Below are 144179 nucleotides of genomic sequence, written 5' to 3' on the forward strand. Positions count from 1 at the left end.
GAGTGTGTTTGCGCGCGTGAAGAGCGAACACGTGACTTCACAAGAAGTTGTGCTAATGGTTGTTTGATCAAAGTGCATGTGGCTGCCTGCCACGGCTCAAGGGCACCTCAATCGTCACGGGACCGCAAGGATAGCAGTCTGCCAGGTCTTTCACCGCGCAACTGACACTAGCGTGTATACGCTTGCCTACAATACTTCGTTGTACATAGAGATGTAAAATTTCCGGAAATTTCGAAACGTCCACGAGAAAAAAAAAAGAAAGAAAGCATTTTCCGGAAATTTCGGGGGCAGTGAAAAAGTATCCTGGCTTTTCTTATAATATACGGACGTAGAATGACAGCATATGAGGGTGCATGCAAGGATATCTTTCTTAAAGCTTTCGCAAGATGTGAATATTCTGTAGCAAATGCCGCACTTTTGGCTCGGAGGTTCCGCTAGAGCCTTCGGAATTCTAGCCCACCGGCCATGGAAGCTGAGCACCTTATTCTATTGGAAAGCCGAGGCTGGCGCAATTCCTGCACATCTCAGCAACTTAAGCTTTTCAGATTGCGGAGAGAGTTTGTTCGCCACGAGGTCAAGCAGATAAACGCAACGGTTAAAAAAAAGGAAAAAAAAAGAAAGAAAAAACGATCTCAAACATGTGGGCGCTTTCAGACGCACACAGAGTGTTTCAGCGAACACTTTCAAAAATCTTTAAAAGTTGCCTGTGGCAGATATCGCAATTATAGTTCATGAGCTGGTCTACTCGAAGCGGTGGACAATACTTGTTCAAAAAATTGAGATGCGAAATCGACTAATTAATAAAGATCGACTAATTAAGTTTATAACTATTTACATTATGGCCCATATTGCATTTTACAAATTATAGCTATGGAGTTCGCAAGGCGGATCCACTTGGAACGAATTTTTAAGATGACACCAGTTTCGAGATATACACTCCCGAACTTTACGGAGAAATGCATTGGCGTTCCAGTTGATTTGTTAAAGAAACGTCGATTCATGCACTGAAGCACACAAATAACTGGTAAGTCAATGCATTTCTCCGCAAAGTTCGGGAATTTATATCTCGAAACTGGTGTCGTCCTGAGAATTCGTTCCAAGTGGATCCGCCTTGCAAAGTCCACTGCTAGAATTTGTAAATTGCAATATGGGTCGCAAGATAATTTGCTAAAAAGTTCATTAGTGAATTCTTGTTAATTAGACAATTTTGCCATTCCATTTTATTTTTGCAAGTAGTGTCCGCCACTTCGAGTAGAACAGCTCATAAACTAGAATTGAGCTATATGCCACAGACAACCTGTAAAAAATTTTGAAAGTGTTCGCTGAAACACCCTGTATATGAAACGGTGGGAAACGAACAGCCAGAAATGTATCGATTTTCCACTGCAGCCCGCTTTAAACCAGTTAAAGATGGTAAACTATCTTTTAGATATTTCAATATACGGTGCTACCACGGTGTCGTACACGTACGACATGCTTATTTCTGTATATGCGTGTAGGTATACGACCCGGACGGAGGTGCGCATCTTCTCGTTCAAGGCTGCCCAGTTTGAGAAAAACCGCGACTGCCGCTCGGCTTCAGATGTTCTTGATGGGACTGGTATCGTTGCGGTATAAATGTGCACGCCTCATTCAAAATACTTGTGGTTCTTAGTGTGACTCGATTCTGATATCGATGAGGTTGGCTATAGGCGCTTGTTGGTATGGCATCTCTTACTTCATCTTCTGATAAAATATGCACCAGTTTCAAGCAGCTTCCACTTTACAGCGAGTTTCTTGTATCAGTTAAAGAAATTTGTGTACTGCATTGCGCGTTCGTGCGATCTCACCGATATAGTTTCTTCCGCAATGAGACATTTTTTTTTAGTATAGCATGTCTACAGTCCGACTCATTCGATATGCTGCGATAAAGAAAAAAAAATACTGCCGCAGAAACTCCTCTGGGATTTGTCTGAGTATGCGTAAGCATTGTGCCACTTGCTCATCTCCACGCAGCCCGGTGTCGTCATCGATCTTACGAAACTTCATCTGACCAGTACAAACGACAGCGCTGCGGAGACACTAACTTGTGCGGACGGCGGCGCAGGGTGAATTGATGACGCAGACCGAATACTGGAGGTGGCGGCGCCAGGTGCGCTGATGACGTTCCGATCAGAATAAGCCGTTATCGCTATTTAGCGCCTTATCCATCCGAGTCGAATCCTAACGAGCCGTGATCAACCGTACTCCGGCGGTGGCTCCGTATGACGCGGCCGCGTGGGCCGTATCTCGAAAGCGATCTGCGACGGGGACAGATAGCGCCGACTGCCGATAGCTTCGTGTGCGTTGTGTTCTCGCCGCTTAGTTCGCTTTGAAGCGGCAGCCAGAGTGAAGGTGAATTCGATCGCTGCTGCAAGCCCTATCTTGAAAGCGATCGTCTTACGTGACCTGAGGGACGGACAGACGGTTTTCCCTGTTGGGCAAGCACAGATATGCTGACGCATTTAAATTACCGGGGGCTCTAATGATTTCTTTTTTTTTTGCCACTGAACCCGTTTCCTGCAACACATGTGTGGATAGGGACAAAGGCATGATGGCAGCGACCACGGACTGATTACAACAGCATGACGACTGACGCATTCCTGCGTGAGTGCCGCTGGGTATTTGCCGCTCCTGATCAGACCTCTTTGATGCCATCTTGGGTCACTGGGTATGTGTTATCGGGTATGTGCCGTCTTTCAAAGTAATCATTATAGAAAGTATATCATCAACAATTACCCACCAATCATAAGATATGTTAATGGTAGTCGCCATGAATCTCTAGAGAATAGATGTATTTACTTATAATTTATTTATTTTAATTATTTATTTATGAGTAACATCATCATCCGTAGCTTTATTGCTACACCACCTTATAGTGTACTATAACGACGTCCGCAAGTTGTGCTCTTTGCATCACGTCATGATGACGTTGAAGACGCCGGGTTCGCATTCCGGCACCACCTTCAGTAAATAAAATATCTTACAAATGCTTTTCAATCTTCGTACTTACTAAGTGTCTTCCCTATTGCGCGCGAAAAAGAGTGTGGCAAAATTTCTACGACTTCGAAAATCACCTTGTCGGTACTATGAGTCAGTACCCTACCATATGTCAGGGGAATGGAGGAGAAGCGATGGGCGGTAGGTCTCTAAGTACCGGCGTTTCTGCCGTGAATACTGGCTTAAGAGAGAAAAGGAAGGGGGGGGGGGGGGCTACACCTCGCCAGTACAGGGCTTTTCTTTCTCTGTTTCTCTTTCTCGTTTTTTCTTTCTTTCGTGGCAAGTATTTCTTGCAAATACAAAATTACCTACGTGCGTCGAATATATACTCAACTGAGTGACCAGCCATAGCTTGCCGTATAGGAGTATACAGCAACAACAATGCAAATCTTCAGTCAACTTTGCAAACAACATCGACAAAGTGTGACCGCTAAAAGCAGAAGTTCACGGGGCACCACCGCTAGGAGTCGGGCCACAGTGCACGGGACAATCAATGAGGGGATCGAAATAAAGTGAAATAACAAGTGCAACGTACCAAAGTGTATTGCAATATCCCCAGAATATTTGCATCTCCGTTATTCTTGGAACCGGTATTGTAGTGTTGCGTTATCGTATCCTACCGCTTAATTTTTGCTATACGCAGATCTAGTCTGACGGTAATTCCGCTATGCAACATCTGCAGTGAACTGCGATCAATATTGATCAATTTTTTTATCTATTCTGCCGGCAGTGTTTCCCTTAACGAAAACTGCGCTTTGAGATTCCGATGCGTAATGGTGGGCTGAGTTTATGTATTACTGCAATGTTGTACTCTCACTGGAGGGCGCCTTTCGAGTCTCCCCCTTCCCGAGGAACGTTCACCCACAACACAACGAAGCCCGCGCTCAGCCAGAGCCCGGGCACTCATCAAGACTGCCCTGCAGAACCCAGAGCTCGCGTCCTTTGTCGACGTGGCGCAGTATCCCGGAACAAACTCGTACGCGGCCACGGTGGTTGACCTCCAGGGCAAGATCCTCAATGCAGCGTCTATACGGCGTCCGTCGCAGAGCAAATCGCAGTGGCGCTGGCTCTGTGCGAACCCGGGCGCACGCAGATATTTACGGACTACAGGTCGGCGGCGATGGCCTTTCTCACCGGCTCGGTCTCGGCCGAGGCTGCCGCGGTGCTGAGGACCCGCAAGCAAGGCACGGCCCGTCACGTCATCACTTGGTTCCCGGCTCACATTTGCCGGAACGTCTCCCCCGGCTCGATCAACCCCAATGAGCTGGCCCACGACCAGGCGCGAGGTCTCGTCAACCGCGCCGGTCCGAGGGGCCCAGCTTCCCAGGGGATCGACCAAACCACGAACCCGCTGCTTACTTTCCACGAGATCACTGCTCACTACCACCTGGGACGCAGGCAGTTTTCGGCTTCTCACCCGAAGCTAGGCAGACCCGTGGCCTCGGTCCTGAGAATGCTGCACACGGGCTCCTTTCCGTCTCGATCCAGGCTGAGCCACTGCACTCCGGGTGTGGATCCCCGCTGCTCCGACTGCGGCGAGGAACGATCTACCTTGAACCACATGCTGTGGCAGTGTTCGGCGTTGAGCCGCTCGCTTTTCAACAGGCAAGAAGACTGGGAAGAAGCCGTCAAGAGCGACGACTTCTAGTCCAGCTTCGGGCTGTTCAAAGGGCCTGCGGCAGCGCTGTAGATCACGTTCTTCCGCCCCCGACGCAGGTACGGCCCGCGACTGCGACAACGTAGTCCCTTAGGACCAAATAAAGTTTGTTGTCTGTCTGTCTGTCTCACTCGAAGCATCGACGCTAGGCTACAGCTATATGGGAATGTCTGCCGAGCCACCTATGATTAACTGTGTGAAACAAGAAAAAATATTTGTTAATGTTTTCCTATTTTAATCCTTATCTCTCATACTTCTACGATCCTTTTTATGAAATTATCAAATTCAAACTCCTCACAGACAAATACAAAAGAAAGAAGAGGTAGGAATTTGTAAAATACCCTTTACCACACTATTTTGTACTTTTCTTTTAATTATGTGTTAGCTTACATTTCTTTATTTCTTTCTGCGAAGCTGACTAGTATACGGCGCGTAACATTAGCAAACATTTTATTTCTTTCTTTCTTATGTTTATCTTTTTATTAGCCTAATAACCGTCCGATTGTTGGCGTACCTCCCACAGTATGTTTATGCCGTTTATGATGCAAATTTTCGTTATCATCATGAGCATGATAGCTGCAGTTTGCAGGGCCGCGCTCATCACTTGTTTACGCGAAGTGCGATAGAGGCCGCGGCCATGAGACCATTTTCACGGCGTTCCCACGGGAGCCGCCATGTTTGATCACGTGGTAACTTGCCCATTAGTTTCCTCAGTTGTCTCCGCTGCCTCCGTGTTTACAATGGATGTGCATGACGTCGGTGATGCTCAGCAAATCTTTTCTTTGGGTGCATATCGTGGACTCTGACTGGGTGGATGACACGAAGCTTTGGCCGCAGCTTTTGAGGACATGTAACCGCTTTCCAGGCTAATTACATCTTGTCCAAACGGTGCATCCAGCGCATACAGTGTTTGTACTAGAAGCGCGGGTAGAATGTTTTTCAAGGTGTCCAAACGTTTCGCTTCTGACTTAAATCAGTATTATTGTGTCTTTTGTTCTTGTTTTTTTATTCGTCAATCACTTCCAAGCAGTGGCTTGTCATGTTCTGACTCAGTAACGTTCCTCGGTGTGGTCGCTGATAGTTTATTTTCTGGCTAATATCGCTCACGGATGCGATAAGTTGTGGTAGATTTGTTCTTGCCGCACATAATTAAGGCTTGAAATGCAGATATTTTATACATTGTAATAGCTTGTAGCAAATACGCATTATCGCTAGCCACTCGCTTGCTCCTCAGCACCGTCACAAAACTTTCAGCTTCGAACATTCATGGCCGTTGGTGTCTTCGTCATCGGACACGCTTCAGCGCGTTGATTCCATTTAATTATTCTCGATACGTGGGCGAGAGTGGTCATAAGTATGAGTGTGTGTCGGGGAAAGTGTGCGCAGATAACGTGCGAAAAACTTACTATGCCAGGAAACGGCGCTACTACTTTGTCACTGTGTAACCAGCGGTACTTACTCTTGCCGACGTGACGGGGTTGAAGTCATTTCTCTGGAGGTTAGCGATACGACGTTGGCGGATGAGTGAATTCTTTTTATCCTCGAGGAAAGCCGTGCATCGCCAAGGGCCGGCAGCACAGGCAGCACTTGTGTACGTATCAGCGGTCCCTGAACTTAAACACACAGATTCATTCCATTCTTCCATATACCAGTCACGATTCTATTTCCAGTCAAACTATTCGCGCATTAGTCACCATTCTTGCAGCACAGGTCTTCCCTCTTCCGTTCCGCACACTGCAGTATGAATTGAGCACCGTGCCTCAGCGATTACCCGGTTCCAGTGTCGCTCTGTGGTCATACTTGGCTCCTGTGCCATAAAACAACAAATTCGCCATCATCACCCTGTTGCATTTCTGGCAGCTGATCGCACGGAAGCAAGGTAGAAGCGGTACTGGCTCCGGATCCTTGCGCTTTTGCACGCTTTCGCCTAAGGCAACGCGCGGTGACTCGCCGGTAGCGCCATCTCGTTCTTCTGGAGCAAACTTCTCCGCGAAAAGGGTCAATACGGCCTTCGTCGCTCACGATGTGCCAGGGTAGTAACGAGTGGGAAAATGACGATTATTACTGAAGAAAACTGAGGGAAAAGTTTCTTTACTCGAGTTTTCCGTCTATATATGCCTCAGCCAGAGTAGGTTAGCGTGATGTCAAGAATATCAAAATATATCCCCGTATTTCGACATGCTAGCACCTCAAGATGGTAGTACAATGACGTCATTCAAACCGTCCTTATTTACCGATAAACAATTGACCAGGGTTGTCGTTTTCTAAATCCATGACGTAACGGCAAGGTGGTGGGGAACTTCAGCGCGGCGTCGCCACCAGCCTTTCTTTCCTGCGTCTTTTCTGGGCTACGTATTAAGGCCTCCCGTCACTATCAAAATAACCCGTTTGGTATCCTGGACGTGTAATTTGCTCATGCAACTTAATTCACCATTACTCATTAGTGCCGGCTTGATCCTCGGCTGGCAGCTAGCTGTTCGATGGTTATAACGTCGAGCGCATCAACCAGAACTCCTTTAAGGTTAGGGCTGGATGGATTAAGTGCGAAATGTTAGATAATGAAGTTCGACAATGTGGACGATATATTTGATATTTGTTTGTTGCTGCAGGTAAGCCAAATAATAAATCTGTAACATACCTCAAAAAGCCTTTGAAGAGCCTCGTGTGATTCTCGCACCGGTCATTTGATAACGCGCGACTGCAGTACGCAGCCCACATACACATATAGAACTTTGGTATTGCCTACAGTGTCGTTTCGAGGCCGGCAGCCCGGTCGTATTCCGCTTCCAAAGCTCTTTTTTTTTTCTTTTTTTTTTTGGTAGCGCGGTCGTTTCGCCGCTTGAACCCGCGAATATGAGAGAGAGGTAGACCACTGACACAAATCTTCAAAAATCTGGAAAATATTTTATCGCAAGCATTTCCGTGCGGCGCCAGCGCCAACAAAGCTGCAGGTTTCCCGCAGTGCGTGTCTGTTTCCGTAGCGAGAACCCGCACACGTACGAATTACTTCCGTGCAGCAACAGCTGCGGTGGCGACGCGGCACGGCGGCCTCAAATGGAAGCCGGTTCGAGCGCTCGCTCCCGCGCCCCCGTCTCCGGCGTGGTCTAGTGGCTAGGATATCTGGCTTTCACCCAGAAGGCCCGGGTTCGATTCCCGGCGTCGGAACGTTCGGTCTCATGGTGTAATGGTTAGCACTCTGGACTCTGAATCCAGCGATCCGAGTTCAAATCTCGGTGAGACCTGTTCTTTTTTCATTTATTCATTTTTTGTTTCAATGTAGCATTGTTTGTTTTTTACCTTCCTGCCTGTTTCTTCTTTTTCGCCTTGTTTTTTATTGACATCTTACGCTCCGCCTGCGCTGGTGTTTACATTATTAGCGACGCTGAACACGATTCACAGCAACAAGGACCACATCTACCTTTCTTTTTTTTCAGAAATAACGTATATGCCTTTCGCAACCGCCAGCCGTGCCTTTTGTTTCTCTTCGTTGCCTGCTCGGGTGCTCCCAATTATTGACGCTGACCCGCTACAGAGGGTTGAACAGGTGGTATAGCAGGAAACGGAGGGATATAAGCTTTAAGTTTAGCGGACCTAAGGTAAATAATAAGCAATGCATAAAAAGTCCAAAGGAAACTTACAATATTAAACCAAAAGGTTCTACACAATTTCCCAATAAAGGAAGAAATATTGCGAACATTCGAACTATTTCGTTAATAATTGGGAATTTACAGATTTAGTAAATGTACGGACCATATTAAGAAGTTATTGCCGCAATCTTCCTGTGCCGTGGAAAATTGGGCGACTCAAGAATTTGATGTCTGTGAAGCGCCCGACGTTCGACGGAAAGCATATCCGGCGAACACGAAAAACTCGGTTGACGGAGCCAATATTTTATAGCTATCATTTTCTTTTGCTTGAACACCGGTGGCTGATTAGATAGATAAGCTCACTATAGACTCAGGGTCATTGCAGATATGACTGAGACGCGACAGTGCACGGTCAAACCTGCCCTCGTGTACGCCTCTCTCTCAGATAAAAATCATCATCCTTTTGTGTGCGCTTCCCCACAAAACCCAACGTATCGTATTTGCTAAGTTGAGTTTGACGTACCTCAAATTTCTTATTTAAAGCAAACAAATAATGGAGGTTTTCATGCGCTGAAGCGAATTCTCCGTCCTAAATACCTAGTTCAGTTAGTGACAAATATGTTATTTTACTCACATGAAACCTTTCTTTTACGTATGTAATCTCCGCGGCCATAAATAAAGATCAACAAGTTGTTCTTCCTTTCTTGATGTAGGATGGAGGGTGTTTGGGTTTTGTGAGGTGACATTCATAACGGAGAAACATATATTGCCTGAATATTCACCCACCATTGGTAGAGCATGCAGCCTAAGTGAAGTCTTCACTGGCGCTAGGGCTGGGCAAAGATATTTTGCAATTGTATTATGATACGATACGAGATACTCGGACAACAAGTATTTCATGCACTGATTCAAGATACTACCGCAATTATTGTATCCGATACGATACTGTCCACATAGTTTAGAATACTTCAGTACATTCGCAAATTTCTTATTAGAGATCTTTATAATGTAGAAGCAAAGGCGTACGCACAACATGTTTTGCTTGGAAATTTCTTAACTCCGACAAACCTGGTTTCATTTGAATTCCAAAAGAACGTGTGAAAGCCACTAGACGCTATAGACAACCCAATTCTTGCATTCTTCGGACTTCGTAACAAAGCACCGCGCAAGAGAAACTTCGATAACGACCATATAGCGGCATAAGAATTAGCGCGAAATAATTATCAGTCATAGCTCTCGTAGTTTAGTTAGCCCTCTGGGCCGTTTCTTTTTTTTCGAAAGTAGTCCTATTAGGGTTATTATAATTACACGAAGGTATTTCGCCCTCGTCAGCAGCAGTCCTTGAGATAGTTACTCTGGCTAGCTTCCCACGCTATGCGTGCCGCCCTCGCACCTGTTTAAGCTTTTCCTAGACGCTAGAGTTATACTATGTCCGCGCAACCTTGAGAGATCGGAAAGCACGTTTTCTGCTCTTGGCCGGCAGAGAAGGGAGGCTTTGTTCCGGCCGCAAAGCCCTCCACGTCTCAGTAAGGTGCCTGGTGGTGGTCTCGTGAGGACGCTGCCCTCTCGGTGAGCGCATATTCCCCCTCATCGTTTAGAAGGTTCAGTACTTACAAGCATTTGTTTTGCAAACCATACTTATTTCAAGGGAATTTTCCACGTCTCAATAATTTCTCTCGTCGTGTTCGAGTGCTGATTGCCGTGTTATCGTTTGTTAACGAAGCTTTCCCTCAAGTCTAAATATTTTAAGGCAGTTTGTCGTGTGCGTATCATGGCCACGTACGCTTATATCGCCTTCCGTTTCTCTACCACGGGTGCGCTTTAAAACCACGGCGCTGCAATTATGCTTCAGAGACTTTCCTTTCCTTCCTTCTTCTCCTCCCTTAAACTGGCTCTCTTAACTACTACACGCAGAGACAAAGCAACAGCGCTCGCATTCGATCACGCACTCGCCGAGCACGTGATCAAACTTTCCCAGTCTCTAAAGCCGCTCGAGTTCGTTCTTCTTCACGGGCGGCCATTTTTCCAAGAAAGTATGCCTTCCAACCACTCCGCATAACAAGGAATAAGAAGTTGTGCTGGTTGGACACGTGGAAAGAAAAACAAAAAGAATGAAAAAAGAGAAAATGGAAATTGTTAGAAGGAACTGTTCTAACAAGAAGTGTTCGGTTAGGAGTAAAAGTACAAATGCACATCTTCGTGAACGCTGAGGGATTGATCAAGTAATAGATAAGTTAAACAATACATTTATACTGGGGAAGGCAGATGATTAGCAAGCCATTGCTTGTGAGAAAACATATTATGAAAAATGAGACAGAAAAAAATTTGATGCAATAAATTGGATGGGGGTGGATCATCAGGTCTGGTCTAACCAGTTGCAAGACTACGAAAAATTACGTCTGCTTGTTACATTCATGCCATTCGTGTAACGATTGGATTGAAGATCTCCATTTGGAACATTGATGCCTGTTAGTTGCAGCGTATTGAACTTCTAAATTATATGTCATTCTCTATATTGTCCCTGAGCCCCGCAGCTGTAGCAAACAGGCGGCTTGCGATTTTCACTGAAGTTGGGCACACATATCCAAAGCGTGTTGTGGACGGGAGACGCACGTCGCGGCTGTGTGTCGTGTCCACGTTCAAAACTCGTAGGTTGTGGCTGGACTATGGTGCTCTAAGCATGGGTGATGTCGTAAACGGAATGGTCGCTGTAGGCAGGTCGTGGCCAGGCTGCCGGTGCCTCGCAGTAGCGCTATTCAACGGAGCATTGGCGGCACACGCGGTTGACACCTAGGCCTTGAAAATGAGCCAGCTCATCTCTGATAACTCGTCGTACCAAAGCCAAAAGGTCGTCAGAGGCAGATGCGCCCACACTTGCTACGTTGGTCACGTTGTCCAGCCAACGAAACTTGGGAAAAATGCGGCGTGATTTAAGAGCCTCTAATGTAACACAGTGACGCCTTAAGTCGGAAGAGGTAGTGAGGCCGTCCTTAGAGATAAAATAAATATATACGTCTTCGGCAATTCCCTTGAGCAAGTTTCCAACCTTGTCCTCGTCCGACATACTTGCAGTCACAATTCCGCAAAGCTTCAGGACTTCCTCAATGTAGGTAGTGCACGTCTCTTCCGGCAATTGCACTCGTCGTGAAAGTGTCTGCTCAGCCCTTTTCTTCTTCGAAAGCGAATCACCAAAGCATTTCGTTATCTCTTCGACGAAGCTGTGCCAAGTTTTCAGCGAGCGGTCGCTATTGTCGAACCACATCAGGGCAGTTCCGGCAAGGAAAAATACAACGTTAGAAAGCTGTGCAGAGGCGCTCCATTCGTTATGGCGGCTCACTCTCTGGTAATGTCTCAAGCAGTCTTCGACGTCCTCATTCGCTTTGCCTGATAATTTGCGTGCTTCTCGATGAGGTGTCCAGTAGCCAGCTTGCCTTGGGCGAATGCTTTCTTCAGCGGTTTCCTCGCGAACGTCGCCTCCGTCCGAATCACTCATGGCAGTGTCTCCTGGTGGTAGCCCTGACAACCCTTTACTGCCTCAAAGGGGTAGTATAGCTCAGTTGTACAGTGTGACCTACCCAGCACGTCCACCAAAATCTCTGCCTCTGCACCTCTATCTATCTACCTCTGCGTGAACGAAAGTCTGACTGTAGGACATGAAGTTTAAGCTCGTTGAAATTGTGACCTGGCAGGCTAAAATGCTGTGCGACTGCTTTCGGAGGTTTCTTTCGGAGTCTAAGAAACCTCCAAAAGCAGATGCACAGAATTTTAACCTGCAAAGTCACAATTTCAAAGATCTTAAACTCGTTTCACGTTGTGTGGTTGCTGGAATCACCAATGTACATTCTGCTGTGTACAGGCTTAAAAGAATCATTCATGTAACTTATTGAACTGGTGGCGCACATTGTGTACATTGTTGAGGGACATGTGTCTCAGAATCCAGGCATTTCCAATAGGGCACACCCAAGGTCGGCATGCCATTCTTTAACTGTTCTAAGGGGTACATGATATTCACTGTGGATCACATCATTGCCTAACAACATCACATTCTTTTTATGCATCTATTGTATATAGGACTCCACTTTGTGTGGGTAAGAACTCAAAGAGTGACTTTTTTTTTTACTTTAGTCATGTTCGTGTTTCCTGATGCAGTTTTTGTCCGCTGTTACTCTTGAAGCCGCCTTGTGAGTTGGGTTCGGCATGTTGTCTAACTTATATTATTAAAGAAATGGAGTGTTCAATTTTATGTTTCTTGTCGCATGCTTTCCGAAGTTTTTATGTGCCTAAGGTCTGGCGTACGTCTTCATTGCCTCAACATTTCTTTAAGACCTTCTTCATTTCAATAAGCTGCCAGTGATTTTTGCAGCATTGTTGCAACATTGCACCCTATGCTTCTGACAGGTGTTGCATCTGCGTTTTTAATTACCAAACCTGCCACCACCTGAATTTTTGGTCAAGCTTATGAATATTGGCACAGCAACCACTGAGCAACCACGGCGACCCGCCGTGGTTGCTCAGTGGCTATGGTGTTGCACTGCTGAGCACGAGGTCACGGGATCGAATCCCGACCACGGCGGCCGCATTTCGATGGGGGCGAAATTCGAAAACATCCGTGTGCTTAGATTTAGGTGCACGTTAAAGAACCTCAGGTGGTCAAAATTTCCGGGGTCCTCCACTACGGCGTGCCTCATAATCAGGAAGTGGTTTAGGCGCGTAAAACCCCATAATTTAATTTTTTAATATTGGCACTACCTGTGTTAAGGCTTTACAAATGCTGCGTTAAGTTCTGCAAAAAATAATTCTGTTTGAAAATGTTTTGCTCATCGGGCTTCGTGCCTTCCGTTCCAGATCTTGCCTTCGGATGGTGAAAGGATGCAAAAGGGACACTTGCTTTACGTAAGCTTGTGCAAACAAGTTCCTGAAGCAGATGAAATTGACAACAGCTAAGTTGCTGAAAAAGTCACTGTTACCTAAAAATTGCAGTTTCACCAAAGTGGCAAAGCACTAATAACGATGACAAAGTATTAAACAACTACGAAGTATAGCAGCAGCAGCAAACGACTTTATTGGGGTCCTGAGGAGCTAAGCGGGGGCCTGTAGGTCCCTACCCAGCCGTTGGCTAGCCCCATGTCGGAACAGAGAGGCCATGCCTCTCCGCTCGTTCACGGGCCCTCTGGACAGCCAGGAGCTGGACGTCCTGCCTCGGGTCTGTAATGGCCTTCGTCCAGACTTCTTCTGTATTCACTGCCAGAGCATGTGATTTAATGAGCTAAATTCAGTGCCACAATCTGGGCAGAGTGGATCGATGTCCGGGTGGAGGATGTTCAAAAAGCCCCTAGAGGGGTAGGACCCTGTCTGGAGCATGCGAAGCGTGCTAGCTTATGGCCTATTGAGTTTATGACGGGGGAAAGGAAAACTCTGCCTATTCCCTCTGTAATGAGAGGTGATTTCATGAAAAGTAACCAGTGGATCACTGTGGACGAGCTCTCCCGAACTCTCCCGAGACACCATCCCGTCGCGGCATACAAAACCTCGCGCATTATATAGTTCATTATTTTATTGCCATATATATAGCAGTAAACATTTGCTTAGGAAATTAAGAAGCGTGGTGTTTTACTCGATACTGCGAACATTTGCTAGCACAATGCTGGCGTGATGAAGAGCACATTCAGGGAGGAAGGAACGCTTCGTGCTACCTCTTGCTTCAATGCTTCACCTAAACTTGACATTAGGCAACCTCCAACAGCGAACACGCGGGAAGACAGCGCATTTGAATCTGCCAGCCATCTCAGCTCGCAGAGCTTTTCATGGCCTCCGAGATCGCGCGTGCTCGCATGTTTGCGCACGAGTTCTTGGAAGCCATGAGCCTTCGCTGATTATTTCCAAGGTGTGGTGCATGGGTCACGTATGCACTGATCTGCAGACACAGCCATCCGCAGCCACTGCCAGACCAAAAGAGGAGGCGCGTGCTTCCCTCCCCCTACTTGTGTACACTTGATCACGTGACCCCCTATGGTGGGCGCGTGGGAGGATGGTGCGCATAAGCCACCATCCTTCTCGGCTCACTCTCTCAAGGTTCCCCTCGCACCCTCAGCATATGGCACGCAGGGCATGATCTTATCAGACTTGAACTTTACACGTAACCCACGGCGACGGTGAAAATTCGCCTGGAGTGTCCATATAATTGGTATCGCAATAAAACTATTTTTTCCTTCTCAGTTGTATTTACTGTTTCAAGTGTTCTGCTGCTCACTGTGCTGCGTCTTAAGAGGGACGCTGCTTTTGCATCGCGAAAAATGGTCAAAAAGTCGATTTCATTGAAAATCACATTTTCAGTTTCTATACGTCTTTTTTATTTGATTCTGAAATATCCTCACCGAAAACCACGTAGAAGTGCCCTAAACTTTGTTGTATAAGCCAAGGTGGCGAAAGCTTTCGCAGAAATTGCGAAAGAACAGCGTTTTTCAAGCCACAATGTCTCCGGAACAGCGCCTCTGAGCGCTGCTATCTTGGTCTCGTCGCAAAGCGCACTTGTCGTTCTTCAAATTTGCCGCATCAGATACCTTCTCCATACAGGAACAAGCATACAAAAAAGGAAATGAGTGAAGGTTATGCCGGAGTCTGCGATTGGCCGCGCCCGCCAAGCAACTCCAGTGCGGTTCGCCACTGGTCCGGCGCTCGCGTCGTCTGCTCGGCTGTTTGCACCTCGGGAGGTCTGGACAGTCTCCACTCTCCGTAATGTCGACCGTATTGCATAGAGACATGCCCCAAGATTGATGTTTTATATCACCGTCGCTTACCTTACTGTGGAGAAGTAAAATGATGAAGCAGTGAAAATTATAGGCTTTTACAGCGCAGCATTGCCAATGATCGCGATGCTACGCTGTAAATAAATAATTTTGTGATAGCCACCACAGCATAAAGCTTGTTTTCATACTTTTTTCTGTCAGTGTGAAAGTGTACTTAACAAAATATCTATACTTTAAATTTCGTGACAGTCACAACTGCTGGTGAGTTTCACATTCTCCCGTCGCGCGTCGTCGCGAAGTGCCGATAAAGTGCACGTGGCATAGCCTCTGCAACTGTGTTCGTTTAGAATATGCAGCGCAATATTTGCGCGTGAGTTTGCGCCGCACCTTCCAAGCAAGTGCACACGCGAAGTTGGCATGCGTGAACGATAATTGCCGGCTGATCGCCCGCGGACCCAAGCTCCACTTCGCGCACGCGGCCCTAAGTCCAGCCCGTACACATGACCTTACTCCGGATCCCTGATATATCTCATCATTGCCGTCAGCCTATTTATGTCCACTGCAGAACTACCTCTCCCTGCGATCTCTGATTACCCTTGTCCTGCACCAACTGATTTCAACTATCACCCGAAAATTTCCTCATTTCGTCGCACCACCTAGTCTTCTGCCGTCCTCTACTGCGCTTCCCTTCTCTTGGTACCCGTTCTGTCACTCTAATGGCCCAACGGTTATCCAATCTGCGCATTACATGACCTGCCCAGTGCCATCTTTGTTTCTCTTAATGTCTATTAGACTATCGTCTATACCCGTTTGCTCTCTGATCCAAACCGCTCTCTTTCTGTCTCTTAATGTTACGCCTAGCATTCTTCGTTCCATCGCTCTTTGCGTGGTCCTTAACTTGTTCTCAAGCTTGTTTGTCAGTCTCCAAGCCTCTGCCCCATACGTGAGCACCGGTAAAATGCACTGGTCGTATACTTTCGTTTTCAATGATAACGGTAAGCTCGCAGTCAGGTGCTCACAATGCCTGCCGTATGCGATCCAACCCATTTTATTCTTCTGTGAATTTCCTTCTCATGGTCAGGGTTCCCAGTGATTAGTTGACTTGGGTAAACGTACTCCTTCACAGACTCTAGAGGCTGACTTGTGTTCTTGAACTGTTGTTCTCTTGCCCGATTATTTATCATTATCTTTGTTTTCTGCAAAATAATCTTCAGCTCTACTCTTAGACTCTCCCTGTTCAGATCTATTCTCAATCATTTGTTGTAACTCGTCCACAGTGTTGTTGAATAAACCAATGTGAGGTATACGCCGTCGATCCTTACTCCCAAAGCTTCCTAGTTTAATAGCTTGAATATTTCTTCCAAGCACGCAGCGAATAGCATTGGAGAGACTGTGTCTCCTTGTCTGACCGCTTTCTTTATAGGTATCTTCCTACTTTTCTTGTGTAGATTAAAAGTAGCTGTGGAATCTCTGTAGATATTTTCCAGGGTATCTACGTAAGCGGTCTGTACACCTTGATTACGCAATACCTCTGACTGCTGGTATCTCTACTGAATCAAATGCTTTTTCGTAATCTATGAAAGCCATATAGAGAGGCTTATTGTACTCTGCGGATTTCTCGATAACCTGATTAATGCCGTCGATGTGATCAATTGTAGAGTATCCTTTCCTGAAGCCAGCCTGTTCCCTTGGTTGACTAAAGTCCACTGTTGCCCTTATTATATTAGAGATTATTTTGGTAAATATTTTATATAATGCTGGGAGTAAGCTAATGGGCCTATAATTTTTCTGTTCTTTAACGTCTCCCTTACTGTGGATTAGTATAATGCTTGCATTCTTCCAGTTTTCTGGGACCCTTGCAGTCGATAGACATTTCGTATAGAGAGCCGCCAGTTTTCCTAGCATTATGTGTCCTCCACCTTTGATTAAATCGAGTGTTATTCCATCCTCTCCTCCGCTTTCCCCCGTTTCATGCCTTGCAAGGCAATTCTGACCTGATCTCTAGTTATAGAAGGAGTTTCTGCATACTGTTCATTAATGTTTTGAATAAAGTACTCCTGGTCCTATGGGTACTGTACTGGTCAGTATAGAATTCTTCCGCTGCTTTTATTATACCTTCGAGACTGCTGATGGTATTACGCTGCCTATCTTTCAGTGCATACATCTTGGTTTGTCCTATGCCAAATTTCCTTTTCGCTGATTTCAGGCTGCGCCCATTTTTGCGGTTTTGTTTCTCTCTCTTTCTAGTATCGCGAAGGAAGACGACGACGCCGCTGACGGAGCGCACGCGCCTCGTATGGGCTCCGTATATTTTTCTTCTACGTATTTTTTCTTCTACGTAGCATGACAATCTACTGAACCGTTTCGATTTTCCCTCGCCTAAATTCATGTAAAAAAATTTTAGATTTTTACCTCCTTTTCTGAACACACAAGCAAAGTCTGCCCGACTCTTGGCCAATCCCCGCGAGTGGGTAAGCGCCAAACTCAAGGACATCATCATCATCATCATCATCATTTCAAACTCTTGTGGCCAAACAATCACCGCTGGACCCAAACTAACGTCGGAACCAGCTTCCGGAAGTGTTTTGCTACCGATCAAGACCAGTCCCGACGCCAGGGACCCAGGACAAGGGTTTCTACGACCACAAGATTGCTAACCCTAACAAGATCTTCAGCGGCTCCGTCTGGCCGAGAGACAGGTGCGCCGCAGCTACGAAGGTGCGCGGCGTCACTGTCGCAGTCCCGGCTCCCGAGGACTTCGCCCAACGACTCGCACCCTCGTGAAATCAAGTAAGTGCAGTCCCTCCCCTCGTCATGGAGGTAGTAGAGGTTGAAGGCACGGAAATAGCCCCCGAAGAAGTTACCGTTGAAGCAGGGTGGCTTGTCAGCCACCGTAAGCAACGACAGACTACGCAGGCATCATCCCTACTCATACACGGATCCCTCCGTGCAACAGCAAGCGCACGCACCGAGAGTACCGAGCAGTCCGCACTACGCCGACGCGCACCACGGCAACCACGACTTCCGAAGAATGATATCAAGATCGTCATACGCCCAAGAGACGGTTTCAACGTGTCCAAACTAGGAGACGCCCAGATACGCGACTCAATACTACAGATCACGGGCATTACAACCAAAGAAGCAGAGGACGACATTTACCGCTCATGCACGGATAATAACGTCATTGTAGTTAGCACGCCAATGATGTCTAACGCCGAAAAATACTGTCGCATCCGCAGTCTCCCCATCGGAGCAGTCCGCTACGCTGCCACAGCATACGTCACACCGCCGGAGGACACAGCCAAAGGAGTCATACATAACATCCTTTCATATGACACGGAAGAAGACATTACCAACAGTCTCGTTTACAAGAAGAACCCTACGATTCTGCAGGCCCGACGCATGGGCAATACTAATTCAGTGCTCATCGTATTCGACGGAAAGCAAGTACCGTACCATGTCTACTACCGCGGAGCAGAGTACAAATGCTATCTACATAAGAAGCGCATCGAGGTCTGCGACATCTGCGGGACCGTCGGCCACAGGGCCGATGTATGCCCCACACCAACCCAGAAGAAATGCAAGAGCTGTGACACAGTAAATCCGCCGGCTGATCACCCCTGTCACCCTTGCTGCGCGCTCTGCGGCAAAGACCACCCGACTGGTGATAAGTCCTGCCATCGCCGCTTCCAGACACCACACCTCCTACTCCAACGACGATGGGAATGCCTACGACTGGGACAACAAGGAGCTGACCAGGAGACGGGGCCATCGACTTCTGCAAATGGAGACTCAGCTCTGCCAACACCGAAGTCAACACTACAACCGCAGGCTCCCGAACGCAGCAATTCACGAGGACGGAGTCGGTCTCGTGGACGCAGCCGCTCCCGAGGTCGCAGTCAGTCACAAGGACGCAGTCACTCCCGGAGCGGACCGGATTCAACACCGCCGCAGCAGCAAGGAAACGCAAGCCTCAGAACGACCACAGTTAAAGCGCAAGACGCACCCCCCAAGGTAAGCTGGGCCAGCATTGTCTCCCACACAGGTCACACCACACAACCTATAGCAACCCCAGTGAACACAGTTAGTGACGCTACCATGCACAACTTCATGCAGGAGCTCCGATCCTTACGTGCTGAGATACAAGAACTCAAGACAGAAAACGCTAATCTGAAATCACAACTTGCAGACACACAACCCAAACATTTGCCATCAAATGCAGACATCCTTCCTGTCCCTGCAATAGATTGCCCGCAAACCACCCAACAACCAACCTCGCACAAACGCAAAGCTCTCGAACCAATCTCAAAAGCGGCAGCACCAGCATACACTTCAGAAGGAAATGTCAACTGTGAGGCTCTCACTGAGCTGCAACAGCGGATAGAACGCAACCTCAACGAAGCATTAGATTGTAAGTTTGCCACATTGCTCGACGCCTCCATTGCAAAGGCTCTCGAACGCGCAATGGACAACCTCCTTACGGCGAAACTAGAAACGCTACTACTGCCCAGAATTGAGCAAGCCTTTGCGGCAAGAGAACAACAGCGACAGGAAAACATGGACGACACGCGCAAAGTGCTTCAAGACATGGTCGCGACTTTGGCTCAATATCACAACACCCGTTTGACAGAATTGGAAAACACCCTACTCCGTCCCAGAGCAGGTCCCCTAAAGAAGCCGTACTCGCGTCCCGACAAAGATGGCTGCGAGTAATCCAGAACGTGTTACCTACTGCATTTGGCAGTGGAACTGCCGGGGCTTCCGGCGAAAGCGAGCACACTTAGAGCAATACATTACCTCTCTCGCACCACATACTTCCCCCGATGTTATCGCATTACAAGAGACCGGAGAAGCGGCTAAGCTGTCGGGATACGCGGCATACAACGCAGTTTGCAGTGATAACCGCAGGCCCCAAGTAACCACACTAGTTAAGCGAAACATTCCAGTTATACAGCATCATACAGGCATTGATACAGCAGCCCACATTTTTCTAGAGATCATCCCGTCTGCAAGGCGCAAGCAACAGAGCCTCTTCATCCTCAATGTGTACAGCAGCCCCAGAGAACAACATAGGTTTCTACGACTTTTCACCAAAGCAGATCAAGTAGCTAGGGGAGCCCCCCTGCTCATCCTAGGGGACCTAAACGCCCCTGCGGTGGCATGGGGATACCCAATGGACCGCAGAAAGGGAAGACAACTATGGCTTGACGGACAGAATCTAGGTCTTACTCTTGTCACGGATCCAACTTCTCCCACTCGTATGGGAAACAGCGTTAGCAGAGATACTACTCCGGACTTGACATTCGCAAAACGAATTCCACAAGCAGACTGGATCAACACACAAGACAACTTGGGCAGCGACCACTATTTAATCCAAACAACAGTTCGAGCGGGCCCGCGAAATCCTAAGGGTCGTCAACTCCGCATAACGAACTGGGACGCTTTCCGGCAGGCCAGAGCCCTCACCTCTTTCTCGGGTACCCAACCCCCTTTCGAAGATTGGGTCGCATCCTTGCTCCAAGACGCGAGAAAAGCCACTAAATTGGTGCCTGAAGAAGCCAATCTGCAGGAGGCAGATAGCAATTACTGCGTATGTGGGAAGCCCTCGCCAGTCTGCAACGCAGATACAAACACAACAAGCTCAACCGAACGCCCAGGAAACGTATTAGTACTCTCACCCTTCAAATCGAAGACTATGCACAACAACTTACTCGTCAAAATTGGCACAGCACATGCGACAGCATGGAGCGGCAACCAAACCTGCCCAAAACGTGGAATATCCTCCGTTGCCTCCTCGATCCGGCTAACAGCAAGAACACACAACAGCACAACTTGCAAAAAATTATTCACACCCATCCGGGCACGGACGCACAAGTTCTTCAAGAATTGATAAAACGATACATAGGACCTCAACCTACTACACCCGCTCCAGCATACACAGGCACCGATAACGACCACCTGGACGCGCCCATAGAAGCAGCAGAAGTACGTGAAACCATCCTCGCACTCCGCCCTAACTCAGCCCCGGGACCTGATGGCATTACTAATAAAATGCTTCGCAACCTAGATGAGGATTCTATACTAGCCCTCACAGCTTATTTTAACGCATACTGGGAAACTGGAAACCTCCCCTCACAATGGAAAGAAGCCAAAATTATTATGATTCCCAAACCCGGGAAGCGCCTCCTACTCGAAAACCTCCGCCCTATCTCCCTGACTTCATGTGTCGGAAAGGTCCTCGAGCACGTCATCCTCACACGCTTACACAGACATATGAACGACAACGACCTCTTCCCCAATACCATGGTTGGCTTCCGCCCGAAACTTTCTGCTCAAGATGTCATGATTCAGCTGAAGCACCAAATTATCGATGGCGACAAAAGCTCCAGGCTGGACACCAGAGCCATCTTGGGGCTAGACCTAACCAAGGCCTTCGATAACGTCACGCATGAGGCCATACTGAACCAACTGGCACAACTCCAGGTTGGACATCGAACATATAACTACGTGAAGAATTTTCTTACAGGTCGCACGGCGACCATTACCATCGGAGGGTTGCAGTCGCCAATTATTCACTTCGGCAGCAAAGGCACGCCGCAAGGATCGGTTCTATCCCCTTTTCTGTTTAACGTGGCCTTGCTCGGACTACCGCCTGCATTAGCTAGCATCCCCAACCTCAAGCATAGCCTCTACGCAGACGATATCACCCTGTGGGTCACCGGGGGCAGCGACGGGGACATCCAAGACACGCTGCAGCAAGCCATCAACGAGGTCGTTGCATACGTAAAACCGCGCGGCCTGGCGTGTTCCCCACAGAAATCGGAGCTCCTTCTGTACAAGCCTAATTGGGGAGGTCGACGTCCAGATCCTCACGCACCCGAGATAGAACTTCACGTGCACCAGCAACGCATACCTACAGTACCTAGCATTCGTATCCTTGGCTTACGCATCCAACAAAACGGCAGAAACACGGAGATACTCAAGCAATTAGATAAACATGTACACCAAACCACTCGCCTCATTGCACGCATCGGAAATCGACATCACGGCATGAAGGAAAGCAACCTTATACGCCTGGAAACCGCCTACGCCCTGAGCAGGATCACCTATGTCGCCCCGTACCTTAGCCTCAATGCAACTGACAAGCTCAAACTCAATACCATGATCAAGAGGGCCTATAAACAAGCCCTACATCTTCCCATCACCACCTCTAACGAGAAACTGGACGCCCTAGGCATTCATAACACCATAGACGAGCTTATTGAAGCGCACCGTATTAGCCAATACGAACGACTTGCCAATTCCACCACGGGCAGGCACATTCTAGGCACCCTAGGCATAACCTACACCACCCAATTCGGACCAAAAGTACCCATCCCTCCAAACATTCGTGATCAGCTAGTTATCCCGCCCATACCTCGCAATATGCACCCTGAACACAATCCGGAGCGACGTGCAGAAAGAGCTAAACAACTACAAGACCGCTACGACCAAGCCGCTGCCGTAACCTACGTGAACGCAGCAGAGTACCCCAACCAAAACGCCATGGCGGTCGTCGCAGTCGCGGGTTCGCAGTACCATCTCTCCGCGGCCGCATCAATATTCGCCACGCAACCCGAAGTAGGAGAAGAAACGGCCATCGCTTTGGCCTACGCGGCTACCAATGCACACTGCATCATCAGCGATTCAAAAACGGCCATTCGTAACTACGCAAGAGGACTCATAGCACCCCAAGCGCAGAAGATTCTCTCTGGCACTCCTCCAAGGCAAAGCCGCGTGCAGATCATCTGGGCCCCTGGTCACTCGGGTCTGGCTGGAAACGAAGCCGCCCATGATGCCGCCCGAGCTCTCGCACACCGGGCGCATCATCCTTCTCCTGCGTCTTCCGATCCCGACCAGCCCTCTGTTCTGCATCGCGGTCACGCGCGGGACCGAATGGTCACGCTGAAAGAAATTCTCCTGCACTACCGCAGAGAGCGGTTACGCTACCCCCCAGCACACAAAACACTGAATAAGTCTCAATCCACCACTTGGCGACTCCTTCAGACACGAACTTTTCCGAACCCCGTGCTTTACAACCGCATGTACCCCGATGCATACTCACCACTCTGCAAAGCGTGCAAGGCCCGCGCCGACCTCAATCATATCTGGCAATGCCCCAAAGCCTCACCCACCAACACCTCCCGCACTAACACACGCATCATTAGTACGGCCGAGCAGTGGGAGACATTGCTGCTCAGCTTGGACCCAGAGGAGCAGCTCTGGGCCGTCCGGATGGCCGAAGACGCCGCCAGAAAGCAAGGACTGGCCGCCGTCTGAGGAATGGGGGGATTGGGGGTTAGTCTCCCGACCCCCGCCACCCCTTAACCCCATCAAGGACACAATAAAGTTTTATCTCTCTCTCTCTCTAGTATCGCTTATTTTCGCTTTGTTGATCAGTTTTGACAGTTCCGCGAATTCTATGTTATCTCTTGAGTCGGACACTTTCATTCTTTGTCTTTGCTTTATTAGGTCCTTTGTTACTTGGGAGAGGTTGGTACTGGTTGCCTTGGTGCCTTGCCTCCCACTTCAATTGCTGCCTTTGTAGCCAGCCTCGTTACGGTTTCATTCATTACCTCTATGTCATCATCATCATCTCTCTGTTCTAAGGCTGCATATTTGTTTGCAAGTACCAGCCTAAATTTGTCTGCTTTTATCTTTACTGCCTCTAAGCTGACCTGTTTTTTCTTGACCAATTTTGCTCTTTTTATGTTAAAGTTCAGATGAATTCTAGCCCTCGCTAACCTACGGTCACTGCACTTTACCCTGCCCATCAATTCTACATCCTGCACTATGCTGGGACCGGCAGAAAGTATGAAATCGATTTCATTTCTTGTTTCACCATTAGGGCTTTTTCAGGTCCACTTTCTGTTGCTACGTTTCCTGAAAAAGGTTTTCATTATTCGCAGCTTATTTCTTTATGCGAATTGTACTAACATCTCTCCACTAGAGTTTTTAGAATCGACACCGTAGTGGCCAATTGCCTGTTCATCTCCCTGATTTTTCCCCACTTTTGCATTGAAGTCACCCATTACTACTGTATACCGAGTTTGCACGTTTCTCAACGCTAATTCAAAATCTTCATAAAACTGATCTACTTCCTCGTCATCGTGACTGGATGTTGGAGCGTAGGCTTGTACTACCTTTCATATATGCCTCCTATTTAGTTTGATTGCGACTACTGCTACCCTCTCGTTAATTCTGTAGAATTCGTCAATGCTGCCCGCTATGTCCTTACGGATTAGGAATCCTACCCTGTATTGCTTCTTATCAGGGTGACCTCTATAGCAGAGGGCATGGCCGTTATTTAGCAATGTGTAAGCCTGACCAGTTCTTGTAATCTCATTAAGGCCGATAATATCCCAAACAATGCCTGATAATTCCTCCAAGATTCCTGCCAAGATAGCCTCGCTAGAGAGGGTTCGGGTGCTAAATGTTGCAAGGGTCAGTTTCCATTCGCGACCTGTCCGGACCCAGAGATCCCTGGCACCTTCTGCTGCGTTACAGGTCTGACCGCTGCCTTGGTCAGCTGCTCGGCAGCTGCTGGGGACTGAGGGCCATTGGTTAACTGTAGATATCATCAAAGAGGTTACAGTATACAGTATGCAGTATACAGGTAAGAATATGACAAGGGAGAGATTTTCGCGACGAATTGCCGTTCGCAACCCCCGCCATCTTGGCTTATGACCACCGCTGCTTCATCTAAATTCGGCGACCAAAGTTGCGGTTTGGTGCCGAGTCGACAAAACTTTCTCTTAGCGGAGGACGTGCGGTACTCGTGAAGCCGAGACACTGCCTCAATTGTGAAAATGACGGCACGAACAACAGCCTGAATTGTGGCAACTTTGTTCTCGGCAGGCACGTTTGCGACATGCCGTCCAAAAAATCGAGCGACACACTGTGCAGCATCCAAAATTTCGGTAGCCGTTATGCACCAGGCGTTTCTACGAAGACTTGAAGTAATATTTAAACATAACCATTTTGAAATAAAAGGAGCGTTCCTACGGAGGCATGCAGTATACTTCAGCGGCGCCGGCGAAGAGATGAAAGGTGATGCGTGGCAATTAGTCGCCAATTAACAAAAGGTAACTAATGTTGCTACTTTAGTTTCAGCAATTGGGGAAAGTTAAGTAAACTCTTCGTGAAAGTCGCATAAACTTTTGGAACCAAAAATTGAGGGGCCATTCCACTCTGTGAACCAGCGAAGCTGTAGCATATTACACAGGGACAGGTAAGGGCAAATGTATTAATTTTCATCATTTGGTAACGGCAGTGATGATAGCTTTCTGATATACACTGATTGTTTAGGTTACAACAGAATCTTCATCCAAGTTAAATCTATACACGACCGTTGTTGAGTAGTTGAGTGGCTTGGATTGGTGTGGCACTTCAAACCAAGCTTTTCTAGCACAGACTGGGTGAACCATTTCTTGTCTGGTTTTGAAACGTTCACATTGAAGTCTCCAACGATGATCGCAGGTCATCACGGCTAATCTACGCAAAGTGTGTGGTCATGAACTTCTCGATATCACATTTGGGTGTGCCTGGAGATACGTGGACAGTGGATATCACAATTCCGTCTTTCGTTTATATATTACAGACATCCACCCGCACAGTCGATGGCATTCTGCTCTTGTGAATTTGGAGGACAAATATACATACGTTTTGTCCTTTGCGCATATGGCAACGCCTCCTACTTGTGAGTCCACGTGCTGTTCACAAACGACTTGAAACTTATGGGGCTTTGAGCCATTGCATTTTTTGCCTTCTTAGCGGAGTATGAGCCATTGGTGACAGTATTCGATATGTTGTTCTCTATGTTGTATGCATGATTAGAAAGAATGTAAGCACTGTTTGCTTCACTTCGCTGTGAGCTTGTGGCCTCTGCCTATGTGGCTATGAGCCAATGCATTTTTTGCTTGCATTGAAAAATACACGGAAACCTCGCCATATACAGCTTCGCTGTAAAAGACATGCTATTACCAGCGGAACTGTGACACGACCAATTTCGGTTATTAGAGCTTGCGAAACTGAAACTGGGAGGTTGCAGTGGACGCAAAGCCGCGCCCTTCGAAGTGACGTTCTGCTTACGTCTGTCAGGGCGCTGCGACAACAAGGAGCTCAGAGCTACAGCTCGCTGGATGCCCGCTGCTGGATTACGTAAGCAGAACATCACTTCTAGGGGCGCGGCTTCGCTCGCTGCAGCCTCCCAGTTTCGATTTCGCGCACTCTGATAGATGAGATTCGTCGTGCCACAGTTCCGTAGGTAATAGCATTCTTTTGAACTCAAAAGTTTATACGGTATGTAATTTCCTAATTACGATGACCCCACTAAAAATATAAGCTTGAAAGTGAATAGATTTTTCTTAATAACTGACTACCACGTACCACAGGTCATGTCATGGTCACCACAACTGACGGCATGTATCGGAAAGAGCCGCCCTTTTATTTGAAAACGTTTACTATTAAATATTTTTTAATGACTTCATACAGACAGCCGATGCATGGGTCTACTATGGAGTAGAAGTGGTGCCACTTTAATGTCCGAAAATGTTGGTGATGATTTTACAGGCTTGTGTTTTGTATTGGTAGTATAAGTGGAATTGCAAATTGCATAATGTCTTTATGGTTGCTTTCACGTGCCTGTCATATGCGTTATCGCTCTTTCTTTTGTTCATCATGGCATAAACCTGTCTGGCTTCCTGAAATTCGTGGATATTTAACTAAACATGGCTTCGTGTAATGGTTGTTTGCAAAGCCAGCTTTGAAATTGCAAAGGGTGTACAGCCACATGCCGCATGAGAAAAAGCAAGGAATCACGTACAGGAAGCTGGTGATTTATTGAAGCACCAGCGCTCTCTTTTTTTCTTAAACATTTATTTAAAAAAGGACATCTTAGGAGGATCCTGCACTGACATTTTGCATTGTACGCAAGAAAGGTCGGAGTCCTCAAGGCACAATCCACTGTCTCCAATGCTCAAGCCACAGTCCACCGTCTCCACAGCAAATGCTATGTGATCAGCAAATGTCTATCGTATTATCACGTCAAGCATGCACACGTGAAGCATGCTACGTCAAGATGCACTATTCATCCGACATCTTTTGAAATGTCTGTAAATGATGTCCGTTGTCCACATTAGGCACACCAAGAAAGAGCCAATGCTGATCATGTAGAGTAGGCCTTCGTATGACCCGATTTCGTCCTTGTAGTAACCTGAGAAAAAGAAGAAAAACGTGTTGAAAGAAATTGTGCATCCAGTGCTGGTGATGACGGTACGGCCACTCTTAAATAGAACACTTGGTAATAAAGCAAACATAACTGAAGCACTTCTATATGTTTCGCAACAAATGTTTTATGGCCGAGATGAGGCTGCCCTTGATGTCTTAAAATTGGTCTTCATGCTTTCATGCAACAGTTTTGTACTCACAAAAAAAAAAAAAACCAGCAAGTTACTGTGGGAGATCAACTATCTTTCTTTTCCCCCTCGGCTTCATTTCGTACCTCAAGATAGTTATAACAGTGGGATCAAGGACCACAACACAATGTCTAACACACAGCCATGAAACTGGGAATCTAATGCCTCTGATGCACGGTGTGTGTGCGAGCCACGATATTTTGAGAATGCACCAAGTTCAAACAGCACAATGCAACTGCTGTGCACATCACTGTATGAAGGAACGCACTGCGACGGGCTGGCCTTATGTCACGTTTGCCTAGATGAAGTCGTGTAGTTGTATCCTGCTGTTAGGAATTAGTCGATATGGAACCATGTAGCCCAGAAGCATGCACTAGTGCGCGATTCCACGGTCATGCTGATACAACAGCTCGGCGCGTTGATAGGCGGAGAGTGGTCTGCGTGAGCGTGAAAGAAGGTGGGGAATATGCGAGAACACGGCAGCATTAGATTGCCTTTAGTACAAGGCAAATTCAAAAACTACTTCGAAATTATAAGGAAAAAAATGCTCTCGCGGGAGTCAGCGAGCTTTAGCATATCCGTAAGCGTGTTGGACATTGTGAAAATGCAGTTAACTCGAAAGGTGGACGTAGCACCCTTCATATAGGCACCCTTGAAGGTTGTGCCAGCTCAACACGGTGTCGGCAACAATGCTGATAGCGCAATCTTGTGGCCTAGAGTTTAATCAGAGAGGACACGGAACTCTTATTGATAATGGTGACCAACCATATTCTGCATATTCTGCTATTGGCGACTCCAAGTAAATGCTCGCTACCTAGTGGCCACCCAGAGAAACAGCCGATCCAGTTTCAGATTTGAAGCGAAAGAGGGTGTCCTATCATGCGCTGGAGTTACTGTACTTGCTCCCTGTAAAAAAAAAAAATTAAATTATGGGGTTTTACGTGCCAAAACCACTTTCTGATTATGAGGCACGCCGTAGTGGAGGACTCCGGAAATTTCGACCACCTGGGGTTCTTTAACGTGCACCTAAATCTAAGCACACGGGTGTTTTCGCATTTCGCCCCCATCGAAATGCGGCCGCCGTGGCCGGGATTCGATCCCGCGACCTCGTGCTCAGCAGCCTAACACCATAGCCACTGAGCAACCGCGGCGGGTTTGCTCCCTGTAGGGATGGAGCCGATACAGTAACATTATCATGCGCTGAATGCCTTGTAGTTCTCAAATCGTCGTGATGCCGCCGCGCACAAGCCCGAAAATGAAAAAAGACAGATGTTGAACGACTTTTGTTGTGTACTATTACGCATCTCGTCGCGGTGGAAAGACGGCGCAACAATTTCTTCATTTCTAGAAAGCAGATGACGGGCATCGGAGAGCGACTTGGATAAGAAACTTCCGCATAGGAAAAGGGTGATTGATTCTATACTGGTAACATAGCAGAGTGCGGGTGTAGGCCAGTTGGTTATTTATGACTTTGAGAAGTTACCGCAAGAAAACACGGGACTTGAAGAAAGGGATAACACGAAGCAGTACTGACAACTGATGATTTAATGAAACGAACGCCAAGCTTCGAAGTTGCGCAGCATGGTGGAAAGAGAAAAGACGGGCTCGGCCTTCTGTGAAATCAAGCATAGAAATTCGTATGCGCCTTTCACGACATATTTCATATATAAAGTTCCACTAAAGTGCAGCAGATACTACAGTGGATAAACTGGTAGGTGCGTTAACATTCGCTTGCGTGAGCATTAACGTTCCCTGGGGGCTGCTGGACGGTCGAACTTGGCTATGCACTGCCGTAGTTGCTTGGGCTGCTCTCCTTTTTTCTAAAAAGAGACTGAGATTATTGGCAGAAAAAATGGCCAGCTGGAAAGGGAGATTGCCGAGGTAAGTGGCCCTGTGACGCTTTAAGGATGGTGATTGCGTTATCTCGCCGTCAGTTGCGGTTTCTCAGGAAGAACTTTTGTTTCTTTCCACGTGATACACACGTGTTCGGTGCCACAGTCTGTTTGCATTTATGTTAGTTTTTCTATCCCCCCCCCCCCTTGCTTAAGGCCGCTGTATGTTTTTATTGGTTTTTACGTTGCTTTTAGGGTGCACACGTGTGTCTGATCTATATAAGGTCGGTGTTCGTTTCATTAAATCATGGGTTGCCAGTACCGCTTCGTGTTGTCCCTTTCTTCAAGTCTCGTGTTTTCTTGCGGTAACTTCGTAAGACCACTATACCCGTATCGAGACACTTCACCCAGGCTGACTTCTTTCTTCCTGCTGAGTAGAACGTTGCTTTCCTTTCGTTTAATTTAGATAGCTTGCTGGCGTTTGAAACGGCAGAGTGTACTTTGTTTAGGCAGACGCTTTGATAAATTATAGTGATGTACGCCCATGCTTCATTTGATTTGTGTTCGTTCATAGTTTTCTGCCCCAAATTTAGTGGTACTAATGCTTTGAGCAGCAGAAATATTCTCGCGAATGTACTTTTGCCGGCAGGCACGGTAGCAGGAATCATAATTGCCTCGGAAGGCCTGAAGTTGCTCAAGACACTTGTTATGCTACGAAGCGACATATCATTTTCATATTATGCTTTAGTCTATAGCGGTACAAGCAGAAGGTGTTGTGTTCTCATTCAAGTTGGTGAGTTGCCAGAGTATTTGCCCACAAGAAATTGAGAAGCAATTGCAAACAGCGCTCTTCCAACTTTCAAACGGTCGACCTGCGCACAGCGCGGCTAGTTTGCTTTCCAACACTGCGCAATGAGGTAAATTCCATTACATCTGGTTCAATTAATTACTAAGTCGCGTATTTACACTAATAACTCACTTCGCAAAAAGAAAACCCTCGCAAAATTTCAGAAACCTGTTGGAGGAAATTCAACTTGGTTCAAATGGTTGTTATTCACGTTTCACCGGGTTTGAGAACTTCTACAGGCGGCAGGTGGTCTGCTGCGTATCAGCTAACTATGAAAAGAAGGTGCACCCAGACTCACAAACGGAACTCTCTTTTGTTTTTATCCCGATGCACATTGACCAGACAACTTTACTGCTTTTAGCCTTGTTCTATCCGTGCAGAATATCCGTATTTAGCTTTTGACAGCACGACAGACGTTACTGCCTATATATTGGGGAATGCTATATGTGATATAGTGCAACGCGAGTAGCAGTGCGGAGTTGCCTTTGAAGATCGAAAGCAGTCAGGTATCGTACCTGTAGCAGTGGAGGAACCACGCGAACAAGTGCTTGCATTTTTCGGAGGCCAGTAAGGCACAAACACTTCCTTTCTTTTTAATCTCGTGCTCGTTTGAAAAGCTCTGTCTTCAATATAATCGGATGCGGCTCGTTTGGCAGGCCGGACGTTTGCAGGCACAGCACAACTATTTCCGCAATTTCATCGCTCAAATCCTTGACAGCAATAAAAATTAGGTGATCGGCAGCAAGGGCTCTTTCTACTTCCACGAAACACCTCGATTCGACGCCGCAGAAGAGAAACGTGATTGCAGCACCAAGCGAAAGATCCGCCGCGAACACGGAGGAAGGAAACTCAGGAGAGGCCCTGACGTCACTCTTTGTGAAGCTAAAGTGAAGCCGGAAGTTGGCGTTGCTTATGACGTTGCTCCGCCTATCGGGCCAGCTCTCCTCTCTTGTTTCATTTCTCGCGAAACCACGCCGCGCTGCGCGCAACCGTGGTGCACGGACGCGCGCACTCCGCAGCGATACTAAACAATCGTTAGCAGGTTAGCATGATTCCGCCAAAGAGGGTAATATTTCCCGCGGTTATGCCTTCGTCCGTTGCCATTGCCGTGGTGCGGTACATTGCGTACAGCGTTGCATGCGCGTTCATTTCACAAACTTTAGTTCCTCGTGTCCCACCTGGCCACAGCTAAATCCGGGAGAGCACGGTCCAGCTAACGCAGCGCTACAAAACACAGAGACCAACGCGAACCTGCCCGCATAGCGCCTTTGCCACGGCACGAAACCTACGGAGCAACACGTGTGAGCCCACAGAACCAAAACAAAGCCGTCATTGTGGCCCGAAAGGCGTGGCCACCATGGCAAAGAAATAAAAAATCAGCAAAAAAGAGGAGAGCCTACTACGTCATTTCCTCCACACTTTTCTCCAAGCGCGCGGAGGGGGTAGGGCCTTTCCTCAGTTTCCTTCCTCCATGGCCGCGCACCTGGTAGCCGTAGCCATCTTTGTTTATTTGTACAGAGTTTCCAGCTCAAGTAGCAGCTTCTAGAGTTGCCACTAGCTGTATGGACGAAAATTTGTGTCCCATAAACCGTATATACACTGCTGCACGCTCACCGGTTATCCTTGGGCATGCCATGTAGGCGAGGCCCATCCCGAACCTGGTGACGCCCGACGAAAGTCCCAAGTTTTCCACTCCCAGCTGGTCGGCGAGCACGGGCACGAACAGCACGGCCACAATTCCGTAGCTCCAGCCGAACAGTGCGCACATGAGCGCCGTCACCGCGTAGCGGTCGGGTCGCATGGTGGGCATCGCGACGCACAGCGCGCCCGTGAGAATCGCGCTGGCGCTCATCAGCACGCGCCGGTCGCAGAAGGCTCGGTCCGACAGCGCGCCAGCCACGATACGGGCGCAGGCGTCACCGATGGAGGACACAGAGAGAAACACTGCACCGTCGCGGCGCGTGAAGCCCTTGTCGACAGCGAAGTCGACGAGGATCATCAGAACCAGCTGCGTGTAAACCGAGAAGGCGTACGTCACGGCCACCATGTAGAAGACGGGCGCCCGAAGGAAGCTCCAGTACGACGAGCCCCCGCCATCGCCGCTTGTCTCCAGAGCGTCTGGACGGGCCGACGTCTGGCGACAGAATCCTTTGACCATGGCGTCGACGGCGACGGCTTCGGGACATCTGTTGGAGCTGATGACTTCCGTCTCGGACACAGACCACGGTGGTGCGACGGCGCTATTGTTGCCAGTGCTACCAACTCCACCATTTTGAATCTTGTAGGCGCCGTCCCAGCGCGAGTACGAAGGAGTGTTGCCGTCGCCGCTTTGTTTTCTCTTGAGGAAACCAAAGGAAATGCGCCCGAACTGTATGGGTTTAGGACAGGGAGGAAACTCACCCGTGGTTGTCTTGCCATTTGCGACCGCTGGAGCACGTCTGTCGGAGATTTCGCGGGCAGATACGCCGACGATGCCCGCTTGGTTGTCGGGTAGAGACCCGTTCCCGTAAGAGGCGAAATCCTCGCAGCTTTGCAAAATCGACGTGCTATTAAGCGAAGGTTTCAATCGCACGTCCTTGGACTTGGTGCCGTTGTGTTCGGCGTTGGCGGACGTGTCGGCTTCGATGACGGCCTTGTAGGTACCATTAGTCGTGCACACTGTAACGGAAAAGAAGGGAGGCATGTATAATTCTCAGCTGCTGCCGCTGCTTACCTCTACGTTCAAGTTTACACTTAACACATGCGGGCAAACAAAGCACACTTGTGTGCTGTGTGCACGCGTTTTTTACTTTGGGCGCCTCAACTAATCATGCGTTCACGACGCCGCAATTCAGGCGATCGATAGGCCATGTCGCGATGTTCAGTACGCTGACTCTGGACAGACCACGAGGAGGAGGAGGAAACACGAGTAGACGGAAGGACAGGGACGTTAGCCAGTTCTCAGACCGGTTGGCTACTCTGTACTGGGGAAAGGTGGCGAGGGGTAAAATAGATAATGGATAATAGATGTTACAAAAAAGGAAAGAAGAGCAGAAAGAGAAAAGACAAAAAGAAAGGAGAATACGGCACTGCTTAAAGTCTGTCTCTAAGACTCATTCTCCGATAGAAGCGCAACAACGCTTTCAAAGCCTTCTGTGCTGAGGATGCTCTCGGCCAGTGTACCAGGACCCTTACCTACCACAAAAAGCGTTTCTGAAGATTATGTAACGCTCTTGCAACTTCTTTTCTGGGCGCACTGAAGCAGGGACACAGACAGAGAAGGTGGGCGATTGTTTCCTCGCAGCTACAGTTATCGCATGTAGGGCTGTTGGTCTTTCCGATCTGTAATAAGTAAGCATTCGTGAAGGCCCCGCAGAGCCACAGGTGGCACAGAAGCGTCTCCTCAGCTTTTATAGTCATGACGGAAGATGCAGCCGTAGATTCGGATCCGAGTTGTGGAGACAAGCGATGGTAAATTCCGTCGGTTTCCACTGTGCTTGTGTAAGTTCACGAGCGCGCGAACGAAGCCCTGTAGCTGCGTCTGTTGTCGATAGAGGTATAGCTACACAGTGGAGGCCATCATGAGCATATCGGGCGGCCTCATCTGTATGGTTGTTTCCGTAGATACCGCAATGGCCCGGTATCCACTGATAAACTTGTTACAGCGAAGCTGTGCACCTCTATCGTCCAAGGAAATTTTCGTGTCGTTGTAAGCAAGAAACTGCCCATACGTGGGCCGATCGCGGAGACAGTGCAGTAATGCCGGGCCGACCCGCAGCGGAGGTGAAGCAGGCGTTAAGCACTCGCCATACATGGGCCGATCCCGAAGAAAGTGCAATACCGGCCTGATCCACGGTGTAAAGCAGGCGTTAAGCACTCCCCATACGTGAGCCGATACCGAAGATAGTGAAATGCCGGGCCAATCCGCGGCGGAGGTGCAGTTCGCCATTATGGGCCCATATACACAGCTTCGCTGGTCATCCTTCTTCATAGAGTGGAAGGGCACTGAGATTTTTGTGTTTTTTCTCTATTGCGTGGTGATGAAGTCTTAGGTCAGCGACCAATGATTCACAAAAGCCCTTGTTGCCTGGGCCGAAAGGGTCGCTCCTCGTGACGGGCCATCCTAGGACTCGGGCCTGCCAGATCATAACTGAGTAGAGCCTCAATAAAGTTGTTACCACAACCACCAGGTCCATGACGAAATGGCGACATAACGCACTGGAGAGCGGCCTTGGAGTCGGGAAAGATTGACTATCTGTGACGGTTTTTCAATTACTGATTATAGGGCAGCACGGAGGGCGGCGAGTTCTGCAGGCGTCGATGATGTAAAATGCGATATCTTGAATTTTATGGTGACGGACTTCACCGGCATAACCACTGATCCTGCTGAGCTTGTAGGAGAAACTGAACCATCAGTGTAAATGTGAAGGCGTCCGCTGTGTTTCTCATGCAGGAGCAGTAGTGTATGAAAGTATGAAAGCTTTATATGGTGAGGAACGCCAAGCGCCGACAGCTCTGATGGCTCTCCCTCTTACCGCGCGGTCTAGCTCAGGTGTGGGTCTTTGACGATAAATGTCCGTGGCTGGGATGATGATGATGATGATTCTGATGATGATGATACGCACGAGGAAAAGGAAGACCGGTGAACGTACTTGCGGTCCCGAGTGGGGAAAGAAGAGAAGAACTACGCTGAGTTCATCAACCAGCAGGCCGCTCTTGCTCTCACCTTCGCGACCTAAAGTAAACGGCCCCTTCATACGTAAGGGTGATAAACGGTCTCTTTCGCGCGTAACAAAGTGGTGGAGGTGCGGGGTAGCGCTCACAACAACGGAACCATCACTGCGGACTGCCTCTCGTGTATGGCACTTAGCACTGCGGACTGTGACGCCGACGACTTCGATCACTTCGTGGCTTCTGTGTCGCCGCGTTTTCCAGACTTCGACTGTTTTAAAGCTGAAAAGCGTAAAGACGCTAAATTAACACCGCTCTTCACTGCTACGACCGCCTCGACGACAGCAAACCATTTTTGTGTACGTGATGGACTCCTGTATAAGAACTTTTCCAGCACTGGCGCACGTTTTCTCCTAATACTACCGGAGAACCTTCGCACAGCGATTCTGAGTGCTATACACGACGACCCTACGGCTGGCCATTTAGGTTCGGCGAGGACGCTCTACTGGATTCAGGAACGCTTTCAGGATTGCTCGTTTGCGCACTCTGGCATCACAGGACAGCTCAAAAGCACGCTACGACATTCGCCACCATCCGGTAACCTATCGTCCTGGTGATTTAGTTTGGCTGTGGACTCCAGTACGAAGCGCGGGTTATGGCAAAAGCTTTTGGCCACCTGCGATGGACCGTTTCTTATTATTAACAGACTCATGGAAGTCACCTATTACATAGCTCGCCTCACGGCGAGTGGTAGAAGAGCTGCCAAGACCCAAGTGGTACATGTCGCCCGCTTGAAATCGTTCACTTAAAGACAAATGGATTGACTCGCCCTGCAGGCTTCGTCTGCGACGAGAGGAATGTTACGCGTGGCGCGAACGCCAGCGGCGCGAACGCCAGCGTGAAAAGCCACTAGTTGCCATCCTCCTCTCCCGCTCCTCCACACGGAGAGAGAGCGGCGGGAAAAAAGGAGGACTGTCTTCCCGAGCGCTGCAAATGAAGGACACGGGGCTGGCTTCTGAGCTGTAAATACGCAGCATGCTTGCCGCTCTCGGATATGTGAGCTGTGACCGCGACAAACTTATTTCTTTCTTCTTTCCTCTTTATGTGCCCCTCTCCTTCCCCGAGAGCGCCTCTTCCTCTCTACAATGACTGTCTCACAGCATGTTACGCGTAAACCTTCAGGCGCTCCAAAGCTCTCGCATGACAGCACGTGCGTCACAAACTTCGCAACTCAGTTGCGCGAAAACACGCGTACTTTGCATCAGTGCCTTTGTGTAGGCGGTGAAGGTCCGGCAGCCATGAAAACAGGCGAAAGAGCCAAAGAAAGTGTAACCTTGTCGCGCAAAAACAAAGACGAGGCAGAAGCGAAACGACACGTTCATCTGCATCATAATTTGCTTCCGCGCTACGAAGTAACATCTTGGAGTACCAACCTGCCCGATCCTTAACACTGTTAAGCCAAAGGAAGCTATTCGTTTTAACAGAAATTAAAGAAAACGTGAGTGTACCTCGTGCCGGACGCTCCAGATTCGCTGCCGATCCTCGCCGCTGCTCTCCGTCGCCGGATGTGTTAGCTGCAGCTGTCACGGGCGAGATCTTGGGGGGAGTGGATTTCGAGGCCTCCCATGGTGGCGTCTTGAAGATGATGCACACTGACAGGGCGTTGAGCATAAGGCCACCCGCGATGAGGAAGGCGCCCATGAAGCCGTACTCCTGCGCGGGATTGGGAGGAATCACACGAAGGTGAAATCGTCGAACGAGCTCAGGTTGACTAGTTCCACTTATTCTCTGCGGGACTTACGAAGGCAGGGTGAAAACGCACAGACGTTAGGAACCCATACGGGTTCCTTGGCTGCACTTGTTCGCACTAGAGTGTAACTGAGGCGCCTGGACGGGCTCCGCGATGTCTCTGAGTTTTCAACTTGACTTGATTAGTGACCGCAGCATCATCATTCACCATGGTATCTCAGCAGAAGAATTTTCTTCAAACCCTTCGTTGGCTACTTAGCCGGACTAGGTAACGATGAATTGATACGTAGTAAGCTTCATGGTAAGGGTTGTAACAGCGCACCCAAGACAAGGACAATTGAAGGAATAAAACGACGACACAGCGCTGAAGGCGAAGATTTATTCCTTCTATTGTCCTTGTCTGGGGTGCGCTGTTACAACAGCGCTGTGTCTCGTTTCATTCCTTCTATTGTCTTTGTCTTGGGTGCGCTGTTACAACCCTTACCATGAATCCCAACCAACTGGCCCAACTTGCTGTTCTGACGTAGTAAACTGTTGAGTCAGAAGAAACTGACATTTGGGCAAAACGTAGATGGATGGATGGAAGGATGGATGGATGGATGGATGGATGGATGGATGGATGGATGGATGGATGGATGGATGGATGGATGGATGGATGGATGGATGGATGGATGGATGGATGGATGGATGGATGGATAACTTTCTTGAGGTCCGTCGGTGCGCACGATTAGTGCGCAGCGGGCCGCTCCCACGTCGGAACAGAGAGGCCGTGCCCCTCCGCCGCGTCGCGGGCACGATGGACAGCCCAGAGCTGTGCTTCAAGGTCCGAGATGCGTATTGCTCGGTCCCACTCTTCCTTGGTGGTCCTGGCCCCGGCGCAGGGGGCGACCCCAGAGCATGTGAGCAAGGCTAGCTATATCCTTACAGTAGCGACACGCATTATGAGGGTGGGCGTCCGGAAAGATTTTGTGCAGGAAGGCCGGGCATGGGTAGGTGCCCGTCTGAAGCCGCCTGTACGTGACTTCTTGTGCTTTATTGAGTGATTTGCGCGGTAGCGTCATGGTTCTCTTGACTAACTTATAATGCAGTCTTGGGATAGTTCAGGCACTTTCCGGTGGTTATCGGGGTCTTTAGCCGTTTTCCCGCTAACTTGAGTCACTGGGTAGTTCATGGACTAATGGGTAGAGTATCGGGATGCTGTGCTGAGAGAACCAGGTTCGAAACCAACCGTCGGACCAACTTGGAACACTGAATATACAACTCTGCGTATGTGTCGCGCTTCAAATAAACCTCTTTGACCCCAAATTGGGTCACTGGGTATGTGACACTGGCTATGTGGCGCACATAAATGGCAAATAAAGAAAGAGCTCGCAGTTTTGCCCGAATGGCGAAGCATCGATTGCAATAGCAAATTAGTGGACATCTGTATGAAGCAAGGATAGTAGGTTTATCGGCCGGATAAACTTGTGAACATAGGCACACTAGCTAAATTAACAAACATGGTAACGCACGTGCACAAGCAAACATGAACACATTTGACTCGGTCACAGCGGAAACTCGCTGTCAAAACGCTGGCGTGAGGAAACGCGGCAGCAGCATCGAGCGAAGTGAAATTCGTGCTGTGTATAGCTTCAACGAAAAGTGAGCGCCGAGAACACACAGCACGCACAAAGCTACAAGTCGCGGACGCACCTAGACTTTGCCATCAACGCAGATCACTCTCAGCATACGGCCGAGGGACCGCGCGTAGTCGCCTCATGCCCCGTTGCAGCCGGAGTACAACGCCCCCCCCCCCCTCTCTCTCACCTCCCTCCAGTGCGTCGTAACGTTGGGCGGCGCGCTTCCTGCCTGCTTTCGTATATTTCGTGCGTTCACTCGCACATACAGCGTAGGGCTCGCGGCGACGGTGTTATCGCCCTTGAACTTTATAGGGAACCTCACGGCGACGCCGAGAGCGGAAAAGCGTTTGGAGCGTCCATGTAATTGCTATCGCAAGAAAACGGCGAAGTCTGCGGATTCCACGCGTTATGGGAACCGGTTAAAGCGGAACTTTCATAAGTGCTTGTAAAGAACGCTTTTTCTGCTTAGCGATCATCCACAAGTAGAGGCCACAGGACCCAGTTGTACACATTTTCACTGGGAACCGCGTTTCTCAACGTAAACTCTTTTCATCTGTTGGTACAGAGATAGACAGAAAGAAAAGAGAAAATTTCGATGCGTGAGGAAGGCAGAAGAAACGGCCGGAGGAGAAGTTGTCTGTGTCCCGCTACGCTAATACAAGTTGGAAAGGGGAAGCGGGCAGCCAGCACGCTGCGACAGTGAGGAGCACGGAGCCCAGCGCTCTCTGGCTGCCCACTGCTGGGTGACGTAACAGTGCACCGCCTCGAGGGGCGTGTCTTTGCGCTCGCTGCAGCCTCCAAGTATTCGTTTCGCGCCCTCTGATTTCGTCGTGCGACAATTCCGGGGGTAATGTCAATTTTCTAGATCCAAAGGTTGATATGATTAGAACCGAGAGATCACTCCAGTTTCCCAATTACGATGAACACGCTGATAAACGTTTGAAAGTGGTAATTGGCGACTAATTAACCTGTACCACCCGTCACCTCATGGTCGCCGCCACTTGCAGTATGTCTCCGAAGGGACCGTCCTTTTATGTCAAAACGACTATTTTTAAATATTACTTAAAATCTTTTTAGAAAGACCTTAGATACACAGTCAAATGTTTACACTAGTGATGGACATGCATGATCATCCGATTGTCAGCCTACTAAACTGCCAATGTTCAATTACATAGTATTCTCGCGCTAGCCGACTCCATCTTATCCCCCAAACTTCAAAACCACATTGCACCACTTTTGCCGTCCTCGACTGTGCATCGATACCTTCCCGTGGCACCCATTTCTATTAAGACACCGCCGTTTGTCTTGGATAAGCATTACGTGACCTGACCAATCCTGCTGCTGCCTCTTAACCTCAAAGGTCTGTGAAATAACAGCTATGGGCATTCGATCTCTAATCGATGCTGCCAAATTAACCCACGTGTATAAACTATTTCGTGCAAGGTGCCCCGGCCGAGTTTCGCGAGCCACTCCAGCTTGTTTTCGCCGAATGCACTTGCAGAATTCTCTAGGCTCATGTCGCAATTGTTGGTGCTTTCTGACGTTCCCAAGGAAGATGGAGGAGGGTCGCTTGACTATCAGGGAGGTATAGTATGTGAGTCCGAAGTATACATGCTGCCAATGCGTCTCCACGGATGCTGGGAAAATTGTAGGTACTACAGGAGACTGTCTCACGCCCATGAACATACCTGTAAGTGACTTGTTCGAGCTAGACATCGACGCGTATAGGTCGATGAATATAGGCTTAATTGCGAAAAATTGGGAGGAGCGAAAGGAAAAAAAATGGCCAGGCTTAGCTTGGTTAAGCCAAGAATGCGCCAGCACGATGGAACACACTGAGGCCAACAAGTCCCACCCATGCAGCAGAGACCCGCTCCTCATTTGTTGATTTCCAATGCCACAACACAACACAACACGACACATCAGGGACACAACACACAGCACACATAGAGTGCACACAAGAGAGCGAGAACTGATACCAGGCAAGGCTCTGTCAAGAGTAGTGCCGACGCATTACGAAAGCTTTCTGTCAAGCTTGAGGTGTATCGAATCAACACATAAGCAAACCTGAGCAACCACTACACGTGAAAACATATACAGGAATCCGACGAGAAGTCAATGGAAAAGGTCTTTCTCACAGGCGTACACAGACACTGCGATGCAGGTGCAACAATGAGAGGCAAAGAAAAAGAAGGGGGAACATAATTAGAGAACAAGAACACAAAATATACGTCGGAAACCCTCTCAGAACATGCACGTGTGTGTACAGCAATGCTTGTCTACTGCGACAAAAACGGGAATCTCATTGTATGTACATTGACGAAACATGCACATATATTATGCAGTATCTAGAAACCCATACAAACACAGGAAAGCAAAATTCCTCACCAGGTCAAGTGGAAAAATGCTTCTCAGAAAAAAAAAAGTTCCTAGTACAATGTTTGCCAATACAGAAGCTGTTCAAAAACAAGAAGCAGAACTATGCATTCACAGAGAAGGGGGAAAGCAGTAATGACAGCAAAAGTAAACTCAAACATTTGTTCCTGGTCCCTGCACTTTAGAATCTCTCAGACATTTACCAACATGGCAAAAGTTGCACAATGTGACAGTGGTTTGAAGCAGGATGCAAGGGAGAAACAAATAGTCTTTGAAATGCTCCCGTACGTGTGGTGAAACTAAGGAAGAGAGGCATGCTGGAATGTCCATCCCTGAATCTACACCACATGCAAACCTGCACTTCTTTACGCCCCTGAACACTTGAACAAGGCTTTGTCTGGCAGGAGAAAAATATGGAATGATTTTACGGAAGTACCACACTTCGGTAGATTTCCACAATGCATTTAGGGTGGCATTCGCCACTTGTTCACTAGAGTCTCAGAGGAAACAAAACGGAGAATTAGATTAAAAGAAAAGTTGCCATCTAAGCAACAATCCTAGTTAAAAGCACTAACACTGGATGCAGCAAGATGCTGAATTCTCAGACAGTCGTGCGCGCAAAATAAGCTGTTCTAAGGGAGCCTGTCAGGCTAGCAAACAATGGCGGGAAAGTACAGAAGAAAGGTTTGCAGCATGCATCAAACAGGCTAATTTGAGGTGCAGCAATGCTTTGTCAACCAGAAGTTTTCATTACAGGAGAATGTGACATTAAGCAAAGCTGCGCCCTTTATGCACATTATTGAACGACGAGAAGACGGCAAGAATCGAAAAGTGAGCTACGTTTCGGTGGGAAAAACGTTTCATTGTCCAATTTGACAAACTGTCAAACATGTCAAATATGTCAAACACATGACATGTCATTTGACAAACATGTCAAAAAGGAAAAGAACCGTAGAAAAATAAGGCAAAGAACAGAAAAGCCATAACAAAACGAAGTTTCATCAAAGTGGAGTCAAACCCTATCTGAGTGGCCTTGTCACACAGCCCTCTGCATGTTGCAACTCTTCAGGGTGATGCACCAGCAGGCAAGAGGGAGTGCTAGAACTGAGGACGTGCCTGAATAAAGGAGAGCAAAGCTGGGCCTTGCCAGCAACATGAGAGCGGGCGTATGTTAGGGACCAAAAAACCCGGCAGAGAAAGGGGATGGCAGGAGAGAGAGATGGAGTCCTCGCAAGTAATGAGAACACAAATGTCGTCGTTGAGGTGCTCCCACTTTGGACTGCCCCTGCTCACGTCCTCCTTTTTCTAGTCCCGCAGTTCTCACTCGTCGGTGCTCCAGAAAAGAGTGGAATGCCACGTATACATGTGTGACCTAGGCCAAATAAACCCGGTGAATTCCCTGTTCACTTCAGGCTTCTACAAATTATTCGATGCAATTCACACTCCAACCTAAAAAGCTTCACAAATTTCGGCTGGGGACAGAGGAATGTATTGGAGTTGCAAAGGTTAACATCTGAAATATCATTTTTCAGGGGCTGTAGGATAACTTCGAACGAAGTCCACCCGATGCATGCAAGATGACCAACACGTGTCACGTGTCGATATACGGATCATGAACGAATGTTTTGAGGCATGTGGCCGCAGCGTCATTGAGAAGCACATAGGAGATTTGTTTTATGCAGTAGACCTTAACGTTTTACAACGGGCTTTCAACCTATTCCTTGAGCTTACAGGTACGCTTGTCCTTTACTTTCTGTTCATCTCGTATAATCAATAGGGAAGTACTGTACGCAAGTGGGCCTCGGCTCGCGAGTAATGCCTTACTTGCAGCAGGAGGTGCACGATCTGTGGGAATGCGAACCCGGCCAATGTGCCGCCCGTGTAGTAGATAGCGTTGCCCGAGCCTCGGTATCGCTTGAAGTACTTGCCCATGATCACGTCGTTGGTAGAAATCCCGAAGCCGTTGCCGATACCTGCAAAGACGAGAGATTGAGATCCCGTGAAGAAGATGTTGGCACATAGGACATTCGGGCGTAAGCACGACGTATACGCGAAAGGTGTTGAAAGCGGTATACTAAGGCTGCAGAATTAAATATTGTAAATTTAGTTTGAAGGAACGGGGCGGGAGCCGAAATCGAAGCCATGTAATTGAATATTGTTGGGCGAGTTGGTTAAGCGGCATAGTTAAGTTAATCTTAGCGGTAATAAAATTGGTTAAAAGGTAAACAAGAACCCGGGGCCCTTCGCCGACCAAATAAAGATTTAAAAGAAAAGAAGACGTTTTGTTTCCCACAAGGGAGCCTTGTTCACAGGTAAAATAAACAAAGGTGTTCGAGCAGCTCGCTTAAATAGTCTTGAACACGTGACGCAGGCAGCGCGCATACACTGACGGCAGATTGCCATCGCTCCTGTTCAGAGTGTGTGGCGTAGTCTGAATCATGAGCGACTCAAGATAAAGGCGTCGAGATAGCCCTTTTTCCCTGGCAAGGACACCTGCCTTCCCCGAGTCGATTGCGTGGCCGCTTGAAGCGGCATGCTCAGCCAATATGCTGATTGAAAGAAAGGGGCCTACTTTGTCGTTCGCAGTTTTCAGAAAGCCAACTCACACAGGACGCTACTTGCATTTTGGCTCCTTGCAACCTGCTTCTCACAAAAGGGCAGTGGTTTCGATGCTTCTACGACGCGCGGAGAAAATCTGCACGAGACAAGAAGACTACGCAGCCGACGTAAGCGTGGTACGGCGGGAACTATCAGCCTGTGGTTACCCGTACTCTTTCTTGAATGCTGTCGAACGACCAATGGCACGTCCGCAGGTACCCTATGCTGCCTCTAGTCAAAAGCTCGCCGGAATACCATATATCCCGTCCACAAATGAAGCTCTAAGCCGTATTCTGCGTTCATACAATGTTCAAGTGGCACACATTCCAAACCAGAAACTACGACAATCACTCGTCAATGTTAAGGACAAATTACCAAAAGAGAAATTCCCAGGTGTTGTGCACGTTGTCCCATGCGCGGATTGCGACTACGTGTACATTGGCGAAACTGGTGACTTTGAAAGGCGTCTTAAACAGCACAATTATGACGTCAAAAAAAGAAAATGTGAAATCCAGTGCTTTGGCTGAGCATGCCGCTTCAAGCGACCACGCAATCGACTGGGGGAAGGCACTTGTCCTTGCCAGGGAAAAAGGGCTATCTCGACGCCTTTATCTTGAGTCGCTCATGATTCAGACTACGCCACACACTCTGAACAGGAGCGATGGCAATCTGCCGTCATTGTATGCGTGCTGCCTGCGTCATGTGTTCAAGACTATTTAAGCGAGCGGCTCGAACACCTTTGTTTATTTTACCTGCGAACAAGGCTCCCGTGTGGGAGCCGAAACGTCTTCTTTTCTTTTAAATCTTTATTTGGTCGGCGAAGTTCCCCGGGTTTTTGTTTACCTTTTAACCATGTTTCATCCCGACCAGACGGGCTTCCGTCAAACACTGAACTTCAGTAATAAAATTGATGTGACTCTATAAACCAGACTATGAACAGACTCTATAATTGTCAGTCGAACATCTGGATAACAAGTTTGGGTTGAAGATTAAAAAAGACATAGACAGAAATAGGCCATAATTAAAGATACTATTAAGGGAATGAATGAATCAGTCAGTGATTACGAAGGCGCATGGTATAAATACGCAAAGTGAGAATAATTAGGAAATTGGGAGACGGAGGTTGCATAGAGGCACCTGCGGCATAGTTCTTAGACATGGATACAAGCATACTCTCTGTAGTAATGCAGGAGGCGTAATGCCACCTTCGTGGCTTCTTTGTCTCTGGGGCAACCCAGACATCCCAAGACATGACGGGCAGGACCTCCATAGGTGCATGCACCGATCTTCAATCAGAGTGCGTACTATAGCGCTCAACAACGCGCTAGCGCGTGGCCAAGCGCGCGCCCAGGTAGGATAGTGCCGTCAATCGACGCGGTGTTCACGACTTAATTGGAAAGAGTTACGCTGTTGTTCCTTCGAGCATCGCCCCTTCTCTAGCCCTCTATCAGAGTTTCATGTGGCAACTCTTGGTCTGATGAAAACGGCCAGGACAGACAGCGGCCGCTTTTTGTGCGTTGAAATACCGCAGATAAGGAAGAGCGAGTTCGCAGCGACGTTTATATTGCGATTCCATTTAGAAAGAGAGAAATGGTAAATTAGGCGTCGAACAGTACTACAGAAATCTGTGTGACGGCGCATCGAGGGGTGATAAGCCAAAGGTGAAATTCTGAGTTGACGGCAGTTCTCACTTTCAGAAGCATAAATGACGCACAGCTCGCACAAAGGGAACCACGTCGAAGTGGGCCGCCGCTCTGCGCAGCTCCAACCTCAAGACACAAGAGTGGGCTGTCCAGCAAGCCAGAGAGGCGGCGACGAGGCAAGGCCTCGAAGTCCCCTCATGGGAGACCTCAGCCCGGGTCGTCAAATTTGCCGGATTCAGAATAAAGTTGTTTCCATCCATCCCGCCTGTTGTGAGTATTCTCGCCCGACAAATATTCCCTCAACCTGGGATACCTTAGGGGAGAGAGGGCGAAAGCAGGCACGAAGGGGCGATGTTCGAAGCAAGAACAGCGGAACCATCTGCCTTTATGTCCGGAACACGGCTCCAATCGGCGCTACTATCCAACCTGGGAGAGCGCTTAGCCACGCACTCGCGCGTTATAGCTCATACGGAGCATGTAAGTACCGATCCTGCGTGTGTGTGGAACATATATTTCTTTTTTTTAATAAGGCATCTACGATTAAAAAAGTGATGCCGTTCATGGACGATTATCGAATTCATTCGGACTCAGAGGAGGCGTAGGTAACAGAGCGTGGGTGATTTAACAAAAATTTTCTCGTTGATATGATTCACTTCATTTCTCTAATATAATGCCGTTCACTGGTTACATATAACGGTGCCGGCAGTTTCTCGTAGTCATCCGTGCCAACTCTAGTTTAAAAATGGAATAATTGTTTGAGGAAAACTTCTCTGCTAGGTATTAATCATAGTTAAAGGTAATATGGACGCCTACCACACGCAAATAAAATAACAAGACGTTTCGGCACCTGTACGGCAGCATTGTTTCAAGTTTGTCAACGAGGCCCCCGTACGGGTACCGAAACGTCTTGTTAATAATGCTTGTAGCCGGCGTTCCTTTTACGTTTGACTCTTTAACAATGTATTATATGATTGACTAAAGGGACTCAGTGATCACGCTATTTTATTTTTCCCGCAAAAGAAACAACCGCTTATGACATTTATAGATGCGCAAGAGAGACGTAGATGTAACCATCATGAGAGGCTCCCGTTAAAGCATTGCACAGAGAAACTGGAAGGTGCCTCTATCTTTCGGTATCCAAGGTACAATACAGAAAAAGCGGGATTGTTTTTCGAACGAAACCAAGGACAGAAAGTAGCAGCTATACATCTACGTTACTGGCCAGCAGCTGAGGCCCCTAAAGCTGGAGTAGCTCGCAGGCAACGTTTCCAATAGCAGACACGCATGACGTTTAGATACAGGCAAGGCCACTTGACAAAATGCCGCTATATTTTCTAGCGTCGGCAAGGTTCTAAGTCCTCGTCTGTAGGACAGGAACTTATCGGCGGCACACTCGGGACAACGCGTTCCGACAGTAGAACCGAACATACTTACGCGAGACTCCGCGTATGTATGTTCGTAGGTAAAGGTACTGGTGCAAACATGACAAACCGTTTGCACTAGTATTAGCGTCGACAAAATCCCGTGTGCGCGTTTACAGGACGAGGACTTATCAACGACATACCTGGTGACAACTCCTCTACGCAACGCTCGGTGTAAGTATTACGCATGAGGTCTAGATACAGGCAAGGCCACTTGACAAAATGCCGGTACTGTCTTTAAGTCCGTTCTAAGGTTCTAAGTTCTAATGTTCTAAGTCCTCGGTTCTAAGTCCTGTTGTATTACAAATGAACTGGTTCCTCGGAGACCCCGAAGTGGACAAGTCCAGCTGCAGAAACGCTGCCGCATGACCCGCGGCGTTGGCTCCGTAGCTGTATGGCGTTCTGCTGTAGAACCCGACGTCGTGGGTTCGATTCCCACCCGCGTTTTTATTAGAGAAATTATAAAAACTTTCGTATTCAGAGGCAGGCCATCAAAATTATTCCGGAGACTTCCACTACGCGGCGTCCTTCATGATCCCCGCGTGTGCTGATTTGGGGCATTTTACCTTCAATAAATTTTTTTAACCCTTCGCTGCTGCTTTGGCTTTCTTGGTATTACGCTTCTGCCATAGTGCAACGAACGCATAATGACTGTGCTTGCTCGCCTTGGAAAGTGAAACGCTTACCGCTGGAGATTCCAAGCAGCAGGAAGACGGCCGTCAGGTCCCTGGCGAAGGCGCAGCCTATGGCGCTCACGGCCGTCACGAGGCTTCCCGTGAAAGACAACGCCATCAGCGGTACATGCTTCGTGAGGAAGCCGACGAGAGGACCTGCCGAATCACGCGAACAATGCGACACACATTCAATTTCATTCATCTTTTCAGGAATTCAGAACTCAGGAATGATTCCGAGTAGTTTATAGACCTTGATAGAGCACAACAGAAACAGTACAATAGATGCACTGCAGAAGAAAATAATTTACTGCGTTACCAACTCGCTTATCAACAGATTTCTGTGAAATCTATTTCTCGACTGTTGCACGGTATTGAAGCGACCCTCAAAGGCTAACACTATATAAGCTTGGACTTTTGAAGTAGTTTCCGAAACTTTATGCTCATCGATTTCTCAAGAAAGGCAAGCATCGATTGCGATAGCAAATCAGTGGACATCTATACGAAGTAGAGATTATCAAAGCAGGCTTTATCGGCCGTATGAACTTAGAAACATTAGCTTACTGACTGAATTAACAAGCATGCTGTCAGGGCGCACAAGCAAACATGAACACACCACACGATGAGCACGGACACACGCTATCAAAACGCTGGTGTGAGCAAATGCGGCAGCAGCAGGGAGCGAACTGACACTTTCGTGCGGTATAGTGCTTCAACGCAACAGCGGCGAGAACACAGCGCGCACAAAGGTATGAGCTGTCTGCAGATCGCTTTCGAGATACGGTACGCTCAGAAGGGTTTGAGTGCGAGCTAGTTGGTACGGATCATTCATATTTAAAACAGCGCCCCCCCCCCCCCCAAAAAAAAAAAGACGGACAAGGGAGGACACAAGCCAGCGCTCGTCCTGTGTCCTCCCTTGTCCGTGTTTTTCGGCGCTGTTCTACATATGAATGATACGGTACGCGTGACCGCACGCCGCCGTGCAGAGTACGCACTTGGCGGAGTCAAAGCTGTGCCCGTCCCCACCCCCCCCCCCCTCCCTCCCGCGCTGCCTCCCCGCTTTCCTAACATTGAGCCGCGATCAGCAGTTCTCCCATGCGCCCAGTCGCGAACTGCGCAGTTGATGCCGGAGCGAATCGCCGACTCCATTCCCTTCCTTTCATCCCCCCAGGGCCTTTCGCGCGACGGAAGACGGCGCGTTTGCTCCACACAATCTGGCGCGCGCGCACAATCTGGCGCGCGCGTCAGATTGTGCCGCAATCGTCGGCTTCCTTCGCATGCTTTCACTCGGACATACAGCATACGACGCGCGGCGACGGTGTTATCACCCCTGAACTTCCAATGGGATATCACGGCGACTACGACAGCTGCAGCATAAATGCGCCTGGAGTGTCCATATAATTGAATACAAAAAGTTATTATTACTGGAAAAAGCGAAGGTCAAATTGAAGTAAAGTCGGACATAGAGAAGTGACGAAGTGGGCAGCAGAAACAGCCTTGTGCTGGGAAGGAAGTGAAGGGAACAAAATAAGCCAGATCATGCATTGAGCGAGTTACGTTAAGCTACCGAGAAATGAAGGAGTAGGCAAGAGCAAGGTTAAGAAGTCGGCGATAGAGAAGTTATGAATTCGTCAACAGATGCAGCCGAGTGTGGAGGAGGAAATGAAGGAAACAAAATATGAACAGATCATGCATAGCGTGAGTTGCGTTGAGCTGCAGGGAAATGAAGAAGTCGGCAACAGAGAGGTGAAGATGTCGGTTCGGTAATTCGGCAACAGATGCAGCCGGGTGCGGATAAGGAAGTGAAGGGAGAAAAATGGGACGATAGCGTGCATTGAGCGAGTTGCGTTGAGCTACAGGGAAGTAAATAAGCTGGCAACAGAAAATTGAAGAAGTCGGTTACAGGAAGTAAGGAATAAGTCCGCAACAGAAGATGCCGCGCGAGGAATGTTCAGCCTTTGTTGCTTGAGCCCAGGAGCCGTCGCATGTTGTTGAACAGTTGGGAAGGGTGGCGACCTCCAAGCTCCTCGGAGGTGAGCAGGTGCTGAAGACGCGGGCTCTCAGGTGCCGCGATGCGGTCCAAAATACTCTGCTACAGTTGCTGGTTCGGGGCATCGCCCAAAGGTGCAGCGATGACGTCCACCACCTCGTGTCTTTAGCGTCTGCGGGTAGCGGCGTCAGTGAAGACTTTTCACTAAACGGGAAAGAAAGATCATCTTATCACTGATTCGCACATATGTGTGGGATGCGCCGATTATTATATATCGTTTTTAATGTTCGCGCCCGGAACCTGATTACTGGTGCGTCAGCTTGCTGTACGGCAAGAATTTTAGAATGTCGTCATGTGTTCGGGCCCTTGCTGTAAAGAAGCTCTCGGAGCTTCCTACGTTCGGTATGTTTCGAATGCAACGAAGTCCATCTTTAACGCTCGCGAGTAGACGCTACGAACAAAAAATAGTACGATGTATGGTGCTGACCCACGCAATCCGCTACCCAAGTGACTCGGAGCCGCGTTGACCGACGGAATGCTGTCTACACCTTTATTCGACAACCACATATATAGAACACATGGCGCGCAGCGCCCTCTCCATCTCTCTCCCGAGATATGCACACAAGAAGCACCAAACATTTCACAAGTCAAGTCTTCTCGTAGTCTTGACTGTACGACCAAACCTGGTGACTTTCACTGTACAATCTTTGGAGGCTTGCGGTGTTGCTGTTGCCGTGGCGTCTGTTGCCGTGGTGTGCTCTTCGTGCTCCTCGAGGTTTTCACTCCGAGCTGGCTCATCGTTGTGTCTGAATAGGGCACTAGATGTATCCCATTACGCACAAGCACCGTGTTGGGTGTTTCCACGACGTACGAGCGGTGCTTGGAGGCTGGGCTGAGAACACACGCCGTATCCTTGATGTCTCGAACCCATACCGTATCTCCCGGTTGCAGCGGAGGAAGTACGGTCGCGGCCTGACGGTGATCGAAGTCTTTCTTCTGCCGCCCTCTCACCTCTTCGTCTAGGCACTTCACATCGTCTGGTGCAGGCCACTTCAATTCCAGGCGGTCCACTGTCTTGGGAAGCCAGGTTCGCAAGCTGCGACCCAACAGTAGCTGCGCTGGGCTGAACCCTGTGACGCCTGCAGTGTCTCTGTACGACAGAAGAGCCAAAAAAGGATCGTCTGCTTTCGCAAACAACTCTTTGATCGTACGCACCATCCTTTCCACTTCTCCATTTGAATGCGGGTAGTTTGGACTTGAGGTGATGTGTTGGAAGCCATAGCACTTCGCAAAAGCTGCAAAGGCACGTGAAGCAAATTGCGGTCCATTATCACTTCGTACTACGGCGGGAATGCCAAAATGAGCAAAAATGCTTTTGACTGCATTGATGACCGCCTCAGAGTTCGTGCTTCGCATGTAGATGACTTCAGGGTATCGAGAACGATAATCAACTACTAGTAGCTAGTTGTGTCCCTTGTAACTAAACAAGTCCATTCCTATTTCTTGCCTTGGTTGTTCTGGAGTATTCGTTAAGAACAAAGGCTCTCTTCTTTGCGCTCTTGTGACTGCAGACTGTCTTCAGCGAGTGACTCTATCACGTATTTGCTGTGAAAGTCCATACCACCACACGGAATCCTTCGCCCTTAGTCGGCATCGGTTAATTCCCTGGTGGCCTTCATGGATAAGTTCGAGCGCATCCTTTTGCAGCAAAGCTGGGATGTCAAAGCGATTACCTTTTAGCAGGATGCCGTTGCACAAAGAGAGATCACCTCGATGGCTCCAGTATTTCTTGAGGTGCTCCGGAAGCCTGTCCCGACGAGGCCAGCCTTGAGTGCAGTATTTGACGAGCTGGTTGCATTCCCAGTCCAGTTCTTGGTGCCTGCGAACCGCATCTACAGTAACCAGCTTCGTGTCTGTGACCCTAGCAACTTGAAATTGAACAAACTCCTCTACCACATCCACCTCACTGATCGACGGCTTCTCATCCGGAGCCCTTGAAGGAGTATCCACAGTGGCTAGCTGCTTGCCAGGAACGTAGACCACGCTAAACTGGTAGCGCATAAGTTTGATGCGAAACCGTTGAATACGTGGGGGCATCGTGTCCAAGTCAGCGTTTCCAAGTAGTGTTACCAGCGGCTGGTGATCGGTTTCTACCGTGAAGTTTAGGCCACGCACATATTGGTAAAAACGGTACACTGCCCATGCTACCGCCAGCGCTTCTTTCTCTGTTTGGCTGTAGCGCTGTTCCGCTTCAGTAAGCGACCTGGATGCTAACGCTACCGCGCGTCGCTCGCCTGATGGTTGTTCCTGCAGAAGAACTCTGCCCAATCCAAATGAGCTCGCGTCGCATGAGACAATGGTATTATGACCGGGATGATACTTAGCGACGCACAGGTCCGAGGTGAGCATCACTTTTACCCGATTAAAAGCGGTCTCTTGAAGCGGTCCCCATTGCCATGCATTTTGCTCACCTAACAAGGCGCGAATAGGGGCGGTTGCTTGCGAAAGGTTGGGCAGGAAGCGACCAATATGACTAGCCATGCCAAGGAATTGCCTAACCCCGGCGACGTCCTTGGGTGGCTCCAAGTTGCGCAGTGCTTCGAGTTTGCTGGGACTTGGCGATATACCGTCGGCATCAATCACCACACCCAAAACTCTACTTTGTCTTGACCGAAGCAGCATTTTGACTTGTTGAGTTTAACTCCGGCTGTCTTTAGACGTTCAAGAACCTCCACAAGTCGCTTGTGATGCTCTTCTCGATCTTTGCCAAAAACCAGAATGTCATCTATCATGTTGACGACGTTCGGTTGCCCCTCCAGAATTCGAGCCATTTCTCTCCGAAAACATTCCGGTGCTGAAGTCAAGCCAGAAGGTAGACGACAGTAGCAGTAGCGTCCAAATGGTGTGATGAATGTGGTATGCTCTTGGCATTCTCGGGACAATCGCACTTGGTGAAATCCTGCTGTCGCGTCGAGCTTTGAGAACACTTTAGCGTCGCCCAGTTGCCCGAGTACCCATTCGAGCGTTGGAAGCACATGCTTTTCACGGCGAACTTCTTTGTTGAGCTTCGTTAAGTCCACACAATTCGGATTCCGCCTGATGCCTTCGGTACTGCGACCAGACCGGCACACCATGGCGTCGGCTCCGTAATGTGCCTGATGACACCTTGTTTTTCTATTTGGTCCAGCTCCTCCTTTACCTGGTTGTACAGAGGAATGGGAATTCTGCGAGGTACATTGAGAGCAAATGGCCTGGCATTTGGCTTGAGTCGAATAGTGTACTCCTCCCCTACAGTACCAAGCCTTTCGAAGATATCCTGCCCAGGGGTGGCGTCGCTTGCAGAGCTAGCTTGCTTTTCATGTCGCTGTGCGGCGTCGATGAACTTCACCACTCCCAATGCGAAGATAGCAGGGTAGCCTAGTAGAGGTGTAGACTGCGAAGGCATGACGTATACTTACTGTACACAGATGCGGCTCTTCCACTCCAACGTAGCTGTGAATTGGCCTGTTACTTTCAAGGGGCGATTTCCTGGACCGGTGAGAAGACCCTCCGGTTTTTCGAGTCGCGATGGTACTCCTGAAAAAGTGCTTGGAACGACGGTAACTTCCGCTCCTGAGTCGACCTTGAATTTGAGTGGGACTCCATTCACGTGGACCCAAACAAACTTAGCCTTTGCCTCATGACTGCTCTTGACAGCATGCATCTCGATGGCATGTGACTGTCGGCTTTGCGAGAGCTGTTTGGTTAAGCAAACTGCTTCGAAGTGTCCTTTCTTTTTGCAAAACTTGCAAACAGCTTTGTTGGCAGGACAAAATTTCCGCTGATGCTCATCTCGTCCGCAGAAGTGACACGATCTGTGCGCGCCGGCGAGGAGCGTTTCTCTTGCTGCCGACGCTTGATAACGTGACTGCCTTCTCGTCGGCCTGTTTTTCACTACATCAACGGAGACTGGCCCAGATAACTGGCTTTCTCGTTCACGTTTTTCTCGTTCAGCATCTTCGTGTAGCCGTGCATGCAGAAGCGTTTTATCAAGCGTCCAGTCGGAAGTGCGGCAGAGTTGTTCCGATAACGTGCTGTCCAACAAACCAACGATAAATCAGTCTCGAACGATCCTGTCTTCGATGGACGCTGAGCAGTAGTAGCATCTTTTTACTACGTTTCGCAACGCGGAATAAAAAGCATCGACGCTTTCGTCTCCTTGCTGCGTCCGCTTGTGAAAACGATAACTCTCGTGAACTTCGTTTAGCGGGTGCACGAAATACGAGGTGAACTTGGTTTTAACAACGCTGTACGACTGAACTTCTTTGGCCCACTAGTTGAAAGACGCCAGCACGCGTCGAGCTTGAACACCCATGCAATAAAGAAGCGTTCGTACCAGAACCTCGCCGGTAGCTTGGTGCAATCCTGTAGCGTAGGCATAGTCCTCGAACCGCTCAATCCAGGTAGACCATGCACTTGGGTCGGCGAAGTCGAAGCTCAATAGCTGTTGGAGTTCAGGTACCCGGGAAAAAGCAGCGTCCGCCTTGTTCGCCATTAGAGAGAGCGAACAGCGGCCACTTCTGACAACATGTACGATGTAGGGTGCTGACCGACGCTAGCTGCGTCTACCCAAGTGACTCGGAGCCGCGTCCACCGAACGAATGCTCTCCACACCTTTATTCGACAACCACATATATGGAACGCATGGCGCGTCGCGCCCTCTACAGATGTGACGTAGCGGTGAGCAATTTCGCAAATTACGAACGCTACCGCCACCAGTCCTTCACTTCTACGTCTTTTCCCCATGTCTTGAAGACTGTTTGCACAGTAACGGTGGTCATTTTGCTATCGGAAATGCGTTAACTATTGCTACGGAACAGCCGCCACAGTGTGGCTGCACTGAGGAGGAAGAACACGACGTGTGCCTGCTTGATATAGCGTCGCCATTTTAGCCTCCGTTAACTTCCCTGTAAATAAATTGCAAATAGCATTGGGCATCAGCTACACGTAACGTTAATTTGGTGGAGGTGGACGTTCCCCGTACCCGTCATGGAGCTTCGCAGCGGTCGCAACGGTGACAGTGGGACTTCGGCTACTGCTGGTGGCACTTGATCTACGCAAGCGTCGCCCCCCTGCAGCCCGGACCTACGTCGCCGTTCCCCCCCTCGGGATCCTGGTGTTTTCAATGGAGTCGGCAGTCCTGATATTGACGACTGGCTCCACTTATACGAACGTGTCAGCACCAGTCACAGGTGGGATCCGACTATTGTGCTTGCCAACGTTTTTTTCTATCTCGACGGAGCTCCACTGGCATGGATCCAGACTGACGAAGAGGAGATCTCGAGCTGGGATCTCTTCAAAGAGAAGATCCGCGGCCTTTTTGGCAATCTGTTCGGTCGCCAAGTCAATGCCAAGAAAGCCCTTGCCACACGTGTACAGACGTCGACCCAGTCCTACGTGTCGTACATTCTCGACGTCTTGGCCCTTTGTACCAAGACTGACCCGCACATGTCTGAGGACGATAAGGTATTGCTGAGGTGCTGAGGATAAGGCATTGCTGACGATGCCTTCAATTTACAGGTGTTTACGAACGTCACCAGCATCGACACGATCCTCAAGGAGTGCCGCGGTCTTGAGCATGCTAAAAGCCTCCGGGTATCCCAGCACATCACGCGACTTCCCAACACAGCCGCTACGTAATCCTGTGATGACCTCTTCCACCAGCCGTCGCGATGTGACAACTTCACCCACGTCATTCGTCGTGAGGTCGAAGCAGCACAACCGGCGGCCCCTTCATTCCCGTTACCTGATCATTCTACGGTGACAATATCGTTGATCCAGGCCGTCGTCCGTCAAGAGTTGTCCAACGTCGGGCTGCAATCCATTCGTTCCGTACGCTCGGAACCTCTTTATCCACGCACGACCCCACCCCGCTCTTCTTACTATACTTATGGACAGCGCAACCCCTCCGAATGGCGAACCATGGACGACAAGCCGATCTGTTTTAACTGCCGACGCATTGGACATGTCGCTCGCCACTGCCGCAGCCGCTGGACTTCTCCGACGCGCTATTCTCCTGATTACCACCCTCGCCCCCCTAGCGCGCCCTTTTCCTTCGCTCCTGCTATGCCCGCCCCATCATCTGACCAGGCGACATCTTTGACACGACCCCACTACTCCCGCTCGCCTTCTCCCTCTCGCCGCGAATCTCGCTCGCCCGCGTCACGCCGTGCTCCTTCTCCGACCTGCACCCCCGACCCCAAAACTAGACAGTGCAGCTTCTGGAGGTGAAGCTGCAATGACGACATTGGCACGAAATCCTCGCTTCACCTTACCCACGAACAAGAACCTTTTGGACGTTCTCGTCGGCAATGTTCCTGTGTGCGCGCCGATTGACACCGGTGCGCATGTGTCCATTATGAGTGCCGCTCTTCGCCGTCGGCTCAAGAAAGTTCTGACGCCTGTCCCGAACCGAGTTATACAAGTCGCCGACGGAGGCACTGTCGCTACTGTTGGCATGTGCTCTGCCCGACTCACCATTGCTGACAGACACACAGTCGTTCTCTTCACCGTCATCTACCATTGCCCTCACGAACTCATTCTCGGTCTGCATTTCCTTGCCAATCATATTGCCCTCATTGACTCTTCGGCTGACTCACTTCGCCTTGACTTGCCTCTTCTTACCGACCCTGTGGACCCGCCTCCAAGCCATTTGATCTGCATGGATTTTATTCGCCTACCGCCGCACTCTGTGACACACGTCTACTTGTCCTCACAAGCTGTACCTGACGGCAATTACGTGGTCGCACCGATTCCGGACGTTATACTTACACATGGTGTTACCGTGCCGCACACTGTGCTGACAATTACTGGCAACCGCAACTGCCTTCCCCTTGTCAATTTCGCGCTAACCGCGTAAGTTCTGCCTAAGGGGTTCTCATTGGCTATAATTACCGCTTTGCAGGATGATGAGGTCGAGCCATTCACAGTGGCAGACCGTTACAGCTCAGCCCATACCGAGACGTCATAGCACGGTACTGACGTCGGCATTGAGAAGATGGTTTCCTGCTCAAGCTGAAGCTCTTTGCCGCGTTCTTGAAGGCTATCGCAACATATTTTACTTTGACAATCGACCCTTAGGTCAAACGTCCTCCGTGACCTATCACATAAATACTGGCGATACGAACACTATTCACCGACGCCCATATCGTGTTTCTGCGTCGGAAAGAGTTATTGTCCAACAGGAAATCAAAAAGATGCTTGCAAAGGACATTATCGAGCCTTCCTGTAGTCTCTGCGCTTCTCCCGTCGCACTTATCAAAAAGAAGGATGGAACGTGGCGCTTTTGTGTAGATTATCGCCACCTGAACAAAATCACAAAAAAGGACGTGTACCCTTTGCCACGTATTGATGACGCTTTAGACTGCCTGTACGGTGCCACCTATTTTTCTTCTATCGACTTACGGTCCGGCTACTGGCAGATATCCGTCGACGACATGGACCGAGAGAAGACTGCATTTGTTACCCCTGACCGCCTTTATTTGTTCAAGGTGCTGCCTTTCGGTCTCTGTAACGCACCCGCCAGCTTCGAACGAATGATGGACTCTTTGCTTCAGGGGTTCAAGTGGTCCACCTGTGTGTGCCATCTGGACGACGTCATCATTTCTTCGCCTACATTTGACACGCATCTAGACCGTCTTTCATCGATTCTTGACGTGTTCCGCCGCGCCAGCCTCCAGTTGAACTCGTCAAAATGTCACTTCGCTCGCCGCCAAATTGCCGTCCTCGGACACCTCGTGGACGCCAGAGGCGTGCGGCCTGATCCGGACAAAATTCGCGCCGTTACGAACTTTCCTCTTCCGAAGTCTTCCAAGGACGTTCGTAGTTTTGTAGGGCTGTGCTCTTATTTCCGACGCTTCGTGAAGTATTTTGTGGCCATCGTACGTCCCCTTACCAACCTCTTGAAGAAAAACGCCCCTTTTTCATGGGTTTCTGACCATGCCGTATCTTTTTCGCAGCTCACTACTCTCCTTACCACACCTCCAATTCTGGCCCACTTTGACCCGTCTGCCTCAACCGAAGTTCGAACTGATGCCAGTGGTCATGGCATAGGAGCAGTGTTAGCACAACGCCAGCGTGGACATGATCGCGTTATAGCCTATACCAGCCGACTTCTGTCACCCGCCGAGCGCTATTATTCAATCACGGAGCGCGAGTGCCTCGCTCTTGTGTGGGCTGTTGCGAAGTTTCGTCCATACTTGTACGGACGCCCATTCTGTGTCGTCACAGATCACCACGCTCTCTGCTGGCTATCCTCTCTCAAGGACCCCACGGGACGACTCGCTCGCTGGGCGTTACGCCTGCAAGAATATACCTTCTCCGTGGTACATAAGACGGGACGCTTGCACCAGGATGCCCATTGTTTGTCCCGCTACCCCGTCTACGAACAGGCTGATGCAGACGCCATCGCTTGCGTGTTAACGCGATAGCGTTAAGGAGCTCGTGTCGCGGAAAAGCCGGTGTTGGCGGCGTTGGCCGTGAGCGATAAATACCTGGAGGCACTTCATAAATAAAAAAACAACTTGCAAGATAGGCTGGGTGGGAATCGAACCACGGTCTCCGGAGTGTGAAACGAAGATGCTACCACTCAGCCACGTTTTTTTTTCGATGCTTCAAAGCGGTACAAAAGCGCCTCTAGTGAATGCGGTGTTGCCTTAGAAACGTGCCGTAAAAAATTATACTGCGGTGTATATCGGTAATTATGAGCATGTAACTTACAGAAGTCGCAGTTACACGAGTAGCGAAGTACGTTACCGCTACATTTCTTCTGCTGCGCTCTGCGCACACGCAGAGCTATCTTGCAGCAAACACAGAAGACCCCTCCTCGTAATGTGCGGCGCTACCCCGACGCGTGGCGCGCCACTCCCCCGCTTCTCCCCTTCGGGCCGTGCGGGGACCGGTACGAGGATGCCCCATTACCCTTGCGTTTAATAAGTTTTCTCGCTCTCTCCCCTTCCAACTTCCAGCGTGCATCACTCCAACCCTCGTGTTTAGGCGACGCGGCTCCTCTTTCCGCTCACAGCGCGATTCCTATGCGCAGCGTCCGATGCGGGACGCCTCTGACGTGATCGCTGCGCCGTAGCGCGTCTGATGAAAAAGCGTCCCCTGCGATGTGTGCCGAGCTGCTTCGGAGGAGTCATGCGTCTCCGTGGTGCTCATAAGCGAGATAGAGGACGATCCCATCGAGGCGTCAGGCCCATCGTTTGGCTCGCGTAGGTCGTTTCTCCCTCAGAGACACCGAGTTCTTTGGTTCGTTCCGCTTGCTCAGGCGCAGGTTTCGTTGCCGCGCCGAACGCTGCGTTGCTCGGCGCTTACCGCGTGATTCGTCGGCGCAAAGTCCGATGCGGGGCGCCTCGTAAGTGATCGCTGCGCCGTAGCGCATTGTCTTACACCCCTTGGCGGGTCGACGGGAATGCTGTCGCGTTCCACTCTTGAAAGCGAAGCCTAAGCGTCCTCCAATTTTTATCTGTGTCCCAGTTTTTAGAAATCGGCAACGAGCAACGCCGTGATCCTTCATTACGAGCACTCATCGACCGTCTGGAGTCAACGTTTCGCGACGCCGCTCTCCGGATGTTTCTCCTTAAGGAGAGGACATTATACCGCCGCAATTTCGATCCACACGGCCTTGATCTTCTGCTCGTCATTCCATCGCACCTGCGTTCGACTGTCCTCCACCAACTTCATGACGCTCCCTTGACTAGACACTTAGGCGTCTCGCGCACATACGACCGTGTACGCCGTCGATTCTTTTGGCCGGGTCTCGCCCGCTCCGTGCGGCGCTACGTTGCCGCTTGTGAGCCCTGTCAGCGCCGGAAGAAGCCCTCCACACCTCCAAATGGATGTCTCCAACCGATCGACATCCCACCTGAACCCTTTTTCCGCGTTGGTCTAGACCTTCTTGGACCATTTCCTCTCTCAGGCTTCGGAAATAAATGGGTCGCCGTCGCTACCGATTATGCTCCGCGGTACGCAATCACCAGAGCCCTTCCGACAAGTTGTGCTACTGACGTTGCTGACTTTCTTCTCCATGGCATCATTTTACGACGACTTCACGAAGGTTTCTTTTCATAACGCTATAGCGTTGAAACCGCGTAAATGTTTCTCGACCAGCGTAAACTCTAGCCATGAAAGATGACGTGGTCGCGAACAAGCTTGAGTCAAACTTTAAAGAGATCCTTTTCCCGTCACTTCCACGAACAACCACTGATGGCGCTTACTTGAATTTTACCTGACAAACTTGCCAGCTCTTCTGCTTTGACATAAGCATGCTGCCCCGCGACTGCTCGCCGTTTTCCTACGCCTCAAAACACGGTGTAAGATAAATAGTATATATCTTATGCCGGGGTCTCGACTGTTGTGAGAAACGCTACGCAAATCATGTAGTGAGCCCAGTAGGACGAATTCACCACCGTTGCATCTCTGGTGTCCTCGCTTGGCTGCGGCTATTATTAGTCCGTTGTTCCCCTATATGGACCATGGATGTGAGCTCGACAATCCAGACAAATGCTTCGCCAGTCACTTTACTTTTCTAACGATCATTTGGATGTCTTCATACTATCGATCTGAGTCACTTTGTAGGTTTTTCTTCAAGACAAGTTCACCATAGGGAAATGGGTTGAAGCGGTGGTACTTCTAGTTGGTTTGATCTGGCAGTATGAACTCTAGAAATGTAGTATAAACTCAACGACGGAGTCGGCGATGGCATGGCGATAACAACAACGTAGCGGACTCGCGGGATTCAATCCTAAGTGGGAACAAATGGCGGTGTTTTTAAAGCGACGATAGCTTTCTTTGCTGCTTTCCCCCGTCTTTGTGGTTGGTCGGTGAACGGTGGTCGATGGCTGGTGGTCAGACTCAGAAAGGAAAACGCTAGTTTATTCGTTGGTCCATTTGCTCGTTCGTTCGCTTGCTCGCTCTCTCGTTATTTAGTTCGTTCCGGTTATTCGTTTACATTGACAGTAATTATCTATTATTTCTGCGCAGTTATTTTAGTGGCTCCCTCTGGAAAGAAAACATGGTGATGACAAACGTGACCACTGCGCACTTTGACAGATGGCGCGAACTTAGTATACACTTAGTAGCTATAGCCTTCGCAAAGCGATGACTTACCGATCAGCCAGGCGATGCTGGTGCCCACACTGAGCACCCAGCTGCTTTGTTCGCGTGTGGCGCCGAACGCGTGGATTAGGGCCACGTAGATGACTCCCGTGGAGCTACGAAAGAGACTAATCCAGAGCAGGTTCCACCCGCAGGCGACAGCCACCAGCCAGGATCGCGGATCGTCAGGTTCAGCCGGCGGCGGCCGCTCTTTCCGCTCGTGCTGCTGTTGAGACTGTCGTTGCTGCTGACGCTCCTGGCTTCCTTCCATGTCTTTATAAGTAGCCCGCGTGCAGATCTTCGAGGTAGGAAACAGCTTCTATAGCTGACGGCAGGCAGTCATCTTCTTATTCGGCCGGAGGTCAAACGGGCCGAGAGTTCTTGTGCAGCCATCTGTGAGAGCCAGGCATGCAGGAGAAATCAGTAATCTCGATGTTTTCACGGGAAATTTGCTTGTTCGCGCTGTAACGGTCAGAGAAACGTGCGTTATCTTTATTGGCCACCTGCCTCAACGGAAGCTCTTCTTCCGAACGAAGGAAAACTGAACACTTTGACACATGTGTTCGCTTTGAGTTTTAAAGCCGTTGCATGCACCATTCCTTTGTCTCCTATACAACGAATATCGGCCACACGCAGCCTGTGCATATATATCCGTCTCGATTCCAACTTGTTTCACGCATTATGCACCCAACGTAACATTAGTATCCTTGAAGCGCTGCTGCTAGACGATGACATACGATGCGCTCACGTATATTTCTCAAAAAGTGCAAATTCTTACTGCGAGAGACGACGAGGTAATTGTCTTCAAATCAAATGACAACGCCGTGTCTTCTACTGTATCCAGCTTTTCTGGACACAAGTGTTTAGTTCGTGTGAGTGCCACCACGTGGCGTACTGACCTTAAACTTTTCAAACTTTCCGCGGTGACGCGTGATGACGTCAACCAAACAATAAATAAATAAATAAATAAATGCTATCCCTGCGCATTGAACTTCGCCGCAATGCTTGTACCGCCGGCGTTATCAGTGTTCTTGATAAAGCGTATTCGCTCGTCGCCTGGAAATTACTCGTCATCCTAAGAGCGTTTAGTCGCGACAAGCAATGGTTGATTGTGGGCTTTTGATGCAGTTCTTCTTTTTTTCTCTTGTTGTTTTCTCTTCCTTTTCTTTTTCTCTTTTTTTTTATTCTACGTAGCAAAGAAGCTAGCCTAACCGTCAGAAGCACTTCGAGGCAGCCTTTCTTCAGTCGGCACACATAGTTAACGTCCGAACATCGCACAGCGTCTACTAGAGACGCCGTCGAGGACGGATTTTGATTTTCCCCTATCGAATTCGTTAAGGTGCACACAATTATTTCACTAGCGACTTTGCAATGCGCACGCATGGGCTACTGCCGCAGCTGCAAATCTAGATGTGCTTAAGTATTAAGACATATACAGGGATATGATGGTTTTTCACCTTGACATAAAAGTCACGACACAAGAGTTGAGCAAACTGTCCCTCTGTCACCGCAAGGTGTGAGACCGGGTTAGTTGATATTCCATGCTAAAGTGACTAGCGCAAGAGTGAACACGGGACACCAAAGAAGCTACAAGGATAAGCGCAAGCTTCCAACTGGCCGCTTGTTCTTGTAGCCTCTTTAGTGTCCCCTGTCCACTCTTGCGCTAGTCACTTCAGTCTGTGTCGTCGTCCGTTGGCATGCTATGGCCGCGGCTGCTTGCAATATTACGTCACATTTACTGGCCACCAGGCCAGGTACACCCTTGGGTACGACATATACAGTACTTGCAGTTAGTTTCCAAAGTAGTCTCCTATGGCGGTTATCCACGTGCGTGAAGCAAGAGCGCTATTTAAAATTATTGTGCAGTAATATATGTGGGATCTGTATGTTCGCCACATTCTATACCATGTTGCCGTTCCGCCTTTATTATATAGCCGCAATGTAGACTAGCAGCTACCGAACGCCATAAAGGCTATCCACATACTCAAAGACCTCGCGCACAACTCGTGACACTTAATTGTATTCAAGAGTTGTGCGACTGCCCAGGACATCCTTAACGAATGTTACCTAACATATGCGGTGTTGCTTGCCAAAACCAAGATTTCATTATGAGGCACGCCGTAGTGGGGAATTCGGGAATAATTTAGACCACTTGGGAATGTTTAACGTGAGCCTAACCCTAAGTACCCGGGTTTTCGCATTTCCCACCCATTGAAATACGGCTGCCGTGGTTCGGATTCGATCCCGAGACCTCGTGATTAGCAGCCGAACCCAACAAAAGCTAAGCAACTACGGAGGGGAAGGAATATTGGCAGTAGGAGGAAGGTGACAGCCGGCACGTGAGACAATTTGTTCCCATCCTCATTGCGCGAGAATTGGTACCATCTGTCCAAGAATGACACCGTAGAATGCACTGTATTCAATGTGATGGAGTCTGCATCCAATATTTCAGACCGGAATCCTACTGTAACTACTGACGACCAGGCATCTCGCTAATACGTGCAGTCGCTTCACAGCTGCCGAGCGCTGGCGTCGGCCACAGGACCTACTTGACCTTTGTTCAACACTTGCCGACATTCTCGCCTTATTTTGCACCATTGCGTTTCAGCTGAACTGCTTCAACAGCCAATTTATCTGTGCCAAAATTTGGACACCCTGTCAACGTTATGGTTTCTTATTTTTAAGTCATCTTTTATATTTAGGCTAATGCTGTCCTGAAATTTTCAGCGGTTTCACCTTTCCCAAAATGCCCGCATTTTTGTCGGCCTCTGTTCATATTTTAGAGGATTTTTAATAGACGTGGAAACCATTGCGTGGCCCCCTGACCAAGCTGCTCAAAAAGTCATTTTATATTCCTGAGGTCTTGTGCAAGCTTCTGCCTTCTTGCCGTTCATGAACCTCCTGATTTCCCTGTCAACTGTATCCCATTTTGATGACTCCAATCCCACGAAAGTTGGCAACGATAAAATGCCCGTGGGATTAAAGCCATTGAATTCAATTCTTCTGTGGATACGACAGCCGCTTTTGCTCACTGTGAATGGAAATATTGCGTTAATGAGCACCATTCTTAAGCATTTAAATTGATAGTCAAAAAATTATGCGGATCCCATGTATGTGCGAATCGATGTAAGCAAAGCTTTCTGTGTTTGTTGTCATTGTCATACGTAATCTCCACAGAGTAGACAGGCACTCTCTAATGAATTGCTGTAAAAGTTTGCCTGATTACGCCTGCCATTGTGATGCAAATAAACGGAACTTTAACTGATTTTCTCAGAAATAAACGCTGATTGAAATGCTGACGTCATCCTAAACAAGATCAACAAGCGCCGTAGTGCTCGATCTTATGATATCGCTATTCGTAAGCTTATATTCATGATTTATTACTTTTCTTGGGGAGGGGGGGGGCGATGTGCTCTTGTACCCTAGAAATGTCCCTCGGACGTCTCTGATCGGCTCGTTTTTATTCTCAAGTACCCAATGAAAACTCTCATCGCGGCAACTTCATGATGTCCTGGTGGCAGGCCACCATGGCGTGTCGCGCAAGTATGACCACGCTGATTCATTTGGGTTGACATATATTATTTTGTGCGTCATACTTCGCCACATTCATTTTTCAAACTATCCCAGAGCTCGAAAAGGGCGGCCAACTCCCTACGTCCCTTTCCTCTGTTTACCTCCGCAAAGTGTGTGTTTATGCTGTTGTTACCAAATACGCCCAGCGGTATGCTACCACTCAAGCCTTTCTGGCGGCTGAGCAACTGAAGTGGCAGGCTTTATTCAACATGGCGTTGACGTTCAATATGGCTATCCTCAATTACTTTTAGCGGACTTCGCTCCCCACCTTCTCTCCAGTGTCATCTCTTACACTACTCGCTCCTGCTAGACACAACATAAACACGCAACGACCTTAATGAAGTATCAATTACACGCTAGTTGACATGCTGTCGATGTATATTTCCGCTGAGCACCGGGATTGGAGCGTGGTCCTGTCTATGGTGACGTTATCCGTCTACAGCCTCGCTCAACAACACCGCTCGTTACTCATGAGGTTTTTTTTTTTTTTTTTTGTCGACAAGAGCATAGTGTATTTCCTCTAATTGTGCTTTCGGCTTTAGGTGTGACCTTGCACGCCCGCTTATTCTGTTACGCTGACGGCGACCGTTGTCGTCAGGCTGCCGCCTCATTCTGAGCTTTGCAGTCACCAAAGAGCACAGAAAGCTGTCTTCACAAACAAACCACCGGGATTCGAGCCCATCTCCCACATGCACCATCTTGCATTTGGGAGATGGGCACGCTAACCATTACGCTACCACCTGCCTCCGCCAATTTCTGTTTATCTGCCTTCCCACTTGACGTTTTGGCCGCAGACGCTGGCAGAACGGATGCAGAAACAAAAAAGAAAAGTAAATATTGCTTGAGCCGCCAGCTGACACATGACCTTAACTTTGGCAGGTTATTCTCATTGAAGCGCGTGTAGGCTTGCGGCTGCGTTCAGATTCTGGGTCGCCGTAGCTTTATTGTAAATTTGCTTTCGCCGACTTTTTTCAGCTAGAACTCAAACGCCGGACAAAAATGAGACCTACCGTTGAATATTTTCTTCTTGTTTTCTAGGTTTAAACCAAAAACGCTCATTTCCACAAATACTGATTTTTTAAAGAAATGGCATAAGGATACTATATTTCGAGGTCATGTCGTTGTATCAATACGGGCCGGCACCACGTATCGACGAAAAGGCATCACAGTGCCGATGCACGCGGCAGGTTACTGAATGAAGCAAACAGGAAACGACTGTTTTTCAGTTCTCGCAACATATTGTACACAGAACACAAGGCACCCACCACCATGACATTTTATTTTTGACAACAGCGACACACAATGGCGGACTGATATACTTCCTCAAGGGGTTTCATTTTAATTTTTCATCGCAAAACCGCAAGCACAGGTTGCGTCGCGCGTATACCGCAGCCACGTACTGTGGCCGCGCTCCTTTTCCTCTAACAATGTGGCCCCCAGCGGCTTCACGCTCTCCCGTAGGTGGCGGATTGGATTGTCACTCCAGAAGTTTAAATACATAACCTCTTTGCATAGAAACGACGGCATGATTGTTATTGTTAACATATTGTTGGCTTGGATATGTATGGTGTGCACGAGGCCCAAGACCCTGTCTGCTAACGCGGTCTTATGTTTGCGTTCGCGCCTCTGTCTTGAAGGGACGCCCACCGTAACATGCTGCAATGGTGCTTGCGTTGAGCGTATGTAAGGCGAAAAACGCGGTTCTAAAATGTCTGTTCACTAACTTGTGCAGTAAACCCATGTTTATAGTATTCGCGCAGTATAGTAGTAGTATAGTAAGGGTCACGAGTATGGCATCCGTAACCGCAAGCGTCACGTTATGGTCGTAACTTGTCGGGACAGCGTAGTTGTAATCCGCAGACCCTGCCACTAAGGAATACGTGGCTAGGCATGGCTGATGAATAATTGCGAAGATTGGTTTTCAGTGAAGGTTTGTTACCAAGAACGGCGGTAGCTTATACTGCCGCAAAGGACGGATGCTGGGCGGTGACTCCGATCATTTACTCGGCACATCACACATCTACACTGGAATTCAACTGGTTTCGCCAACTACATATTCTCGCGCCCCTAAGCAGCGACTTCGGCTGCCACCCGGGCCCTAGCTTTTCCTCTTTGTCCCCCGCTTCTTTCCCAATCTGCTGAGACGTGCTTCCACTGATGCTTGCTCCTCCTTTTTCTCAATAAATGAAGGCATTCATTCATGCATTCCTAGGTTACTGCAGAATATAGCGTGACTTTATTTCCATAACCACCCGGTCTCTCACCTGGACTCTCCCATCGCAAAACAAAGTTGCTGTGTTGCAAATGGCTGGGCGTCACATATACAATCTTCTAGGACTCAGGAATCCGCACTCAGTGCTCTGCTTCGTGAGCTACTATTAGCCGCTACGACGAAATGCGAAATGAAAGAAACCTAGCTGGGCTGGTCGCGGGCAGCTCTTTTTGGATTCGTGATGCGTCGATTTAAGATATATATTTTTCTTATCTAAGCCTGATGAGAGCGATATAGGCGAGCTGAGTTACGGTACCTCATTGGTTTGGACTAACGACGCTCTTCACGCAGCACTTTCGTCTCATGCGTGTTTGCGAACGGGAATGAAAGACAGGAGGGTAACACGCCTTCCTGAAATGAAACAATCGGAATAACCCTTTCTTTAGCGGTTGGACATATGTTGAGGGTCCCCGATACGAACCACCTGCAAGTCTGTATCACCTTGCAAAGGGTAACTCAGATGAAACGTTGTCAAACGGTTAGGCTTTTAATTATCATAAGTATCTCTTTATTGAAATTCCTTACCATGAGGTGAAAGCTGACGAATAAGCATTTAAATTTTCCGTGTTATTAAAACATCCTGTTAATAAAAGGTTGCTGAGCTTTACAGCCCCCTAAATTAAAGAGTAAGTTATGAAAAATAAAGTGGTGCGGTAAACGTGTAAACGCAGACGCAAGAAAAGGCCTAGTCCGTTTCCCAGTATTCACTCAATGGTCCGACGCAGCCAGCAGACTTCAAGTGCTTGCACGGGAGATCACGCTCTCTCTATGGTGCACACAAAGCAGCCAGACCAACCGCAGCAATCATCAACACGACCTGCCCTCCTTGATGCATCTCTGTATGCCAACTGGACTCCGCCGAAGTGAGGCCACCCTGCTTTATCGCTTATGGCTAGGGGTGGCCTTCACGAAATCCTACTCGTTTCGCATTGGAATGGCCGACAACGCTCTCTGCAATGCCTGTCTTTGCGAGGAGACGACGGAACACATTCTGTGCGACTGTCCTGAATATAATGTTCAGAGACAGTCCATGGCGTCCGTTCTAGCGCACCTTGACAATAGACCATAGTCAGTTGCAACCATTTTCACATATCGCCGACTGAAGACATCGCAGCTGAAGGCGACGAAGGGACTACTTCGGTTTATGAAGGATACGGGCTTGGACAAGCGGCTGTGACAGTGATGTCACGTACCGCACAAGAGTGACAGACTGTAACCAACGATGTGTGTGCCGTGTTATGTGCCCTCTATCTCTTCTCCCCATCTTTCATCCCCCCCATCCCGCTCTCATGTGTAGGGTAGCAAACCGGTTAGGCTAAACTGGTTAACCTCCCTGCCTTCCTTCCTCACTCAATGAAGATGGAGCACCTCTGTAGTCTCACATTGTAGTAATGTCAAGAAGAAAACACTTCCAAAAGAGTCAGTCACGAATGTTACTCATTATAAGATGACCTTGCGCTGGAAAAGAAAATAACACTCAAACATAACGATGGCTGCGCGCAAAGTGCTTCCTCTCATTCAGATCTACGGATCAAGGCGTCGGTTTGTCAGATTGGAATGCTAGTACATTGCAGCGCAATCTCGGGTCGTCAATTGTGATGGAGAATGTACGCCAGTATTCGCTTCACGCGCGCAATCTGATAAGATAACGCTCTTCCGCTATTGGATCCGTGACAACATACTGGATATTAGAAACACATGCAGGCGCATCTTGAGCTAACTGGTAACTTTGGAACTGTGGTTAGACGCTAAAAAAAGCCCCCCCCCCCCTCTATAAAAAAAGAATACAGCTGCTTTCAATATTAGCTGAAACATAGTGCTTGTGGTTTAAAAAGGGCCCCCAACACTGCACAGCGGCGCCAACATACAGAAAATTCAAGAGCGAACCACTTTCCAATTACTGGTATTTATCAAACCAGCATATCGTGGTTCAATGTAGCCCTGTAGTCCACGGGCCAGTTCCACCACGGGTGCTGTGTCGGACCTCATATTTCATGTCAGCAATAATTGTCACAAAATCACAGTATTTTTTTCTTTAGGTCTTATCATTAGACAGCTCAAATGCATCCAGCGAAACCCTCACCTTAATATTTCAGTACTTTTCGTTCTAACGTACATATCCGTGCTGATACATATGTTACAAAGTAATGAAAATGTACCCAATTCTTCACTCCAAGAAGCCGTTTTTATTCCTCATGATGCCAGGAAACCGAGCCTGATGCCACCAACGCTCAGAAACCTAATCGGGAGCGCGCACAATGTTCTGGCACACCTTGTGGGATGTACCGTAGCGCTGAGGTGCTTCTTGTATAATGTATGAGAATCGGTTATGAAGGCAGACATGCAAGGTTGGGCTACGTGCTTAAGCTCATGAAGTTGATTTGTGCCAAGATAACCTGTCCAAGCTTTCACACTTACTTTATAAGAAGTCTACAGCACCATCAATATGCCGGCTGCTTTTAACTGCACGAAACAAAACTATTGAAACGATACAAACAATGTTAACATCATTTTATCATTCGAGTGCTCAGATTGGTAAACTCTAGATGCGGAGTAAGTTGAGAAGTTGTTTGCGTAATTAACAAAGCTACATTAATTAAGTTTTCAGTAATGGTTTTTACGTGGCTAAAGAAAATGAGCAGTTAGGAGCCTGTCCTCGAGATTGTGCAACCAAGCGAAAAAATTTCGACTAAACATGCTTCTGTAAGAGCCATGCGAACAAAAATTTTCCAAGTAAACAATCTTGGGAGACGTAACTGACGCAGAAAAAGAACATCTGTAAAGTCACAGAAAGAACAGCACTTCACAACGGGACACAAAGGAGGAACCACACACAAACTGCGCTAACTTTAAGCGCTGTTCTTTATGTGATAATAAAGCAACTGCCCGTCAGTCATTCCTTTCAAACCTGTAAAGCCAACCTGACGACATCTAGCTTTTTGTGATGCTGTCATCAATAGTATGGCCGTGTGAACATGTTCTCCATGGCCACATAGTCGCGTTCCATTTTTATTCATACTGCTAGCTCGAAGGCAAGCATATTAAAGTTTTAGTGTCAATACGGCAGTGAACGTGTGCCGCCGAAAGCTTGCTTGGTCGCAGAAGCGATGCAGGACGGAATGATGGTGCAGATTTAGCGCGTCGCTGGCATCAAGACAATGCGCTGCCGCCGAGGGAAGGAAGATAACGAAAGTGAACAGCTTGGTAGCTGCTCACGGAGCCGTGCCGATGGTGTCGGTGTCATCATGACGAAATCTGAGGCGGCGATATTGACGGCTGAGGCATTTTATTTCTTTTATTATTGTATTCTTTTTTTTTCAACGAAGTCGTTAAGAGTAAGCTTTAACTTGAGCTCAACTCCAACGCGGCCCATTCAAATAGATGTAAAACGCCGAAACGCTTTTCTGAGATAACCCCTGGGCCGATATTAATGAAATTTGCTGGATTCGCGAGAGAAAGGTACATTCTAGTGATTATTGGAAGCGGAATTTCTATTTAGGGTTTGAATTCTGGTAAAATATTTTCAAAAATTCGAAAGTACGAAAAATACAGAAGCACGGTTTACAAATTAATAACTCCGCATCAAGAACTGATATCGCGGCTCTGTAAACAGCATCCTTTGGACAATTCAAAGCGGGCAAATTCAATATGCCGATTTATATCTTACGTGAAGTCGTTACGTTGTGAACAAGGGTTGTGGAAAAGCTGTATTTCCACACTACTAAATTTTTTTTAGATTCATGCGTTATATATCAGTTTTGTCCGTTTTAGATGTGCTGTTAGATGCAATGTACAGAATTGTGATATCAGTTTTCATTGCCGAAAGACAGAGTTGTAAACTTAATGATATCGTTTTCTGAAAATTTGCGATTTTTGCCAATTTTGAATAAACAAATGATGACCTAAATAAAAAATTCTAAACAAACAGTCACTAGATTTTAAGTTTTTCTTTTAAGTGCAACAAACCTTGTAAAATTTGATGCAGCGGTTGTGGAGAAAAACGAATTCTCCTTTTACATGTATTTATATAGGACCACCAAAGTTAAAGGTTCCTCTTAAGGGCTACTTTCTCCACTATCGCGTCCGCGTCCAGAGCAAAATCCCGAAGATAGCGTAATACCGGCCTGACCCGCAGCGGAGGTGAAGCAAGCGTTCAGCTCTCCCCATACGTGGGCTGATCCCGAATGTAACGCCATGCCAGGCCAACCTGCGGCGGAGTTGAAGGAGGCATTAAGCCCTCCCCATACGTGGGCCGATACCGAAGACGGTGCAAAGCGGGGCCGACATACGGTGGAGGTGCAGTTCGCCATTAAGGGGCCCACATACACAGCTTTGCTGGTCATCTTTCTTCACAGAGTGGGAGGGCACTCAGATTTTTTTCTTGCCAAACATCAGGTCATCGACGGCGAAACCAGAGACACCAAAGCCGTCCTCGGGCTCGACCTAGAAAGCGCTTTCGACAAAGTGACGCACTCTGCCATCCTCGCGCAGGTATCCCATCTAAACCTAGGCGAGAGGACGCGTACGAATATTTAAAAGAATTCCTCACCGGCAGAACGGCGAAGCTCAGAGCCGGCGACCTGAAGACGGACGAGAAGACATTAGGGAGCCAGGGCACTCCCCAAGGCTCCGTCATCTCACCCATGCTATTTAACCTTGTTATGATTCAAGCTGCAAAAGACTATGCCAGCTTGAAGGACTGAAGCACACGATATACGCGGACGACATTACGCTGTGGGAGGACGGGGGCAGTGATGCCCGCATAAAATCCACACTACAGACGGCCGTCGACACGATCGAAGAAAGCCTGGAAGGTACGGGACTGCGTTGCTCCTCAAGTAAGTCGGAGCTCCTGCTTTACCAACCGATCAAAACGCACAGAATCAAGAAGCAAAGAAAACACGAAAAGATCAAGATCCGCACCAGGGATGGTAACACAATACCGACGGTCAACAAGATCCGAGTCCTGGGCGTGACGATCGAAGCGCTTGGCAGGAACGGAGACACCGTCACCCGCATCATGGGTTAGGCAGCCAAGGCGGCCAAGGCGGCCAATGCGGTAAGGCGGCCAAGCAGCCACCAGACTGCTCAAGCGCGTTACCACCAAGAAGGGAGTCATGAAGGAGGAAAACTTCATCAGACTTATACACTCCTTCGTACTCTGCCACATAGTGTACGTGGCAGCCTTCCACAAGTGGATGAAAAGCGAAAAGAACAAGCTAGACATCCTTACAAGACACCCCTCGGTCTACACGAAACAACCAACACGAAACGTCTCCTCCAGCTGGGCATATACAACACGCTCGACGAGATCGCCGAAGCGCAAAGAGCCGCTCAGTTGGAAAGACTGTCATCAACAAAGGCCGGCAGAAAGATCCTGTGCAGTCTAGGCATCGGTTATCACGAACAGCAGGGACCAAAATGCCCCGTCCCCGACCACGTACGACGGAACGTGCGGGCGGATGCCTTCCCGAGGAACATGCACCCGGAATTCAACGAAGGCAGAAGACGGGCTAGAGGCACTTACGGACCTGCACGCGGAAGGCACCGGCGCCAGACACGTGGATGCAGCCGAATATGCCGGCCGAAACGGCTTCGCGATCGCGGTGGTCGACTCCGGAGGCAACGTGCGGGCGACCGCCAGCACATCGAGCAAGCAAGTGGAGGAAACAGAAGAAATAGCCATCGCCCTGGTCATCGTAGACCGAGAATGCCACATGATCTTCAGCGACTCCAGACAGGTTAGGTTCAAGTGAGGAACTTTGCCAAAGGAAGAATTGCCCCAACGGCGGCACGCGTCCTGCTCCGACAGGCAGACCGCGACAAGAGGACTCGAATCAAGTGGTTCCCGGCGCTCGCAGGACAAGCGTCGGAGAAGCATGCCAATCGCAACGAAACGGCACACGCCCGAGCGCGAGGACTAATCGACCGCGCCCAAGGCAACGGCTGCCCGCTGTGGTTCAGCGCCAAAGACCGGATGGCCAGCTATAAAGAACTGACCAAGGCTTCCGGCTGGCCCGCAGACTTCTGCCGCCACCCTGCAAAGGGCTGAGCAGGTCGCAGGCCGTGCTGTTCAGGCAACTACAAACGAGAACACTTCCAAGACCGGCGCTATTGCATAGGATGTACCCAGAATCGCACCGCCATGACAAGTGCAGAGCGTGCTGCAGGGAAACGGCCGCATTCGACCACATACTATGGGATTGCTCCAAACATCGAAGCGAAGCTAACTCAGGACGTATACCACCGCAGCTTGAGGAAGCAACGCGGGGCGACGACCAAAAAAAAAACAACTTCAGGCCGTCCAGCAGGTCATCGAGGTGCTGGCTAGGCAGGAGCCTGGCGAGCCGGCAACGGCGAGCGGGGATCCTCGTAGAGCACCCGGCACGATGACGACGCAGGCCACGTCCGAAGTCCCTTCGTGCTTTAATGCAGGCTCAATAAATGTTTTCCCAATCCAATCCAATTACTTATCCGCGTTTGTCCTGCATGCGTCTGCGGTGAAAACAAGAAGCAGGTACGCATAGAAAGTCTGAGGTGGCGGTGGCAGGTGGTAGCGCAGAAGTTATCATGCCCAGCCCCTGCACGTACTTATATCTGCATCGACATGGGTTCGTGGTAGTGATAGCGATCAAGGCTCTACTTTTTCTGCGCGCTCTAGCCATTGTGAAACTAAGGATGTAGTTAGAATGCCCAGCCACTGAATGCAAATTGCAGCAGTTACGAGTGGTGGGATCCCGCTGAGGCTGATTGTGAAGAAAGCTTCCTTTCTCTGTCCACTCTCGCGATGGTGAAGCTAAAATGAGGAGGAGGCCTGACGGACACAACGTTGATGGTCACCATAACAGAATGGATGGACGACCTGCGGAAAGGACAAAGCACGCCAACTTTTTAGCACTTGTCCTAGAGTAAAGCGTTAAATGGCTAGTATGCCCTCATGGGGATGGTAGGCCGAACTGCTTCTCACTACTAACACTGGACTGATACTAAGAAAATACTCCGTTCGCAGACACCACACTACACTGAAAGTAGAAAAACAATATCAGTGTATAAACTGATAGTGTCAATTATCTGGTGTCCTTCTTGCGTGTGTGGAGGGCATAAAGGTCCTGGCAATGAAATGGTAGTATCTTTGTTTTTGCTGCAGTTGCACACAAACAAAATTCGTTGAAGTGATCGGACAGCGATCTACCAGCGGAGAAGACCAACCCGCAAATTATATATAATTGCTGGTTTCAGATCTTCCAATGTACGTTGCGCTTAGCTACTATCTGCAATATTTCTTTCTTTTTGTGCTCTTATGAAGAGGAAAACTCCACATTACTACAATATCAACAACTGTAGGCAAAATAGACTGGCTTTGAAGCTGTGACCACGCACCGTACTTTTGTGCATTCAGCACATGCAGTATTGGGGCAACACGTTTGAGCAAAATGATTATGGTTTCGGTCAAAGCGCTGTGACAGGCGGGAAGAAATCGTTGTCATGCCCGGTGGAAACAATACCATCTGAAATCTTATTTACTTATACATACTTTTTTGAAAATACTCGGATGAAACCACCGCGTTCAAGTGTACAATGTCATTCCGCACGACATACTAGCTGGTTCTCACAGCCTTGCCAAGTCTTGCGCCAGATCCACTGGTTGGTAGGGGTCACCAAGAACGAACTAATAAATTGAGAAATAGAAAAAAGTACCACTTGTTGTTTTAGCACAGCAAAAATACTTGAAACGAAATATTTACTCGTACGACAGCATTCTGAATAAAAATTTCCGAACGTTCTTTTTCGCATAGGTTTTCTAGTTTCAGTGTTTGTCCCTCCCTCACGTAGTCGCGCTTCAGTTGTGCGCCACTAACTGATATCTTTAGTGCTGGGTTTTCGCACGCTTTTCGTTCCAAGCTTCGCGACCTATTTAGATAGACCTTGAATAATACCGCTAGTCATGCGTCCTTGTGCACAGCGCGCAAAATCGTGCGCTGCGTGAAACGAGACATCAGAAGAGCTTGCGCGCAACGCCGTCAGCGGAAGTGCGCAGCGCCGCAAAGCAAAAAAAAAAAAAAAAAGGGAGGAGAAAAAGAAATGAAGGCGGGGCCTATGACGTAGGCGTTACGCGATGCTCGAGGTCCGGTGTGGGAGAACGCAGGAAGGGAATTTCGCTTGCGGAGGCTAGACGCGGCGAAAGGAGAGAGTGTCTCGCTTTGCAGTGGAGCTTGCCTTGTGAAATCATGGGTTCGCGGCACTGAATTATTTATATCACGGCTGTGAATGAGCCGATTGGAAAAACGTTTGCGGCAGAACACTCCCTAGAGGACACGCAACAACTTCCAGTGTATAACCAAAATTTGCTGTGGAGCCTGGTGAGGGGTCCTCAAAGGCTTTTACGTCGCTTAGTGACTAAACATAATGGTTTTAGAACTCTTAATTTCCTTATATGTTTTACAGCCGACAATAGTACATAGGCCTCCGCAGTAAAGACACTTGTTTCCGGGCGAAAGGCATCGGTTTCAGAGAAGGTCGGTCTGAGTGCTGCATAAAACATGCGCCAGCATATGACTTAGAAGCGTGAGTGTAAACCTCTATGCACGAGTACTTCGATTGAAGTTTTAGGAAATACATTCGAATATGTGCATCTAGGGCGTGTTTTGTCATCTCTACGAATGATGTATCGCATTCTACGAGCTGCCACTGTCACGGCGGCAATGGCTTCGCTGGGAACGTCAGGTTATGCTCGGGAATTGGAACTCCCATTTCCTCAGAAAGCTTTCTTACGCGAGAGGAGAATGGTTCTCTAGCTGCTTGTCGGTCGTTAAACTGCGTTGCAGATCTCACGTCATTTATGGCTATATAAGAGGGATGGTCACGGTTTGCTTTAACTTTCTGAAAGCACATGAAACTGGAGTACGACATCTGAGTATGAAACGACCACTCATTACCTTACGCGTAGAGACTTTCTACAGGACTTGTCCTGACGGCACCGGTCGCCAAGCGGATTCCTAGCTGGTGAACAGGGTCAAGCATCTTCAAGGCGCACTACACTATACACTATTGCCCCATGCACTATGGCCCCATAGTATAAGTGTGTACGTATGAGACTTTTGTACACGTTCATCAGATACTTCCTGTCGCTTCCCCATGTTGTATCTGATAAAATTTTAAGAAGGTTCATTGTTTTCAGACATTCCTCTTTGAGGGGTTTTAAGTGTGGAATGAAGTTTAGTTTCGAGTCTAATATGACACCTAAAATTTGTGTTGTGTGGCATCTGATATGTGATTTCTATGTAGTTCTACATTGGGCTATGTAAGTAAGCCTCTTTTTTGTTTGAAAAGGACACAGGAGCTTTTAAAAGGATTCAATTTAAAGCCGTTTTTACCTGGCCATTTGCACACTTTGTTCAAACCAAGCTGGACATGGCTCTCAAGAACAGCAAGGTTACATGACTTGAAACCTAATGGTACGTTACCTACGTATACCGAATAAAACATACTCTGCGATAAAGATAAGCGCAAGGAATGCACTTTGACGATAAAAAGGGTACAGCCTAATACCCCACCTTGCGGACCCCGATTTCTTATGTAAATGGCCTATATAGATTATTGTCAGCCATAACACAAAATGTATGGTGTGATAAGTAGCTTTCAATTACATTAAGCATATTGCCTCGAATACCACTTCCGAAAGGTCTCGGAAAATCCCATATCTTCAAGTCTTGCAAAATGCGATTCCATGTCTAAGAAAACAGAAAGAAAGAACTGCTTATGCATAAAGGCGTCGTGAATGTTTGCCTGAATGCACACGATATGGTCAGTATAGTCGACCGACCCTCTCTGAAGCCGCAGTGATAAGGGTCAAGCATTTTCTTCGATTGAAGGAAATGTAAAAGATGACGATTTAGTATTTTCTCGAAGAGTTTGCAAAAACAACTCGTGAGTGCTTTTGGGCGGTATTTGAAGCGTCGGATTGGTCTTTGCCCTGTTTGAAGACCGGGACTACGATAGCTTCTTTCCATGAGGTTAGACTGTATCCAGCAGCCCAAATAAATAAATAAATAAATAAATAAATAAATAAATAAATAAATAAATAAATAAATTAGAACTACAAAAACTTAACCAATTTTACAGCGAAGCTGTTAAGGGCTAGTTCCCCAAGGATTGATTGATTCTTTATTGGTTTATCACATATACATGTGATGGGAGGCGAAGGGAAAAGCCATTCAAGGATGGCTTGAGGGAGTCCTTCGCCCCCACGATGGCAAAGACAACAGCAGAGGCACACACGTCCTGTTCACATGGTCGTACACTTTTACAAAACCATCATATTAAGCACAACATTGCCATAAACCTTGACAAAACCATAGAATTAAACACATTAGTTACTGCCCTACGTAGGGCATCATTCGTTAACATACTTTACTTCACCTCAGCATCGAATGACAGCACATTTCATAACAATGTACGCTTAGTAATAGTGACATTGAAACAATATAATTAAATAGCAATCGTAAACAGCTTTAGTGGTCAATGTACGGCTAGAAAAAATGTGTACAAGTCAGATAATGTTGCTTCGCGAATATCGATTTGTTTTTTATTAAAATCATTTAGTAGTCGTGGAAGTTTGTTTTGGAGCATTTGCCGACCATAGCCAGTGTGACAATATGGAACATTCCATGTTTCTGTTGTTCTAGTGGCATATGATGCTTCCTTCAACTGGAGATTCACCAAACCCATGAAGATAGAATTATGACAGTCATAGTTAAGGCGATATTCACGCAACAATTTATGCTCATATGTGTGTTGTACTCTATTTTAAATTTTTTAAAGAGCTCCACAGTAGAATGCCGGAGTGGCACATTCTCAATTATTCTCAAAATTCTTTTTTGCATTACTAATAGCCGCGAGAAATTCGATTGTGTTGTAGTCCCCCAGACCATGTCCCCGTGTCCATGTGTAGACACAAAACTACCCTTAAGTGGGCCGATCCTGAAGATAGTGTAATACCGGGCTGACCCATGGCGGAGGTGAACAGGCGTTATGCACTCCCCATACGTGAGCCGTTCCAGAAGATAGCGAAATGCCGGGATGAAAGGGGGTGGAGGTGAATTTCTTCACTAAGGGGCCCACCTACACAGCTTCGCTGATCATCCTTCACAGACTGGAAGGGCACTTAGTTTCATTGGCTTAAGTTCTGCTACTTGCTTGTATTGGATTGATTCCGAGTAGCTTATGAAGCTGGATACACGCACGAAATGCATGCCAAGGGCGTCGGTCTGGTTTTCCAAGGTATGTCATTGGTCATCGAACAAAGATAATGGGTTGATTTTCCGCCCTTTTAACCTTCTCAGTCCATTCCATACTTTACCCTCATGGGTATGGAAATTCAGGCCTTAGAGTAACCTCTGCCAGCTTGCTCTCCTAGCCTGCCGCCTCGAGCGCCGCCCTTGTGACTTCGTATGTTTAAATGCAGTGAAATTTCCTGCCATTGGATATTGGTGCAGTGTGCTCCATGCCTTATTTTGTCTCTCTCGTGCCTCTCTGCTGGCTTCATTTCACCAAGAAACACGTCTCTTACATGATTGGCTGCTTGTTTGTGGAATGAACTATACGACTGCATCAATAATAACAGCGTTAAATTATCGCCACATGGTAGTGAGGGTCAAGAACGCAGTGGCAAAACTGTGCATGTTGAAACTGACTCTTTATTGGGTGAACCTGTGCCCAGAAAAACAGGCTACACTCAAAGCACAACGATAGCGGTGAACACAGTCGGCCATCGTCGAAAATCCGATCAGCGGGTCAAGCGCGTCGGCTTTTATACGTGAGTCATCGAACATTCCAGAGTAATCGCTGGTGCCCGCGTGTCTTCCAGAAAGCACTGCACAATTCGTGTCGCGCACACAGTCAATTACACAAGGTTGGGTGACAACAGACTGCGGATAGAACCATCGATAACATTCCAGAAACTTCCGAGGCTTCCGATACTTGCGGGCGCGATCTGTTCTTAGCGATAAAATTTGTTAGACGGCGAAAAGTGGTCAGCCAAGAAAGATAAACAAGTAGACGTGTCAATATGCTTCAGCGTCATCTATGCTGAAATCGCGTATAATATCTTGTGATAAGTAAATAGATTCCTTAAAACGCTTCCACTCAGCCGAGTCAAGTTTCCAGCAAGGAACATGCGGAGGAATGTCGTGTTGTGTTAGTAAGTTAAGAGTCACCGGGAAATTTCCACTCCCAAACGGATTTTCTATTACATTGCATTCTAAGTAGAAAAAGTACGGATGATCCAAGCGCTCAATCTATCGATGAATATGAATAATGTGCAATATTATAGCAGGTAGGTTCCTTCCTATTAATTAGGAACACGCCAGATGTCACAAGAAAGGTTTCGATCAGTCGACTGCTCGAATCAGTCAGCCAGACTCCCCAAAAGCTCCGGACAGGCCGCCATTGGAATATGAACCTGGCAACGTTTAATGTTAGAATGTTATCTATTGAGGCGAGTCTAGCAGTGCTATTGGAGGAATTAGACGGCAGTAAATGGGATATAATAGGGCTCAGTGAAGTTAGGAGGCCAAAAGAAGCATATACAGTGCTAAAAAGCGGGCACGTCCTGTGCTACCGAGGCTTAGCGGAGAGACGAGAACTAGGAGTCGGATTCCTGATTAATAAGAATATAGCTGGTAACATACAGGAATTCTATAGCATTAACGAGAGGGTGGCAGGTCTTGTTGTGAAACTTAATAAGAGGTACAAAATGAAGGTTATACAGGTCTACGCCCTTACATCCAGTCATGAGGACCAGGAAGTCGAAAGCTTCTATGAAGACGTGGAATCGGCGATGGGTAGAGTGAAAACTAAATACACTATAATAACGGGCGACTTTAATGCCAAGGTAGGCAAGCAGCAGGCTGGAGACAAGGCAGTGGGGGAATATGGCATAGGCACTAGGAATAGCAGGGGAGACTTATTAGTAGAGTTTGCGGAACAGAATAATATGCGGATAATGAATACCTTCTTCTGCAAGCGAGAGAGCCGAAAGTGGACGTGGAGGAGCCCGAACGGCAAGACTAGAAATGAAATAGACCTCATACTCTGCGCTAACCCTGGCATCATACAAGATGTGGACGTGCTCAGCAAGGTGCGCTGCAGTGACCATAGGATGGTAAGAACTCGAATTAGCCTAGACCTGAGGAGGGAACGGAAGCAACTGGTACATAAGAAGTCGATCAATGAGTTAGCGGTAAGAGGGAAAATAGAGGAATTCCAGATCAAGCTACAGAACAGGTATTCGGCTTTGACTCAGGAAGAGGACCTTAGTATTGAAGCAATGAACGACAATCTTGTGGGAATCATTAAGGAGTGTGCAATAGAAGTCGGTGGTAACTCCGTTAGGCAGGATACCAGTAAGCTATCGCAGGAGACGAAAGATCTGATCAAGAAACGCCAATGTATGAAAGCCTCTAACCCTACAGCTAGAACAGAACTGGCAGAACTTTCGAAGTTAATCAACAAGCGTAAGGCAGCTGACATAAGGAAGTATAATATGGATAGAATTGAACATGCTCTCAGGAACGGAGGAAGCCTAAAAGCAGTGAAGAAGAAACTAGGAATTGGCAAGAATCAGATGTATGCGTTAAGAGACAAAGCCGGCAATATCATTACTAATATGGATGAGATAGTTCAAGTGGCTGAGGAGTTCTATAGAGATTTATACAGTACCAGTGGCACCCACGACGATAATGGAAGAGAAAATAGTCTAGAGGAATTCGAAGTCCCACAGGTAACACCGGAAGAAGTAAAGAAAGCCTTGGGAGCTATGCAAAGGGGGAAGGCAGCTGGGGAGGATCAGGTAACAGCAGATTTGTTGAAGGACGGTGGGCAGATTGTTCTAGAGAAACTGGCCACCCTGTATACGCAATGCCTCAGGACTTCGAGCGTACCGGAATCTTGGAAAAACGCCAACATAATCCTAATCCATAAGAAAGGGTACGCCAAAGACTTGAAAAATTATAGACCGATCAGTTTACTGTCCGTTGCCTACAAAGTATTTACTAAGGTTATTGCAAATAGAATCAAGAACACCTTAGACTTCCGTCAACCAAAGGACCAGGCAGGATTCCGTAAAGGCTACTCAACAATAGACCATATTCACACTATCAATCAGGTGATAGAAAAATGTGCGGAATATAACCAACCTTTATACATAGCTTTCATTGATTACGAGAAAGCGTTTGATTCTGTCGAAACCTCAGCAGTCATGGAGGCATTGCGGAATCAGGGTGTAGACGAACCGTATGTAAAAATACTGAAAGATATCTATAGCGGCTCCACAGCCACCGTAGTCCTCCATAAAGAAAGCAATAAAATCCCAGTAAAGAAAGGCGTCAGGCAGGGAGATACGATCTCTCCGATGCTATTCACAGCGTGTTTACAGGAGGTATTCAGAGACCTGGATTGGGAAGAATTGGGGATAAGAGTTAATGGAGAATACCTTAGTAACTTGCGATTCGCTGATGATATTGCCTTGCTTAGTAACTCAGGGGACCAACTGCAATGCATGCTCACTGACCTGGAGAGGCAAAGCCGAAGGGTGGGTATAAAAAAAAAATTAATCTGCAGAAAACTAAAGTAATGTTTAATAGTCTCGGAAGGGAACAGCAGTTTACAATAGGTAGTGAGGCACTGGAAGTGGTAAGGGAATACATCTACATAGGACAGGTAGTGACTGCGGATCCGGATCATGAGACTGAAATAATCAGAAGAATAAGAATGGGCTGGGGTGCGTTTGGCAGGCATTCTCAGATCATGAACAGCAGGTTGCCATTATCCCTCAAGAGAAAAGTTTATAACAGCTGTGTGTAACCAGTACGCACGTACGGGGCAGAAACCTGGAGGCTTACGAAAAGGGTTCTACTTAAATTGAGGACGATGCAACGAGCTATGGAAAGAAGAATGATAGGTGTAACGTTAAGGGATAAGAAAAGAGCAGATTGGGTGAGGGAACAAACGCGAGTGAATGACATCTTAGTTGAAATCAAGAAAAAGAAATAGGCATGGGCAGGACACGTAATGAGGAGGGAAGATAACCGATGGTCATTAAGGGTTACGGAGTGGATTCCAAGGGAAGGAAAGCGTAGGAGAGGGCGGCAGAAAGTTAGGTGGGCGGATGAGATTAAGAAGTTTGCAGGGGCAGCATGGCCACAACTAGTACATGACCGGGGTAGTTGGAGAAGTATGGGAGAGGCCTTTGCCCTGCAGTGGGCACAACCAGGCTGATGATGAAGATGATGACGCCAGATGTCACAAGAAAGGTTTTGATCAGTCGACTGCTCGAATCAGTCAGCCAGTCTCCCCAAAGACTGTTATGAGCATTAGGAGGGCGATCAGGCAGACGGGGGATGATAGATCCATACGCGTACTCGGCTACGTCGTGTCGCAACACACCAAGCGCCTGCTGACGCAGAAGCCCCTGCGGGCAATGGCAACATTAGTGAACCGTCTGAAGACGAACAAGAAATGCTTAACGACAACGGTGGCAATATAGTAATCCGAAGCTCTGCAGCCACACGTTGCATCACTCTCGGGTTTCGACACGAAGCATGTTATCTCCATAACATAGGGTCGGCCGTACTTGCAACGTTGAGCCGGAGGAAGTGCGCAGAAGAAAATTAGCGACTTTCACTAAGCACATCTTGAATTCATGTTAAATGAGTGTTTTATTTTTTTCTGGATGTGCTTATACCATGCTCTGTCGGAGGCGGTACGGCACCAGATCGTTACAACGAAGTGACCTGTATATAACGAGATATTTTGAACGTCCTGAGCGCTTCGTTGTCAAGGCGTTTGGCTGTCGCTGATTTCAAGTAAGTACGTTCGCTGTAAGGATTCCCCCTGTCAGGCATGCGCTAATTCTACACATTAATTCTTACATCTAAATACGCTTGGACAAATACGAGATGCGAGTGAACTTCTACGGGATCCTTATTCCTTTCCCAAAGCTTGCCGGCGCAAGTTTCTTGGTCATCATCTCTGTTTAATTTTAGGTGCAACAAGCAGGGCTCATCTGCACCATGTTATGCTCAATGTTCTAATACGGTTCCTTGCATAAATATGGGTGCTGGTGCACAATACTGGAACTCCTGCTGAATATCCTGCACACTACCCGAGTTCGCGAGCGAGGAGGACTGGATAGTCAGGCAATGTCATATTTACAACGTCATATTTTGGTCTCATTAGCTCTTCTGCACAACGCTATATATCTTATCGCAACTGGTTGACGAGACTCACCAGGAAAATCCACAGGACGTAGTTCTTGGTTGAAAAACAAATTGGGCCCTCATGCACTACACGCGAGATCTTTTTTCGCACAATCGGTTCGCCGATGAATTCCACGCATCTCCAAAGCACCGCCACTTGCGACAAGCACCCGGGGTGGAGCCAGCTGCCTTGCTTCTGCAAGCGTGGCGTCCTGACGCCCTTCGCTCTCGGCTGTCCACTTTCTACAAGTCGGGAAAGCGCGTGAAATGCGAACGGAAAAAAAGAAGATAACAAAGGGTGAGCGGCGTTTCCACGACCAGCCGCCTCGCCGCGGAAGGCCTATAATACTTATGTTCGCGCTCTCCCGCGTCAGTAGTCTTGTATTAGTTTGAGCACTGCGCTTATGATACTTCTTGTTTTCTTGCTTGTGCGCTGCTTGTTCGTTCAGGAGCAAACCTAGGACAATCTCCCAAGTATTTGGTTCTTTTTTTTCCTCCCCATCGTAAATCGGGACAAGTGCAAACACGGCATCGAACTTGTGGTGGTAGTGATACCTCATGTCCCTCATCATTTCATTCAGGAAAGCGCAAGAATTACGCACGAAGAAGCGTAATTCTCTTAATTGTGTGTTAGCTCATTTTTATTTATTTATTTCTGCGAAGCGGACTGGTATATTGCGGATACATTATCTTACTTTTGATATTTTTTTCGTATCTTTCTCTTTTTATTAGCCTAATAACCATCTGGATTGTTGGCGTACCTTCCACAGCAGTTTATGATGCAAAATTTCGTTATCATCATGAGCATGATAGCTGCCGTTTGCAGGGCCGCGCCCATCACCTTCTTTCCGCGAAGTGCGACAGAGCGCGCGGCCATGAGACCATTTTCACGGCGTTCCCACGGGAGCCGCCATGTTTGATCACGTGGTAACTTGTCCATTAGCTGGCTCAGTTGTCTGCGCTGCCTCCGTGTTTACAATGGATGTGCATGACGTCGGTGATGCTCAGCAAATCTCTTTTTTGGATGCATATCGTGGACTCTGACTGGGTGGACTACACGAAGCTTTGACCGCAGCTTTTGAGGACACGTAACCGCTTTCTAGGCTCATTACACCTTGTCCAAACGGTGCATGCAGCGCATACAGTGTTTGTACTTGAAGCGGGGGTAGAAATGTATTCCAAGCTCTCTCAAACGTGCCACTTCTGACTTAAATCAGGATTACGGTGTCTTTTGTTCTTGGTTTTTTTTTTGGCAATCGCTTCGAAGCAGTAACTTGTCGTGTTCTGACTCAGTAACGTTCCTTGGTGCGGTCACTGATAGTTTATTTTCTTGCTAATATCGCTCACGGATGTGATAAGTTGTGGCAGATTTGTTCTTAACGCAATAATTAAGGCTTGAAACGTAGATATTTTATACTTTGCAATAGCTTTGCAATAGCGTGATCGCGGTCTGTGATCTGCTTGTTCTGCCTCGGTATTCGTGTAGCATTGAATTACAACGTATATGTAAACTGGTAGCGAAGATTGCATAGAAGCCCACATGTCAAGAACATGGTGGCTGGAGAGCTTACGACTCTCCTCAGCTGAAACATCAGCGTGTCCTTTAACCATAGGAGTGGCGCATGTCTTAATGTGAACATAATTAGGCTGTTATTGACGGCAATTGCTCCACTAGCTTCCTTAGAAAAGTGAGTGAATGGGATCATTGACACTGCCACATAGGTTTCAAATGCAACTTCACTTTTATTCCTCTAAAATAATGAAACTAATATAATTGACCAAACAAAACATGTTTGAATGCATGAGAAGTACTATGGCCAGCAGACAGTCGTAATGTATTGCAACATATGCGGATCCTTTTCACAGAATCATTCGTAATTCCTTGCGACACCATCCATTCATATGCAACAGTTATCAGACAGGACAACATTGCATTACATTATCATTATGAAACATTCGACTTACTATTCCTACTGCCAGTCGGACACTCAGAGCCTGTGTTATGGAGAGTTAACGAACATAGCGCGACGTTTCTTCGTGGAGCGTTCCGCATTATTGTCATGACGAGAGAAGCGCGTAGAATACCGCAGCGTGAATTTGCACGACAACAAAAAAGCTGCCCTCACACGTTTCGCGAATGAATGCCGTGCGCTGGGTCAGGCAAAATTTGAATTGGAGCGCATGCCACACTTTGAACAAACACGCAAGGAAGTAAAGAAACTCGGATGAAACCACCGCGTTCAAGTGTACAATGTCATTCCGCACGACATACTACCTGGTTTGCACAGCCTTTCCAAGTCTTGCGCCAGATTCACTGGCTGGTAGGGGTCACCAAGAACGAACTAATAAATTGAGAAATAGAAAAAATTAACATTTGTTGTTTTATCACAGCAAAAATACTTGAAACGGAATATTTATTCGTACGACAGCATTCTGATTAAAATTTCTGAGCGTTCTTTTTTTTTCGCATAGGTTTTCTAGTTTCACTGTTTGTCCCTCCCTCACGTAGTCGCGCTTCAATCGTGCACCACTAACTGATGCCTCTAGCGATGGGTTTTCGCACGCTTTTCGTTCCAAGCTTCGCGACCTGTTTAGATAGACCTTGTTGAATAATACCGCTAGTCATGTGTCCTTGTGCACAGCGCGCAAAATCGTGCGCTGCGTGAAACTAGACATCAGAAAAGCTCGCGCGCAACGCCTTCAGCGGAAGTGCGCAGCGCCGCAAATTAAAAAAAAAAGCGAGGAGAAAAAGAAATGAAGGCGGGGCCCGTGACGTAGGCGTCACGCGATGCTCGAGGTCCGGTATGGGAGGACGCAGGAAGGGAATTTTGCTTGCGGAGGCTAGACGCGGCGAGCGGAGAGAGTGTCTCGCTTTGCAGTGGAGCTTGCCTTGTGAAATCATGGCTTCGCGGCTCTGAAATATTTATATCTCGGCTATTAATGAGCCGATTCGAAAAATTTTTGCGGCAGAACACTCCCTAGAGGACACGCAACAACTTCCAGTGCATGACCAAAATTTCTTATGGAACCTGGTGAGGGGTTCTTTAAGGATTTTACGACGCTTAGTGGCTAAAGATAATGGTTTCTTGAAGATTTAGTTTCCTTATATGTTTTACAGCCGACAATAGTACATAGGCCGCCGCAGTAAAGACACTTGTTTCTGGGCAAAAGGCATCGGTTTCAGAGAAGGTCGGTACGATTGCTGCATAAAATATGCGCCAGCATATGACTTAGAAGTGTCTGTGTAAAACTCTATGCACGAGTACTTAGATTGAAGTCTTAAGAAATACATTCGAATATGTGCCTCTAGGGCGTTTTTTGTCATCTCAACGAATGATGTATTGCATTCCAGGAGCGGCCACTGTCACGGCGGCAATGGCTTCGCTGGGAACGTCAGGTTATGCTCGAGAATCGGAACTCCCATTTCCTCAGAAAGCTTTCTTACGCGCGAGGAGAATGGTTCTCTAGCTGCTTGTCGGTCATTAAACTGTGTTGCAGATGTCACGTAATTTATGGCTATATAAGAGGGATGGTCGCGGTTTGCTTTCAGTTTCAGAAAGTACATGAAACTGGAGTACGACATCTGAGTATGAAGCGTACACTCATTACCTTCAGCGTAGAGACTTTCTACAGGACTTGTCCTGAAGGCACCGGTCGCCAAGCGGATTCCTAGCTGGTGAACAGGGTCAAGCATCTTCAAGGCGCACTACACTATACACTATGGCCCCATGCACTATGGCCCCATAGTATAAGTGCGTACGTATGAGACTTTTGTACACGTTCATCAGATACTTCCTGTCGCTGCCCCATGTTGTATCTGATAAAATTTTAAGAAGGTTCATTGTTTTTAGACATTCCTCTTTGAGGGGTATGAAGTGTGGAATTAAGTTTAGTTTCGAGTCTAATATGACACCTAAAATTTGTGCTGTGTGGCAACTGGTATGTGCTGTCTATGTAGTTTTACATTGGGCTATGTAAATAAGTCTCTTTTTCGTTTGAAAATGACACAGGAGCTTTTAAAAGGATTGAATTTAAAGCCGTTTTCTTCTGGCCATTTACACACTTTGTTCAAGCCAAGCCGGACATGGTTCTCAAAAGCAGCAAGGTTACATGACTTGAAACCTAATGGTACGTTACCTACGTACACTGAATAAAACATACTCTGCGGTAAAGATAAGCGCAAGGAACGCATTTTGACTATTAAAGGGGTACAGCCTAACACCCCACCTTGTGGACCCCGATTTCTTACGTAAATGGCCTGGATATACTATTGTCAGGCATAACATGAAATGTACGGTGTGATAAGTAACTTTCAATTACATTAAGCATATCTATTCGTATACCACTTCCAAAAGGTCTTGCAAAATCCCATACCTCGAAGTTGTGTCAAATGCCTTTTTCATGTCTAAGAAAACAGAAAGACAGAACTGCTTATGCACAAAGGCGTCGTGAATGTTTGCCTCAATGCACACTAGATGGTCAGTATAATCGACCGACCCTCTCTGAAGCCGCAGTGATAAGGGTCAGGCATTTTCTTCGATTGAAGGAAATGTAAAAGACGACGATTTAGCATTTTCTCGCAGAGTTTGCATAAAGAACTCGTGAGTGCTTTTGGACGGTATTTGAAGCGTCGGATTGGTCTTTGCCCTGTTTCAAGACCGGGACCACGATAGCTTCTTTCCATGAGGTTGGACGGTATCCAGCAGCCCAAGTAAATAAATAAATAAATAAATAAATAAGTAAATAAATAAATAAATAAGTAAATTCGGAAAACGAAGACGTAACCAATGTTACAGCGAAGCTGTTAAGGGCTAGTTCCCCCAGGAGTGTGTCCATGTATAGACACAAAACTTCTCTTACGTGGGCCGATCCTGAAGATAGTGTAATACCGGGCTGACCCGCGGCGGAGGTGAACTTCGTCGTTAAGGGGCCCACATACGCAGCTTCGCTGGTCATTCTTCTTCACAGAGTGGAAGGGCACTTAGTTTCATTTTGCTTAAGTTCTGCTACTTGCCTGTATTTAAGGATTGATTGCGAGTAGCTTATGAAGCTGGATACACGAACGAGATGTATACCAAGGGCGTCGGTCTGGTTTTGCAAGGTATGTCATTGGTCATCGATCAAAGGTAATGAGATGATTTTCTGCCCTTTTAGCCTTCTCAGCCCATTTCATACTTTACTGTCCTGGGTATAGAAATTGATGCCTGAGATTAACCTTTGCCAGCTTGCTCTTCTAGCCTGCCGCCTCGTGCGCTGTCCTTGTGACTTCGTATGTTTCAATGCAGTGAGATTTTCCGCCATGCATTGGATAGCGGCGCAGTGTGCTCCATGCCTTATTTTGTCTCTCTCGTGCCTCTCTGCTGTCTTCATTCCACCAAGGAACACGTCCCTTACATGATTGGATGTTTGTTTGTGGAAAAGAACTATACGACTGCATCAATAATAACACCCTAAAATTATCGGCACATGGTAGTGACGGTCAAGAACACAGTGGCAAAACTGTGCATGTTGAAACTGACTCTTTATTGGGTGAACCTATGCCCAGAAAAAACAGTTTACACTCAAAGCACAACGATAGCGGTGAACACAGTCGGCCATCGTCCAAAATCTGATCAGCGAGTCAAGCGCGTCGGCTTTTGTACGTGAGTCATCGAACATTCCAGAGTAATCGCTGGTGCCCGCGTGTCTTCCAGAAATCACTGCACAATTCGTGTCGCGCACACGATCAATTACACAAGGTTGGGATACAACAGACTGCGGATAGAACCACCGATAACATTCCAGAAACTTCTGAGGCTTCCGGTACATGCGGGTGCGACCTGTTCTTAGCGATAACATTTGTTAGACGGCGAAAAGTGGTCAGCCAAGAAAGATAAACAAGTAGACGTGTCAATATGCTTCAGCGTCATCTATGCTGAACTCGCGTATAAAATCTTGTGATAAGTAAATAGATTCCTTAAAACGCTCCCAGTCAGCCGTGTCAAGCTTCCAGCGAGGAACATGCGGAGGAATGTCGTGTTGTGTTAGTAAGTTCAGAGTCACCGGGAAATGGCCACGCCCAAAAGGATTTTCTATTACATTGTATTCTAAGTAGAAGAAGTACGGAAGAGGCAAGCGCTAAATCTATCGATGAATATGAATAATGTGCAATATTATAGCAGGTAGGTTCCTTCCTATAAAGAGGAACACGGCAGACGTCACAAGAAAGGTTTCGATCAGTCGACTGCTCGAATCAGTCCACGAGTCTCCTCAAATACTGTTATGAGCATTAAGAGGGTGATCAGGCCGACGGGGGATGATAGATCCATACGCGTACTCGGCTACGTCGTGTCGCAACACACCAAGCGCCTGCTGACGCAGACGTCCCTGCGGGCGATGGCAACAGTAGTGAACCGCCTGAAGACGAACAAGAAATGCTTAACGACAACGGCGGGAATATAGGAATCCGACGCTCTGCAGCCACACGTTGCATCGCTCTCGGGTTTCGACACGAAGCGTGCGTCAATCTCCATAACGTAGGGTCGGCCGTACTTGCAACGTTGAGCCGGAGGAAGTGCGCAGAAGAAAAGCAGAGACTTTCACTAAGCCTATAGCTTGAATTCACGTTATATAAGTGTTTTATTTTCGCTGGATGTGCTTATACCCTGCTCTGTCGGAGGCGATACGGCACCAGATCCTTACAACGTAGTCACCTGCATATGACGAAATACTTTGAACGTCCTGAGCGCTTCTTTGTCAAGGCGTTTGGCTGTTGCTGATTTCAAGTAAGTACTTTCGCTGTAAGGATTCCCGCTCTCCTGCGTGAAATAATTCTACACATTAATTCTTACATCTAAATGCGCTCGGGAAAGTAGGAGATGCGAGTGAACTTCTACGGGATCCTTATTCCTTTCTCGAAGCTTGCCGGCGCAAGTCTCTTGGTCGTCATCTCTGTTTAATTTTAGGTGCAACGAGCAGGGCTTATCTGCACCGTCTCATGCACGATGTTCTAATACAGTTACTTGCATGAATGTAGGTGCTGGTGTACAATGCTGGAACTCCTGCTGAATATCCTGCACACTACCCGAGTTCGCGAGCAAGGAGGACTCGATAGTCAGGCAATGCCATATTTACAACGTCATATTTTGTTCTCATTAGCTGTGCTGCGCAATGGTATATATCTTACAGCAACTGGTTGACGACACTCACCAGGAAAATCCACAGGGCGTAGTTCTTGGTTGAAGAACAAATTGGGCCCTCGTGCACTACATGCGAGATCTTTCTTCGCACGATCGGTTCGCCGAAGAATGCCACGCATTCCCAAATCACGGCCGCTTGCGACGTGCACCCGGTATCGAGCCAGCTGCCTTGCTTCGGCAAACGTGGCGTCCTGACGCCTTCGCTCCCTGATGTCAACTGTCTGCAAGTCGGGAAAGCGCGATAATGCGAACCGAAAAACAAAAAGATAACAAAGGAAGAGCGACGCTTCCACGACCCGCCACCTCGGCACAGAACACCTGAAATACTTAAGTTCGCGCTCTCCCGCGTCAGTAGTCTTCCTCGTATTTGTTTGAGCACTGCGCTTAGGCTACTTTTTTTGTGCTGCTTGTTCATTCAGGATGAAACCTATGACAATCTCCCAAGTATTTGGCTGTTTTTTTATCTCCCCATCGTAAATCTGGACAAGTGCAAACACGGCGTGTAACTTGCACTCTAAGAACACTTTACACCCTTTGCCGTGCCCCTTCTGCCACACAACGATAATCATCATCTGCCTTTATGCGTTTCCTTTCTTTAACGCTGCGAGCCCGGAACTTTGGAGTGCCCCTTCTGATAACGCGCGTGCCGTTCGTTACTGGAAAGTTTCGGGCTCGCAGGGTTAAAGAAAAGAAACGCATCAAGGCAGATGACGATTATCGTTGTGTGGTAGAAGGGGCACGCCAAAGGGTGCAAACTGTTCTTAGAGTGTGGGGCGGCAGTGTTATCTCATGTCCCTCATCATTTGATTTAGGAAAGCGCAAGAATTACGCACGAGGAAGCTGTAATTCTCTTTAATATGTACTAGCTTATTTTTCTTTATTTATTTCTGCGTAGCTGACTAGTATACTGCGCATACATTATCTTATATTTTATCTTTTTCTTTCTTATCTTTATCTTTTTATTAGCCTAATAACCATCCCGATTGTTGGCCTACCTCCCACAGTATGCTTGTGCTGTTTATGATGCAAATTTTCATTACCATTATGAGCATGATAGCTGCCGTTTGCAGGGCCGAGCCCATCACCTTGTTTACGCGAAGTGCGATAGACCCCGCGGCCATGAGACCATTTTGTACGGCGTTGCCACAGGAGCCGCCATGTTTGATCACGTGGCAACAGGCCCACTGGTTGCCTCAGTTGTCTGCGCTGCTTCCGTGTTTACAATGGATGTGCATGAGGCGGGTGCTGCTCAGCAAATCTCTTTTTTTTTTGTGCATATCATGGACGCTGACTGGGTGGACTACACGAAGCTTTGACCGCAGCTTTTGAGGACACGTAACCGCTTTCTAGGCTCATTACACCTTGTCCAAACAGTGCATGCAGCGCACACAGTGTTTGTACTAGAAGCGGGGGTAGAAATGTATTGCAAGCTGTCTCAAACGTGCCACTTCTGACTTAAATCAGGATTATAGTGTCTTTTGTTCTTGGTTTTTTATTTGGCAATCGCTTCGAAGCAGTGGCTTGTCATGTTCTGACTCAGTAACGTTCCTCGGTGCGGTCACTGATAATTTATTTTCTTGCTAATATCGCTCACGGATGTGATAAGTTGTGGCCGATTTGTTCTTACCGCACATAATTAAGGCTTGAAACGTAGATATTTTATACTTTATAATAGCTTGTAGCAAATACGCTTACATAGCCACTCGCTTGCTCCTTAGCACCGTCACAAAACTTTTAGCTTCGTACATTCATGTGCTGTTGGTGTCGTCGTCACCGGGCGTGCTTCAGCGCGTTCATTCCGAAAGATAAGCTCACTATAGACTCAGGGTCATTGCAGATATGACTGAGACGAGACGGTGCACTGTGAAACCTTCCCCCGTATACGCCTTTCTCTCTGGGATACCGAGCATCATCCATTTGTGTTCGCTTCCCCACAAAACTCAACGTATCGTCTTTGCTGAGTTTGATACATCTCAAATTTTTTATTTGAAGCAAACAAATAATACGTGTTTTTCATGCGCTGGAGCCCGTTCTCCGTCGCAAATACCTAGTTCAGCTAGTGACAAATAGGTTATTATTTCTCACATGACATTTCTTTCTTTTTCTTCTTTTTTACCTATGAAATCTCCGCGGCCATAAATAAAGATCAACAAGTTGGTCTTTCTTTCTTGAAGTAGAATAGAGGGTTTTATGAGGTGACATTCTTAACGAACAAACATATTTTGCCCGAGTATTCTGCCACCATTGGTAAAGCATGCAACGTAACTGAAGTCTTCACTGGTGCTAGGGCTGGGTAAAGATAGTTTGTGATTGCTTCACGATACGATACAAGATACTCGGACAACAAGTATTTTATGCATAGATATGGCTCAGGCATGAACGAAAACCAAGATACAATACAACAATAATTAAAATGCAAAATACAATAAAGAAGTCTGACAGTACAATAATGTTATATACAATAATCACATCATAATGTATTATACAACGCAATCATTAGCGAGGGTCAAGTGACGCTGCTTTCAAAAAATGACCGTATGCTATGTGATACGACATCATTAAAAAGATAATTCCATTCAAGGACAGTCCTAGGAAAAAAATATAACAATTATTCCGTGAAGGTACAGATGTTATCATTTTACTGTGTCGCTTGCGAGAAGCGTAACGCGAAGAATACGCAAGAATAGTTGAGGTGTTATAATTTAGATGTCCATTCAAGAACTGGAAGAGCAATTTTATGTGACCAATACGGTTTCTCTCCACAATAGATTGCAGGCCACTTGTCAAAAGCTCAGTGACTGACTTCGGACCGTAAGAGTTGTAGATAAATTGCAAGGCGTTCTTTTGCACATTTTCTGGTTCATAGGATAGGATAGGATAGGAATAACTTTAATAAAGTGCCGGCAAACGACGATTTAACGAGTCGTGACGCTGGCCAAGCGTCGACCCGGGGTTATACCCTACTCTGCACTAGCCCAGTTGGGCCCGTTTGTAGTGGGTCATGAGGCTTGTGCTTTTCGAGTGCACCCCGTGCCTGCTGGACGGCCCATAGTTGTGAGTCCTTGTCTGCTGACTGCAGTGCACTTTGAAGTTCTGGCGGGTAAGTCCTGGAGGTAGCTGCCGTCGGGAACCTGGCACAGTCCCACATGATGTGCCATTGGTCCGCCGGACCCGCTGCACAAACACCTTCGGTGCCGGCATGACTGCCTTTATTATTATTATTACACTTAATTATTACACTTAGTGAAAGGATCCCATATTACCACTGCATATTCCAAATTTGGACAAAAAAGTGTTTTATATGCTAGCATGTGAACAGGTGGAGCAGAATAAGGAGTGTGCTTTAGAAAACAAGGCTTTACTACAAAGGCAGCTTCCCGTAATGGCATATATATATATATATATATATATATATATAATTGCTTCCAGGTTAGATTATTCGTTATCCCCAATCCAAAATACTTCGATTTTATAACTTCGGATAGGGAGACGTTATTAGTTCCGTACGAAAATCATAAATGACTTTTCTTCAGTCTTATGTTCATATAGACTGTTATATGGTAATTAATTTCCATTTGTAATTCCTGGCAGCAAGTAATCACATTGCCAACTTTATTATACAGCCTAACCTGATCCTCACCTGAAGATATTTTAGTGTACAACCGACACTCTTTATATATACAAGAAGACACGCGATTAACAGTGGAATTGTGGCACGACGAATTTCGTTTATTAAAGCTTGCGAAACTGAAACTGGGGGGGCTGCAGCGGGTGCAAGGCCGCGCCCTTCGAAGTGACATTCTGCTTATGTCTACCAGCGCGCTGCGACAACAAGGAGCTCAGAGCTACAGCTCGCTGGATGCCCGCTGCTGGATTACGCACGCAGAACGTCACTTCTAGGGGCGCGGCTTTGCTCGCTGCAGCCTCCCAGTTTCGGTTTCGCGCGCTCTGGTAGATGAGACTCGTGCCACAGTTCCGCAGGTAATCGCATTCTTTCGAAGTCAAAAGTTTGTACGGCATGTAATTTCTTAATTACCATGAGCCCACTCAACATATAAGTTTGAAATTGAATAGATTTTTCTTAATAACTGATTACCACGTACTGCCCGTCACTCCATCGTCACCACCACTGACGGCGTGTATCTGAAGGAGCCGTTCTTTTATTTGAATTTTTATTTATTTATTTATAGATACTGCGATCTGAAATCAGATCATAGCAGTGTGGGTATACATAGAAATATGCAAGCATGTAAACACATACAAAATTCATCACATATGCAGGCATCTTCAGACATTGGTGAAGAGTACATAACATACAAGAATAACACACACAAGCAAATAACGCACACGAATTCATAACATTTGCAAGCATTTTTCAAACATTGATAAGGAATTCTGGGTAACAATATCAGAATTAAGATTATTCCAGTCTGTTATTGTCCTAGGAAAAAAGGAATATTTGAAACAGTTATTCCGTGCGTTCATGGGGGTTATTGATAAAGCGTGCCTTCGCCTCGTGTTATAACCTGATGAGTAAGTAAAGAACTTGGAAGTGTCAACCTTATAATGGCCGTTTACAAGTTGAAAGAGGAACTTTAATCGACAGATACGGTTGCGCACAGTCACCGGGGGTAATCCACTGCGTCTTACGAGCTCACCGACAGACGCACGGCCGTATGAATTAAAAACAAACTTAACTACCTTATGCTGTACACGTTCCAGTTTTTTAATATTGGTTAAAGTGAATGGGTCCCAAATAATTACGGCTTATTCCAACAACGGACGTAGGAATTGTACGCCAGTAAACGAACGCTAGACGTAGATGATTTCAGTGAGCGCCTCAAGAAAATAGTTTACGCAAAGAATTTGCAACAACAGTATCTATGTCCTTCGTCCAGGAAAGCTCATTGGTTATCCATAGGCCCAAATATTTGTACTCTCTTACCTCTTATAGAGATACCTTGTCAACATTATATGCAAATTGAAGAGGTTCTTTCTTATGTGTGATTCTCATAAAAACAGTTTTTTCAAAATTAATAGACATTTGGCATTGTTCGCACCAAGCAGTAACCCTTGCCAGGTCATTATTTAGACGCACCTGATAATCAGCAGAAGATATCTTTTTATACAAAATACAGTCACCTGCGTAAAGTTTCACGGAAACTGAAAGTTCTGCGACTAAGCCATTTATAAATAATAGAAATAAAAGTGGTCCCAAAACGGATCCCTGGGGGACTCCAGACGCAACCTCTGTATTGTTAGAAGTATTGTTTAAGGTGAAAAATTGGTGTCTGTTAGTAAGATAGGCTCTGGTCCATGTAAGTATCTGTTCATTTTTAATATAATACCCTAATTTATGGATTAACTTATTATGTGATACCTTGCCAAATGCTTTACGAAAATTCATGAAAGCAATATCTGTTTGCTTCCCTTCATTAATTGCCTGTGCGAGATCGTGAACAGTCTCAACTAATTGAGTACATGTAGAAAACCTATGCCTGAAACCATGTTGGACATCTGTAAGTACATCGTGCTCTTCTAAGAAACCTAATATATGTTTATGAACTTTATGCTCTAAAATTTTGCATGATGTAGATGTAAGAGATACTGGTCGGTAATTGTGTCTGTGTTTTTCTCCCGGATTTATGTAAAGGTTTGATTTCGACCGTCCTCCAGTCGTCCGGTAGGGAACCATCGCGTAAAGATCTGGTGACTACGACATACAGGTACTTACCACACCATTCCGCATAACGCTTTAAAAACGTGTTTGGTATTTTATCTGGTCCTGGTGACTTTTTCGTATCAACGTTTAATAGCAAATTAAAAATGCCGGTCTCAGAAATGACAACGTCAGATATAACAGGAAGCGATATAGAAAAGTTGGGAAGGCAACCATAATCTTTGGTAAATACCGACTGGAAGAATTTGTCAAGAGCAGAACAAACGACAGTCCAATCACTTACACATCTGCTGTCTATTATGAACCCACTGGCGGAAGAAGATTTAGGTGTGATTAACTATTACTATTACTATTACTTTACTAATTAATATTATTTGAAGACTTCCTACAGACACCCGATACATGGGTGTACTATGGAGTAGAGGTAGTGTCACTCTAAAGTCCGAAAGTTCTGGTGGTGAATTTACACGCCTGTGTTTTGTATTGATAGTATAAGTGGCATTGCACATTGCATAATGTCTTTATGATTGCTTCCAAGTGCCTGCCATATGCGTTATCGCCCTTTCTTTGGTTCATCATGTCATAAACCTATCACGCTTCCTGAAATTCATAGATATTTAACTAAATATGGCTTCGTGTAACGGTTGTTTGCAAAGCCAGCTTTGAAATTGCAAAGGGCCCACAGCCACATGCCGCATGAGAAAAAGCAAAGAATCACGTACAGGAAGCTGGTGATTAATTGAAGTACCAGCGCTCTCTATGTTTTTCTTAAATATTTATTTAAAAAAAGACATCTTAGGAGGATCCTGCACTGACATTTTGTATTGTACGTAAGAAAGGTCGGGATGCTCAAGGTACAATCCACTGTCTGCATTGCTCAGAGCACAGTCCACCGTCTGCACAACAAATGCTATGTGATCAGCAAATGTCTATCGTATTATCACGTCAAGCATGTAGACGTGAAGCATGCTGCGTCAAGATGCACTATTCATCCGGCATCTCTTGAAATGTCTGTAAATGAAGTCCGCTGTCCACATTAAGCACACCAAGAAAGAGCCAATGCTGATCATGTAGAATAGTCCATCGTATGACCCGATTTCGTCCTTGTAGTAACCTGAGGAAAAGAAGAAAAATGTGCGCGAAGAAATTGTGCATCCAGCCCGGCTGATGATGGTACGGCCACTCTGAAATAGAACACTTGGTAATAAAGCAAACATAAGTGAAGCACTTCTATATTTGTCGCAACAAATGTTTTATGGCTGAGATGATGCTTTAGGCAGACCTTGATGTGTTAAAATTGGTCTTCATTCCTTCATGCAACAGTTTTGTACTCACAGGAAAAAACAGCGAATTACTGTCGGAGATCAACAATCTTTTTTTTCCTCGGCTTCATTTCGTACCTCAAGATAGTTATAATAACGGGATCAAGGACCACAACACAAAGTATAACACACAGCCAGGAAACTGGGAATCTAATGCCTCTGATGCATGGTGTGCGTGCGAGCCACGATATTTCGAGAATCCACTAAGTTCAAACAGCAAAATGCAACTGCTGTGCACATCACTGTATGAAGGAACGCAGTGCGACGGGCTGGCCTTATGTCGCGTTTGCCTAGATGAAGTTCTATAGTTCTATCCTGCTGTTAGGAATTAGTCGATATGAACCATGTAGCTCAGAAGTATCCACTATTGTGTGATTCCACGGTCATGCCGATACAACAGCTCGGTGCGTTAATAGGCGAAGCGTGGTCTGCGTGAGCGCGAAAGGAGGTAGGGAATGTGCGATAACACAGCAGCATTAGATTGCCTTTAGTACAAGGCGCATTCAAAAACTTCTTCGAAATTATCACGAAAAAACGCCCTTGCGGGAGTCATCGAGCGTTAGCATATCCGAAAGCGTGTTGGCCATTGTAGAAATAGTTAACTCGAAAGGTGGACAGTAGCAACCTTCATACAGACGCCCATGAAGGTTGTCGACGCCAGCTCAACACAGTGTCGGCAACAATACTGATAGCGCTATCTTGTGGCCTAGAGTTTAATCAGAGGGCACACGGAGCTCTTATTGATAATAGTAACCAACCATATTCCCATGAGCTACTATTGGCGACTCCAAGTAAATGCTCGCTACCTAGTGGCCAAACAGAGAAATAGCTGATCCAGTTTCAGATTTGAGGCGAAAGAGGGGGTCCTATCATGCGCTGGAGTTACTGTACTTGCTCCCTTTAGGGATGGAGCCTATACAGTAACATTATCATGCGCTGAATGCCTCATAATTCTCAAATCGTCGTGATGCTGCCGCGCACGAGTCCGAAAATGAAAAAAAAAGACAGATGTTGAAAGACTTTTGTTGTGTACTATTACACATCTCGTCGCGGTGGAAAGACGGCACAAGAATTTCGTCATTCCTAGAAAGCAGATGACGCGCATCGGAGAGCGATTTGGACAAGAAACTTCCGCATTGGAAAAGGCTGACTCATACTATACTGGTAACATACCAGAGTGCGGGTGTAGGCCAGTTGGTTATTTATGATTTGGGGAAGTTACCGCAAGAAAACACGGGACTTGAAGAAAGGGACAACAAGAAGCGGTACTGACAGCTGATGATTTAATGAAACGAACGCCAAGCTTCGAAGTTGTGCAGCATGGTGGAAAGAGCAAGCACGGGCTCGGGCTCCTGTGAAATCAAGCATACAAATTCGTATGTGCCTTGCACGACACATTTCATAAATAAAATTCCACTAAGGTGCGGCAGCTACTACAGTGGACAAACCGGTAGGTGCGTTAACATTCGCTTGCGTGAGCATGAACGTTCCCTGGGGGCTGCTGGACGGTCGAACTTGGCTATTCATTGCCGCAGTTCCTTGAGCTGCTCAACTTCATTTTTTCAAAGACTGAGATTATCGGCAGAAAAAGTGGCCAGCTGGAAAGGGAGATTGCAGAGGCAAATGACCGTGCGACGCTTTAAGGATGGTGATTGCCTCAGCTCGCCGTCAGTTGTGGTTTATCAGAAAGAACTTTTGTTTCTTTCCACGTGATACACACGTGTTCGGTGCCTCAATCTGTTTGCGTTTATCTTAGTTTTTCTTTCGATTGCAGTCACAAGCGAAAAAGCCGCCGTGAGTTTGGCTGCCGTAGCCATCTTAATTTAATTGTACAGTGTTGCCAGCTAAAGTAACAGCTTCTGGAGTTACCACTAGCTGTATGGACAAAAATTTGTGTCCCATAAACCGTATATATACTGTTGCACGCTCACCGGTTATCTTGGGGCACGCCATGTAGGCGAGGCCCATCCCGAACCGGGTGACGCCCGACGAGAGTCCCAAGTTCTCCACTCCCAGCTGGTCGGCGAGCACGGGCGCGAACATCACGACCACAGTGCCGTTGCTCCAGCCGAACAGTGCGCACATCAGCGCCGTCACCACATAGCGGCCGGGTCGTATGCTGGGCATCGCGACGCACAGCGCGCCCGTGAGCATCGTGCTGGCGCTCATCAGCACGCGCCGGTCGCAGAAGGCCCGATCCGACAGCGCGCCGGCCACAAGACGGGAGCAGGCGTCGCCGATGGCGGACACCGAGAGAAACACTGCGCCGTCGCGAGGCGTGAAGCCCTTGTCGACAGCGAAGTCGACGAGGATCATCAGAACCAGTAGCGTGTAGACGGAGAAGGTGTACGTCACGGCCACCATGTAGAAGACGGGCGCCCGAAGGAAGCTCCAATACGACGAGCCCCCGCCATCGTCGCTTGCCTCCAGAGCGTCTCGACGGGCAGACGTCTCCCGACAGAGTCCTTTGACCGCGGTAACGACGGCGACAGCTTCGGGACATCCGTTGGCGATGATGACTTCCGGCTCTGACACAGACCACGGTGGTGCGACGGCGCCATTGTTGCCGGTGCTACCAATTCCACCATTTTGAATTTTGTAGGCGCCATCCAAGTGAGTGTACGAAGGAGTGTTGCCGTCACCGCTTTGTTTTCTCTTGAGGAAGCCAAATGAAATGCGCCCGAACTGTATGGATTTAGGACAGGGAGGAAACTCGCGCGTGGTCGCCTTGCCGTTTGCGACCGCTGGAGCACGTCTGTCGGAGATTTCGCGGGTAGACACGCCGACGATGCCCGCTTGATTGTCGGGTGAAGACCCGTTCGCGTGAGAGGCGAAATCCTCGCAGCTTTGCAAAATCGACGTGTTAGGTTTCAGTCGCACGTCCCTGGACTTGGTGCCATTGTGTTCGGCGTTGATGGACGTGCCGGCTTCGATGACGGCCTTATAGGTACCATTAATCGTCGCCACTGTAACGGAAAAAAGGGAGGCATGTATAATTCTCAGCTGCAGCCGCAGCATACATCTACGTTTAAGTGTACACGTAACATATGCGCGAACAAAGCACACGTGTGCTGTCTGCACGCGTTTTTTCCTTTGGGCGCCTCAACTAATCATGCGTTCACGACGCCGCAATTCAGGCAATCGATAGGCCATGTCATGATGTTCTATACGCTGGCTCTGGAGAGACCACGAGGAGGAGGAGGAAGCAGGAGTAGACGGAAGGACAGGGAGGTTAGCAAGTTCTCAGACCGGTTGGCTACCCTGTGCTGGGGAAACGTGGTGAGGGGTAGAATAGATAATAGAAAATAAATGTTACAAAAAAGGAAAGAAGAACAAAAAGAGAAAAGACAAAAAAAAGGAAAGGAGAATACGGCACTGCTTAAAGTCTGTCTCTAAGACCAACTCTCCTAAAGGAGCGCAACAACGCTTTCAAAGCCTTCTGTGCTGAGGACGGTCTCAGCCAGTGTAGCAGGACCCTTACCTACCACAAAAGGCGTTTGTCAAGACTATCTAACGCTCTTGAAACTTCTTTTCTGGGTGCACTGAAGTAGGGACACAGACAGAGAAGGTGAGCCATTGTTTCCTCCTAGCTACAGTTATCGCATGTAGGGTGGTTGGCACGGAGCAAGAAATATTTAGGAGTGGAAACTCCGCTGTTTGCGGCGACCAGAAAAGGTCACAAGCCCGCGGATATATTTTCATGCTGGCGGCACCTGAGTATTGGCCGAGAAACTCCCGTAATCGCTCCCCGGCATCTGACAAAAGTTTGACACGTGTCCTTATCAGTGGCTGGCCTTACAGATGTGCCGGAAGAACCTGATGACAGCAGTTGGGAAACGGCCCTTATGTCAATGGCAAATAAATCGCTCAGCACGAGTGAACGCCGAACGTTAGTGGGTGTGCTTTCGAAGCACGTTTCGGTATTCGACTTTGCGCAGAAGGACAAAGTACCTTCAATCGCCGCGTCTCGAACAAGCCAATACCATCAACACGGGTTCGGCAAATCCGATTAGACAAAAGCCATATCGCGTTTCACCATCAGAGCGCCAGATTATCAACGAACAACGAAATGATGAAAAAGGGAGTCGTACAAGAGTCAGCGAGTCCGTGGGCAGCTCCGGTGATTCTTGTTAAAAAAAAAAAAGCTGGATCTTGGAGATTTTGCGTCGACTATCGCCGTTTGAATGGTGTAACAAAAAAGGACGTGTACCCACTCCCACGTATTGATGATGCAATAGACTGCCTTCATTATGCCTCTTACTTTTCCTCAGTAGATTTACGATCTGGCTATTGGCAAATTCCGATGCATCCTGAGGACAAGGAGAAGAGTGCCTTTGTAACCTCTGACGGGCTCTTCGAATTTCATCTGATTCCATTTGGACTGTGCAACCCTCCGGCAACTTTCGAGAGATTTATGGACGCTGTTTTGCGCAGCTTGAAGTGGAACATCTGCATGTGTCACCTCGACGACGTCGTCATCTTTGGCCGCACCTTCAGCGAACAGAACTCGCGTCTGGATATTATCCTGAACTGCATGAGAAAGGCTAGCCTAGTTTTAAACTCCAAGAAATGTCACTTCGGAGATCGCCAAACCCTTGTGCTGGGGCACCTCGTAGATAAGGATGCAATCCGCCCTGATCCCCAGGAAACAGCAGCCGTTGAAGCGTTCAGTGCACGGCACTCTGTCAAGGAGCTCCGTAGTTTTCTGGGGCTTTGTTACTATTTCCGCCGCTTTATTCGTAAATTAGCCGACGTCGCATATCCGCTGACATGCCTGCCACGAAAGGAAACCCCCTTTGAGTGGACTCCGAAGTGCGACTCCTCGTCAGTTGAAGTTTCTGCTGACGTCACGACCGGTTCTTCAACACTTAAGTCCTTCAGCTCCGACGGAACTCCATACGGATGCCAGTGGCACAGGTATCGGTGCAGTACTAGTTCTACACTACGGTGACCGCGAAGACGTTATCGTATATGCAAGTCGCTCATTAAGTAGGCCCGAGCAGAATTACACTGTCACGGAACAAGAATGCCTCGCGGTAATATTTGCGGTTCAGCGGTTTTGTTTTTACCTGTATGGACGCCCCTTTACAGTGGCCACCGACCACCACTCATTGTGTTGGCTGGTGCATATTTGTTACCCTTGTGTTTTGTGACCCTTGGAATGGCGTAGACAACTTGTCAAGAGGGAGTTGTCTACGCCATTCCGTTGTCATGTGACAGGCTTTATGTCGGTCAAACGGGGAGATGCCTTAATGAACGCCTGAAGGAGCACAACAACAATGCGCATAATACAGTAAAATGGCATCTGGGCATCCACTGTATAGACTGCGACACCATGGCCTGCCACCATGACTTCGCTGGAACACAAATTTTAAGTAAACATAGTAACCAACTAACCCGTGAAATCATCGAAGCAGCGCACATCGCCTGGTCAAAAGACGCATGCGTCAGTAGCCTCTCCTTATTCATTACGTCCAAAGAACTAGCATATTTAGCGGGGGGATATGATGATCACAGTTATCTCCTCTGTTCAGTGCAGCGTGTATGATTGATTGTGAATATATGTATCTTTTTTTTTGTTTCTTCTGTTGGTTGGAGCTGTTATATATTCTTCGTTCCAAGCAATAAACTTCAGTTGCAAGTCAGCGCTCGTCCGTGTCGTTTCTCCCTGCTTGTCCCCGTGAAAACCGCGCTGTTCCGTTTCAAATCGTAGAGATTATCACTGGGAAAAATATAACTGGCGCTTTCTAAATAAAATTTGTTCAAATCTGGCGGTCAGGCGGGGCTTCATAGCTCCAAGAAAAAAAACATCCCGATAAGATTTCATTCATGCAATACAGCCGTCGAAAAAGAAGTAAATTTTGTTTGATCAAAGGAGGAAGGAGTTCTCATTTTTTTAAACCGAAGGCTCTCTCATGGAGAAAGGAAAATTACGCCATATCTTTTGAGAGGGGGAAAAAAGAGCAAGGCATGGAAGGGGAAAACGCCGAGTTCTTTCTTCTTTTTGAAATAACAACCGAAGAGTACGTCGAAGTTATAAGAAATATTAAAAATTCACCGATGATTACGATACTCCCTAATCCGAGATTTGAGCGCTGTTTTATACGTGTTTTCATTTCGCGATATATTGGCTACCGCGGACAATCTGTATCGTGCGGCGCGTTTTAAACGGAGCGAAGTGTGGCCCGACTGCCTTGCTAATCGTGACGCGTTGGGAGCGATTCACAGCAGCCGCCGCAGACAGACCTCCGGTCATGCAGTGCTTTATTTCCATACAGATGGCGCTACTTTGGCGCCATGTCGTAGGCATCGTCGCCGCACAGCCCGTCGGGCGCGGTACTACGCTTTTCTTCTCACACTTTCGCCATGCCCTCCTGCTCCACTTTCCGTCTCACGGTTCCACTGCACCCTCCTCTGCCGCTTTCCTTCTCGCGCTCTTTTCGCTATCGCGGTCTTTCATCCGCGGTCCGCGTTCGCTCTTTCATCCTGTTGCTGCGCTCGTTCGCTCGGTTACGATGACGCCGAAGAACGGCACCGATGCTCGCCGCAGGAAGGGGCGCCGCTGCGCTCTAAAATAGTGCAGAAACCACCGATGGTGTCAATGTGAGCGAACAGCCGTACGCTTCTAGAAAGCTGCTCCCTTTATTAAAAGCCTGATGTGCTTGAAGGCGTATACTTGTGGCAGTGAGGACATTTACGTATAGCTTCTGTTGTTTTTTGAAATGATTCCAAAGGAAACAAGGCCGTTAACCAGCACATCTATAGTGGTAGTATAGGGAGGTATAGAGAAGTCCGTTCGTCATGAGTGTGCCTCGAGCGGCGCGAGCGCCAGCGTGGGTAGCCACTAGTTACCATCGTCCTCTCTCGCCTCCGCCACACGGAGGGCGGCGGGAAAAGAGGACTGTCTCCCCGAGCGTTCTATCTGTAGGAAACGGGGCTGGCTTCTCAGCTGTGAATACGCAGCCTTTCTGCCACTCTCGGCTGTGTGTGCTGGGAGCGCGACTAGCTTATTTCTCTCTCCTATCATCTTTCATCATCATCATCGTCAGCCTGGCTACACCCACTGCAGGGCCAAGGCCTCTCCCATACTTCTCCAACCACCCGGTCATGTGCTAATGGTGGCCATGTTGTCCCTGCAAACTTCTTAATCTCATCCCCCCCCCCCTAACTTTCTGCCGCCCTCTGCTACGCTTCCCTTCTCTTGGAATCCAGTCCGTAACCCTTAATGACCATCGGTTATCTTCCCTCCTCATTACGTGTCCTGCCCATGCCCATTTCTTTTTCTTGATTTCAACTAAGATGTCATTAACTCGCATTTGTTCCCTCACCCAATCTGCTCTTTTCTTAACCCTTAACGTTACACCCATCATTCTTCTTTCCATAGCTCGTTGCGTCGTCCTCAATTTAAGTAGAACACTTTTCGTAAGCCTCCAGGTTTCTGCCCCGTAGGTGAGTACTGGTAAGACACAGCTGTTATAAAATTTTCTCTTGAGGGATAATGGCAACCTGCTGTTCATGATATGAGAATGCCTGCCAAACGCACCCCATCCCATTCTTATTCTTCTGATTATTTCAGTCTCATGTTCCGGATCGGCGGTCACTACTTGCCTTAAGTAGATATATTCCCCTACCACTTACAGTGCCTCGCTACTTATCGTAAACTGCTGTTGCCTTCCGAGACTATTAAACATTACTGTAGTTTTCTGCAGATTAATTTTTAGACCCACCCTTCTGCTTTGCCTCTCCAGGTCAGTGAGCATGCATTGTGATTGGTCCCCTGAGTTACTAAGCAAGGCAATATCATCACGGAATCGCAAGTTACTAAGGCATTCTCCATTAACTCTTATCCCCAATTCTTCCCAATCCAGGTCTCTGAATACCTCCTGTAAACACGCTGTGAATAGCATTGGAGACATCGCATATACCTCTGCCTGACGCCTTTCTTTATTGTGATTTTGTTGCTTTCCTTATGGAGGACTACGATGGCTGTGGAGCGGCTATAGCTATCTTTCAGTATATTTAGATACCGGTCGTCTACACCCTGATTCCGTAATGCCTTCATGACTGCTGAGGTTTCGACTGAATCAAACGCTTTCTCGTAATGAATGAAAGCTATATGTAAGGGTTGGTTATAGCCCGCACATTTTTCTATCACCTGATCGATAGTGTGAATATGGTTTATTGTTGAGTAGCCTTTACGAAATCCTACCTGGTCCTTTGGTTGACTGAAGTCTAAGGTGTTCCTGATCCCATTTGCGATCATCTTTATGCCCCCGTTATCCGAGGCGCTGAGACATGCACCCTTAAAGGCTGCAGAAAAAGGAGCGCCTCTTCGGGAATGACTCTCTCTCACAGAATGTTACGCGTAAACCTTCAGGCGCTCCAAAGCTCTCACATGTCAGCACATGCGTCACAAAGAGCTAATAGTTGGTGTTCGGAAACGCACTTCGCAAATCAGTTGCGCGAAAACACGCGTACTTTTCATCAGTGTCTTTGTGTCGGTGGTGAAGATCCAGCCACGACGAAAACGGGCGAAAGAGCCAAAGAAAATTGTAACTTCGTCGCGCGGAAACAAATAGCGAAATGACATGCACATCTGCATCGTCATTTGCTTCCGCGCTACGTAGTTATATCTTGGAGCACCAAACAGCCCGATCCTTAACACTGTTAAGCCAAAGAATGCTATTCGTTTAAACAGAAATAAAAGAAAGCGTGAGGGTACCTCGTGCCGAACGCTCCGGATTCGCTGCTGATCCTCGCCGCCGCTCTCCATCGCCGGATGTGCTAGCTGGAGCTGTCGCGGGCGAGATCGTTGCGTGCGCGGATTTCGAGGCCTCCCAGGGAGGTGTCTTGAAGATGATGCACACTGACAGGGCATTGAGCATAAGACCGCCAGTGATGAGGAAGGCGCCCATGAAGCCGTACTCCTGCGCGAAATTGGGAGGGACCACACGAAGGTGAAATTGTCGAACGAGCTCAGGTTGACTAGTTTCGCTTATTCTATGCGGGACTTTCCATGTCAAGGTGAAGACGCACAGACGTTCCGGAAGCCACACGGATTCCTTGGCTGCACTTGCTCGCACTAGAGTGTAATTAAGGAACCTGAACGGGCTCCGTAATGTCTCTGCGTTTTCACCTTGACTTGCTTAGCGACCGCTGCAGCTTCATCATTCACGATGACACCTCAGCAGACTAATTTTCTTCAAACTCTTCGTTGACTACTTAGCGGGACTAAGTAACGATGAGTTGATACGTAATAAGCTGTTAAGTGAGAAGAAACTGACATTTGGGCGAAACTTTCTTTTATGTGATTGGCAGTCTTGGGATGTACGGATGGATGGATGGATGGATGGATGGATGGATGGATGGATGGATGGATGGATGGATGGATGGATGGATGGATGGATGGATGGATGGATGGATGGATGGATGGATGGATGGATGGATGGATGGATGGATGGATGGATGGATGGATGGATGGATGGATGGATGGATAACTTTCTTGAGGTCCGTCGGTGCGCGCGATTAGTGCGCAGCGGGCCGCTCCCACGTCCGGACAGAGAGGCCATGTCCCTCCGCCGCGTCGCGGGCCCGATGAACAGCCCAGAGCTGTGCTTCAAGGTCCGAGCTGCGTAGAGCTCGGTCCCACTCTTCCTTGGTGGTCCTGGCCCCGGCGTCAGGGGGCAACCCCAGAGCATGTGAGCAAGGCTAGCTATATCCTTACAGTAGCGACGCGCAATATGAGGGTGGGCGTTCGGAAAGATGTTGTGCAGGAAGGCCGGCCATGGGTAGGTGCCCGTTTGAACCCGCCTGTACGTGACTTGTTGTACTTTATTCAGTGCTTTGTGCGGTAGTGGCATAGTTCTCTTGACTAACTTGTAATGCAGTCTTGGGATAGTTCAGACACATTCTGGTGTTTATCGGGGTTTTTAGCCGTTTTTCCGCTAACTTGAGTCACTGGGTAGTTCATGGTCTAATGGGTAGAGTATCGGGTTGCTGTGCTGAGAGAACGAGGTTCGAAACCAACCGTCGGACGAACTTGGATCGCTAAATAGGTAGCTCTGCGTATGTGCCGCGCTTCAATTGAACCTCTTTGACCCCAAATTTGGTCACTGGTTATGTGACACTGGCTATGTGGCGCACATAAATGGCAAATAAAGAAAGAGCTCGCAGTTTTGCCCGAATGGCGAAGCATCGATTGCAATAGCAAATTAGTGGACATCTGTATGAAGCAAGGATAGTAGTTTTATCGGCCGGGTAAACTTGCGAACATAGGCACACTATATAAATTAAGAAACACGGTAACACGTGCGCACAAGCAAACATGAACACATATGACTCGGTCACAGCGGAAACTCGCTGTCAAAACGCTGGCTTGAGGAAACGCGGTAGCAGCATCGAGCGAAGTGACATTCGTGCTGTCATAGCTTGAACGAAAAGTGAGCGCCGAGAACACGCAGCACGCACAAAGCTACGAGTCGCGGACGCACCTAGAGTTTGCCCTCAACGCAGATCGCTCTGAACATATGGTAGGGTGACCGCGCGTAGTCGCCTCATGCACCGTTCCAGCCGGAGTAGAACGCCGCCCCCCCCCCTCTCTCCCCTCCCTCCGGCGCGTCGTAACGTTGGGTGCCTTTCGCATTTAGCTACACCGCATTTCCGCGGCGTGCTGCTGTTTCTGGTGCACTTTCTCTCCCTCTACTTTCATTCCCTACCCCCTGTGCAGCGCCGTTGAGGTGTCCTCTGCTGAGAGACAGTTACTGCGCTGCACTTTACCCCAACTCTTCCTTCCCACCAACAAGAATCTCCTTCTCTCTCTGTTCGCGCGACGGGAGACGCCGCGCTTCCTGCCTGCTTTCGTATATTTCGTGCGTTTACTCGCACATACAGCGTAGCGCGCGCGGCGACGGTGTTATCGCCCTTGAACTTTATTAGCCGCGAGAATTTGGGGTGGGGCCCTCTTATGAGTGACGCCACGGCCAGGACGCCACTCGCTCCGGCTCGCTCGGCTGCCGCGAGCTCTCGTTCCCTTGGTGCGTGCTTGTGGTATTGGCGGCTTGAGCCGTACTTACAGAAGGTTATTTCAGATTGTTTCTATTGCCATGAGTGGACCGCAGTTTCTTTTTTGAAACAGCGCGATTCATGAAATTTTACGACTTGGATATCGCAAGCTATGTAGCGCTGAAGGGGTCTACTGGTCTTGCAATGAACATATGCACACTGTCCATAAATTTTGCTTAAAAAGAACGTCTGCAAGTTCAACACGCGAAGTTATTTATGATGCTCCTCTAAACACATAACATTCCCTTATTATAAAAGTATGAGAGACAGCATTTTACATGGAAGAAATACCTTGATATTTGGTGTCAACATTATAAATCCGTGTTAGAAGGACCCTGCTCAACGAAGCTTTTATCATAATTCTTATTACTCTGGTGAGTTGTTTTAGTCAAATGTGGCAACTGTATTAAGGTCCAAAAGAAAGAGATAGGCGCGCATGTTGTGTGAAAAAGATTGGTACTACTTTTACCGTTCTCTGAAATAGGCACTCAGAAACGCATTGACTTTTAACACGACGGCGCATCGTGTACAGTATATATATAGTTCACGAATACCAGAGCAGCAATCACACGAAAGAAAATTTCGTGGTTAAGATCGAGAAGCAATCAAATGCAAGCGATGAAATGTGTCATAATGACCCTCAGTAGCTTTTATCGACGATATGGCACACCCCTCCCGCAACGGAAGCAACCGAATGTCGTTATGGAGAGGCGCGCATTGTTCGGGAAACCCAGCAGTTCACTACCACTTTGAATTGAAACCGTGAAGTAGCTCTTTACTGCTCCAATTACAATGCCTATAGCATACTCGAGGCACTACAGAACAGCTTTCGCTGAGTTGAAATGGCAAATGCAAACACATTCTGCCTCACCATGTCTCGATCCTGCGTTGTTTAATTACACAGACTGAAATCTATTTGCTTTGTCAGTGCATAAAAGGGAACCTCGCGTACCCGCCTCATAAAGAAGACACACAAGTCTCATATGAACACTTGACCTCCACTGGGCAACAATGATATCTTCAATATGCGTCACCCTACTAATGAATGGGCCTTCGGCTTCTTGCTGGCTGCAGCGAACCGGTCCAAAAGGCATATTGCACTCAAATATTTGACCGGATCAGCCTGTGTCAGTTCTTCAAACAGATTAATCATGTCTATTTCTCAAGCAAGAACCACCAGTAAATTGTTCAAGTGAGTTGAACGTGTAGCACGGAAAGGGAATAAATATTGGTACATTCCATTCTGTGTGCTGCAAACAGCTGTAAACTTCAATCAGCTTTGCTTCAAGTTACCGCCACTTAAATTTAACCGGTGAAAAACGGCCTCATCTTGAGAACCAGTTAAAAACGCAAGTGGTGCTGACCGAATCTAAACTGCATAGATAAGTCCTCGTGTTACTGCCGAGCGTTTCTGTGAAGAAATAGAAAAATTCCATATTATACCGTGAACTATATTCGTCGTGAGGAAACATGTTTTAGTGGGTTAAAATCAAGATAATTGTTGTAGAAGTCATATATAGTCAGCGTTTAATTGTGACATGCATATTGCACCATGGTGGGTATGGAATCTTAACTGGACTCTTATGTGCTGCGCTTTTGCGTCTATGCTTTGTGGGGATGCGCGACTCTCACGCGTCCCCTGATAGGTTGTTTTCCCGCACGGCTCGCGTGGCCTGGCGCCCGCGGCGGTCGGAGTGGTTGAGGCGCAGTACGAGAGATGGCGCGAGTGTTGCGCTGCTAACGCCGCCAACAGGCGGGGTTACTTGGGCGCCGAAAGAGAAGGCAAGAACCTGCTCCCTCTTGGCTCGGGTCAGCAAGCAGTGCGGACGTGCCGTGCCGCGCGTGCGCCGATCCATGCTTCTGCGAGACCGTCTCGCGTGGCCGCCTTCGAACGCGCCACCGTTCGCGTGACCGCACGCGCGAACGACCAGGCGTTGGGATCCAGCATGGGGCGAACATATTCGCTCGCTATCCGGTCGCGGTGAGTCGGACTTCTAGATTTGTCGCGCACCCATCGGCATGTTTTGTGGATAGCAACTCGGCTAGTAGGCATTGATCTATGAAAGGTGCAATAAATGATCTTGTGATTGTTTGCTCTACTGTGTTGTCGATCATTTGTCCCAAGAGCACGGAGGAGAACCCCACAGCTTTTATTATTCATGTGAGCTAACACTTCGCTGATCTATAGTTTGTATTTCCAACTGCAGATCCGCGCATGAAAAACCCGCAATGGGCTGGTCTGAGCTCCCTCGGGTGGCACTAGAGCGTTGCCTTTGAGAAATATATTGTCATCTAGGAAATAAGCTTCTTGATTACATTTGCGCGAACGAAGACATCGTAAAATATATATTTGAGATGCCCGTCATAAGTATACAAGCATTGGGAACGAGAGCGAACAAACGGACACGCAGCAGAAGGCGCCCGGACATTGCCCGAACTGTCCGTGCCCTGACGTCACGCGAGCGGCGCTCGCAGCGCCCTTCTAGGTCGTTCTCGGGGCTAATAGGGAACCTCACGGCGACGGCGACGCCGACAGCGTAAAAGCGTTTGGCGCGTCCATGTAATTTCTATCGCAGGAAAACGGCGAAATCTTCGGATTCCACGCGTTGTGGGAACGGGTTAAAGCGGAACTTTGATTAGTGTTTGTAAAGAACGCTTTTTCTTCTTAGCGATCATCTACACGTACAGACCACAGGACCCAGTTTTACACATTTTCACTGGGAACCGCGTCGCTCAATGTAAACTCTTTTCATATGTTGCCACAGAGGTAGAGAGAAAGAAAAGAGAAAATTTCGATGCGTGAGGTAGGCAGAGGAAACGGCCAGAGGAGGAATTGTCTGTGGCCCGCTACGCTAATACAGGTTGGAAAGAGGAAGCGGGCAGCCAGCGCGCTGCGACAGTGAGGAGCACGGAGCCCTCTGGCTGCCCGTTGCGGGGTGACGTAACAGTGCGCCGCCTGGAGGGGCGTTGCTTTGCGCTCGCTGTTAGAGTCACTGGAAAAAATTTCAGAGTACCGTAAAGGTCGCGATTTGACTGGCAACACTGAGGGCCACCACCTTATACCTTCCAAGCCGACTGCGTCGCGGGAAGGCCGCCGTGTTGGAAGAGCTTGATATTCGGTGACACATCGGGTTGAGTGTTTACTGAAGTACAAATACTTTGTTCCCGGAGATAATCGTTGGTAAGAAAGAAAAGAAAATGTTATTTTGTGCGAAATAATGCAGCCGGTGGTTGTTTTGCTCGCCGATCGTGTTTACTGCTAGAACTGTGCTACGATTGTGGGCAGCAGCTTAGCGCTGCTATCGGGAGCTTATGCACGCGTTTTTATTGCGAAGCAATACTACTTTAGGTCGCACTTCAGCCCGTTCCGTGGCGAGGCGGTGGTAGGCACCATTGACCTTTAGCGTGACCTCGCTGCATGACGTCACACCACGTGACCTAGAGTGACGTCACACCAGCTGTGTAAAAACGGGGCCCCATCTCACGCCGTCGCGAGGCGAGGCGGTAGCCACCAACGGCGGCCTAACTCCCGCTCCTCTCACCAGGGGCGCTACGGACACTATTGCTTCGCAATCACCAGGCTTAACCAAGCTAAGCCACGGCCGTTTTTGTTGCCTTCCGCGGGGCGAGCTACGAAGGAAACATTTCGTCACTTCGAGCCGCAATGAGGCAAGCTTGTGCTTTTGGGCATGAACATCGTGTACCACCGCCGGCTTCTATTGAATGTTTCCAAGCAGGACGAAACTAACACCTGACAGTGTCACAGGTACGTACGTTCATTGTATAATTTCACAAGCTACATCGGATACACTTAATTTAGTTTGTAATCGGGTACCGTGCGTTCTCGACTCTGCCGGGCGACTTCGTCCGCCGTATACGCACGATACACTGCGACTGCCGTGTGCGCACCGGTGTTTGGCCGTGATCGTAAGACGATCTGTGCACAGCAAGTGTAAAAACCAACTTCATAACCATGTTGCGCACTAAATCTTGTGGAAGGCAATATGAGCCATTTGCGTGATTACAGCAACGTACATGTACTTCTGTACACTAATAATGAGCGAGAGTTTGCCACATTGTGATTTATGAACGCGGCTGTCAAGTGCGTTCATGAGCGGCTACTCTTTTTAACTTATTTATGACTGTTTTCTTATACTGCCAAGATTTGCTGCCGGTGTAAAAAGAAAGGCAGGAACGCCTTTCTTTTTACACCGGTTTATGTAACATGCATAGTGACAGAGTGAATTTAAAGCTAATGGGTGTTCTGCTGTTTTGTATTTCTTGTTATGCACCAAGCACAACATTATTTGGGTATGCACCGTAGCATTTCAACATAAAACATAATATGTATGCTGACTTCAGCTCATTGCATGTGCACGGCTTACAAGCTCAAAATTTGAAGCATGTGTTGTGAATATCACCTTCCGTTGGTTTCAACCTCAAAATGCGTATGTATAAATGAGCAATGGATAAGTGGAACGCCCATCAACTCTAGGCTTCTCAAAGTCTTCAGCACAAAAGTGGTCCTCCAAATGTTTGTTGTATGGTTAGAAGTGGGATGCTGGTCACCCTAACGCTGGGCTGCCCAAGGAGGCTCCCAGGGCTTCCTTGAATGAAGCCCTGTTTCAGACATGTGAAACAACAAAAACATGGAAGGTAGCTGTAATAATAAGTTGAAAGACCCAACTAAAGAGTCGAAGAATACGTTGTAAAGGTTTAGAAGTTTACGCAGTGAGACAATTAAAATAGCTCAGTGGAGGTGTAAACGCGCATGTGGCCGCAAACACGCAGCTTCAAGGATTGCTAACATTTAACTCATTTCTATTTTTCTACCAGTGCCGACACAACTGCACACGGCCGTTATGTGGACCCACGACATGCACTGACCATGTATTTATTGACTGCGATCGTCACGGTCTGATAAAAAAAGTGCCATATGGGTCGAGTAACTCGAGGCGAGAGCGCGCTCACGTGCGCGGAGAAATAATGCGAGCACCTGGTGCACGTGAGGACGCGGAATTCTCGCGCGATAAGTGTGCCTTCGCGTGCCACGACCACACAATAACCGCGTGTGTTGAGCAACAAACGCGTACACGTGTACTCGCGTCAAGCGTGCAAGACGCGAACGATCCCTGCAATGAACTCCCATTTTCGTGGCCTCGCTAACACCGCGTGCACTTCGCTTAAATATCTTCTAAAACAGCGCCGAAAAGCACAAGCAAGGTGTACTTATACCTCGCACACGCGGGTGTTTTTTGTAGGCTCGAAGTTCTCCTGGCCGATTCTGTGTAACCACGCAGAACGACGCTCTCGGTCATTTTTTCCGGTGGGAATTGAGAAAAAAGTCTTTCTAGACTCGGTTCGGTTGCTGCATGCGAAGGCGCAGCAGCCAGGCATGATTTCCTTGCAGTCAAACGCGAGCGCGATAATCGAAACACACACACACACACACACAAAAAAAAAAAAAAAGAAAACGTAGGGAACCTGCGCTTCCTGGGCTCTAACTCAGCCGGCCCGCCCGGCGCTTGGAAGGTATATGGCACCCCAAAGTCACGTTGGGCCAATGAACGCGTCGGCGGCGCGGGGAAAACGAATGCGGTACTCTGAAATTTTTTCCAGTGATTCTACTCGCTTCAGCCTCCCAGTTTCTGTTTCGCGCCCTCTGATTTAGCGGTGCCTCAATTCTGCGGGTAATCTCAATTTTCTAGATCCAGAAGTTGATATGGCTTGATCCGAGCGATCGCTTCAGTTTTCCAGTTACGATGAACGCGCTGAAAATAAAAGTTTAAAAGTGTTAATTGGCGACTAATTACCATGTATCAGTTGTGTTAACCTCATGGTCGCCGCCACTTGCGGCATGTCTCCGAAGGGACCGTCCGTTTATGTCAAAACGACTATTTTTAAATATTATTTGAAATCTTCTTAGAAACACCTTAGAAACACAGTAAAATATTTACAAGAGTGATGGACATGCGTGATTCTCCGATGATCAGCCTCCTAAACGGCCAATCTTCAATAACATGCCATTCTCACGCCAGCCGACTCCATCTTATTCTCCAAACTTCAAAATCACGTCGCACCGCCTAATTCTTTGCAATCCTCGACTGCGCATCGATACCTTCCCGTGGCACCCATTACTATGAAGACCCCGCCGTTTCTCTTCCATTAGCAGCATGGAACTTGCCCAATCCTGTTGCTGCCCCTTAACCTCAGAGGTCCATACACTAACAGCTATCGGCATTCGGTCTCTAATCCATATACTGCCGAATTTACCCACATGCATAAACTATATCGTGCAAGGAACCCCGGCCGAGTTTCGCGAGCCGCTCCAGCTTGTTTTCGCCGGAGTGACTTGCAGAATTCTCTAGTCACATGTCGCAATTGTTGGAGCTTTCTGACGTTCGCAAGGAAGACGGCGGAGGGTCGCACTACTATCAGGGACGTATAGTATGGAAGTCTGAAGTCTACGTGCTGCCCTATGCGTCTCCGCGGATGCTGGGAAAATTGGAAGTACTACAGGAGACTGTCACACGCCCATGAACATACCTGTAAGTGACTTGTTCGAGCTAGACATCGACGCGTGTAGGTCGATGTCTACAGGCTTAATTGTGGAAAGTTGGGACGAGTGAAATGAAAAAAAAAAGAGCGTGGTTACGAATTGCCCTGTGTGGCTCGGCGGCTGCATCACGCAGTGCTCGTGGGCAGGCCGGCTAACTTCAGGCCGACGGAACGATTTGTTCGACGGCGCATTCTGTGGTATATTAACCGAAGTAACAGCGCAAGCTAAAAGACATGAACACCGACTGTGCGCCTCGCACCGGTGTGCACTTTGACTCGGCACACAGGTCGAGGAACGGTGAGGAGCAGGACGGCGCCTGAACACTTGAGGTTGATGGAGTAGACAGAAAACGTTAAGTGAGACATAGTCGGCACAGGTGTTTCTGTTTACAGAAAGTTTAACTACGCACTGAAATGCGAAAGGCACTTGCTACCACCGCTCTACACAAATAACAGTGGACTTGCATGGGTGCTCAGCTCAAAGACACTGTTCTCGTTCGAGCCACGATAGACTTTAATTGCAAGAGAACTATTCCAGCTGCATAGAGGGAAGTTTCACCGCAACCCAGGCGTGTTCAAGAGTTTTCGATCTTGACTAGAACAACTGAACGCGCCAGCACGTTGCAAAACATTGGGGCCAGCAAGATCCACCCATGCAGCTGAGACCCGCTCCCCGTCTGTGGATTTCCAAAACCCTCGAGAGACGCAGCGCACAGCACACATAGAGTGCACACAAGAGAGCGAGAGCTGATACCAGGCAAGGCTCTGTCAAGAGTAGTTCCGACGCATTACGAAAGCTTTCTGTCCAGCTTGAGGTATGTCGAAACAACATATAAGCAAACCTGAGCAACCACTACACGTGAAAACATGTACAGGAATCCGACGAGAACTCAATGACCAACGTCTTTCTCACATGTGTACACAGACACTGCGATGCAGCTGCAACAATGAGGGGCAACGAAAAAGAAGGGGAACATAATTAGAGAAGAAGAAAAAATATACGTCGGAAATCCACTGAGCACATGCGCGTCTATGTACGTCAACGCTGGTCTATTGCGTAAAAACGGGAATCTCATTGTATGTACATTGATAAAACACGCACATATATATATACAGTATATAGAAACCCATGCAACCACAGGAAAGCAATATTTCTCACCAGGTGGGGCGTAAAAATGCTTATAAAAAATAATTCCTAGCACAATGTTTGCCAATACAGAAGTTGTGTAATAACAGAAGGCAAGTCAATGAATTCACAGAGAAGGGGGAAAGAACTAATGACAGCAAAAGGAAACTCAAACATTTGTTTCTGGTCCCTGCACATTAGGATCTCCCAAATATTCACATGCTGTCCACAAACATGGCAAAAATTGCGCAATGTGAGATTGGTTTGATGCAGGATGCAATGGGGAAAGAAACATGTCTGAAATGCCGCTGTACGTGTGGTGAAACTTGCTAAGGAAGAGAGGCATGCTGGAATATCCATCCCTGAACTACACCACATGCAAACCTGCACTTCGTTACGCCCTTGAACACTTGAACAACACTTGAACAAGACTTTGTCTGCCAAGAAAAAAATATGGAATGATTTTACGGAAGCACTACACTTCGGTGGATTTCCACACTGCATTTAGGTTGGCATTCGCCACTTGTTCACTAGAGTCTCATAGGGAACAAAACGGAGAATTACATTGAAAGAAAAGTTGCCATCTAAGCAACAGTACCAGTTAAAAGCACTAACACTGGATGCCGAAAGATACTGAATTCTCAAACAGTCGTGCGCGGAAAGAAACTGTTCGAAAGGAGACTGTCAGGCTAGCAAATAATGACGGGAAAGTAAAAAAGAAGGAAGGTTTGGAGCATGCATCAAGCAAGCTAATTTCAGGTGCAGCAAGGCTTTGTGAACCAGAAGTTTTCATTACAGCAGAATGTGAAACTAAACAAAGCTGCGCCCTGTATACACATTATTGAACAACGAGAAGATGGCAAGAATCGTAAAGTCAAGTACGTTTCGGTGGGAAAGAACCTTTCATAGTCCGATTTGACAAACTCAAACATGTCAAAAAGGAAAAAAAAACGTAGAAAAATAAGGCAAAGAACAGAAAAAACCTAACCAAACGAAGTTTCAACAAAGTGGACTCAAACCATATCTGAGTGACCTTGTCACACAGCCCTCTGCATGTTGCGACTCTTCAGGATGATGCACCAGCAGGCAATAGGCAATGCTAGGAATGAGGATGCGTCTGAATAAAGAAGAGCAAAGCTGGGCGTTGCCATCAACATGAGAGCGGGCGGATGTTAGGACGAGAAAACCCGGCAGAGAAAGGGGATGGCAGGAGAGAGAGAGATGGAGTCCTCGCAAGTGATGAGAACACAAATCTCATCGTTGAGGTGCTCCCAATTTGGACTGCCCCTGCTCACGTCTCCTTTTTCTTGTCCCGCAGTCCTCTCTCGTCGGTGCTCCAGAAAAGAGTGGAATGCCACGTATACGTGTATGACGTAGGCCAAATAGACCCGGTGAATTCCCTGTTCACTTCAGGCTTCTACAATTTATTCGATGTAATTCACACTCCAACCTCAAAAGCTCCACAAATTTTGGCTGGGGACAGAGGAATGTATTGGAGTTGCAAAGGTTAACATCTGAAATGTCATTTTTCAGGGGCTGTAGGATAACTTCGAACGAAGTCCATCCGACGCATGCAAGGAACGACCAACACGCGTCACGTGTCAATTATTGAATCACGAACGAATGTTTTGAAGCATGTGGTCGAAGCGTCATCGAGAAGCATACAGGACATTTGTTTTATGCAGTAGACCTTAATGTTTTATAAACGGCTTTCAACCTATTCCTTGAGCTTACAGGTACGCTTGTCTTTTACTTTCTGTTGATCTCGTATAATCCAGAGGCAGTACTGTACGCAAGTGGGCCTCGGTTTGCGAGTATTGCCTTACCTGCAACAGGAGGTGCAGGATCTGTGGGAAAGCGAACCCGGCCAACGTGCCGCCCGTGTAGTAGATGCCGTTGCCCGAGCCTCGGTATCGCTTGAAGTACTTGCCGATAATCACGTCGTTAGTAGATATCCCGATGCCGTTGCCGATACCTGCAACGACGAGAGATTGAGATCCCGTGAAAAATATTTTGGCAGATGGGACATTCGGGCGTACGCACGACGTATACGTGAAAGGTGTTGAAAGCGGTATACTAAGGCTACAGATTTAAATAATGTAAATTTAGTTCGAAGGAACGGTGCGGGACGCGAAATCGAAGCAATGTAATTCAATATTGTTGGGCCAGTTCGTTAGCCGGTATAGTTAACTTAATCGTAGTGGTAATAAAAATAGATGTGAAGAAGGACACATCATACGCTATAAATGTCGGACGAACATTTGGATAAGAAGTTTAGCTTAAGGAATAAAAAAAAGACACAGAGAGAAAGAGGCCATAATTAAAGATACTATTAAGTGAATGAATGAATCAGTCAGTGATTACGGGCGCGTCGTCTAAATGCGCAACGTCAGAGTAATCAGGAAATTGGGAGACTGAGGTTGTATAGAGGCACCTACAGCATAGTTTTTAGACATGGATAGAAGCATACTCTCTTTGGTAATGTAGGAGGCGCTATGCCACCTTCGTGGCTTCTTTGTCTCTGGGGACAACCGAGACATTCCAAGACATGACGGGCAGGACCTCCATAGGTGCATACACTGCTCTTCAATGACAGTGTGTGCTATCGCGCTTAATGTGATCTACAACGCGCTAGCGCGTGGACAAGCGTGCTCCCAGGTTGGATAGTGTCGTCAATCAACGCGGTGCTCCCGATTTAATGGGATAGAGTTACGCTGTTGTTGCTTCGAGCATCGCCCCTTCTCTCTCCCTCTCCCAGAGTTTCATGTGCCAACTCTCGGTCTGATGAAGACAGTCAGGACAGATGGCGGCCGCTTTTTGTGCGGTGAAATACCGCACATAAGAAAGAGCGAGTTCCCAGCGACGTTTATACTTCGATTCCATTTATAAAGAGAGAAAGGGTAAATTAGGCGTCGAGCAGTACTACAGAAATCTGTGTGACGGCGCATCGAGGGGAGATAAACCAAAGGTGAAATTCTGAGGTGACCGCAGTTCTCACTTTCAGAAGCATAAATGACGCACAGCTCGCACGAAGGGAACCACCCGCCTGTTGTGACTATTTTCGCCAGACAAATATGCCCTCAAGTCTGGGATAACTTGGGAGAGAGGGCAAACTCAGGCACGAAGGGGCGATGTTCGAAACAAGAACAGCGGAACCATCTCTCTTTATGTCGCGAACACGGCGCCAATCGGTTCTTCTATCCAACCTGGGAGAGCGCTCAGCCACGCACTCGGGCGTTATAGCTCATACGGAGCGCGTAAGTACCGATCTCGTGTCTGTGTGGAAGATATATTTCTTTTAATTTAATAAGTTATCTGCGATTAAAAAGCTGATGCCGCTCACGGATGATTATCGAATTAATTCGGATTCACAGTAGGCGTAAGATAAGAGCGCGTGGGTGATATTTAACAATTTTTTTCTCGTTGATATGACTAACCTTATTTTTCTAATAGAACGCCGTTCGCTGGTTACATATAACCGTGCCGGCAGTTTCTCGCAGTCTTCCGTGCCAATTCTCCTTTAAAAATGGTTTAATTGTATGAGGAAAACTCCTCTGCTCGGTATTAATCATAGCCAAAGGTATAATGGACGCCTACCACAAGGAAATAAAATAACAAGACGTTTCGGCAACCGTACGGCAGCATTGTTTCAAGTTTGTCAACGAGGCCTCCGTACTGTTACCGAAACGTCTTGTTAATAATGTTTGTAGCCGGCGATCCTTTTACGTTTGACTCGTTGACAATGACAATGATGAATTATATGACTGACTACAGGGACTCACTATTTTTTCCGCAAAGGAAACAAGCGCTCAAGACATTTATAGATGCGCAAGACAGACGTAGATGTAACCGTCATGAGAGTATCCCGTTAAAGCATTGCATAGAGAAGCTGGAAGGTGTCTCTTTCGTTCGGAGTTCAAGGTACACTCAGAAAAAGCGGGATTGTTTTTGGAACGAAGCCAAGAAAAGAAACTAGCAGCTATATATCTACGTCACTAGACAGCAGCTGAGGCCCCGAAAACTGGAGTGACTCGGTGGCAACGTTTCCAATAGCAGATACGCATGAGGTCTAGATACAGGCAAGGCCACTTGACAAAATGCCGGTACATTTTCTAGCGTCGGCAAGGTTCTAAGTCCTCCTCGTCTGTAGGACAGGAACTTATCGACAGCACACCCGGTGACTACCTGCGGCAGAACCGAACGTACTTACGCGAGACTCCGCGTATGTATGTTCGTAGGTAAAGGTATTGGTGCAAACATGACAAACCGTTTGCACTAGTATTAGCGCCGACAAAATCCCGTGTACGCGTTTACAGCACAAGGGCTTGTCAACGACATACTTGGCGACAACTCCTCTACGCAACGCTCAGTGTAAGTATTACGACAGCTGCTCCATCAAAACGCACAACCTTGTGCGTTTTGATCCAGCGGCTGTTGTAATACAAATGAACTGGTTCCTCAGAGGTCCCGAAGCGGACAAGTCCAGCTACAGAAACGCTGCCGCAAGACCAGCGGCGTTGGCTCCGTAGCTGTATGGCGTTCTGCTGTTGAACACGACGTCGTGGGTTCGATTCCCACCCGCGTTCTGATTAGGGAAAATATAAAAACGCCCGTATTCAGAGGCAGGTGATCAAAATTATACCGGAGACTTCCAATACGCGGAGTCCTTCATGATCCCCGCGTGTGCTGATTTGGGGCATTTTACCTTCAATAAATAATTTTTAACCCTTCGCTCCTGCTTTGGCTTTGTTGGTATTACGCTTCTGCCTTGTTGCGACGAATGCATAGTGACCGCGCATGCTCGCCTTCGAAAGGGAAACGCTTACCGCTGCAGATTCCAAGCAGCAGGAAGACGGCCGTCATGTCCCCGGCGAAGGCGCAGCCTATGGCGCTCACGGCCGTCAAGAGGCTTCCGGTGAAAGACAACGCCATCAGTGGTACATGCTTCGTGAGGAAGCCGACGAGAGGACCTGCCGAATCACGCAAACCATGCGACACACATTCAGTTCGACTCATCTGTTCAGGAATTCAGAATTAAGGAATGATTCCGAGTTGTTTATGGACCTTGATACAGCACAACAGAAACAATGCAATAGATGCAGTGTAGAAGAAAATAATTTACAGCGTTACCAACTCGCTTATCAACACATTTCTGTTAAATCTTTTTCTCCACTGTTGCACGGTATTAATGCGACATCAAAGGCTAACACTGTATATGTTTGGACTTTTGAAGTAGTTTTGAAAACATTATGTTCATCGATTTCCCAAGAAAGGCAAAGCATCGATTGTGATAGCAAATCAGTGGACAGCTTTACGAAGTAAGGATAGCAATTTTATCGGCCGTATGAACTTGGAAGCATTAGCTTACTAACTGAATTAACAGGCATGGTGCCAGCGCGCACAAGCAAACATGAACACATCACACGATGAGCACGGACACACGCTCTCAAAACGCCGGTGTGAGCAAGCGCGGCAGCAGCAGGGAGCGAACTGACACGTTCGTGCGGTCTAGCGCTTCAACGCAAGAGAGGCGAGAACACAGCGAGCACAAAGGTATGAGCTGTCTGCAGATCGCTTTCGAAATACGGCACGCGTGACCGCGCCGCCGCCGTGCAGAGTACGCACTTGTTGGCGCAGTCGAAACTGTCCCTCCCCCACCCTACCACTCTGCCTCCCTGCTTTTCACCCTAATGGCGTGCGAGACTGACCCGCGATCAGGAGTTCCCCCATGTGCCCGGTCGCGAACTGGCAATTGCTGCCGCAGCACGAAGCCGAGTGCCCTCCCTTCCTCCCATCCCCCCAAAGGCCTTTCGCGCGTCGGAAGACGGCGCGTTTGCTCTCCACTTTTCTTAGCGTGCGGCAGATTGGGCCGCGATCGTAGGCTTCCCTCGCGTGCTTTCACTCGCACGTACAGCATACGACACGCGGCGACGGTGTTATCGCCCCTTAACTTCCAATGGAATGTCACGGTGACGACGACAGCTACGGCATAAATACGCTTGGAGTGCCCGTATAATTGAAGAAAAGAGTTATTACTACTGAAAAAAGCGAAGGTCAGATTGAAGTAAAGTCGGATATAGAGAAGGTATGAAGTGGGCAACAGAAACAGCCTAGTGCTGAGACGGAAGTAAAGGGAACAAAATAGGACCAGATCTTGGATTGAGCGAGTTACGTTAAGCTACAGAGAAATGAAGGAGTAGGCAAGAGCAATGTTAAGAAGTCGGCTATAGAGAAGTTATGAATTCGTCAACCGATGCAGCCGAGTGTGGAGAAGGAAACGAAGGAAACAAAATATGACCTGATCATGCGCAGGGTGAGTTGCGTTGAACTACTGGGAAATGAAGAAGTCGGCAACAGAGACATGAAGAAGTCGGCTATAAAGAAGTTATGAATTCGGCAACAGATGTAGCCGAGTGCGGAGAAGGAAGTGAAAGGAGCAAAATGGGACCACAGCGTGCATTGAGCGAGTTGCGTAGAGCTACATGGAAATGAAGGAGTCAGCAACAGATACAGCTGAGTGCGGAGAAGGAAGGGAAGGGAACCAAACATCACCAGATTATACATTGGACGAGCTGCGTTGAGCTACATGGAAATGAAGTCTGCTACAGAGAAGTGGAGAAGTTGGCTATATAGAGAAGTTATGAATTCGTCAACAGATGCAGTCGAGTGCGGAGAAGGAAGGCAAGGGAGCAAAATGGGATGTGCGCGCGCATTGAGCGAGTTGCGTTGAGCTGCAGGGAAGTAAAGAAGTTGGCAACAGAAAATTTAAGAAGTCGGCTACAGGAAGTGATGAATAAGTCAGCGCCAGAAGATGCCACGCGAGGAATTTTCAGCCTTCGTTGCTTGAGCCCAGGAGCCGTCGCATGCTGTTGAGCATGCGACGGAAGGGCGACGATCTCGAAGCTCCTCGGAGGTGAACAGGTGCTGGAGACGCCCGCTGTCAGGTGCCGTGATGCGGTCCAAGATACTCTGCTACATTTGTTAGTTCGGGGCATCCCCCAAAGGTGCAGCGATGACGTCCACCACCTCGTGTCTTTAGCGTCCGCGCGTAGCGGTGTCGGTTAAGACATGAAGAAGTGAAGTTATTTCACTAAACATGAAGGAAAGATCACCTTATCACTGATTCGCACATATGCGTGGGATGCGCCGATTATTATAATTTCTTTTTTAAGTTGGCGCCCGGAACCTCATTACTGGTGCGTTAACTTGCTTTACGTCAAGAATTTTAGAACTGTTTTCATGTGCTCGGGCCCTTGTAGAGAAGTTCTCGGAGCTTCCTACGTCGAGTAATTTTCGAATGCAACGAAGTCCCTCTTTAACGTTAAGCTCGCGAGTAGACGCAACCAACAAAAAGTAGATCTGACGTCGCGGTGAGCAATTGCGTAAATTACGAACGCTACCGCCACCAGTCCTTCACTTCTACGTCTTTTCCCCATGTCTTGAAGACTGTTCGCATGGTAACGGTGGTCATTCTGCTATCAGAAATTCGTTAAATATCAACGAAGACTTCACGAAGGTTTCTCTTCTTAACGCTATAGCGTTGAAACGGCGTAAGTGTTTGTCCAGCTCTCCTCCAAACTGTGCTGCTGACCAGCATATACTATTGCCATAAAGTATCACGTGGTCGCGAACAAGCTTGAGTCAAACTTTAAAGAGATCCTTATCCCCGTCACTTCTACGTACAAGGATTGATGGCTCTTACTTGAATGTTATCCGACAAACTTGCCAGCTGTTATTCTGCTTTTACATAAGCATGCCGCCCCGTGACTGCTCGTCGTTTTCCCACGCCTCGCAACACGGTGTAAGATACATAGTATATATCTTATTTACCTTATATCTTATATATATATATATCTTATATAGTGCTGCTTTCCTCCGTTTTCGTGGTTGGTCGGTGAACGGTGGTCGATGGCTGGTGGTCGGACTCAGAAAGGAAAACGCTCGTTTATTCGTATGGTCCATTTGCTGGTTCGTTCGCTTGCTCGCTCTCTCGTTATTTAGTTCGTTCCGGTTATTCGCTTACATTGACACTAATTGTCTATTATTTCTGCGCAGTTTCTTTAGTGGCTCCCTCTGGAAAGATAACATGGTGATGACAAACGTTACTATTGTGCAGTTTGACAGATGGCGCGAACTCTGCGTGAAGTATATATACACTTAGCTGCTAGTCTTCGCAAAGAGATGACTTACCGATCAGCCAGGCGATGCTGGTGCCGACGCTGAGCACCCAGCTGCTTTGTTCGCGTGTGGCGCCGAACGCGTGGACTAGGGCGACGTAGATGACTCCCGTGGAGCGACGAACGAGACTACTCCAGAGCAGGTTCCAGCCGCAGGCGACAGCCACCAGCCAGGATCGCATGTCGTCAGGTTCAGCTGGCGGCGGCCGCCCTTTCCGCTCGTGCTGCTGCTGAGACTGTCGCAGCTGCTGACGCCCCTGGCTTCCCTCCATGCCTTTATAGGTGACCCGCGTGCAAGTCTCCGAAGTAGGAAACAGCTTCTAGAACTGATGGCTGGCAGTCATCTTCTTATTCAGTCGGTAGTCATGCCGGCCGAGAATTTTTGTAGAGCCATCTGCGAGAGCCAGGCATGCAGGAGAAACCAGTAAACTCGATGTTCTTAAGGGAAATTTGCTTGCTCGCGCTGTAACGGTCAGAGAAACGGCGTTATCTTTATTGGCCACCTGCCTCAACGGAAGCTCGTCTTCCGAAGGAATGAAAACTGAACACTTTGATAGATGTGTTCGCTTTGAGTTTTAAAGCCGTTGCATGCACCATTCCTTTGTCTCCTATACAACGAATATCGGTCACACGCAGCCTGTACATGTATACCCGTGTCGATGCCAACTTATTTCACGCATTGTAACATAGTAACATTAGTATCCTTGAAGCGCTGCTACTGGACGTATGCCATCGTCCATACGATGCGATCACCTATATTTCCCAAAAAGTGCAAATTCTTACTGCGAGAGTCGACGAACTAATTGTCTTCAAATCAAATGGCAACGCCGTGTCTTCCAAGTGCCTGCCTGCGTGTCGTCTACGGCTCAGTGTGGCTCTTCCTTTCTCACGTCTGCCATGTGAATACGCACAACGCAGGCCTTATCTCTCACCGGAATCTTTTAAGCATTTTGTCGCGAAACAGAATTCCCCACTGGAGATAGCTAGAATGCCACTGCAGGATGGGGTAATTAAACTGACGTGCAACCAAAGTAATTCGTTGTGCGGAAGCAGTGGATACAGCAGACTGGTAGCTGTTTGCGGCGATAATCTCCCACAAATCGTAATCAATCAGCTGTCTTGTTTGCGCAGCATGTTTTGGTGATTTTGCATTCACTTTTTTCTGCGTTCACAGGGCTGCGAGTGCGTATAATCTCTGTTCTGAGGGATACGATATACTTGGATCTATTTATTAAAATTCTGTACACTTCGCTGTTTCTGAAGAACACAGGCATTTTCGAAGTTGGAAGTGTGGTATTTCAAGCAATATAATCACATTTCCCACGAGCCAACACTGAAGGAGAAACTAGCCTCCTTACTGGGCCTTCGTCTCGTAGGGCGTGGAGGACGCAGTGACTCACAATAACATAGACAATGATTAAACATTCGCATACATATCCAACAGAATTATTACAAAATGCCGTACGTAAAAAAATTCAGAACATTGAATAATTGTTCAGTGGGACACACGGATAATATGACTGCTAAATATTTGTGTTGTGTATCAGCTGGTATGTGGCCGTCTATGTAGTTATACATTGGGTTCTGCAAATCAGCCTCTTTTTCGAGTGAAGAGGACACAGGAGCTTTTAATAGGATTCAGTTTAAAGGAGTCTGCAAGAAGGGAATAAAGCTCGGTAAGCACAGGGGTTCTGCGTTTACGCAGTAACATTTAATGCCCCCATGTCTAATCGTCTTGAGCTGAAAAGCGCTGAGCATACAATACGCGCTAACGATGTGTTTTTAAAGAATTACATCGCTACGCGACCCGGAAAGGTCTGAAATTTTAACCCGAACGCCGTTTTCCCTTTTTGTCGCGGCGACCACGCTCCAAGCCGGACAGTGACGTAGTTGCGTCCCTATGCCTACGTAGCCGAGTCCGAAGTGTGACGTCGCTCGTGGTGACACGTTATTCTGAAAATTATTCAAGGCAACATCTGTTATTTGTGTATTCTGTTGCTTGAAATGACGAATTAAAGTTTAGAGAAATAATAAAAGACACAAACGGAATGTCTGCGTGATTTTTGTTTTATTTTGCACCAAAGCAAGAGAAATGTACTTCCGCTTCGTCTGCTTGTTCCCACGGTCGTGCAATCACGTGCGAAGGTACCGAATCTATGCCATTGTCTACTGTGTTCCAGCGCGTGTTCACGCTCTGTGATCTGCTTGTTCTGCCTCGGTATTGGTGTAGCATTGAATTACAACGTATATGTAAATTGGTAGCGAAGATTCCATAGAAGCCCACATGTCAAGAAAATGGCGGCTCGAGAGCTCAAGACTCTCCTCAGCTGAAACATCAGCGTGTCCTTTAACCATAGGAGTGGCGCATGTCTTAATGTGAACATAATTAGGTTGTTATTGACGGCAATTGCTCCAGTAGCTTCCCTAGAAAAGTGAGCGAATAGAATCAGTGACACTGCCATATAGGGTTCAAAAGAAACTTCACTTTTGTTCGTCTAAAATAATGAAACCAATATAATTGACCCAACAAAACATGTTTGAATGCATGAGAAGTACTATGGCCAGCAGGCAGTCGTAATGTATTGCAACATATGCGGATCCTTTTCACAGAATCATTCGTAATTCCTTGCGACACCATCCATTCATATGCAACAGTTATCAGACAGGACAACCAGCAGGCAGTCGTAATGTATTGCAACATATGCGGATCCTTTTCACAGAATCATTCGTAATTCCTTGCGACACCATCCATTCATATGCAACAGTTATCAGACAGGACAACATCGCCCTACGTTATCATTTAGGAAACATTCGACTTACTAATTCTGCTGCCCGTCGGACACTCAGAGCCTGTGTTATGGAGAGTAAACGAACATAGCGCGACGTTTCTTCGCGGAGCTTTCCGCATTATTGTCATGACGAGAGAAGCGCGTAGAATACTGCAGCGTGAATTTTCACGATAGCAAAAAACCTGCCCTCACACGTTTCGCGAATGAATGCGGTGCACTAGGTCACGCAAAATTTGAATTGGAGCGCATGATACACTTTGAACAAACACGCAAGGAAATAAAGAAACTCGGATGAAACCACCGCGTTCAAGTGTGCAATGTCATTCCGCACGACATACTAGCTGGCTTGCACAGCCTTGCCAAGTCTTGTGCCAGATTCACTGGTTGGTTGGGGTCACCAAGGAAGAACTAATAAATTGAGAAATAGAAAAAATTACCACTTGTTGTTTTGGCACAGCAAACATACTTGAAATGAAATATTTATTCGTACAACAGCATTCTGATGAAAACTTTCCGAACGTTTTTTTTTTCGCATAGGTTTTCTAGTTTCACTGTTTGTCCCTCCCTCACGTAGTCGCGCTTCAATCGTGCACCACTAACTGATACCTCTAGCGATGGGTTTTTTCACGCTTTTGGTTCCAAGCTTCGCGACCTATTTAGATAGACCTTGTTGAATAATACCGCTAGTCATGTGTCCTTGTGCACAGCGCGCAAAATCTTGCGCTCCGTGAAACTAGACATCGGAAGAGCTCGCGCGCAACGCCATCAGCGGAAGTGCGCAGCGCCGCAAAGCAAAAAAAAAAAAAAAAGCGAGGAGAAAAAGAAATGAAGGCGGGGCCCGTGACGTAGGCGTCACGCGATGCTCGAGGTCCGGTATGGGAGAACGCAGGAAGGGAATTTCGCTTGCGGAGGCTAGACGCGGCGAGCGGAGAGAGTGTCTCGCTTTGCAGTGGAGCTTGCCTTGTGAAATTATGGCTTCGCGGCCCTGAAATATTTATATCTCGGCTATTAATGAGCCGATTCGAAAAATTTTTGCGGCAGAACACTCCCCAGAAGACACCCAATAACTTCCAGTGCATAACCAAAATTTCCTATGCAGCTTGGTGAGGGGTTCTTTAAGGCTTTTACGACGCTTAGTGACTAAAGGTAATGGTTTCTTGAAGCTTTAATTTCCTTATGTGTTTTACAGCCGACAATAGCGCATAGGCCTCCGCAGTAAAGACACTTGTTTCCGGGCGAAAGGCATCGGTTTCAGAGAAGGTCGGTACGATTGCTGCATAAAACATGCGCCAGCATATGACTTAGAAGAGTGAGTGTAAAACTCTATGCACGAGTACTTCGATTGAAGTCTTAGGAAATACATTCGAATGTGTGCATCTAGGGCGGGTTTTTTCATCTCTACGAATGATGTATCGCATTATACGAGCTGCCACTGTCACGGCGGCAATGGCTTCGCTGGGAACGTCAGGTTATGCTCGAGAATTGGAACTCCCATTTCCTCAGAAAGCTTTCTTACGCTCAGAGAGAATGGTTCTCTAGCTGCTTGTCGGTCATTAAACTGCGTTGCAGATCTGACGTCATGTATGGCTATATAAGAGGTATGGTCGCGGTTTGCTTTAACTTTCTGAAAGTACATGAAACTGGAGTACGACATCTGAGTATGAAGCGGCCACTCATTACCTTCAGCGTATAGACTTCTACAGGAGTTGTCCTGAAGACACCGGTCGCCAAGCGGATATCTAGGTGGTGAACAGGGTCAAGCATCTTCAAGGCGCACTACACTATACACTATGGCCCCATGCACTGTGGCCCCATAGTCTAAGTGCGTACGTATGAGACTTTTGTACACGTTCATCAGATACTTCCAGTCGCTGCCCCATGTTGTATCTGAGAAAATTTTAAGAAGGTTCATTGTTTTTAGACATTCCTCTTTGAGGGGTTTTAAGTGTGTAATGAAGGTTAATTTCGAGTCTAATATGACACCTAAAAATTTGTGTTGTGTGGTATCTGCTGTCTATGTAGTTTTACATTGGGCTATGTAAATAAGTCTCTTTTTCGTTTGAAAAGGACACAGGAGCTTTAAAGAGGATTCAATTTAAAGCCGTTTCCTTCTGGCCATTTACACACTTTGTTCAAGCCAAGCCGGACATGGCTCTCAAAAACAGCATGGTTACATGACTTTAAACCTAATGGCACGTTACCTACGTATACTGAATAAAACATACTCTGCGGTAAAGATAAGCGCATGGAATGCATTTTGACGATAAAAAGGGTACAGCCTAATACCCCACCTTGCGGACCCCGATTTCTTACGTAAATGGCCTGGACAGGCTATTGTCAGCCATAACACAAAATGTATGGTGTGATAAGTAGCTTTCAATTACATTAAGCATATTGCCTCAAATACCACTTCCGAAAGGTCTCGCAAAATCCCATATCTCCAAGGTGCGTGAAATGCCTTTTCCATGTCTAAGAAAATAGTAAGAAAGAACTGCTTATGCATAAAGGCGTCGTGAATGTTTGCCTCAATGCACACGATATGGTCAGTATAGTCGACCGACCCTCGCTTAAGCCGCAGTGATAAGGGTCAAGCATTTTCTTCGATTGAAGGAAATGTAAAAGACGACGATTTATTATTTTCTCGAAGAGTTTGCATAAACAACTCGTGAGTGCTTTTGGACGGTATTTGAAGCGTCGGATTGGTCTTTGCCCTGTTTCAAGACCGGGACTACGATAGCTTCTTTCCATGAGGTTGGACGGTATCCAGCAGCCCAAGTAAATAAATAAATAAATAAATAAATAAATAAATAAATTAGAAAAACGAAGACGTAACCAATTTTACAGCGAAGCTGCTGAGGGCTAGTTCCCCCAGGAGCGTGTCCATGTGTCGACACAAAACTTCCCTTACGTGGGCCGATCCTGAAGATAGTGTAATACCCGGCTGACCCGCGGCGGAGGTGAGCAGCCGTTAAGCACTCCCCATACGTGAGCCGTTCCCGAAGATAGCGCAATGTCGTGCTGACTGGCGGTGGAGGTGCATTCCGCCATTAAGGGGCTCACATAAACAGCTGCGCTGATCATCCTTCACAGATTGGAAGGGCACTTAGTTTCATTGGCTTAAGTTCTGCTACTTGCCTGTATTTAACGATTGATTCCGAGTAGCGTATGAAGCTTGATACACGCGCGAGATATATGCCGAGGGCGTCGGTCTGGTTTTGCAAGGTATGTCATTGGTCATCGATCAAAGGTAATGAGCGATTTTCTGCCCTTTTAGCCTTCTCAGCCCATTACATACTTTACCGTCCTGGGTATAGAAATTGATGCTTGCGAGTCACCTCTGCCAGCATGCTCTTCTAGGCTGCCGCCTCGTGCGCCGTCCTTATGACTTCGTATGTTTAAATGCAGTGAGATTTTCCGACATGCATTGCATATTGGCGCAGTGTGCTCCATGCCTTATTTTGTCTCTCTCGTGCCTCTCTGCTGGCTTCATTCCACCAAGAAACATGTCTCTTACATGATTGGCTGTTTGTTTGTGGAATGAACTTTACGGCTGCATCAATAATATAAGCGTTAAATTATCGCCACATGGTAGTGACGGTCAAGAACACAGTGGCAAAACTGTGCATGAAACTCTTTATTGCGTGAACCTGTGCCCTGAAAAAACAGGCTACACTCAAAGCACAGCAATAGCGGTGAACACAGTCGGCCATTGTGGAAAATCTGATCAGCGGGTCAAGCGCGTCGGCTTTTATACGTGAGCCATCGAACATTCCAGAGTAACCGCTGGTGCTCGCGTGTCTTCCAGAAAGCAGTGCACAATTCGTGTCGCGCACACGATCAATTACACAAGGTTGGGTGACAAGAGACTGCGGATAGAACCATCGATAACATTCCCGAAACTTCCGAGGCTTCCGATACATGCGGGCGCGACCTGTTCTTAGCGATAACATTTGTTCGACGGCGAAAAGTGGTCAGCCAAGAAAGATAAGCAAGTAGACGTGTCAATATGCTTCAGCGTCATCTATGCTGAAGTCGCGTATAATATCTTGTGATAAGCAAATAGATTCCTTAAAACGCTTCCCGTCAGCCGTGTCAAGCTTCCAGCGAGGAACATGCGGAGGGATGTCGTGTCGTGGTAGTAAGTTCAGAGTCACCGGGAAATGGCCACTCCCAAACGGATTTTCTATTACTTTGCATTCTAAGTAGAAAAAGTACGGATGATCCAAGTGCTAAATCTATCGATGAATATGAATAGTGTGCAATATTATAGCAGGTAGGTTCCTTCCTATTAAATAGGAACACGCCACACGTGATAAGAAAGGTTTCGATCAGTCGACTGCTCAAATCAGTCCACGAGTCTTCCCAAAGACTGTTATGAGCATTGAGAGGGCCATCAGGCAGACGGGGCATGACAGATCCACGCGCCTACTCGGCTACGTCGTGTCGCAACACACCAAGCGCCTGCTGACGCAGAAGCCCCTGCGGGCGATGGCAACATTAGTGAACCGTCTGAAGACGAACAAGAAATGCTTAACGACAACGGTGGCAATATAGTAATCCGACGCTCTGCAGCCACACGTTGCATCACTCTCGGGTTTCGACACGAAGCATGTTATCTCCATAACATAGGGTCGGCCGTACTTGCAACGTTGAGCCGGAGGAAGTGCGAAGAAGAAAATTAGCGATTTTCACTAAGCACATGTTGAATTCATGTTAAATGAATGTTTTATTTTTGATGGATGTGCTTATACCATGCTCTGTCGGAGGCCGTACGGCACCAGATCGTTACAACGAAGTGACCTGTATATAACGAGATATTTTGAACGTCCTGAGCGCTTCGTTATCAAGGCGTTTGGCTGTCGCTGATTTCAAGTAAGTACTTTAGCTGTAAGGATTCCCCCTGTCAGGCATGCATTAATTCTACACATTAATTCTTACATCTAAATACGCTTGGAAAAATACGAGATGCGAGTGAACTTCTACGGGATCCTTATTGCTTTCCCGAAGTTTGCCGGCGCAAGTCTCTTGGTCGTCATCTGTTTAATTTTAGGTGCAACGAGCAGAGCTTATCTGCACCGTGACATGCACGATGTTCTAATACAGTTCCTTGCATAAATATGGGTGCTGGTGCAAAATACTGGAACTCCTGCTGAACATCCTGCACACTACCCGAGTTCGCGAGCGAGGAGGACTGGATAGTCAGGCAATGCCATATATACAACGTCATATTTTGGTCTCATTAGCCCTTCTGCACAACGCTATATATCTTATCGCAACTGGTTGACGAGACTCACCAGGAAAATCCACAGGACGTAGTTCTTGGTTGAAGAACAAATTGGGCTCTCGTGCACTACACGCGAGATCTTTCTTCGCACGATCGGTTCGCCGATGAATGGCACGCATCTCCAAAACACCGCCACTTGCGACGTGTGCCCGGGGTCGAGCCAGCTGCCTTGCTTCGGCAAACGTGGCGTCCTGACGCCCTTCGCTCTCGGGTGTCCACTTTCTACAAGTCGGGAAAGCGCGTGAAATGCGAACGGAAAAAAACAAGAAAGATAAGAAAGGGTGAGCGGCGTTTCCACGACCAGCCGCCTCGCCGCGGAAGGCCTATAATACTTAAGCTCGCGCTCTCCCGCGTCAGTAGTCTTGTATTAGTTTGAGCACTGCGCTTATGATACTTCTTGTTTTCTTGCTTGTGCGCTGCTTGTTCGTTCAGGATCAAACCTAGGACGATCTCCCAAGTATTTGGTTGTTTTTTCCTCCCCATCGTAAATCTGGACAAGTGCAAACATGGCGTCGAACTTGAGGTGGTAGTGATACCTCATGTCCCTCATCATTTCATTCAGGAAAGCGCAAGAATTACGCACGAAGAAGCGTAATTCTCTTAATTGTGTGTTAGCTTATTTTTATTTATTTATTTCTGCGAAGCTGACGGGTATATTGCGGATCTATTATCTTATTTCTGATATTTTTTTCGTATCTTTATTTTTTTATTAGCCTAATAACCATCTCGATTATAGGCGTACCTTCCACAGCAGTTTATGATGCCAAATTTCGTTATCATCATGAGCATGATAGCTGCCGTTTGCAGGGCCGCGCCCATCACCTCATTTCCGCGAAGTGCGACAGAGCGCGCGGCCATGAGACCATTTTCACGGCGTTCCCACGGGAGCCGCCATGTTTGATCACGTGGTAACTTGTGCATTAGTTGGCTCAGTTGTCTGCGCTGCCTCCGTGTTTACAATGGATGTGCATGACGTCGGTGATGCTCAGCAAATCTCTTTTTTGGATGCATATCGTGGACTCTGACTGGGTGGACTACACGAAGCTTTGACCGCAGCTTTTGAGGACACGTAACCGCTTTCTAGGCTCATTACACCTTGTCCAAACAGTGCATGCAGCGCACACAGTGTTTGTACTAGAAGCGGGGGTAGAAATGTATTGCAAGCTGTCTCAAACGTGCCACTTCTGACTTAAATCAAAATTATGGTGTCTTTTGTTCTCGCTTTTTTATTTGGCAATCGCTTCGAAGCAGTAACTTGTCGCGTTCTGACTCAGTAACGTTCCTTGGCGCGGTCATTGATAGTTTATTTTCTTGCTAATATCGCTCACGGATGTGATAAGTTGCGGCAGATTTGTTCTTAACGCAATAATTAAGGCTTGAAACGTAGATATCTTATACTTTGCAATAGCTTGTAGCAAATACGCATATATAGCCACTCGCTTGCGCCTTAGCACCGTCACAAAACTTTCAGCTTCGTACGTTCATGTGCTGTTGGTGTCGTCGTCACCGGTCGTGCTTCAGCACGTTCATTCCGAAAGATAAGCTCACTATAGACTCAGGGTCATTGCAGATATGACTGAGACGAGACGGTGCATTGTGAAACCTTCCCCCGTATACGCCTTTCTCTCTGGGATACCGAGCATAATCCTTTTGTGTTCGCTTTCCCACAAAACTCAACGTATCGTCTTTTCTAAGCTGAGTTCATACACCTCAAATTTCTGATTTGAAGCAAACAAATAATAGCCTTTTTTATGCGCTGAATCGAGTTCTCCGTCGTAAATACCTAGTTCAGCTAGTGACAAATAGGTTATCATTTCTCACATGACATTCCTTCCTTTTTCTTCTTTTTAAGTATGTAATCTTGGCGGCCATAAATAAAGATCAGCAAGTTGGTCTTCCTTTCATGAAGTAGGATGGAGGGTGTCTGGGTGTTATGAGTTGACATTCTTAACGAAGAAACATAGTGACAGAAAGATGCGGGGCTCTCGCACCGCAGGACGGCGCGCGGAATGGTTGGCGCCACGAAAGACGATGAAGTGCGTAAGCTGCACGCTCTTCTTCTGGCCCGCCATTAAAGCGAAACATCTATTTTGTAAGACTCCGTCTTCAATCTACGTTACATTTTTCTGGTGGAGGTGCGGGGTACATGCTACCGCTCCCAGATCGAACATCGTCTACAAGCCAAGTACGAAGTCCGGTCGAGCTGACTCCTGTGCACGTACGGACAAGCCGCCGACTTCAAGGACTGCTGCCTGAGCATGAGCCTCTACCCAATCAGGTCAGAAGGATGAGTACATCAGTTCCATCTTCTTCCTCGACTGCGCCGACCGAGGTCGTCCTCAACCAGCCGCGAATCCCCACGTCCTTCCATGGGGACACCTTCGAGGATGTAGAGGACGGGCTCGATCACTTTGAGCGTGTCGCAGAATTGAACGGCTTGACTCCAGAGCTCAAGCTACGCAACGCCTACTTTGCCCTCGAGGACTATGCGGTAACATGGTTTGAGAACCGTGAGGTGGCCCTATCGACATGGGACGAATTCTGACTGCAGCTAATCGGCACATACGCCAGCCTCGATCGCAAGGAGCTAGCTGAATCTACAATTCAGGCGAGAGTACAGGGGCCCAACGAAAGCGTCGCAATGTGTGTCGAAGATATGTGCCGACTTTTCCGACGTGCGGATCCGTCCATGCCGGAAGAAAAGAAGTTCAGAAACTTGATGCGCGGTGTCAAGCAAAAGTTATTAGGTGCCCTAATACGTAACCCACCAAAGACCGTTGCAGAGTTTCTCGCGGAAGCCGTATCAATGGTAAAGGCACTGCAGCAGTGAACAAGGCAGTACAACCGCGACGTGTCGACTCTATCGCGTGACTCTCTCGCTATACCCCTGGAGAATACCTACGCCTTGCGCGAGCTCATTAGGCTTATCGTTCGAGAAGAGCTTCAAACGCTTCAGGTGGCTCCAGCATCGGTACAGCGACGCGCTCTGGCTGAGGTCGTCCGGGAGGAAATCAGGCAGGCCATCCAAGTCCCAGAGCGAAGCGAGACAGCACAGCACGAGGTACGGCAGCCACAACCTCGCATGTCGTATGTAGAAGCTGCGTGAAGTTCGTTTTCCCCTATTTTTCGCGATGTGAGCGACGTCCCGGACTTTCATGGAGTGCGCGCCGTTGAACAAGCAACTGGCGACATCAGGCCTCGCCGCACGCCATTCATGGCTGAAACACGACCACCCCGCAAGAGCGACGTATGGCACACCGCAGACCGGAGGCCCTTGTGTTTTCATTGCGGTGAAGCCGATCACCTATACAGGGAGTGTCCTTACCGCCGAGCTGGGCTCCGTGGATTTTCACAAAATACGCCGTGCCCGCGCAATGGTGAGCGCCCCCTGGAGATTGAAGCATACCTCGCGGACGCCAGGACCTCGTTTGCCCCACGATTCCGTGAACCCCGGTCACCGTCACCCGCCCGAAACAGGTCTTCCAGCCTCCTACTCACGCCGAGAGCAACGAGGCGTCGCTCACGCAGCCCAGCCTCCCGGAAAAACTGAGTCCAGTGACCTGCGGAGGTGAGGTCGCTGACGTTGCGAACGCTGAAGATCCTCCACTACGACGACCGCGATATGACGTAATTGAGACGCAGAGAAAGCAGTGTAGTTCCGTGCCAGTATCCTGTGACGTGCCAGTTGCCATAGATGACCACGAAGTAATGGCGTTAATAGACACGGGTGCGGTCACGTCTGTTATGTGCCAGAATTTCGCGCGTATACTGAACAAAGTTTCGACTCAGTGGACCGGAACTCAGATTCGTACTGCAGGAGGGCATCTCAATACTCCAATGGGCCGGTGCACGGCACGAGTCAACATTCGGGGCTTCACGTACATCGGCGGCTTCGTCATTTTTCCTGAATGTTCAAAGGACCTTATACTCTGCATGTATTTCCTTCAGGCGAACGGTGCCATCATCGACCTGCAAGAGTCTAGCGTCAGCTTCGCTACTACGCAAACCATAGCGAACAGTAATGACAACGGCCGTGACATCGCGCTTCGCGCATCTGACGATCACGTCACGTTGCCACCCAAGATCAGCGTCCTTACCCTTGTCCGATGCGACGTGGAGGACGACGCCGAAGGAATTGCTCAGTCAAACGTGCCCCTGCTTCTTGAGCGCCCCATTTGTATAGCCAGAGGGCTTCTTCAGGTACGAAAGAAATGTGCAGTCGTTTTGCTAACAAACTTTAGCAACGAGTATCGGCATGTACCGCGAGGAACGACAATCGCATTCCTTCGCGAAATCATCGATGTTACTGACATTGCCACATAGGAAATCGCATCGTCTCAGCAATCTGAGTTACCCAGCCTAAAAGAACGGATTGACGTTAACGCTGTCAGATCAGAAAGACCGTCTACTGAGTCTCGTGAATGAATTTGCGGACTGTTTTTCAACGTCATCCAAAGTGCGGCGCACGTTCATCACAAAGCACCGCATTATTACGGACGAGTCCGCACGTCCTGTTCGTCAGCATCCTTACAGAGTGTCTTCATTGGAAAGGGAAGAGATCAAGCATCAGGTGAAAGAGATGCTCCAAGACGACGTGATCCAGCCGTCCACCAGCCCGTGGGCCTCCCCTGTAGTGTTAGAAGGAAAGACAACACACTACGTTTCTGTGTAGATTACAGAAAGTTGAACCGTGTCACCAAGCGCGATGTTTATACATTGCCACGCATCGACGACGCATTGGATCGTCTACAACATGCCAAGTTTTTTTTCTTCATTGGATCTTAAATCAGGGTATTGGCAAATAGAAGTTGATAAACAAGATCGTGAAAAAATAGCGTTGTGACACCTGATGGGCTTTATGAGTTCAAAGTTCTCCCCTTCGGTCTCTGTTCCGCACCTGCCACCTTTCAGCGGATGATGGGTACCGTGCTTGCTGAAGTCAAATGACAAACCTGCCTCGTTTACTTGGACGACGTCATCGTGTTCTCGAGCACGTTTGACGAACATTTCGCACGACTCATGAGTGTCCTCGCTGCGATCCATACTGCCGGCCTCACCATAAAGCCTGTAAAATGCTACTTCGTGTTCCAAGAGCTCAAATTTCTTGGCCATGTCGTTGGTCCTCAAGACGTTCGACCAGACCCCGACAAGTTAGCTACCGTCGCCGAGTTTTCACCACCCACAGACAAGAAGGCTATCCAACGCTTCCTTGGTTTGTGCGCATATTATAGGCGCTTCGTCGAGGGATTCTCGAGAATTGCTGAGCCTCTGACACGGCTTACACGCGACGATGCGCCTTTCATTCGGGCGGACGAGCAGCAGCAGTCGTTCAATGAATTGCGCAAGCGTTTACAAGAGGCCCCAATACTTGCTCATTTCCACGAAGACGCTGATACTGAAATTCATACTGACGCCAGCAATGTGGGTCTTGGCGCAGTTCTTGTGCAGTGGCAAGCTGGTGCGGAACGCACCATTGCTTATGCAAGCCGCAGTCTCACCAAAGCTGAGAAAAACTACTCAACCACTGAAAAAGAATAGTTAGCGGTTGTGTGGGCAATTGGTAAATTCCGACCCTACTTGTAGGTAGACCCTTTAAGGCTGTCAGCGATCACCACGCCCTGTGCTGGCTTGCCAACATCAAGGATCCTTCAGGCAGACTAGCCCGTTGGAGCCTGTGCTTACAAGAGTACGATATTACAGTTGTCTACCGATCTGGAAGGAAGCACAGTGACGCTGACTCTATGTCACGCGCACCACTCCCTACGACGTCATCGGACCCTGATCATGACTTGCCATTTGTCGGTGTTACCGGCGCCATAAAGATGGCTGAGCACCAGTGCGCTGCCGCTGAGTTGCTGCCGCTGATCGAGCGCCTCCAAGGAGTTGCAGGTGTTTTACCCTGCTCGCTCGTGCGCGGCTTATCACCATACTACTTGCACAACAACGTCCTTTACAGGAAAAACTGCGGAAGCTGACCCAATACGTACTTTCTTGTCGTGCCGTCGGCGCTACGCCACGACATTTTGCAAGCCTGCCATGATGAGCCATGCGCGGGACACCTGGGATTCGCTAAGACATTATCAAAGATTCGACAGAAGTATTACTGGCCCCGGCTTTATTCTTCTGTGCAACGGTACGCGAAGGCCTGCCGCGATTGTCAGTGCCGCAAGAAACCACCAGTTAAACCGGCTGGCTTTCTCCATCCTGTGGACCCTCCTCAAGCACCGTTCCAACAAATAGAAATGGATCTATTTGGGCCATTCCCAGTAACCTCTTCGCGCAACAGATGGATAGTCGTTGCTACCGACTACTTAACCCGGTACGCCGAAACCGAAGCTATTCCGCAAGCAAATTCGTATGAAGTGGCCAAGTTTTTTGTACGCCACATTGTCCTACGACATGACGCACCGACCGCGGTACAGCATTTACAGCGGAACTTATACAGGACGTTCTCCAGCTGACGCATAGCTAGCTGATATGATCGCTTGCTGATATGATCTCCATGTATGTTGACGTAGAGCACAAGACGTGGGACGAGATTTTACCCTGTGACTTTCGCGTATAACACTGCTGTACAGGAGACTACAGAGTTACGCCGTTCGAACTTGCATACGGGCGCCACACAACGTCAACACTTGACGCCATGCTACCTCTGGCTGATAATAGCCCGACCAGTGAACACGTAGAAGAGTTCGTACAAAGAGCCGAAGAGGCAAGCCAGCTTGCTCGGCATCGTATCCGGACCCAATAGCATACTGACACCCTTCGATACAACCAGGGTCCGACGCGATGTCCATTACATTACCGGCGCCTGCGTGTGGGTCTGGACGCCCATCCGTCACCGTGGACTATCGGAAAAGTTGATCCGCCGGTATTTTGGTTGGTCCCTACAAGGTTACACGCTGCCTCAGTGGCGTGACCTACGAAGTCGTCCCTTGCAGTTCTGACCCCGGTTCACTCCGTCGTCTTCCTCGCGCTGAAGTTGTTCATGTAGTGCGCATGAAACCATACTATGCGCGTACATGGACGCCGAGATGCACCATTTCACATGTTGCTGAAAGAACTTTTTGACGCGACCGAGACGGTCGCTTTTCGCATGGGGGCAATTGACACAAAGATATGGGGCTCCCGCACCGCAGGACGGCGCGCGCAAAGGTCGGTGCCACGAAAGACGAGGAAGTGCGTAAGCTGCACGCTCTTGTTCTGGCCCGCCATTAAAGAGAAGCGTCTATTTTGCAAGACTCCGTCTCCAATCTACGTTACAATATTTTGCCTGAATATTCACCCACCATTGGTAAAGCATGCAGCGTAACTGAAGTCTACACGGCGCCAGGGCTGGGCAAAGATATTTTGCGATTGCTTCACGATACGATACAAGATACTCGGACAACAAATATTTTATACACTGATATGGCTCAGGCATGAACGAAAACCAAGATAGAATACAAGAATATTTTAAATGCAAAATACAATAAAAGAGTCTGACAGTACAATAATATTATATACAATAATCACAATATAATGTATTATGCAATGCAATCATTAGCGAGGGTGAAGTCACGCTGCTTTTGAAAAATGACCGTATGCTATGTGATACGACATCATTAAAAAGACTATTCCATTCAACGACAGTCCTAGGAAAAAAGTATAACAACTATTCCGTGAAGGCAAAGGTGTTATCATGTTACTGTGTCGCTGGCGAGAAACGTAACGCGAAGAATACACAGGAATAGTTGAGGTGTTATAATTTAGATGTCCATTCAAGAACTGGAACAATTTTATGCGACCAATGCGGTTTCTCTACACAATAGATTGTATTCCACTTGTCAACAGCTCAGTGACTGACTTCCCACCGTAAGAGTTGCAGATAAATGGCAAGGCTTTCTTTTGCACATTTTCTGGTTCACTAATATTACACTTAGTGAGAGGATCCGCTATTACGACTGCGTACATTACGGCCCCGGTGGCGTAGAGGTAGAGCATTCGTCTCGCGTGCAAGAGGACCATGGTTCGAATTCCGGTGCCGCGCAACTTTCCATCGCATCAAAAAAAAAAAAAAGAAGAAATCCGCGTGTCGATAAAATTGCGTAAACAGGCTAGGAGTGCGGCCTGATCCCGGTGACCAGAACCGGTAACGCACTCCCTCACCAGAGCAGGATTGGCCACCCTGGTAAAGTACTCGGCCACAACCTCCTATATGAATACAACAACCAAACCCCGGCCCTCTGTCGCCGGCAGCTGCGAAGCAACTGACCACGGCGGCTGTCAGACCTGCGACGCAGCAGAGGGTGCTAAGAATCCCTGGTTCCGGACAGGCTGCCATTGGAATCTGAACCTGGCAACGCTATAACGTTATCTAGTGAGGCGACTCTAGCAGTGCTATTGGAGGAAATAGAGGGCAGTAAATGGGATATAATAGGGCTCAGTGAAGTTAGGAGGACTAAAGAAGCATATAGAATGCTAAAAAGCGGGCACGTACTGTGCTACCGGGGCTTAGCGGAGAGACGAGAACTAGGAGTCGGATTCCTGATTAATAAGGATATAGCTGGTAACATACAGGAATGCTATAACATTAACCAGAGGGTTGCGGGTCCTGTTGTGAAACTTATCGAAACTTCGCTGAAGACGTGGAATCGGCGATGGCTAAAGTCAAAACAAAATACACCATACTCATGGGCGACTTCAATGCCAGGGTAGGCAAGAAGCAGTCTGGAGACGAGTCAGTGGGGGAATATGGCATACACTCTAGGAATAGCGCGGGAGAGTTATTACTAGAGTTTGCAGAACAGAATAATATGCGGATAATGAATACCTTCTTCCGGAAGCAGGATAGCCGATAGTGGACGTGGAGAAGCCCGAATGGCAAGACTAGAAATGAAACAGACCTTATACTCTGCGCTAACCCTGTCATCATGCAAGATGTTGACGTGCTCGGCAAAGTGCACTGCAGTGACCATAGGATAAGAACTCGAATTAGCCTAGACTTGAGGAGGGAACGGAAGAAACTGGTACATAAGAAGCCGATCAATGAGTTGGCGGTAACAGGGAAAATAGAGGAATTCCGGATCAAGCTACAGAACAGGTATTCGGCTTTAACTCAGGAAGAGGACCTTAGTGTTGAAGACAATGTTATGGACATCATTAAGGAGTCTGCAATAGAAGTCGGTGGTAACTCCGTTAGACATGGTGCCAGTAAGGTATCGCAGGAGACGAAAGATCTGATCAAGAAATGCCAATGTATGAAAGCCTCTGGCCCTACAGCTAGAATAGAACTGGCAGAGCTTTCCAAGGTAATCAACAAGCGTAAGACAGCTGACATAAGGAAGTATAATATGGATAGAATTTAACATGCTCTCAGGAACGGAGGAAGCCTAAAAGCAGTGAAGAAGAAACTAGGAATAGGCAAGAATCAGATGTATGCGTTAAGAGACAAAGCCGGCAACATCATTACTAATATGGATGAGATAGTTGAAGTCGCTGAGGCGTTCTATAGAGAGTTATACAGTACCAGCGGCACCCACGATGATAATGGAAGGGAGAATAGTCTAGAGGAATTTGAAATCTCACAAGTAACACCGGAAGAAGTAAAGAAAGCTTTCTATGCAAAGTGGGAAGGCAGCTATGGAGGATCAGGTAATAGCAGGTTTGATGAAGGATGGTGGGCAGACTGTTATAGAAAAACTGGCCACCCTGTATGCGCAATGCCTCATGACTTCGAGTCTACCGGAATCTTGGAAGAACGCTAACATAATCCTAATCCATAAGAAAGGGGACGCTAAAGACTTGAAAAATTATAGACCGATCAGCTTACTATCCTTTGCCTACAAAGTATTTACTAAGGTAATTGGAAATAGAATCAGAAACATCTTAGACTTCCGTCAACCAAAGGACCAAACAGGATTCTGTAAAGGCTACTCAACAATAGACCATATTCACACTATCAATCAGGTGATAGAGAAATGTGCGGAATATAACCAACCCTTATATATAGCTTTCATTGATTACGAGCAAGCGTTTGATTCAGTCGAAACCTCAGCAGTCATGGAGGCATTACGGAATCAGGGTGTAGACGAGTCGTATGTAAAAATACTGAAAGATATATATAGCGGCTCCACAGCCACCGTAGTCCTACATAAAGAAAGCAACAAAATCCTAATAAAGAAAGACGTCAGGCAGAGGTATATAGGATCTTTCCAATGCTATTCACAGCGTGTTTACAGGAGGTATTCAGAGACCTGGATTTGGGAGAAATAGGGATAAGAGTTAATGGAGAATACCTTAGCAACTTGTGATGCGCTGATGATATTGCCTTGCTTAGTAACTGACCTGGATAGGCAAAGCAGAAGGGTGGGTCTAAAAATTAATCTGCAGGAAATTAAAGTAATGTTTAACAGTCTCGGAAGAGAACAGCAGTTTACGATAGGTAGCGAGTCACTGGAAATGGTAAGGGAATATATCAACTTAGGACAGGTAGTGACTGCGGATCCGGATCATGAAATTGAAATAATCAGAAGAATAAGAATGGGCTGGGGTGCGTTTAGCAGGCATTCTCAGATCATGAACAGCAGGTTGCCATTATCCCTCAAGAGAAAAGTGTATAACAGCTGTGTCTTACCAGTATTCACCTACGGGGCAGAAACCTGGAGGCTTACGAAAAGGGTTCTACTTAAATTGAGGACGATGCAACGAGCTATGGAAAGAAGAATGATGGGTGTAACGTTAAGGGATAAGAAATGAGCAGATTGGGTTAGGGAACAAACGCGAGTTAATAACTTCTTCGTTGAAATCAAGAAAAAGAAATGAGCATGGGCAGGACATGCAATGAGGAGGGAAGATAACCGATGGTTATTAAGGGTTACGGGCTGGATTCCAAGGGAAGAGAAGCGTAGCAGGGGGCGGCAGAAATTTAGGTAGGCGGATGAGATTAAGAAGCTTGCATGGACGACATGGCCACGATTAGTACATGACCGGGGTAGTTGGAGAAGTATGGGAGAGGTCTTTGCCGTGCAGTGAGCGTAACCAGGCTGACGATGATGATGATGATGAAACATTGCTAAAAGAGCGAGTTAGGATTCTATAGCAGACGGCGAGAGATACTTGTTTAGAGAAAAGCGGAGAGATCGCTCTGAGTGGTAGCTTGCTCTGGCCTGCTACTCTGCACTAATTTCAGTAGGCCTGTATCAAACTGTGGTGCTTAGCCTACTCAAACCTGAAGACAGCTGAAGGACATATACCTGATTGCTTTTCAAGTTAGTTCTTATTACCGACTGTTACATTACTTACATGGAAAATTTATTTTTGTGTAAATACTACTGTTAGTTCTGAAAGACAGCATCTTCATGTACATGGAGAAAGCAAACGTCTTCTCATGTTCCTTGTTATAAGAAAGATTTTTCTTTGTTTAGACACACAAAATAATGTGTAACTATGTGTGGCAGGCATGTATGTTGATCTTGTATCCTGGATTTTTGTTTCAACTGGTGGTATTGAAATCACACTTTATGGGTGCTTTCACTCGTCTAGATCAAATAGGCATCAATTTCGTCAAAAGCAACAGAAGTACCTCATGCATTCCACAATATAAGGGATAAATATCTTACATAATTGCTTTTGAATTAAGATTTCGAAAGATTGAAGGCACTGCGTGTTATATTGCATGAAGTCAGGGTCCTTCCTGTGCAGACTTGATTATGAGGCAAGCAGTGGCTGGCAAGAGAGAAATGAAAAAGAGCAAATTCAAAGCACATAGTATCATGTGATACTAAACTGCCAGGAATATTCCCTCAACTGCCACTGCTTTTGACACTGAAAGCAGGTTCTAGTGTTCTCTTTCTTTTCTTTCTTTATTTTTTGCTAGCAGATTTAATGAGGTGTCTGTGCACTTCTCTTTCACTTTCATTCGACTTGTGATTAGTTTTGGTGCATTCCTTGGTGCAGGTTTTTCAGCCAATCAGCTGGAGAAGTCAGCAGTTAACGTAGATGAGAAGGAGGTTCTTGAAGGTTGTGTTCCGAGCAACAGCGTCCTCTTCGGATGTTTTGCGCAGTTTTGATGTGCCTAAGGTGTGGTGCATGTTTTCATTGCCATCAACATTTCTGTAACACCTTTATCATTTCAATAATCTGCTAGTGATCTTCAGCATCGCTATTAAATGTAACTGCAAGTGTTAACAAAGAATCTGCGGCACATTCCGTGCCTCTGCCTGGTCTTGCATCTGTGTTTTTAATTAGCATAGCTGCCACCTCCTGAATTTTCGGTGAAGTTTATGAATATTGGCACCACCTGTGTTAAGGTTTTACAAATGTTGCGTTAAGTTCTACAAAAAATAATTCTGTTTGAAAATGTGTTGCTCATCGAGCTCCGTACCTTCCGTTGCATATCTTGTCTTTTGATGGTGAAAAGATGCAAAAGTGACACTTACTTTAAGCAAGCTTGTGGAATTGACAGTACCTAAGTTTCTCAAAAAGTCACTGTTACCTAAAAAGTTGCCGTTTCATTCAAAATGGCAAAGCACTAATGACGATGAGAAAGTATTAAGCAAGTATAAAGTAAGTATCATTGTTTTATTGCCATATAAATAGTAGTGAACATTTGATTTCTATTTAAGTTAAGTAGCATAGTGTTTTAATCTATACTGCGAACATTTGCTGGCACAATGCTGGTGTGATGAAGAGCACGAACAGAGGGGAACGAATGCTTCGTGCTGCCTCTTTGCTTCACCGAATGCTTCACCGAAACTTGGCATTAGGCAACCTCCAACAGTAAACACGCGGGAAGACAGCGCACTTGAGTCTACCAGCCATCTCAGCTCACCGAGCCTTTCATGGCCTCCGAGATTGCACGTGCTCGCATGTTTGTGCGGGAGGTCTTGGAAGCCGTGAGCCTTCGCAGATTACTTCCAAAGTACAGT

The 144179-nt window shown here is 47.6% G+C and overlaps 3 protein-coding genes and 2 non-coding genes across 6 annotated transcripts; 3 read left to right on the top strand and 2 right to left on the bottom strand.

Annotated features, from left to right (window-relative positions):
• Nucleotides 1-7768: 7768 nt before the first annotated feature.
• On the top strand, nt 7769-7840 carry TRNAE-UUC (transfer RNA glutamic acid (anticodon UUC)). Its single transcript has one exon. It is a non-coding gene; the product is annotated as a tRNA-Glu (tRNA).
• A 5-nt stretch (nt 7841-7845) lies between these two features.
• TRNAQ-CUG (transfer RNA glutamine (anticodon CUG)) lies at nt 7846-7917 on the top strand. The gene has a single exon. It is a non-coding gene; the product is annotated as a tRNA-Gln (tRNA).
• Nucleotides 7918-17713: 9796 nt separating this feature from the next.
• Nucleotides 17714-19721, top strand: LOC129387062 (uncharacterized). The gene has a single exon (XM_055075775.1). It carries the CDS (start codon nt 17823-17825, stop codon nt 19719-19721), a length of 1899 nt encoding a protein of 632 aa, XP_054931750.1. The 5' UTR covers nt 17714-17822.
• Nucleotides 19722-26300: 6579 nt separating this feature from the next.
• On the bottom strand, nt 26301-89574 carry LOC126541884 (uncharacterized). 2 transcript variants are annotated; one of them, XM_055076391.1, is made up of 7 exons: nt 89285-89574; nt 60008-60388; nt 46885-47028; nt 42361-42509; nt 36301-36505; nt 31757-32800; nt 26301-27261 (listed from the first exon to the last, which is right to left on the bottom strand). In XM_055076391.1, exons 2-7 carry the CDS (start codon nt 60264-60266, stop codon nt 27122-27124), a joined length of 1941 nt encoding a protein of 646 aa, XP_054932366.1. In that variant the 5' UTR covers nt 60267-60388; nt 89285-89574; the 3' UTR covers nt 26301-27121. The 2 variants fall into 2 exon arrangements, with proteins under 2 accessions (XP_054932366.1, XP_054932372.1); XM_055076397.2 differs by lacking the exons at nt 60008-60388; nt 89285-89574 and adding an exon at nt 53235-53451.
• Nucleotides 89575-95712: 6138 nt separating this feature from the next.
• On the bottom strand, nt 95713-131782 carry LOC126541955 (uncharacterized). Its single transcript, XM_050188929.3, has 7 exons — nt 131282-131782; nt 123212-123592; nt 119848-119991; nt 116848-116996; nt 104999-105203; nt 98208-99242; nt 95713-96068 (listed from the first exon to the last, which is right to left on the bottom strand). The coding sequence occupies exons 2-7, from the start codon at nt 123468-123470 to the stop codon at nt 95929-95931; spliced, it is 1932 nt and encodes a 643-aa protein (XP_050044886.1). The 5' UTR covers nt 123471-123592; nt 131282-131782; the 3' UTR covers nt 95713-95928.
• Between the last annotated feature and the right edge of the window lie 12397 nt (nt 131783-144179).

Source organism: Dermacentor andersoni, chromosome 3 (assembly GCF_023375885.2).
Source record: "Dermacentor andersoni chromosome 3, qqDerAnde1_hic_scaffold, whole genome shotgun sequence".
Lineage (NCBI taxonomy): Eukaryota > Metazoa > Arthropoda > Arachnida > Ixodida > Ixodidae > Dermacentor > Dermacentor andersoni.

What these genes read in the sequence shown, in the direction of transcription:
- LOC126541884 (XM_055076391.1), bottom strand. Translation starts at nt 60,266, where the DNA reads ATGGAAGGAAGCCAGGAGCGTCAGCAGCAACGACAGTCTCAACAGCAG. An exon ending in GCTGCTTGGAATCTCCAGCG is followed by an intron (nt 42,510 to 46,884) that starts GTAAGCGTTTCA and finishes TCGTCTTTGCAG; the next exon opens with GTATCGGCAACGGCTTCGGG. An exon ending in GGCATGCCCAAGGATAACCG is followed by an intron (nt 27,262 to 31,756) that starts GTGAGCGTGCAG and finishes TCTTTTTCTCAG; the next exon opens with GTTACTACAAGGACGAAATC.
- LOC129387062 (XM_055075775.1), top strand. Translation starts at nt 17,823, where the DNA reads ATGGAGGTAGTAGAGGTTGAAGGCACGGAAATAGCCCCCGAAGAAGTT.
- LOC126541955 (XM_050188929.3), bottom strand. Translation starts at nt 123,470, where the DNA reads ATGGAGGGAAGCCAGGGGCGTCAGCAGCTGCGACAGTCTCAGCAGCAG. An exon ending in CAGCATCGCCTGGCTGATCG is followed by an intron (nt 119,992 to 123,211) that starts GTAAGTCATCTC and finishes GTGATTCGGCAG; the next exon opens with GTCCTCTCGTCGGCTTCCTC. An exon ending in TCCGGAGCGTTCGGCACGAG is followed by an intron (nt 99,243 to 104,998) that starts GTACCCTCACGC and finishes TTTCCGTTACAG; the next exon opens with TGGCGACGATTAATGGTACC.